General features: G+C 41.5%; 6 protein-coding genes across 6 annotated transcripts; 1 reads left to right on the top strand and 5 right to left on the bottom strand.

Moving 5' to 3' along the window:
- Positions 1-21,103: 21,103 nt before the first annotated feature.
- Positions 21,104-22,895, bottom strand: LOC118389016 (D(1B) dopamine receptor-like). Its single transcript, XM_035778673.2, has one exon. It carries the CDS (start codon positions 22,583-22,585, stop codon positions 21,278-21,280), a length of 1,308 nt encoding a protein of 435 aa, XP_035634566.1. The 5' UTR covers positions 22,586-22,895; the 3' UTR covers positions 21,104-21,277.
- A 3,243-nt stretch (positions 22,896-26,138) lies between these two features.
- otop1 (otopetrin 1) lies at positions 26,139-32,335 on the bottom strand. The gene is made up of 6 exons (XM_035778672.1): positions 31,146-32,335; positions 30,707-30,843; positions 29,910-29,968; positions 29,574-29,704; positions 27,523-28,439; positions 26,139-27,240 (listed from the first exon to the last, which is right to left on the bottom strand). The coding sequence occupies exons 1-6, from the start codon at positions 31,522-31,524 to the stop codon at positions 27,070-27,072; spliced, it is 1,794 nt and encodes a 597-aa protein (XP_035634565.1). The 5' UTR covers positions 31,525-32,335; the 3' UTR covers positions 26,139-27,069.
- A 3,424-nt stretch (positions 32,336-35,759) lies between these two features.
- On the bottom strand, positions 35,760-43,934 carry LOC118389014 (transmembrane protein 128-like). The gene is made up of 5 exons (XM_035778670.2): positions 43,739-43,934; positions 39,042-39,174; positions 38,553-38,714; positions 36,223-36,331; positions 35,760-36,014 (listed from the first exon to the last, which is right to left on the bottom strand). The coding sequence occupies exons 1-4, from the start codon at positions 43,836-43,838 to the stop codon at positions 36,232-36,234; spliced, it is 495 nt and encodes a 164-aa protein (XP_035634563.1). The 5' UTR covers positions 43,839-43,934; the 3' UTR covers positions 35,760-36,014; positions 36,223-36,231.
- An 8,441-nt stretch (positions 43,935-52,375) lies between these two features.
- Positions 52,376-64,505, bottom strand: lyar (Ly1 antibody reactive homolog (mouse)). The gene is made up of 8 exons (XM_035778669.2): positions 63,925-64,505; positions 61,174-61,288; positions 60,978-61,085; positions 60,726-60,809; positions 55,742-56,090; positions 55,544-55,609; positions 52,863-52,948; positions 52,376-52,621 (listed from the first exon to the last, which is right to left on the bottom strand). The coding sequence occupies exons 1-8, from the start codon at positions 64,044-64,046 to the stop codon at positions 52,484-52,486; spliced, it is 1,068 nt and encodes a 355-aa protein (XP_035634562.1). The 5' UTR covers positions 64,047-64,505; the 3' UTR covers positions 52,376-52,483.
- An 11,708-nt stretch (positions 64,506-76,213) lies between these two features.
- Positions 76,214-85,453, top strand: LOC118389012 (neuronal vesicle trafficking-associated protein 1-like). Its single transcript, XM_035778668.2, has 5 exons — positions 76,214-76,393; positions 76,743-76,896; positions 77,189-77,305; positions 78,929-79,039; positions 83,879-85,453. The coding sequence occupies exons 2-5, from the start codon at positions 76,768-76,770 to the stop codon at positions 84,068-84,070; spliced, it is 549 nt and encodes a 182-aa protein (XP_035634561.1). The 5' UTR covers positions 76,214-76,393; positions 76,743-76,767; the 3' UTR covers positions 84,071-85,453.
- A 262-nt stretch (positions 85,454-85,715) lies between these two features.
- LOC118389010 (syntaxin-18-like) lies at positions 85,716-105,220 on the bottom strand. The gene is made up of 11 exons (XM_035778667.2): positions 104,946-105,220; positions 94,456-94,523; positions 93,245-93,360; positions 88,693-88,770; positions 88,519-88,585; positions 88,086-88,201; positions 87,541-87,638; positions 87,335-87,393; positions 87,137-87,206; positions 86,934-87,014; positions 85,716-86,705 (listed from the first exon to the last, which is right to left on the bottom strand). Exons 1-11 carry the CDS (start codon positions 105,096-105,098, stop codon positions 86,610-86,612), a joined length of 1,002 nt encoding a protein of 333 aa, XP_035634560.1. The 5' UTR covers positions 105,099-105,220; the 3' UTR covers positions 85,716-86,609.
- Between the last annotated feature and the right edge of the window lie 38,959 nt (positions 105,221-144,179).

Raw genomic sequence — 144,179 nt, 5'->3', positions numbered from 1 at the left:
TAACATCAGGGACTAACTAACTAACACGACAGGTTAGGTGAATTAACGTAGGAGGTTTAGAGAATGAGGTTAAGGTTAGGAAAAGGGTTAGGGCTAGAGTTCGCTACAATCCTACAGTTAGCAACAATTGCTGCCCCGGACACAACCACTAGACGTAGCTGTTGTAGGCCTAGCTACTCCATCTAGCCACAATGGTAGAAACGTAAACAAATCATCTGTGGCGACAAATTAACAGTATCTGTCACGCCCTGACCTGAGTATTCTTTGTTTTATTTATATATTTTGGTTAGGTCGGGGTGATGTGTGTGTTTTTGTACTGTCTAGGGTTTTTTGTAGGTTTATGGGGTTGTTTACCATCTAGGTGTTTATGTATGTCTATGGTTGCCTAGATTTTTTCTCAATTAGAGGCAGCTGTTTATCTTTGTCTCTGATTGGGAACCATATTTAGGCAGTCATCTTTTTTGGGGTATTTCGTGGGTTATTGTCTATGTGATGTTGCATGTTTGCACTCAGTATTTATAGCGGTCACGGTCGTGTTGATATTTTGTTTGTTTAGTGTACTTCGTGTTTGTTTTCATCTATCATTAAAAGGATGTATTCACATCACGCTGCGCTTTGGTCTCCTCACTACGACGATCGTGACAGTATCATAGCACCGGCACGTGCCACTTGTATCAATAAATCACTGTAACAAACTGGTTTGTGTGGTAATCATTTCTTTATTTACTCTTATATTTATATGTTTTCAAGTACTGTTGACAAATCATGCATTTTGGTTTTCCATAGATTGTAATGGACAAATAGGATATGTGCATATGAACTTTGCATTGATTATGAAGAGCTAATGCTAAGCTATTTGCCGGCTATATGTGGTTTCCCTATCTCCAAAATAAGCCCAATGCATTTCTGTGGGCAAATTGTTGGACCTAAGCTTGTCACCTGCCTTACTGACTTTAGGACAACATTAGGGCGGAGACATTAGCCTCTCGTCATTATATGCAGATCTCTGGTGTCACGTAAACGTTTGTCAGACCAATGAGGTAAAGGGATGGTTCACTCGTCTTTTGAGTAAACTTCCGGGAAGCAAATTATGTAGTTGACACACCCCCTTCGCCTTCAACATGCATACTGCAAACAGACCCAATTCATCTTGTCACCTAGTCTTATCTTCGGTTTATGCGGAAAAGCATAAAAGCGTCATGTGATAAATAGTAATTGCTGCTATATAATTCAAATGATGGTTTCTGTCAGCCAGGAGATAGCTAAATATGATCCCTTGTGTTAGCTCACTCTTTCCTCAGACAAAGAGAATTGCTACTTCTGTCAATGTCGGAACATCTGCATCCAAAATTACACCGCTCACATTGAGGACATAAAGTTGTAAAACTGTTGGTGCAAAATGTTTCTGTGAAGGAACAGTATGGCCAGCTCAAACGCTGATGGTTGTGTCAATTGTAACTAGAGATTCTAATGAAGTGTTCCAATCACACCAGTTTCAGCGTACGCTGTAGGGACCACTATATAAAGATCAGACCTGTGTGTTCATACGTCTCAAAGGGTTAATTATTTTGAGGAATAGTGGACCACATTGATTCCATAATGTTAAATAGACCTCTGGAGGAATAGCGTCCCATCCAGGTGATTTGCCTTTATTTATGCTATTCTTTTGCCCTTTTGAGTTCATTGAGAGAGATTTGGGCTCCCAGCCAGGTGGCTTCCTCTGTTGAGAGAAGAGGGGTTCTTAATTATTTTAGAAAGGACTTAGTCGGACTTGGTGTGGATTTACAATCAGAGGTGTGCAGTTCTTTATAGAAGAGGTAGAATGTTTGATGGATTAATTTGTAGTAATTCCCCGGTTTCAGATTCAATAGTTGCTATGTCAACAAATGTATCATTACTGCGTAAGTTGTTGGAAACTAAACAACTGGGGCGATTACCGTGGAGGTAATGCTTGAGTCGTACTCGGTGGATGGCAACTTCTGCTCTCTGTCTTAACAATAAATGAAGTTATGTCTTGACTTTACAAAGAATAATAGCTACCTGGTCTGAAAAGAGTGTTTGTTGAGAACACTCTAACAGAGTTAAAAACATTTCAAAATTGGGTAGATCTTCCTTAATTGTGTTTTCTTCAACCTAGATGCAAATGCAGTTGTATTCTTTTTTTGTAAAACATTTGGTGCCATCCCATATAATACGGGGTCATCGACTGAATTTTTATTGATCATTATGAAATAATGGTGGTCAGACAAGCTCATATGCCAAATTTCTATTTTCTTAATTCAAGATAATAGAGGTGTAGATAATAGTATGAAATCAATTCGTGAGAATGATTTATGCCTGAGTAGGAAGTGTACTCATTTGCTTTAGGATTATGCGCTCGCCAGGCATCAATGAGGTTGTAATCAAAGACTATATGTTGGAGAGCCTTGGTTGAGTGCAAATTGTAGTTGGTCTTAATAGATTGTTCCCGCATATCCAAAATGACATTCATGTCTGTCCCAATAACCAGATGGAATTCAGTTAATTCTAACAATATGCTGTTCAGAGAATCAAAAAAGTAGGATCATATGAATTTGGAGCATACACATTTAATAAAGGCAATTTTCTTTCCATTATGGATACATTTAAGGAAAATGATTCTGCCTTCTTGGTCTTTGCCTTTACCCAAGATGGTAATTTTGAGTTTCTAATGTATCATTATGATTACATTTTGTTTGGGGCTGATGAAAAAGTAGGCAGTTGTACACATTGTTCTCTATTCTATTTGTCCTTTTGTAGGAGGTGTGTTTCTTGGAGCATTGCTATATCAACACGATTTCTAGCTAGGATATCAAGACAGCTGGAACGTTTGGAATTCCAAGAGAGAATGGCAAGCGTTGCCATTGTTTTAAAATGTATTATTTCTTAATGTAATGGTTATCTTTAGTGTTGATAAGCCCATGGATGTGAAACAAAAAGCAGGACCGACTGGGAAACGCACCCATTGTGCGTTCCCCACCCAGGGTGAATGAAGCTGCATCTCAGGTTCAGCTTGCGTAGCTGGGATCTCACCTTGTTGTAGGTCACCCTCTGTTTTAGCAGTTTGGCGCTCAGATCTGGGTAGATGCTGATCCTCGTATACAAGACACAGCACAGAGCTGAGTGTGGTGAGAAGAATGTACTGTATATACCTCATAGTCATAATATAGCTACAGAGGGGGCTTTGGTCAAGCCCAAGAGACTGGACCGGAGAAGGGGAGATACTGCTTAACATAGAGAGCACAGAAACAAAGGGAGAACAGAACAGAGTAAAGACAAAGAAAGAAAAAATAGTCTGGAAAGGGAATGAAAGATACAAAGATTAAATCAGAGATAGAAGTATTGAGAAAGAGAGAGGGGAGAGGATCAAATTAGAAGGGCTAGAGGTGGAGAACAAAATTAAAAGGTGGAATGAGAGCGCTGGACCGCGAGTGAAGCTTGAAGAGTTTGAAGAGGCTGTTCTTGTGAAGATGTTTCTGATGTCTTCTGATTGGCGTTTGACTATGCCCTGTGCTGTTGATCAAGCACCAATGTGTTTATGGGGCAGACATTTGGATTCCCCCCTCTTCTCTGTGGCGTCAGATTTAGCTGAGCGCTTGATGCCACTGCATTGATTTTGATTCACCCTTTCAACTGACAAAAGAAGAGAGGTGTAAGGGTTTTCTTCTGGTGAAAGAGAGGCGGACCAAAATGCAGCGTGGTGGTTATTCATGTTTTTAATAAAGACGACTATACATGAACAGACTATACAAAACAAGAAAAGTGAAAACCTAAACAGTCCTATCTGGTGGAAACACAGAGACAGGAACAATCACCCACAAAACCCAACACAAAACAGGCTACCTAAATATGGTTCCCAATCAGAGACAATGACTAACACCTGCCTCTGATTGAGAACCATATCAGGCCAAACGTAGAAATAGACAAACCAGACACACAACATAGAATGCCCACCCAGCTCACGTCCTGACCAACACTAAAACAAGGAAAACACATACGAACAATGGACAGAACGTGACAAGAGGGATCAAAAAAAAAAGAGAGAACCTCATCATGAGACCTCTATTGTACACAGACAGTCCCACAAGCCTTAAAGGTCAACATGAAAAACTCCCTTTGGAACACCCACTCACAGAATAACATGATGACAATTAAAATCCAACACCCAAGGGAAGCCAAAGAGGACCAGGCCAGCCCTGCCCAGTAGATTGCGTTGCAGGTTGGAGATTACTATAAGAGTGCTCGTATTTGAATGTGGCTCCTGAGATGTTTAAAGTGAAATTATGGAGAATTGAAAAGTACCTCGTTAAAACCTCCTGTTTTGGACTTAACGTGTCAATGTATGGCTCATACATGTACAATAAACCATATGCAGTCCTCTCCCAGCAGAGAAAGGCACATTGCTCCTAATCCTTTTTAATGTCCTAGATAAACCTTTATGAATTACTATTGAAAATAGAACACATTTACTACTGTTTGCCAATTCAAAATAACTATTGACATCGTGTTGCACTACTGTGTCACTACTACTATTGTGCACATGTTATTTCCTTATGTTTGTAACTGTAGTTATATCATCAAACAAGAAACAATAAGTTACATTTAATTCATTACATATTAAATGACATATTTACACTTTTTTGTTAATCCCTTTGAGGCCTTGTCTTCGTTCAGCTTTGATTTAATTGTCTTCAAAGCCTCTTTTTTGTTGCAGCCACATTTCTCCACCAAATAACCTTTTACTTGGACAACCAATTATAAGCCATTATCAATCATTATGCTAACATAGGTCATATAAGACAACGCAGGAAAACATTTGATAAACAATGTTAATCTTACCAACAATGGCCTCCAGTCTTCTTATTTTTTTAAATTATTTTTGTTATTTTTTATTTAACTAGGCAAGTTGAGGGCCTCCTTGGCAACAGGTCAAAAGAGGGAAGTGGAGTGGTTAAGTTTACTGACATGAAACATACCTAACATTTTCATACAAACACACGTACTTATTTGCTAGCATGGCTAACACCCTGATCACACCTACAGCGTTATTGCACAAAATGTTACGCTACATCTACTGGAAATGTGTGCAACAAAAGTTCAACATTCACCTTCTTCTACCATTTCCGCCAAGCCGTCTACGCATACCGTTTGATGCATACGTTCGATCAATCCAACGTATGCGCCACAGAGAACGCACTGCAACTGCCTCTGCAACGCAATGCTGCAAGTAAAATGCAGCGTTCCATTGGAAACAAATTTACTTCTGGTGTACCAAAATGCAATGACGCTATCGGTGTGATCGAGACATAAAACAGAGGCTACATAGCTACATTTCAATGGGGCTAGCAAACAGCTAGGCTAAACTCAAGACCATTTTGGCTAGCAATCTTTTTGATGTGGTAGAAAAGTTATATAAAACGGCTCAACAACATGAAAGTATTCATGAAACATACAGGAAAGTTCAACTTACTGATGGTACCAGCATAAGGGCTATGAAAGGCAGGATGTCGAAGGATGGACGATGATTGCATGAGGGATTGTAAAAAAACGGTAGCTCGCTAACAACAACCAACTACTACTGTTTTGTCTTTTTATGTGGTCGTGAAAAATTAGGCACTGAGCAAATTTCAGATCTGCTCAGCGCAAACTTGAACGTTGTGAAAATTCTGTTCTGACTTCTAGCACGTTTACTTTGAACACTGAGGCTGTATCCGCTTTAAGTTAGAGTTTTAACAATAGCCAAGTAGGCTATTGTGGCTATTTGATCATAATCTAGGCCTATCAGAGTGGCCTACCATCAAAAACAATGGACACGCATCCCATAACACTTTAACATGGAAATATCTGTTCTATCATTCAGCCTACAGCAGAAGCCAATGTGTTGTCTTCAATGTAGGCCTACATTCCATGAGAGTTTTGAAAAAAGCATGCAGGGCTTGACATTAACCGGTTTAGCCACTTGTCCTTCAGGGAAGGGGGTGACTGAAAATGTTGTGTTGTTTGGTGGAAGAAACCACTTTACAAAATAAAATGCATTATTATTCCTACACAATTATTACAGACAATCGGACAAATGATGCTACCCTCTGCCTATTGGATTCATAGCTTATTCAAGCAAGTCTCAAAATACAACACTGTCCCTTTAAGCCCCCAAAAATGCTCTTAACCCGATGACTTGCTTTTCAAAGATGTCTATAAATGTACACGTTTGTCTGCAGTTGAAGGAAGCAAACACTCTCCTATTGCTGACTAGAAAGTTCCTATAACTGGGCTAATAACTCACTAACGGGCAAAGGATATGAAGAAAATGTGCTTTGATCTCAAAAGAAGGAATCTACTCATGACCATAGCTGTGTACACAGTCTAGTTCAATTAAATGGTACAGATCCATACATGGCAATGATCTATTTGCATATACTGCAGCCCTATTAATGTATTGTAATGTAATGGCACTGAGAATGCCTGGGAAATACCTTATAGCGTATGTTGCGGCAGAGCGCTCATGATCGGGGTGGAGTAAGTCATGTAGAACAGAGTTTCCTAAGTACCACATTCCAGGCCAAGTGTTTACCGCTCTGTATTTGACGGCCCCCTTTTGAAGCCTATCACAAGACAAATCAACTGCTCCCTTTAAGGACTCTGAAGTGACTGAGGAGGACAAGTGATAAAGGACAGACCGTATTTTACGACTTGAATGTAATGTTTCCTCAAAGCTGCGTGTGTGCGCAGGTGCGCAGTAGCCCCGAGACTGACAAGCAGCTCGCCTGGCAGTAGAGTACAGACGAAATATCAGCCCATGGAGAGAAGCACGAGATTGAACTTCACTCAACTTTCTACAGTTTCCCCTGTTAGTTAACACCATCACTGTTTCCCTTTACTGTGACAATTGTTCTCGAATCAATGCAATATTAGCCACTTTCAATGCAACATGCCGAAACAAAACAAATTATGCAAGAGATTTTGTTTTATGCAGAACGCATTAGAGTAGGATTCTATTGTGATACTCAGCCTATACTCTACACAGACAAGTGCGGCATAAGTGTTTATTTTTTTATTTTAAGTATTATTTTTTGCTGATGAAAGTTAAGGGCCATATATTTCAAAAGCTGTATCACAAGCGATGATTATTGATATTTCTAAACGTTAAAACACAGCGTCAAGATTTGTGTTCACTTGAGCCAATTGTAGGTGAAGCTAACCACTGAAAAATGTAGGGAGAAGGCAGAATGCCGCCTAGAGTTTGAGAGCTAGCGTCCATCCATTTATCCCGTTCGTGAATCGCGACACAACACCCACAACACACTGTATACACACTGTATATGTCAGGTTTTCATCCTTAACGTTGTGTAGGAAATATCAAAGATGATGAGAATATTTCTATTAAGATATGAATGTGATTTTAGTTTTCTAAAAGGATCATAGTTTTGATGATGCTTTGCCCCAGTAAGTAGCCATACCCAAGGGATCTCAGAGAGTGTGTAAGCACACACCCCTTTTTACCAGTGTGCATAAAGAATGAGTTGAGAATTAACATATCAGAAGACGACAAAGTAGCCTCTCTAACAATCAATGTTACTGCTGAGTAGCTGTTCGAAGTACTGTATCTAAGAAAGTTCATTTAAGTAGGACCATCCGGATACTCTCTTCAAATCATAGTCAACTATACTGCTCACATCACCCCACTGGGGACCATCAACATGGCTGATTAGATATCTTCAGAGAATCTCTCTTCCTGGGAGTGAAAGTAAATACCACCCTGTTAGTCTGCTTTAGACTACAGGACAAGGCATTGACGCCATGGACAACTAAGAAGAAGGACATTGTGACCTCTTATGGAAGATCAGAGCCTTACAATTAAGAGCTCAGGAGAAGGCCAACGGAACCCTTTCCACAAAGGCCTGGGTCCAACAGAGATAAACGATGAAGGGAGACATTCAAACACATAAATACATGAACTGTTTCTTACCCCCAACGGGCAGTGGTTTGGGGCAACGTATCATGATTACAGTGAGCGTAGTTCCAAGTGCATAAGTCTGTCTCTCTTTCTTTCTCCCTTTGTTCCTCTCTACTCCTCCCTCTTTTGATAAAGAAGCAGTTATGTTGTCGTTTGTCCGCTAGGGACCTGTTTCCATCGTATTAAGTTTCTAATCAATAACCTATACCGTGTGTGTGTATCCTGTTTTATCATTTAGTAGTAGTAAATAAATAATTCAATCAATTTTTGTTGATCAGTAAAGCTGGGGTTTGTGTAGAGCTCCCGAGTGGCGCAGCGGTCTAAGGCACTGCATTGCATGCCTAGAGGCGTTACTACATCCCTGAGTTCATATCTTGGGCTGTGCCACAACCGGTCATGGTCGTGAGTCCCATAGGACGGTGCACAATTGGCCCAGCGTTGCCTGGGTCAGGTGAGGGTTTGGCCGGTGGGGCTTTAACTTGGCTCATTGTGCTCTAGCAACTCCTTGTAGCTGGCCGGTTGCCTGTGGGCTGACCCCGGATGCCAGTTGAGCGGTGTCCTCCAACACTGCAGTTGTTGATTGCCAGAGATCATCTTCATCCATCACATAGGATTATGCTATATGTAATCAATACATAACTTTCAAGGAGCAGGACATTTGATGCAAACCTGTACTGTAAGTATAACTTTTCCATTGTATAAAGTGACAGTATCACATTTGTTTACTCGTTTGCCATACGAGTCTGATGAGACAATGCATGCAACAATGGGAACTAGCCTGCAACAACCAAACGTGTAGGACAATGTTGATTGGCAGGTGGAATGAGGTTGCAAGGTTAAAGTGGGAGGCGAGATCAGGCTGGCACAGTATTGTCCAATGAGGTTGTGTGGTGAGCCCAACATGCACACCACAGTTTTTTACTCTCTTCGTGCACACGCTACAGAGGCTCGAGACGAATGACATGATCACGTTGTACACAATTGTGCACAATTGTTGGGGACGCTTTTAGGCTCTTGAGCGATACCTTCAGAACTACTGGCTTAAAAGTACTAGAAAACCTCAGTTCAATCTTTTTAAATACTTCACCAGGAGTTGTGAGATCTGATAAACTGCAAAGACAACCTAAAACAATGCCAAGGCGTTGTTGAGGAAGGGCAGGGTTAAGGGCAGAGAAGCTGGGCAACACCATAGGCAGGGTAGCTTCCGAGCCAGGTTAGTCCTCACTTCACTTCAGTCTACACTTCACCAACATATCTCAGGATATGAATATGTCAGGATATGTTCCAAGACAGGAAAGTATTGACCTCAGGCAGCCAGATGCTGCATGCCAGTTAGAGGTCAAAGAGTCCTGGGGAGTTGGGTTAGAGTGTCACCCGAGCATGTTGGCGTTCAAACTAGCACCCACGGAAACCTTCTGTTGATTGATTGATCGTGTAATCACAAGGGTCCCTGAAGGGGAGACACTCAGTAATAATTTGATGTAGGTTGCACATGTCACTGCGGATTGACAGACCCTGTTCGTCATCGATGGCCAAGGGTTGTCTAGTATAGTCTATTCTAGTCTTGTCAATCACAATGAACATCATCAGGTGATGATACAGGTTTTTTAAAGCATAATTTTATTGGATTTGGTCAACAAATTTAATGGATCTCATCACTTATCACTAACATTTCGATCAATAGACCTTCATCAGGGTTTTACAGAGATATAATATTAATTTGATTTTATAGGGATAGAGGTATTCTACAAATAATAGTCAAGACAGGGCTGCCAGAGGCGTCAATTGGGTCAATGTAATTGACGGGTCAAGTATCCCAAACAAAAGGTGTAACTCGCATCTTTTACTTTCTTTCAGTTTTATGAGCAGTTTTATTTTATAAGATGTGAGCAAGCACATAGTGTGTTTTTAGAGCCTCAGCAATATCTTCAATCTTTTTTTGTGACAATAAAAACTCTTCTGAGGATCCTTCCCAGAAAGTACTTAAAAAGACAACAAGTACTGAGAAAGTTACTAAACTCCACGAAGCTCCCCAACCCTGATGTCCTTGCTGTGTCTGAATCCTGGCTTTGGAAGGACACCAAAAGATTTCCATCCCCAACTACAACATTTTCCGTTAAGATAGAACTGCCGAAGGGGGAGGAGTTACAATCTACTGCAGAGATGACCTGCAAAGTTCTGTCATACTTTCCAGGTCTATGCCCAAACAGTTCGATCTTCTAATTTACAGTGCCTTGCGAAAGTATTCGGCCCCCTTGAACTTTGCGACCTTTTGCCACATTTCATGCTTCAAACATAAAGATATAAAACTGTATTTTTTTGTGAAGAATCAACAACAAGTGGGACACAATCATGAAGTGGAACGACATTTATTGGATATTTCAAACTTTTTAACAAATCAAAAACTGAAAAATTGGGCGTGCAAAATTATTCAGCCCCCTTAAGTTAATACATTGTAGCGCCACCTTTTGCTGCGATTACAGCTGTAAGTCTCTTGGGGTATGTCTCTATCAGTTTTGCACATCGAGAGACTGAAATTTTTCCCCATTCCTCCTTGCAAAACAGCTCGAGCTCAGTGAGGTTGGATGGAGAGCATTTATGAACAGCAGTTTTCAGTTCTTTCCACAGATTCTCGATTGGATTCAGGTCTGGACTTTGACTTGGCCATTCTAACACCTGGATATGTTTATTTTTGAACCATTCCATTGTAGATTTTGCTTTATGTTTTGGATCATTGTCTTGTTGGAAGACAAATCTCCGTCCAAGTCTCAGGTCTTTTGCAGACTCCATCAGGTTTTCTTCCAGAATGGTCCTGTATTTGGCTCCATCCATCTTCCCATCAATTTTAACCATCTCCCCTGTCCCTGCTGAAAAAAAGCAGGCCCAAACCATGATGCTGCCACAGACCCAGCGACAGATGAGTCATAAACAAGAACTCGTCGATTGATGGCCACTGTTTGACAGTGGGGATGGTGTGTTCAGGGTGATGAGCTGTGTTGCTTTTACGCCAAACATAACGTTTTGCATTGTTGCCACAAAGTTCAATTTTGGTTTCATCTGACCAGAGCACCTTCTTCCACATGTTTGGTGTGTCTCCCAGGTGGCTTGTGGCAAACTTTAAACTACACTTTTTATGGATATCTTTAAGAAATGGCTTTCTTCTTGCCACTCTTCCATAAAGGCCAGATTTGTGCAATATACGACTGATTGTTGTCCTATGGACAGAGTCTCCCACCTCAGCTGTAGATCTCTGCAGTTCATCCAGAGTGATCATGGGCCTCTTGGCTGCATCTCTGATCAGTCTTCTCCTTGTATGAGCTGAAAGTTTAGAGGGACGGCCAGGTCTTGGTAGATTTGCAGTGGTCCATTTCAATATTATCGCTTGCACAGTGCTCCTTGGGATGTTTAAAGCTTGGAAAATCTTTTTGTATCCAAATCCGGCTTAAAACTTCTTCACAACAGTATCTCGGACCTGCCTGGTGTGTTCCTTGTTCTTCATGATGCTCTCTGCGCTTTTAACGGACCACTGAGACTATCACATTGCAGGTGCATTTATATGGAGACTTGATTACACACAGGTGGTTTGTATTTATCATCATTAGTCATTTAGGTCAACATTGGATCATTCAGAGATCCTCACTGAACTTCTGGAGAGAGTTTGCTGCACTGAAAGTAAAGGGGCTGAATAATTTTGCACGCCCAATTTTTCAGTTTTTGATTTGTTAAAAAAGTTTTAAATATCCAATAAATGTCGTTCCACTTCATGATTGTGGCCCACTTGTTGTTGATTCTTCACAAAAAAATACAGTTTTATATCTTTATGTTTGAAGCCTGAAATGTGGCAAAAGGTCGCAAAGTTCAAGGGGGTCGAATACTTTCGCAAGGCACTGTAAAAAATGAATCTCTCCAGAAATAAGTCTCTCACTGTTGCCGACTGTTATTATAAAACCCCCTCAGCACCCAGCTGTGCCCTGGACACCATATGTGAATTGATTGCCCATCGATCTTCAGAGTTCATTCTGTTAGGTGACCTAAACAGGGATATGCTTAACACCCCAACAGTCCTACAATCTAAGCTACATGACCTCAATTTCAATTGGAAAGCTGCCGCGGTCATCCCCCTCTTCAAAGGGGGTGACACTCTAGACTCAAACTGTTACAGACCTATATCCATCCTGCCCTGCCTTTCTAAAGTCTTCGGAAGCCAAGTTAACAAACAGATCCCCGACCATTTCGAATCCCACCGTACCTTCTCCGCTGTGCAATCCGGTTTCCGAGCTGGTCACGGGTGCACCTCAGCCACGCTCAAGGTACTAAACGATATCACAACCGCCATCAATAAAAGACAGTAGTGTGCAGCCATCTTCATCGACCTGGCCAAGGCTTTCGACTCTGTCAATCACCGTATTCTTATCGTCAGACTAAATGACTTAAATGTAAATGTAAATGTTCTATATATATATCAACAATGTCGCTCTTGCTGCTGGTGATTCCTTAATCCACCTCTGTGCAGACGACACCATACTGTATACATCTGGCCATACTTCGGACACTGTGTTAACAAACCTCCTGACGAGCTTCATTGCCATACAACACTCCTTCCGTGGCCTCCAACTGCTCTTAAACATTAGTAAAACTAAATGCTTGCTCTTCAACCGATCGCTGCCAGCAACCGCCCACCCGACTAGCATCACTACTCTGGACGGTTCTGACTTAGAATATGTGGACAACTACAAATACCTAGGTGTCTGGATAGACTGTAAACTCTCCTTCCAGACTCATATTAAACATCTCCAATACAAAATTAAATCTAGAATTGGCTACCTATTTCGCAACAAAGCCCCCTTCACTCACGCTGCCAAACATACCCTCATAAAACGAACTATTCTACCGATCCTCGACATCGGCGATGTCATTTACAAAATAGCCTCCAACACTCTACTCAGCTAACTGGATGCAGTCTATCACAGTGCCATCCGCTTTGTCATCAAAGCCCCATGTACCACCCACCACTGCAACCTGTATGCTCTCATCGGCTGGCCCTCACTTCATAATCGTTGCCAGACCCACTGCCTCCAGGTCATCTATAAGTCTTTGCTAGGTAAAGCCCCGCCTTATCTCAGCTCACTGGTCACCATAGCAGCACCAACCCCTTAGCACGTGCTCCAGCAGGTATATTTCACTGATCATCCCCAAAGCTAACTCCTCCTATGGCCGCCTATCCTTCCATTAGTCGGCTGCCAATGACTGGAATGAATTGCAAAAATCACTGAAGTTGGAGTCTTATATCTCCCTCACTGTCTTTAAGCATCAACTGTCAGAGCAGCTTACCGGTCATTGCATCTGTACACAGCCCATCTGTAAATAGCCCACCCAACTACCTCATCCCCATATTGTTATTTATATTTTTGTTCATTTGCACCCCAGTATCTTTACTTGCACATTCATCTTCTGCACATCTATCACTCCAGTGTTTAACTGCTAATTGTAATTATTTTGCCACTATGGCCTATTTATTGCCATACCTCCCTAATCTTACTACATCTCAGACGATATGAAAGAGAGGTTGAATAGGCTAGTAATAGGGGTTGCAACAATTTCAACAGATAAATTCCTTAGCTTTCCTAATTTTCCTAAAATACCAAAGAGACAAAAGATGAGAAGCATTTTTCCTCCGCTTTTTACAATAACACAAATGGGTTCATACCTAACTGCCCAGTGGCTTTCCATAGACCCCCTGCCGCAAGCTGGTCTCAGAGCATTTTCTATTTTTCTGTACATAAATCCATGTATGATATGTTACGAATTTGCAAAGCATGCAATACGTTTTTGCTTTCATGCTGCAATATGTAACTTTTTCGACGACCTGACCAAGTTATAAATTCTTATTGAAAGCAAGTCTAAGAAGTGGTCGATCTGTTCTATGTGCACTATGCTTCCCGTTCTTAAGTTTAGTTTTTGCGTCTTTTACTTTCGGTTTTGTATATAAGCTTCAAACAGCTGAAATACAATATTTTTGGCAATGGAAAATATATTTAACAGCATTTTAGATGGTATAATGATTCTCTACACAATGACTGCTTGTTTTGTCATATAAACTGAAATTAGCCGAACTATTCTAAATTTAGCAACCAGAAAATGGCGGCGCAATTTCTGCATATTGCACCTTTAAGTAACCTTCTGTCTTATGTAACCATACCAAACGTAACATTCATACTAATTTGAGTGTTTTAGATTTACATTTACTATATTACGTCTAGTCTATGAAACCAGGCTGCCTACACACATTGCAGCACGCCCTGTCCATTGTACTGACACAGTGCAGCGGAGATACCGATGTTTTGGGGCGCCAACCTGTCACTCAATCATTTAAACTTTTTTGCTATTTTGATATAGGGATATGAAAATTAAACTCCCCCGGCATTATGTATCCTAATGGAGTTCCGAACTTATGCATTACAATTCCACTTTAAATTCACTCTCGCTGAATAAGAATGACATTTAACAAATCAAATCAAATGTATTTATATAGCCCTTCGTACATCAGCTGATATCTCAAAGTGCTGTACAGAAACCCAGCCTAAAACCCCAAACAGCAAGCAATGCAGGTGTAGAAGCACAGCGGCCTTCAGTTAATTTGCATCATTAAGAGCTGTATGGCGATAATAGTGACATCTGAAGACGACCTTAAATGGATGGACACTTATTATAGGGTGGTGTGACGTACAAGGCCAAAAATACACAAATCCCCACATTTATCTCAAGGTGACAGTGACATGAGAATCGTTTATTTTCAATTACTGTACAGAAGTATGACATGAAACAATATTTAACAACTATCCTTTATGCCAATGTCCTTCCTTTTATCATTTCCTGCTTAATTCATTCCATATCTCTGAGCCGTCTTGCTGTAAAAGCAACTGAATTCATCATAAACATATTGGACATACTATTTTAACTTTACTTGACTCATTCATTAGGGCACACTGTAGCAAAAGGTTCGGCAAAAGAAAACTAAAATGAGCATTTCTTATTGGAGAAGTTCAGGAAGTCCCTCACTGTTTCCGTATATATTTTCTTCCAGTTGGTGCCTATTGAATACGACTCTGTTGTAAATGGAGTGTATCATGGTTAATGGTCAGAATACACCAGAAGCACGATGATGCTCCCTTATTAAAGATCAGTTACCCCCTTACAGGAGGAAGGGACATGGGCATGCTTATGACTATGACACCGTACATAGAATTCAGGTCTGTGAAGTTAGAGAAAACAAGAGGCCAACTGAGAGTCAATGTATAACAAGGTCCTCTTCAAGAAATAAGGGTCATCCTTGCTGCCCTTTGACCTTTTGGGGAGCACCATGCTGTTGGTGTAGTGACCATATCCAGGAGGTAATGTACAACAGTAGTGAATGTGTGGTGTCTTGAATGTGTATGGTTGAAATGTTTTCATAGTTGAATAGGCATTGCTCATTCCATTCAAGCACTTATAAACAACCGAAATGTATTCAATGTTTGTTAAATGACGGTGTTGTTGATGCAAAGAGAGGCTAGAGCATTTATTTAGCCATGTTACCGGGTTGAGGTTCGAAACTGAAACGTTTCAGATGTATTGAGGATATGACAAGTCATTGACAATATGTTCAGTCGGTCCAAAAACGTTATGAGTACCCCCTGGGATGTACAAGGATCTGCAAATTATTTGAATTTTGAAGTACACAGCATCTTTGAGGATTGTAAGTGTGCACAACGCACAACAATATAATAGTACATTTTGCAAAATGTTGAATTTTGAAATGTAATCTAGTGTGTTTGAGGGAGGTAGTGTGAACGCACGGCCTACGAGTTAACTGTTCGTTAGAATGAAATCCATCATTTATGCTTTCTAATGGCTCACAGGGAGGAAGTAGTGGAACTCACCCACAGCATGTATCAGGGAGGTGCTGATGCCTTCTACATACCCTCTTCCCAGTTCCCACACAGATTTAGGACTCCAGTCAATCCGAATTGCAGAAGTTCAGCTTTGCAGCATGATTGAAAAGGCAATGTTTCCGTTTTAGCGGAGACTACATTCACGGTAAACACTGCATATGTAGGCTCAATCGGACACTACCTTTAAAATTCTAGCGTGGAATCGGTAATGCTTCCAGCGTTACAGACTGAATAGAGCCCTAAGCCTAGAGCTAGAAGAGATGTAACGGAGTAGTCCAAGTGACTCTACGAAAGTGGACAGCAATTGCATTCCCCTACATGACCAATGGGAATTATTAAGTGAATCAAACGTCTGGTAGAGACGGAGAGGAGATACGAACAGCAAGGCGTAAACACTTGAATCAAGCACGGTGTCGGGGAGAGACGGAGCCTGATGTGGGAAGAAAGGTTAGAAGGGGTGAAGAGAACAAGCTAAAGCAGAGAGAGAGTAAATGATGAAATGAGTAAATACTACCTATCAATAACAAAACAGAATATAATAACCCAATTTGATCCAAAACGACTTCCAGTACAGTGAGTTTACAATACATATTTGTATAGTATATATACAGTTGAAGTCGGAAGTTTACATACACCTTGGCCAAATACATTTAAACTCAGTTTTTCACAATTCCTGACATTTAATCCTCGTAAATAATTCCCTATCTTAGGTCAGTTAGGATCAACACTTTATTTTAAGAATGTGAAATGATAATAGTAGAGAGAATTATTTATTTCAGCTTTATTTCTTTCATCACATTCCCAGTGGGACAGAAGTTTACATACACTCAATTAGTATGTGGTAGCATTGCCTTTAAACTGTTTAACTTGGGTCAAATGTTTCAGGTAGCCTTCCACAAGCTTCCCACAATACAAGGTTTTATTCTACTCTTGGGTGAATGTTGGCCCATTCCTCCTGACAGAGCTGGTGTAACCGAGTCAGGTTTGTAGGCCTCCTTGCATGCACACGCTTTTTCAGTTCTGCCCACACATTTTCTATAGGATTGAGGTCAGGGCTTTGTGATGGCCACTCCGATACCTTGACTTTGTTGTCCTTAAGCCATTTTGCCACAACTTTGGAAGTATGCTTGGGGTCATTGTCCATTTGGAAGACACATTTGCAACCAAGCTTTAACTTCCTGACTGATGTCTTGAGATGTTGCTTCAATACATACACATAATTGTCCTACCTCATGATGCCATCTATTTTGTGAAGTGCACCAGTCCCTCCTGCAGCAAAGTACCCCCACAACATGATGCTGCCACCCTTTGTGCATCATGGTTGGGATGTTGTTCTTCAGCCTTCCCCTTTTTCCTCCAAACATAACGATGGTCATTATGACTAAACAGTTGTATTTTTGTTTCGTCAGACCAGATGACATTTCTCCAAAAGGCTTTGTCCCCATGTGCAGTTGCAAACCATAGTCTGGCTTTTTTATGGCGGTTTTGGAGCAGTGGCTTCTTCCTTGCTGAGTGGCTTTTCAGGTTATGTCGATATAGAACTCATTTTACTGTGGATATAGATACTTTTGTACCTGTTTCCTCGAGCATCTTCACGAGGTCCTTTGCTGTTGTTCTGGGATTGATTTGCACTTTTTTCACCAAAGTACGTTCATCTCTAGGAGACAGAACACGTCTCCTTCCTGAGCGTTAATGATGGCTGCGTGGTCCCATGGTGTTTATACTTGCATACTATTGTTTGTACAGATGAACGTGGTACCTTCAGGCATTTGGAAATTGCCCCCAAGGATGAACCAGACTTGTGGTCTACAATTGTTTTTCTGATGTCTTGGCTGATTTCTTTTGATTTTCCCATGATGTCAAGCAGAGGCACTGGGTTTGAAGGTAGGCCTTGAAATACATCCACAGGTACACCTCCAATTGACTCAAATTAGTGAATTATAGGTGAGTAAACAACAATGTCAGAGAGAGAGAGAGAGAATCTATGGAAATAGAGAGAGGCTTTTGATGAATATGTAGTGACCGATAGAGAAACCCCCTTGAGCCTGCCTCTGCTTCCTCTTCAAACCTCCTGTCATCGCAGAACATCATGACCAACTACCTTTCACATCTCCTCAGCGCGGGGAGGGGAGGACGAGCCACAGCGCTAAGCCCATGTGGTTTCACTGAGACAAGAGCATGGCACGTAGCCATCTCCCTAGGTTTTGTTCTACTCTTCAGAGACAAAAGAACAATTCACTGTATAACTAAACTCTGTTTTATGGGAAGGAAATAGCGACAACTGAAGACTCAAACAACTCTACGGAGATGCAAGGTGAGGCAAATGTCTGGAAGTTTTCCCTCTGGGTGATTTTGTCTGAGCAAAGTCGATCTTTTCAACTGGAAATTTACTGCTGACAGTTAATACATGAATGGTTGGTTGGGAGGGCCTGCGATGGTGGCATGTTCAACCACTCTGAAAGGAGACCTTGAACAACACAATGGTGCAACTTTTCCCCAAAGACCAAAAGTATTTAAACACTTACGCATTTAACTGTATTTTTTGTATAGGCCTATTAGCAGTATCATATAAATAGATTTGAATGGTATTCTCCTTATTAACTATTAAATTAAAGATTGCTAATATCAAATACAACATTGTTTTCCCACTAGGGAATAAAACACAAAGCAGTTCCTTGACTAACTCCTTGTTACTCTGAGGCTGTCATAATATGGACACAGTATAACTGTTCCCTTTCATTCTATGACAACAGTTGCCTGACGACTTATCCTGAATTGAATTCTGAAGCTCTATCGATCGCTCAAACATACATTCAGTCTGAAACTGACATCCTGGAAGTCACTTATGTTGACTTCAAAATGAGCGGTGGTGTACAAAACAAATTCATCAGCAATTGGATCATCTCTAACCAATCTAACCAATCAGAGTATCAAAGTTGATAACATCATCATGTAGGCCGGCTCTGGCCCAACCCAAATGATCAGAATGTGTTTGCATTCTACAAGATGTCAGGGTGGAAAGCAAATCCAGACTCATCATGAAGAAGAAACGCTAGTGGGCGTGGCATTTGGCCAGAGTGATGTAGATGGGTCGTCAGGCTACAAGAACAGTGACCACTAGAATAAATTGAGTCTCTGCTCGAGAGTATTTTATTGCAAAAATGGTGACACACTTCACTGTTTGGATGGCAGTATACATTGAATCTCATCTGTACATTTTCAAAATATGTAAAGTAGCTCAAATTAAATTAAATCAAGCTGACCATGGTCCCACTGTGGAATTTCACACCAAGATTTGTATTACTCCATTGCACATAATTGTAATTGTTGATTCATTTGTCTACATAGTATGTCATATCACATATTATGTGATCTTGAAAAGCTGATTGTTAACTGGGAATTGGGGAGATTCATAGAGCCAACCCAAATGGCACAGACCTCAGTTCAACATCTAGTTTTGATTTGCATTTGGTTGAGTTGTCAACTAAGGTGAATTCAACTGAAAACAAAAACAGAAAATTCACCATGTCATTGGCTTTAGGTTAAAATGTGGGTGAATAAAAATATGAAATGCCCTTCTGTTTATTACTTGTTGCAAATCCAATCAGTTTTCCACATTCAACGTTATCACATAGATTTGTGGGGTTGAAGTGACATGGGAACTGTGTTGATTCAACCAGTGGGAATTAGCATTACGAATGGTGTTTCGTGGACTTCTTAACATGGATGCTGTATGATAGAGAATGGAGAGTGGTTGGATTTGTGTGTCTTGGCCATTTTTCTCACCAAATAGAGAGGTAGAATAGAACATCCCTTAAGGTAAGGCACCACAAACTGAAATTACATTTTTATTTTTATTTTAGTCCAATAATATTAGTATTTCTAAAATAGGTTGAGGAAAATGTATATTTTCGTTAGTTTATCATACTACCATCATAAGTTATTGAATTGTAACCTGCTTTAAATGTCCATACATCGATCATTGCAAAGCTCACAACATTGAATCACACATAATTTAATAAAAAAAACATTTTATAGACAATATTACAAACTGGACTGTATGTAGTAACTTATTTTGAAGAGATGGTGATTGGGTCTAAATAATGTAGGTGTTTGGCGTTTCTCATGGGCACACATTGGTTGAATCAACGTTGTTTCATCGTAATTTCAATAAAATTACCTTGAACCAACGTGGAATAGATGGTGAATTGGTATCTGTGCCCAGTGGGTTGGTAGGCTAAATTCAGTCTACTTGTCTTTAACTGCCATTTGCCGAAAGTCAGACTCTTCCCACATGCTAACTCATTTTTTTCAGCCTCAGACGCATCTGCATTCACCAAATTGTGTGTGGTTATCATTAGACGTATTCTCCATACTTATACATAGGGAATTGCTGATATGTTGTCAAATGTTTCTTCTCGATTACATTTTCTTCTGAAAAATGAGCCAATATTTATTTTACATTACCGATCCTGGAGTGAAACCAAAATATTTAGTCCGACTTCAATCCAGTGTCCAGAAAAATGGATTTCCGTGATATGCAAAATATTTAATTTGCGTGTTTTAATCAAATATTTCAGAAAAATATATACAAAAATTATTATAATTGTGTCCACATTCAACTGTAGGGGGGGTTACCTTATTAGGGTGTGGTACCTGGCCGTAAGCTTGTCATACTTGGCAGGTGTTCGCCATAATCACTCAAAGGAAGTTCCTAATTAGCTTTGGACCGGTGTGGGTTTATTATGGATAAAGTCAAGCCTATAAGAGGTCTGCTGCTGCAGGAGCATAATTCGATTGAGAATGCTTTGCCTACTGTGCAGTTACTTCAGTACGTGGAGAGCAGGGCTATTTTGTGTGTGTGTGTTTGTTTGTGCGCGCGAGACATCAGAGAGCGTGTAAGCACTTTTAATATATTGGCCACATGTAAATTAAACATTTTGTAATCCTTTAACATTCCCCTTGTTTTAAAAACGATATTGCACTCTTTCCCAGAATAAATAAGGCATTTACACAACTGCATGTGGCTACACTGCGCCTGTATGGCTTACCATATTTTCCATAGTATGGAGGACGGTGGTCCCACTGTCATTGACCGGATAATGATAAGCAGTCATTTCTGAATACCATCTAGGGTAACTTGATGGTATTCTAGGGTAACTTGTACCAATTGGAGCAACTGGTTTCAATACATCTGCTGTTCCAAATACATAGAAGCTATAACTTTTAGAGATCATATGAATAAACAAAGACTGGTGTCTTCTCTTATAAGACACACATTTACGTCACGTTTCAGCATGGGACAACAACACCACACCTCACATATCTGATTGAAGCAATACATCCTCTTACGCACGAGGTGAGACAAGTGAATTCAATGTAAACCATTGGGGGTAAATGGTGTCATCCTGTCGATGCTAATCTCTTCCTCACAGTCGTCCAAGTCACAAACGGAGTCGGTGCCATTTTCATTGTTGTGAGTTAGCTGTGATATCCTGTCAAACGTGTCCTCGTGCTCAATGCATTCCACTACGTTGGGGATCATATTGACGTAGGCATTCACGATTTCTTTATGGACAAGTGTGTCCTGGTTGTAGGAGACCAACTCGTTGCTAATATTCACAGTTTCAACTGGTGTGCTGGAGCAGAAATTACGACAGCCCAGCAGACTGGCAAATGCTTTTCTGAACTCTGCGTTAAAAGCGTAAATAATAGGATTCATGGATGAATTAGTCCAGCCAAACCACACAAAGACGTCAAATGTTGTCTCGCTGACGCAGGGGAGACTTGCATCTTGGTCAGTCTGTGGTTTGTCACAGAATGGAACTATGCAGTTCAAAATAAAAAAAGGTAACCAACAACACACAAAAACACCCATAATGATCGATAATGTTTTTAAAACTTTTGTTTCCCTTTTAATAGATGTTTTCAATGTATTGTGGTGTTGGCACTCGAGTCTGTTGGTCCTGCAACTTGTGGCGTGCTCTGCCGCGCGCTCTAGGGACGCTATAGTCCTGATTTGGATCTGAGCAATCCGATAGATTCTCGTGTAAGTCACAATCATAATTGCTACGGGTATGTAGAAACTTATTAAAGATGACGATATGGCGTATTCTCTGTTGAGACTAGAGTCACAGTTTTCTTCTACTTGACCCAAGGAGGCGTTATGCGCTCTGACTATTTCGTCTTCGCTGGCTTTGTGCCAGTTCAGTTGGACGGGTATGAATGAAATGAGAACAGACAAAGTCCACGTGACGCTTATCATCACAAAGGCAACTCGTTGGGTCATTTTTCTCTCGTAGCGGAACGGACTTGATATGGCCCAGTATCTATCCACGCTGATAATGCAGAGGTTGAGGATAGACGCAGTTGAGCACATAATGTCAAACGCCACCCAGTAATTACAAAAAGTGCCAAATGGCCAATAACCCGCCACCTCAGCCACAGCTTTCCATGGCATCACCAGAATTGCAACGAATAAATCCGACACAGCCAAAGAAACGATGAAAATGTTGGTCACTTTACTTCGTAATTGCCGAATTCGTAGCACGGCAGAGCACACCATAAGGTTTCCCAGCAGTGTCCAAAGGATGAGCAGGGAGAGCAAACAGCCCGTCACTGTCCGGATGACCAGTTCCTTTCCACCGTCGGATGTTCCCTCCGATTCGGTCGAGTTCCACATAATCTCCCCAAGAGATAACGGAACGGAGTGGTTCTTATGCACTGAGTTGTATTTCGCAGGGTTCTCTGTGTCCTCTCAAGTGGAAAGCCGGTCCATAGCGCCATGCGCGTCTGAGTACGCAGTAGTAACCAACTCACGGTGCTCTGTCGTCCCTTCGTCAGCCATTCTATTTGAAATAAATATACAAACAAAGGATTTGAGATTGCTAAGTGAATTTGCGACAAATGTGTTGCATCCACGCTGAACCGAACTGGGTGTTCGGTGCGCCAAAAGATTGAAGCGCGTTGGCGACCGCATGTTATTACCTCGCGTGTCGTCTGACCTGCCTTGCCAAAGTAAGACAGCAGCACTGACAGCACAGCACTGAGGCTATTTTGAGTTCGTGAGCGCTTTGAGGAGGGAGGGAGTCCCCTGAGCCAACACACACACACACACACACACACACACACACACACACACACACACACACACACACACACACCCCTCCGTTGTGGAAACACAAACTACATGAATTGAGTTTCTACTCCTCTCGCTAGAAAGATACCAATGAGCTTTCTATTTGGATTATATTTTTGGATTAGGTTGCACACTCCAGTTGTAGGTTCCTGTTCTTCAAAAGCAACAATTCAATTTGCAAAATGTAGGCATGAGTGAATGTTTTTTTTAATGTAGTCTCTACTTTGCTATAAACAGTGAAACAAATATGGAGCATTTCATTGCTGTGGGGATAATGAATAGTAATATCCAGGGGTGCTGTCAGTGGTGCTGAAATTGCACATGAGACAACTCTCCCTCAGGAATGCGAATTTTACGCACGATACTTCTTTTAGAATTAGCCTTTTGTGGATGGAATTGTATTGTTAATTGACGTTGTTTGTGTGAAAACAAACATTGCATATAAGTGATACATTTATTAAGGTCATCACTAGACTACGTTGTGAGCAATTGATAGTACAGCTCTCTCCAAATTATGCACGACACGTTTGGAGTGAGCGTGATGTTTTCAGTTTAATTTCAACTTCAGGCTAGACATCCACTCTCACACTCGACGTGAAAGTAGAAACACAATAACTCAGTGCACTCAGTGCAACATCTGCAGTTGCAGTGTATCCTCTCTTGCGTTGGCAGATTCCGTCTATTAAACGTCATCTTTATTTTTAGGTGTGTCAACAACATGCCTGTCAAATCGATCTGATGCTCCATCTACATAATCTCTCAGCGTCCTGCAAAATTCTGTCGAGTAAAATCTAGGATATGTTATGTCGAATTCTGACATGATTTACTTTTTTCATTCGTGGGAATTTGTGCATATGATGATCAGTCTTTTTTTTAAACTTTCACCTTCCTTGAATATAGTGAGTGAGCGTTTACCAAACAAAAGAGATTTGTCAGCCCCTATGCCCTACCTGCACAGTGTCAATCAATGACAAAGATGTATACAAATTGAAAATTTTAATGTTAACTATTTATAATAGGCTAGCATATGCTTATCTATAGAGCATGAGTTATATTCAGATAATACTCTGCATTTGAAATTATGATTGACATAATTCAGATAATAAATAGGCTATATACCAATCATTTGTAAAAAAATAAATAAATAAAAACCTAGGGAATATAGTCACAAATGGTTTTGAAATTATTTAGCCATTTCATTCCAACAAACAATGGGACTAGGCTAACTGACAAAAATGGGCGATCGCAACATTTTAGATTCGCTGACCTAAATACAAATACAAATTCAGATTCGCTGAGTTGAATACAAAGATAACATAGCAACGCTGGGAATTGGGCAACAACCTTTGCAATGTATCTGATTCCGAGGTTTTATGCACTAACGCATGGTCCGGTAGAAAGTTAACATTTGTCGCCACCACGTGGCCAGCTATTCCACCAAGACGACATTTTTAGCCAGTTAGAAAATGGTTACAAAAATTCAAATAATTAGCAGGATCAACTGAGACTGGGGGTGAGAACTTTAGGCCTATATTCCCAGAGTTCTATAACGAGGCAAATTGATTAATCTTGTTTCCAAAAAGATGGTTTTAACTCTTGCGGTGAAAGAAGATAGCTTCTGCTATTTGAGCATTGCGCTATGCTACATAGGCCTATGTGCTCTGATGAAGGGGTCCACAGTGAATTGATTAACTTTTAGCTAACACGCAAAGATCGAACGAGAGAGACCAGGATCCCCTACCAGCAGTGGGTTATAGGACCCATGCACGTACATATGTTTTATTTGAGTTATATCTCCATAACTTCACTGCAGATAATAGACCGAATGTATGTCATTTCTTTTAACTTAAAATGTCAGTTTCTCAATCATTTTTCTTACAGAGCCAGGAGCCTTTATGTACATTCACTTTAATCTACGTTCAGATATGTACATGATATAGTATTGGTGCAGGTTTACCAATAAGCATTGACCACAGATTGGCACGTACAACTGAAAACAAGTACAGTAGTTAGCACCAATGTAGAACTCACAGTTTTCTGATAGCCCCTACAGCCTAAATATGTTGTCCAAAAATGAACCATACAGTAGCACTACATTTCACTAATTCATCACAAAAATCGATCAACAACGTCACAGGTTAAGATTATTGTCAACGCTTACTTTTCAAAACTACATCAATCAAGATATTTGGTTCAGTTTCAGAGTTGTTTCAGTTTAAAACAACACATTTGCTTTTTGGAAAATGCATGTCAGTCAATACAGTATATACTGATCTGTGCAAATATTGTATTGTTTCCCTTTTCAATAACATAATAACCGCCCTATTCTTCTGCTGTTTACCAAAACAGTGGCAGGGTGTAAACACTTTGGAGTTGTTTGAACTGCAGATTGTCCCTTTAAAATGCAGAGTGCATTACTTAGTCTCTTCACCAGCATTATGGATTGAGAGAGCAAATGGGGCACCGCGGACACTTTCAATGGAGATTCTCCATTGAGCATTTGTTTTAGTCCAGAACTAGGCTTAATATGGGTCCAGGGAATACATCAGTGTGGATTGGAGCACGCTTCACATACTCCCAGGCGGTTTCTTAGTGAAATTGAGTTCCATAACAATTATTGAAATGTTAAATATATTTAAGGAAAACCACATTTCAGGTTCATTAGAAGAAGAAAAGATATAACTAAAAGAAAAGCAGAGCTACTAGCATTAAAGATCAGTCAACACTGTACAGCATTCAACTGAATGTGATTGTCATCAAATATACAGGGAATGATGTCAACAAGTCATGGTTGAGAACAGTCAATACAATGAGACGTTTGCGAAAGATTGTGAGAACTTACAGTCCAGTGTTCATTTGTTGGAGATTCTGAGAACTACAGTCCAATATTACAACGAAGAGCAATCAAAGTCTAGCGCTGCCCTATACTACAGTACATGTAGGACTCTAGAATGTGGCCAGCCAAGTAGTTCAAGTGTTTGACACAGAAGTATTGAGTTTCCTGTGTATTTGTCCGACCACTGAGAACATCCTCCATGACACTGTGCATTTGAAATATACATAAAAATGGCAACACACACACACACACACACACACACACAAAAAAAAAACCTTTATAAGGCTTTTACAGTTGCACCTCATCTTTACAAATCGATAGTACAATTCTTATGTGATGTTGAATAATCGAGACCGAGAGAGCTTCTTTGGCTTCTCTGTGATGTTGGAGTACTGCTGCAAACACAGTGGTGTGTGTGATATCAGCACAACCGGGGATGAGGCCCACTAGTCTCACCATGATACAGGATTTGAAAAATGAATGTGGCATGGCTTTTCGATATGTTGTTTCACTACACCATCTACTTTCATCGTGTATCATCACTTATCATGCTCCACTCTCATGATGCATTCATACATAGCCTGGCTTACATCTGTACTAGGTCTGAGAGACAACTCGACGCTAAACTATTACATACGCGTTTTAATAACGCATTCAACAAAAAAATTGATGAACATCAAAAGACAAAACCCAAACACTTGTTATAACAGAGACCTAAATTCAAATGTCAATTTCACTTTTCAGTGCAGCAACACACAACAAAGCAAATACTATTTGAAATCTTTCAAAGACTTTGGCGTTTTGGGTGAGCCTCCCGGGGCGGGGGATCAGTTCTTGCACATTTGGGGCTATTCCATTGGTTACATTGTGCCAGGCCAGCTCAATCAAGCACAGCTAAAGTATTTGAAAGATTCTGAATACTATTTGAATCCAGGGTCTGATATCAATGTAATTTGTTGTTTATATCTGGTGCTACAAAATGTTTCCGAAGATGGATCGCTACAAGGGACATCTCATCTAGTATAATCCCCCTATACTGACATGTTTCAATGCTTATTTAGAAGTCTAAAGTACATGACAAGAGCTCCTCCTGAAAGGTTGACCTGTGTTGCTATTAATTTCCTCTATGGAGCCCTTGGTGACAAGTGTTCTTGTGCATGTTGCGTCATCTCGTCGGTCCCTCTTCGTCTTGTCACACCCTTCGGAAGACTTCGAAGAGGGAGGCCACAGAGTGCATGCGGTAAAAGAGGTTCATGGGCACGGCAAAATTGAGAACTGTTGTCCATATGGTGAAGCCAAACGTCTCCTGCTCCAGGCCGTTGTCATACTGGGGTCTGCAGCCGAAGGCAGGAAGGATCCAGAGCTGCAGTGAAGGAGATACCAAATAAGGTTAAACTTACCTTGTTGTTGTTTTTTTTGTTTTGTTTTTGTGTGTGGTGAATACGCCTTGTATTTTCATAAACTCACGCACAATACATTTCCCTACTGAAACATTGCATTGAAGGTAGAGAATAAGAGTAGTTAGTAGGGTATGAAATGGGGAATCCTATGTGTTTGAGAACAAGTTATGAGACAATAACATCAATGCTGACTATTGTCAATAAATAAATAATAAATCATAAGTTTTAAAAAACAGCAAGCTTACTGAGATGTTGCACATGAAGAGGAAGACAGCGATGTTCTTCAGAATCTGCCTCTTCTTGCTCGGGGTCTCCGCCACGTTGCTCCCGGCGTGCAGGGGCACCGCTGAATGTTTCCGTGAGCTGAATGTTCCGTACACCTGTCCGTTCTCCACCTGCTCGTTCTCCAGCGTGACACAACCCTTGTCTGGGTTCTCGTACGCCCGGTTGATGATGCCGTTGTAGGGCGGAGCCAAGGAGGAGGTCACAGAGAAGATCTCCGGCACAGGCCCCGCCGCTTCAGCGTCCTCCCTCTCACCGTCCTCCCGCTGGCGGTAGAGGGACTCTATGATGAACAGGTTCTGGATGTACTTCTCCAGGACAATGAGCAGTGAGTACATCAGGTTGGTCCAGCGGTAGCTCGGGCTGCTGCTTGAGGCTGCCACAGCCACCACGCTGCACCAGGACATGAGCCAGGAGCCCACCGACGATCCGAATAGGATCTCTGTGTCCAGCGTCCGCGAGGGGTTCTTGGTGGTGTCCATGGGCATAGGGTCGGCACGGTATATGAGCAGACCCGTGGCCCCGGCCGAGCACATGAACACCAGCATGACGATGCCGTAGCAGTAGAACATTGCGATGGCCGACTCCCGGGTGTCCATCGACTCTTCCACGTGGATGATGTAGACCACCAGCACGCCGATGGTGCTGGCCAGGGCGACAAGACCCAGGATGGGGCCGACAACCAGCCCCTGGGTCCTGGTAGCCGGCCTTTTCCGGTTGTACTGGAGGTTAATGCTGCGCCCTATGTTCTTCCACATGACGAAGAGCATTGCAGAGACAAAGATGTGGTACTCTATGTTGAAGGGGTATAGGTAATAGAGGCTGTTGGAGAACATGGAGCAGGCGCTGGTAGTGCAATTACAGTGAGGCTCCATATCCACTGAAACACATTAAAAAGAAACAATATCTTGTCAGTTTCAAGCACAGTGAAATCCCACTTCTGCAACCATAATGTACCTTACAAAACAGTGGCCTCCAGTTTGTGTATACAAGTAGACTACACAGAGGATGTAAACTCCCAAGTTATTCAAATATAACCAAATAAATTATGTATGGCAATAAAGTAGATTTTAAAGTTTGTTTGCATGAAGCCAGTTGTTTTCTTTGTGTCTTATGTAACATAATGAATCAATTATGTGCCATCAGAGTCTAAAGCAACAATACACTTTAAATGGAGGTAGGAATTGACTTTCAGAATTCAGATATTTACCAAATTAATTGGTCTGGACTTGAATATAGAGAAAATGTCCTGTTTGGGCCTCCCAGCTCAATGTCCTAGTCATTTCAACTTTGACAATCCTTCATGTACCAGTGGGTGGTCTGATAAATATTCCCACAACTGCTCTTCACATGTGTGATGAGGATCATCAGGTTGGTGGATCAAGTATATCAATCAACCTTCTGAACACCAAAATACACAATTCCACAAAATGGTATACAATGACTTCCAGTCTTTCCTCAAAATAATGCTTCCCTTTGTACTTGAAGCCCCTACTATACTCTTTCCTAGTGCTGCCCTCTAGAGACTGCTTTTAAACTCAACCCTGAAGCACCACTATCTCTACCCACTCACGACCCCCTCCCCAAAGGGTACCACTACGGCCCTGCTCTCTTTAATTAAAAAGGGAACAACAGCGGCACAGTCAGCCTCACAGTCGGCCCGGATATGAGGGGGCCGGTGGAGCAGCCACGGCTTAAGATGTATCAGTTACTGTAATTGCAGCGCCCTCGGGAGCAGCCCGGGCCTGGGACAAAGGCGTCTGAGGTCGCTAGAGCTGGGGGGGGTGGGGGGGGTGGGGTGGGTGGTGGGGGCCAGCGACCGTGCATGTCTCGTGAAACCGAAGAGAGAGGCGTTCGACACAAACAAGACCTGCCGGACTGCCTAATCCATCCCACTTTCCCCTCCAACCCCCCCTCGCACCCCTGTCTTTCATCCAATGAAGTGAGCTTCTCAAGTGAACTATTGTCCTTTTTCTTTGGGTACAAGCAGCCACTCGACCCCTGGTCCCCTTACCTATGGTGAGGTTTACATAGCCCAGGGAAGAGAGCCTTCTCTTGTGGTTGTTTAGGAAGTGCTCAGCCTCAGACATCACACCGTTGCACCACAGTAGCAGGTTGGTGAAGACTGCATGGATGACGCCAAATCTGAGGGAAACACACATGAAACAATATGAAACAACACTTTAAATTAGTACAATGTTAATAACAGGATAAATAAACTCATCAACTGTTTTATTGAATTGCACCAATGAAAAATGTACATGAGCATAACCTAAACATACCTTAGGCTTGAGAGGCGTGCATGAGTTGTGACAATCTCAAAATACTGGTTCATTATATTTCACAATACCTTTCAAAGGTCTCGAAGGTCTTGATGACGTCCTTGATGTGAAACCAAAGGAAATGGACCTAAAACAAAACTCAAAAAAATGATATTTGTATCACAGCACTGACAAGACACACTATATAATACATTTAAAAAAACAAATAAATTAATAAATAAAACATTCCATTTCTGGTGAAGGCTTTCATTTGGACTGTGAAAATGAATCATCAGAATGTGAAGGCCATATCAAGCGACCTCTCAGCTGATGGATTACCTCTGTCTGTGCTACATTAGACTCCAATAACATGGACAATGACAGGATTATGTTGTACAGACAACTCTCTTTCTTGCCCGAGTAACAAAGCTTACATTATTCCACTTCAAGACAAAGCACTATACCTGTTTAAGTGGAATTTTGATACCATTACTCAATAACTTTTCAAACAGAGCAGCCAGCTTACCTTTAACACTTTACACATTTAAGAGGACAAAGGGGCTTTATTCATGGTTTATAAGCTGTTCATTGTTACTTAGCATATGTACCTTGCAATTGTAGGCTCTAATAATACATTGGTTTAAACTGTGTGCTTGTCATTTAGCTGCTTGGCAAATACTGAGCTTATATGGCTGCACTGTCAATAATGACAGTAATAATCAATAGAGCATTCACAAGCATATTATTAAAGCAAGCACCAAAATAACAATCTTTAAATGAATAATTAACCGTTTATAAATTACAGACCACTTTCTAAATCCTTGAAAGTATAGGCCATCATGAAAAGCGTGATCAAATTAACATAGAATGGGGGGTTGTGTCTTACCTGTGCTATTGTGTGAGTTGCGTGGATGATAGGGTATACCCCTAGAACAGCCGACACGCATGATCGATAGCCCACAAAATAACCAATTCGGAAGGCATCCATGATCAACGAGAGGAGCGCAAGAAGAGTTAACCCACCTATATCAATGAAACATTCGTTATTATGGGGCTGCATGGAAACGGGAAAACTATGCAAATGAACCTTTAATTGCTTTTGATGTCAATAAAATGTTTGAAAACCAAAAACAAATATATTCGGAAAATACGCCACATTTAGCTAGTTTTGAGAAGCATTAAACTATATAAAACATTGGAGATATAATATAATACCACGTTATTCCTATGGACTAATAACGACCTCGAGGTTAAATAAATACATTCGCAACACCATTTTACGTAAAGGAAAGAGTAAATCTTCCAAACATGCGTGTCAGCTTCACCTCTTATCCAACAGGTAGTAGCATGCACATCCTTTTCTGGCTGTAAGTTACTCTGCCTGTCTCTGCTCACGATGTACCACATCATCCATATCAGCTGGAGGATCATGAGGGTCGTGATAAACGACAACAGGTGCTCTTCCTTCACTGATGCGCCATGGTGCGCAATAGCCAGCATCAGCGACACGCCGATCAAAAGTAAGTTAGTCCCATACTGGCCGCTCAGGATCTCCGCGTTCTTCTGCGGATAGTCCTCAGTCAAACTGACTTTCAACTTGGTGAATATTTTCTTTTCTCGCTCTGAGCTGGAGGACGAGGTAGTGGAACTGTGACTGTAGGACTTATTTAAACACATAAGATCAAGGCCTCCGTGCTCAACCATGGCGCCGAAATCTGTAACATTCGAGTCAGAAAGTAAGAGCAAAGTCAAAACTGTGCGCTATAAGTGCATTTGTGGAAGGCCACGCGCGCAACCTGTTGCAACAAGGCGGGGACGCAAATGGATAGGAACTGTGCCAATTGCATGTTGATTCAATCCAAAGACGGTCTCAATTGTTTCGCATGCTTTCAGTGTCCAGTTTCACTAACATGGTGTGTTTGATGTAACATATTGTCACCCTGGACCATTTAGCTGAAATTAGGCTACTTTATAGCGCATCATATACCCTCTAGCTGTGTGAATTCAGATTAATATATTGAGTTTCAGCCATCGGTGACCGCCATCCGTGGTCCGGTTGGACCTGTCACACGTTTTTTTGCTAAATTGGTGGACTAGTAGTGTCAATCGTTCACTTAATCTACATTTTTTTTAAAAAGTGATCATGGAATAACTTAATCCCCCAAAAGCTTTTTCGTCAACGGATCCTCGTTTCTATAGTCGTTGCCAACTAGCACTTCTATCCAAGTCTCTGAAATCCGTTTTGAGGGGTTATCCCGTGTAAGATAAAAATAAAACGATATTTGTCAAACCACTTTGGCGAGGTTTTAGGGGTATGGGGCTAAGAGTGTTCCCGACACTCCAAATGTGCTCGTACCCAACCGCCCCTCAGTCCAATAGTCCGTTAACGTGTACCTCCACTTGCCTTGTCATGGTTAAGAACTATGCTTTCCAAGAGTGAAAAAAAAAAAATGAATCGGATTTCAATGGTCGAATGTACAATGGCCCTTTTTGTAAATGGATTTGTTTAAGTAGGAGGACTCATCATCAATGAGAATTGCCCCCCTCCTCCTCCCTTGAAATGAAATCGTCTTTGGCAACATCTAGAGCACTAAGGGGATTATTTTTTATGTGAGGGGGATGTAAGTAAAGGCAAAATTAACCTAGTCAACTTGCCGTGCCCCCCACCAACACATTTATCCAATGCATGATAACATATTGCATGCAATAGGCTATCAATGCGTGGTAGATAGTGTGAGATACACTTAGTGAAATTGGTACAGGTAGGAGTAATGGTTTAACAATGGGAGCCATTATATTTCAATATCCTCCGGGAACTCTGGGAAAATCTGACCGGGGAACCCCTGACCTAGATGTTGTCCCGAGTGGTTTACACATTTTACGCATGACTCCAAATTCCATTTGGTGCTTTTTATGTTGCCATAGCTGCAGTTTTATAGGCAGCAAATTATACTTTGACCAGAGTGCATTGAATAGTGCTTACAAGAGTGGCGTAAAACAAATACAAAATAATGATCAATTAGCTCATGAGATAGGTTGGCGCAGATCTATATCGAAACTCAATACTACTCTACATGCCTAATCAGAACTTCGTTTCCGTTGTTGTATTTACACTCATTGTTTTGATCATTGCAGTCAAAGCATCAGGAAATAAACTCGTGGACTCAGTTGAGGTGATCATCAGCGCAAACCTTTCTGAATGGGAATCCTAATCGGAGATGACACCATGTCGTTAATCATTGCTCTCGATTCCTATCAGTCAAGTAAACGAACATCCATTAAATGTTAATTCCATCAACCTGATTGATTCTGTTTCGGTGCATTTCAAATTGATTGGAGAGGCGGTCATTTTGACCAGTGGAGCGCGCGCGCATGCATGGTGGGGTTCCAACTTCCATGTGCTCATATTAAACCAAAGATAGGCCTATTTAGGTTTGAATCTTCCCTTGGATCGACGGAATCGGGTGTTTTCGATTCTAGGCCAGCAATAGTTGTTTATTACAGACCGATAATATGCAGGTAGACATTTACACTTGTACCCATATACAGGTTGAACATGGCAGTTTTGGACACCGATAAGCTCCTAAATTGGAACACAGTGGCTGTACAGTAACATGCTAGAAATGACATCAAAGCTCAGGCTCTGCACGTCACAGCGCTGGATGGGTTTTGACTGACAGCAGTTCTGAACTTGAGCACTGCATGCAACAAGAAGTTGCCCTCATCCCTCCCGCTAATTAAGCAACTTGAGCTACTTGTTTGTTGTCTGAGTGAGGGACTACATTTATTTTTTTAAAGATGAGACGTTGAGGATGATGACAAATACCACTACGATGTCACACAAGCGAGCCAAACACCCGAGCCCAAATGTGCACTACATATTTCCATATGAAACTCATGGCATACAGTATCAACGTTTATGATCACTATGATGTACATAGTTATTTATGAGACGACATGGCGTTGTACTCCGGGTTGTTCTGAACAGAATGAGACTGTTTGTCTACTGTGATGAAAACGTGCCGCTGAACACACACCTAATGCACACGACTCCTTTCTATACACACAATTACGATCAGTTTCTCTGAATTGCCCCGTGAAAGCCTAAACATTAGGATTGTACTTTATAACTTAGCTAGTCATGTTAGCAATAGAACAAGCTTTCAAATGATGCCCACCTAACCCAGATTGCGTTTTACACACAGTGTACAAAACATTGACATAGACTGACCAGGAGAATGCTATTATGATCCCTTATTGATGTCACCTGTTAAATCCACTTTAAATCAGTGTAGGTGAAGGGGAGAAGATAGTTTAAAGGATTTTTAAGCTGTGAGACAATTGAGACATGGATTGTGTGCGTGTGCCATTCAGAGGGTTAATGGGCAAAACAAAAGTTAAGTGCCTTTGAATGAGGTATGTCAGTAGGCACAGGAGGTCGGTGGCACCTGAATTGGGGAGGATGCGCTCGTGGTAATGGCTGGAGCGGAGTCAGTGGAATGGTATCAATTACATCAAACATGGTTTCCATGCGTTTGATGCCATTCCAATATCTCAGTTCCAGCCATTATGAGCTGTCCTCCCTCAGCAGCCTCCACTGGTGCCAGGCGCACCAGTTTGAGTATGTCAAGAACAGCAACGAAGCTGAGTTTTTCCACAGTCAACAGTTTCCCGTGTGTATCAAGGATGGTCCACCACCCAAAGGACATCCATCCAACCTGACAACTGTGGGAAGAATTGGAGTCAACATTGGCCAGCATCCCTGTGGAATGCTTTCCGACACCTTGTAGTCCACAAATTGACTCTGTTCTGGGGGCAAAATGGGGTGGCAACTCAATATTAGGAAGGTGTTCCTAATGTTTTGAAGTGTTTTTGGATCGCGTAAACCTCAACAGTAATTGTGTGATGTCGGGGATACATGTCTGTGTTCCAAACAAAACAAATACAATTGTGCTTGCTTGGCAAGGGTAGCCTAGTGGTTAGAGTGTTGGACTAGTAACCAGAAGGTTGCAAGTTCAAACCCCTGAGCTGACAAGGTACAAATCTGTAGTTCTGCCCCTGAACAGGCAGTTAACCCACTGTTCCTAGGCCATCATTAAAAATAAGAATTTGTTCTTAACTGGCATGCCTAGTTAAAAAAAAAAAAAAAAAAAAAGTTATTCAACGGCACAGTTGGAGACTTTTCTTGGGATCATAAAAGTGCATTTGAAATACTTAGGAACTGTGCACATTTTGGAGAGTTGTGTGGCCACGTGGAGTTAGAAGTAGTCCTCTCACTACCCCACATTTTACAGGAATATTCTTAGCATGTTACTGGATGTATACAGAGTATTTTTCAGATATTGTTCTCAACAAATGCGTTGAAAACTGCAGGAAATGTAAAATGCACATAAAATCAACAGTAATATTTGGATTAAGTCTTGTGTCAGATGAACTGTTGTGTCCTCACCTTTGGTCTAATAATTTTCCCATTATCTCCAAATTGTTCCGTTTCAGTGTCTACCACAGTTATGCATATGCTTTTCATATACTTCTGTAAGAAACATTTCAATTTAGCCCTATAAGGCCAATTCCTACGAGTGTAAAGGGTTTTAAGGTGACTTTCTCAAGTGTATCTTATTGCAGTTGTTATGAAAGGGTGTTTGATTCTACAACCATCTTGCAGGTGAAGACATGTACATTTTTAGTTAGGCCTATAGATTTTCTCAAGGAGATTATAATAACTGATCCCACAAAAGTTAGACAACTACAGTATAGCTCATCTTGATGCAACAAAAACCTTGAGGATTATTTGTGACCCAATGAGTGGAAGAATGTTGTCCACTTAAATGACCTATTAGTCCCACATACAGTATTAAATAAATATAGACACTCAAGATCATATCAATAATTCTGACAGTTAGACTTTTTGCCAACAATACAGGAAAACAAGGTTGACATTAGCTACAAACCATTATTTATTTAGCAGATTTGAGAGAATGTAAGGACACATTTACAATGTTAATAGCACAATGACTTAGTGACTCAAAAATACACATGCGATTCAAAAACATATACAAAAACAATTAAAGCACTTAAAAAGCTTTGGTAATTTATCAAATATAATATATTTACGCAAAAAAAAAAAACTTTCCTGACCATTATCAATTTGTTAACACGAAAGTCAAACTGTCGTCATTGTTGAGGCTTTAGTACTGTAAATGAAACAAAAATAATTGCACTCAGCAGTAGATACTTAGTTATCTATTATTGGTAGTTATGCAATACAATGATATCAGTTTGAAATGGAGGGAGAAATATTGGATGGAACAAATATTAACAATACATTTCACAATACCGATTCTTACACAATCTATATTGTTGATTCATAAGACCATCTTTATTTACATGTTGCTATCTTACCTTAACATCTCACCCAAGCATGGATATGAGCATAACACCACCCATGAACTGGGTAAACAGGAGGATGGGAGTGAGGAACGACCACACAGGCCACAGTGCTATATTTAAACTGGGGAGAAGAAATTTAAATATTGTAAAATAGGCTAACAACTTACTAACCAAAAGCATCATGTAGCCAGCTTGCTATGCCATTTGTGTCCATTCACATACAGTGGCTTGCGAAAGTATTGACCCCCCTTGGCATTTTTCCTATTTTGTTGTCTTACAACCTGGAATTAAAATTGATTTTTTGGGGGGTTTGTTTGATTTGATTTACACAACATGCCTACCACTTTGAAGAAATATATATATTTTCAAAATATTGTTTATTCTGAAACAAAGAAATAACACAAAAAAAAAAACAGAAAACTTGAGCGTGCATAACTATTCACCCCCCCCCCCACCCCCAAAATCCAATACTTTGTAGAGCCACCTTTTGTAGCAATTACAGCTCCACGTCGCTTGGGGTCTGTCTCTAAAAGGTTAGCACATCTAGCCACTGGGATTTTTGCCCAATCTTCAAGGTAGAACTGCTCCAGCTCCTTCCAGTTGAATGGGTTCCGATGGTGTACAACAATCTTTAAGTCATACCACGAATTCTCAATTGGATTGAATTCTGGGCTTTGACTAGGCCATTCCAAGACATTTAAATATTTCCCCTTAAACCACTCGAGGGTTGCTTTAGCAGTATGCTTAGGGTCATTGTCCTGCTGGAAGGTGAACCTCCGCTCCAGTTTCAAATCTCTGGAAGACTGAAACAGGTTTTCCTCAAGAATTTCCCAGTATTTAGCGCCACCCATCATTCCTTCAATTCTGACCAGTTTCCCAGTCCCTGCAGATGAAAAACATCCCCACAGCATGATGCTGCCACCACCATGCTTCATTGTGGGGATGATGTTCTTGGGGTGATGAGAGGTGTTGGGTTTGTGCCAGACATAGCGTTTTCCTTGATGCCCAAAAAGCTCCATTTTAGTCTCATATGACCAGAGTATCTATCTTCTTCCATATGTTTGCTTATTTTCTTTATAATACAATGTTTTTTTTCTGGCCACTCTTCCGTAAAGCCCAGCTCTGTGGAGTGTACAGCTTAAAGTGGTCCTATGGACAGATACTCCAATCTCCACTGTGGAGCTTTGCAGCTCCTTCAGGGTTATCTTTGGTCTCTTTGTCGTCTCTCTGATTAATGCCCTCCTTGCCTGGTCCGTGAGTTTTGGTGGGCAGCCCTCTCTTGGTAGGTTTGTTGTGGTGCCATATTCTTTCCATTTTTTAATAATGGATTTAATAGTGCTCCGTGGGATGTTCAAAGTTTCTGATATTTTTTTATAACCCATCCCTGGTCTGTACTTCTCCACAACTTTGTCCCTGACCTGTTTGGGGAGCTCATTGGTCTTCATGGTGCCGCTTGCTTGGTGGTGCCCTTTGTTTAGTGGTGTTGCAGACTCTGGGGTCTTTCAGAACAGGTGTATATATACTGATATCATGTGACAGATCATGTGACACTTAGATTGCACACAGGAGGCCTAATTATGTGACTTTGGTTGCACCAGATCTTATTTAGGGGCTTCATAGCAAAAGGGGGTGAATACATAGGCACACACCACTTTTTATTTTTGGACTATTTTGTGTATGTCCACATTACATGAAATCCAAATAAAAATCAACTTAAATTACAGGTTGTAATGCAACAAAATAGGAAAAAACGCCAAGGGGATGAATACTTTTGCAAGACACTGTAGATCAATAACAGGGTATGCTTTAATTAATATTAAGGTACTTTTTGCGAAGATTTCAGGAAGGCTGCCGTGCTACAGAAAACAAAGAAAACTAAGGAGGGGTGCTCGACAGCAATGACAAGGAAAAAAAAGGGTTACCCAAGGAAAAATGTCCAAAAGGACTAATTCGAGGCAGAGACGAGTTGGAGAACAACAAAAAAAGAGATTAATTTCTTATTTTCTCACTTTAATCCACTGTTGAGGATAAACAATGGATTAAAGTAAGCAAATAAGAAATTAATCTGTCTTTTTTGTAAACCCTTGTTACTTTTTTGCATAGATGAGTGATGGGTTTCCTACAGCCTTCGTAGCTAAAGTAATGTTATTTCTCTGCAAAACCCCGCCACAGGAGAGTAACAATTATAAAATGTATGTTTGACAGTTAATATTCTATGCTTGAACTAATGAAATTTGTAACATAAAGCACCTTGCACTTCTACAAGAAAAAAAAAACATCCTTTATGTTAACACATCCCATGTCAATTTTGAGGATGTACAATGTAATTGAAAGAGTATTACCTGCATGATGCTGCAATGAAGGCTGCTGTGGTAATAGGGGCAATAGCAGGGTACTCCTGGTCGTAGTCCTTTATGCCCTTGAACCACTCCAGGTATACAATGCAAAATGTGGCCAAAGATAGGCATATTCCCAGCAGTATCACACCAAGATTGAACCACCAGCTGGAAAACAAAACCCCAAAGCAGCAAATACATGATAGGAACTTTGGTAAATGCAGTCGTCATAATTGCGTTTCTGCAAACATTGAGTATTCAGATAATCCTGCATGAATAAAATGTGCCTAACCAAAAAAGAACAAATAAGCACAATATTTGGGACTTTTCCAATTACATTGACCAATTCTCAAGTCTGGATCCAGGTTAACAACCCATTTGATTAGCCTACTGATCACAGATGACCCACTGCAAAGACCTACACACACATTTCCTCATCTTTTCAAACTAGCTGGATTGGTTTGCGGACAAAATATTTGTTCATCAAAACAACACCTTTTGATATCCTCATTCTCCATGAGGACCCGGAGGAAGTCAAAATAATACGTCAACCCAACAGATGACACAATCCAGAAGACAGAATGGCGGTTGATCCGAGACAGTGGTTTGGCATCTTTCTCTTCTTGACCTGCAGGTTTGAGACAAAATGCCATGGTCACTGGTAATGAAGTAGGCCTAGATCATCACTTATTCAGTATATTTCTCAAAAGAAACAGCAAAGGCCTACAGTGATCACGTGTAATTGCGCTCACAGTTTAGTGTTTAGAGATTTGTTGAAGGGTGCTACACAATCTAGCTAGGCCTATGCATGATGATAGTAGGCTGTAGCCTAGGCTATTCAGCATCATTGAGTATAATGCTGAATATTGTCAGTCTGCCAAGGGGTTATAAAAACAGATTGAATTTACAACAGAATATGAGAACAGAAGGTGCCCAATCCGCACCTTTTAAAGGTTCAAGACATTTCAAGATGAAACAGATAGCACGAGGGGCAGTAGGCGATAAGATAATTTTTTGGAAAGCCCATTAATCCCTATAATTTAGCAGTTGATGAAAAGTATCAGAGACAGGAGTTGGCTGGTGAAGTGGACAAGCTGCGAGGTCTGTCCTCAGGTATGAACCCAGTGCACTGGCATTGGAACAAAAATCTCCTCTAGTTGAAAATCCGGCCCACCAAGATGCCGCTGTCTCATACTAGACAGTTCAAATAGCAACTTAAGGTAATTTAATAGTATAAAAAATAAGGGAATATTTCACATGAATAATGTGGCACAAAATATCGCCAGCGTAAAAGAATACCATTAACTGGACCATCCAGCCAGCCAATGTTGGGTCTGCTGTTTCTTTTGATGCATATCAGCTTACGCAAGCGCTGGGCTGAGTCTTCAGTACAGTCCAGAAGTATAGTCTGAAACTATCATGTTGCTGCAGTGCTGACACAGCATTTGCACAGTCAAAACAATCAAGAATCAGTGGCATGTTGCCCAGTTTGGTCCTGAAGATAAGACAATTGTTCTCTCTGTTGTCAAATCTGCCTGCTGGACCTCCTGTGTGATGGCACAATGTTGGCTATATTTAAGTGATAATACCTAAAGACGTGGTTTGGAGGATATATTGGGCCGTGTTAGGTTCGAGGCTAGGGTTGCAAAATTCTGGGAACATTCAATAAATTCCCTGGTTTCCAGAAATCCTGGTTGGAGGATTCCGGATTTCCTGCTTATTCCCTTGATTCCGTGATCCTCCAACTAGGATTTTGGGAAACCAGGGAATTTATTGAAAGTTCACGGAATTTTGCAAGCCTATTCGAGACAAATACAACAGTTAGAATCATTAAAAACATTATTCTGAATTCATACAATTTCATCCTTCCACGAAGACATAGTCCCGAGGTTGCTACCCAAGCCGTCTGGTCGTTTGTTCGATTAGCATTGTTTCCAGCCAAGGTTTACAGGTTGTTCAATTGATTGGCAGGTTACTATGGAAAACAAAAATGGTTGCTATGGAGCAAGGGTTGGAACCAAAATTATTTTCCAATCGTTTCGAACCACTATCCGACCAGCATAATAAAGGCCTGAACTGGTTCGAACCAGAAAAGTACCCGTTTATATCGTTCCGTTCCTTTTATAAACCTGTGAAAATCGGCTGTTTTTACATTTAACTCATTAATTTACTCCACCAAACAATCAATGCAGACAGAACAGCTTTCTATGGACCAGGCAAACTAGTTGTTTACATGCTTGACGAACAGACAAGAGTAGTGTGAGATGCAACTGAAATTTTGCAGGGTGGGGAGAGAGCAAGATAGAGGGTGGACATGGAGGAGGCTTGGCATCATAATATGAGGTGCATTATGTGTTTAGTATATTAGTAGGTCTATCATTACTTCAACAAATGACAATTATTTGCCAACTAGATTCCTAGCTAGCTACGGACAAGCGGTTAATATTGTAACGACCCTGGGTTTATAAGCGCGGAAATCGACCCTGAGCATGCTTTTGCGGCACAGTCAATAGCGTGCCGGAACTCGGGCTAGAAGGCCGAGGGTTCGAGACCTGCTCCCTGCCGTTTCATTACATTGGTGTCAGAAGTGATCGGACTTTGCATCCACGACAGAGCGTGTGCTTGGCCGGTGAGAGCGTTCCTGTAAGACATAAAGCCGCGAGGACGCGTTCTTTGAAAGGAGGGAGTAGTGTAACGACCCTGAGTTTATAAGCGCGGAAATCGACTCTGCCGCTTGAGCATGCTTTTGCGGCACAGTCGATAGCACGCCGGACCTCGGGCTAGAAGGTCAAGGGTTTGAGACCTGCTCCATGCTGTTTCATTACAATATGGAGGAACTTTGAACATCCGAGAGTTGTCTCAACGCCAAGGCTAGCTCAACGCCCCTGGACCAGAGCGAGCTAACAAGCTTGTGGGTGCAGTGGCACCAGAATATATTTATTATATATATATATATATATATTTAATTTAAAACACATCTTACCTTTTGGTTGTTAATAAAGCCAATGTGAAACGTCATAACTTTAGCATCCTTAACTAGCATAGAAAATAGCTGGCAGGCAAACAATAGAAGGAGAAGTTTCTGAGTGACAGGGTGAGTGCTTTGATGGCATTTTTTTGTAGGAACTCAAAAAAATGTTAGGAATGTAAAATAACATTATTAACCTATTATCATGCTTTTAAAATAATGGTTCTGTTCCGGAACACTAGAGATCACTTTCGTTCCCAGTTCAGTTCCTCAAATTGTTATTTTCCGGTTTTCTGCTCTGTTCCCGTAGCTGGTTCCAACCCCCACTACCGAGGCTCTTCTCCCTTTGCTAGCTAGCCAACTACACAGCTAACAATCACTTCAAATTGAAGCTGGAAAGAACGCAACTACTGCATTTAGTTTAGTTTTACCTGTTTTTCTATATATACAATAAAATTATTCTGAAAACACAATTTCACAATGTTTTCTGAAAGAAAAAACAGTCTTTACCAATCACTTCTATAGTAAAGCTCAGATTAAATCATTTGGTGTGATGAACAAATAAAGGAAGAAATGCAGAGAACAGGGTAAAGCAATTTTACCAGTTCTATTTAGATTGTCATTTTGGAGACATCTATTGGAAACATGTGTCAACTGCTCTCAAAAAGGTTGGTCTAGTTTTTAGGCTTTGTGGGTGGATTTTGAGTGGTCATTGGCCTGCAAATTTTAGAAATCTATGCAGGGTTGCCATGTTTGTGGTTTTCCTGAAATTGGGCTACTTTGAAAACGATGTAGCAGGTGAAAATGTATTGGTCAGGTTTTTAGGCCACTTCTAAATTGGCCAGAGGCCACCATGGCATTTCTCTTTAAAAAAATATATATATATTTCACTGTTACCTGCTGCTGCTATGAGTGAGAGAATTGTGGGGAGGGCCGGAGAGGTGTGTGAGCGTTGAGGGCACTGGTTGAGAGAGTGCTGCAGCAGAGGCAGCACACTCACACGTTTTACCAGTTGTAGGTAGGCTATATAGATCGGTAATTATGGAGACATCCCTTTTCTATAAAATATATTAACACACTAGAACTACTATAATGGCGACAAAGCATGGAAAACGACTTTAGGTATACTAGAGCTCTTTAGATAAATTCTCTCAAAAGGTGGTTTAAAGTAAATTACATTCTGATGTCGACTTTTCTTATGGATAACAGAATCAAGCAAAGGGTTTTACTCGTGCCCAGTTCTAGGGTCTGGAGTGCTGCGTGAGTGGAAATTTTAAATGGAAGTTATGGAACTGCCTAACATGCTTCTGTTATGGGGGAAAAGTCCGCAATTAACATGACATTAAATGTGGAGAATAATAGGGTATATTTGCATCCGTTGGCCATCAGGTAGGATATTAATTTATATGCAATTGTAGGATACTGTAGCCTACCATTTGATACAATAAATATATTGAAATGACGATATCACTGAAGCCATTGCAAATCAATTTGTGCCACTTGTGTAGCCTACCCAGGTAGCTGGCAAATGGATTTGAATAAATAGCCTATAACTCAGTTTGTTGTTGTAGGCTTGTGTTATTATGCAATTGTTAATGGCCATGTTTAATTCATTAAATTGAAAGTTATCAAATGTGATCATGTTCACAGCTCTATCGCAAATGTATCATTGAGGATATTTCCCTGAAATTATATGTTGGCCTACCAGGGGCTATAGGTTACCTGCATCTAGTTCAGCAAACTATGGCTAAGTTTAATTGCAATTAGAAACACAGATTTTAGTCAGTAGCATATGCCTATTGAAATAAGTCAATCTCGCAAATAGGCAATTTATAACAGTAGTCTTAACATCTGTCACATAACACCAGCCCATGTACCACGGGAATTACTTATTTTTTTACTGTTTTAATTACGTTGTGAAACAGTTTATAATAGCAATAAGGTAACTCAGGGGTTTGTGGTAACGTTATATGGCCGATATACCACGGCGAAGGCTTATGTCCTAAGAACAGCCATTGGCCGTGGTATTTTGGCCATATTCCACACCTCCTCGGTGTAATAGCAATTGGAAATAGGGAAGTTGAATATGATAGGCAACGACACAGTCCAAATAAGTTATTTACGACTCATTCATTGATTTGTTACTTCTTGAAACTGTCGTCTGTGCTAGCTGCTAACGTTAGCTACGAGGGTAATTTAATGGCTAATAGTTAACATGACTTACTCTTTTCGTTGCGGTCACCTGCTGAAACCCCTTGCATAAGAAGTTCAGCATCTTTCTTGAATCTATTTCGCAGATTTACGAAATCACTACCAGCAAGCATGTTTGATATCAGGCTGTTTGTCTTGTCTGACTGGCTAGCTGTGGCTAACGCTTCCTGTTCGCAGGTTTGCTGGTGACGTTTATTTAATGCGACAGTCCAAGCAAGGGGAAATCAAAGAATATAGGCGCGTTCCTTTTCCCAAGTTTTCCTGAAGCATGCAAAATGTTACGATTTTTGTTGTTATAAGCAGTGGTTTAAAGTACTTATGTAAAAATAATTGAAAGTAGTATTTACTACTATTTTACTACTATCTGTACTTTACTATTTATATTTTTGACAACTTTTACTTCACTACATTCCTAAAGAGAATGATGTACTTTTTACTCCATACACCAAGAGAACATCCCTGGTCATCCCTACTGCCTCTGATCTGGCAGACTCTCTAAACACATGCTTTAAAGGATGTCTGAGTGTTGGAGCGTGCCCTTGGTTATCAGTTAAAAAAAAAAAAAAAAAAATGGTGCTGTCTGGTTTGCTTAATTTTTTAATTTTTATTTTACCTTTATTTTACTAGGCAAGTCAGTTAAGAACAAATTCTTATTTTCAATGACTGCCTAGGAACAGTGGGTTAACTGCCTGTTCAGGGGCAGAACGACAGATTTGTACCTTGTCAGCTCGGGGATTTGAACTTGCAACCTTTCGGGTTACTAGTCCAGCGCTCTAACCACTAGGCTACTAGGAATTTAGAAGTATTTATACTTTTACTTTGATACTTAAGTATATTTTAGCAATTACATTTACCTTTGATACTTAAGTATATGTAAAACCAAATACTTTTAGACTTTTACTCAAGTAGGATTTTACTGGGTGACTTTTACTTGTCATTTTCTATTAAAGTATCATTACTTTTACTCAAGTTTTGGTACTTTTCCCACCACTGGTTTTAAGTATCAACCAACCACATCATAGTTATAGAAAGCAATAGTAAGGGTGTCTTTTTGTAGGCACTGACAAAGGCGAACTGCCATGGATCATTAGTCAAAGTCTAGGGGGAAATGAATGTTTCTTGGGGATTAACACCGAAATGAGGTCTGTGGTCAACACAGAGAGATCTTATACATTTTGTTCTATGATATCTCATCAGCTAACGACACGTAAGAGAGGTTGAACAGGCTAGTAATAGGGGTGGCAACAATTTCAGCAGATACTTTTATAAAGAAAGGGTCCAGAATGTCTAGCCCGGCTGATTTGTAGGGGTCAGATTTTGCAGCTCTTTCAGAACAGCAGCTGAATGGATTTGGGAGAAGGAGAAATGGGGAAGGCTTGGGCGAGTTGCTGTTGGGGCTGCAGTGCTGTTGACCGGGGTAGGAGTAGCCAGGTGGAAAGCATGGCCAGCCGTCGAAAAATGCTTATTGAAATTCTCAATTATGGTGGATTTATCAGTGGTGACAGTGTTTCCTATCTTCAGTGCAGTGGGCAGCTGGGAGGAGGTGTTCTTATTCTCCATGGACTTTACAGTGTCCCAGAACCTTTTTGAGTTAGTGTTGCAGGAAGCAAATTTCTGCTTGAAAAAACTAGCCTTGGCTTTTCTAACTGCCTGTGTATAATGGTTTCTAGCTTCCCTGAACAGCTGCATATCACGGGGGCTGTTCAATGCTAATGCAGAACGCCATAGGATGTTTTTGTGTTGATTAAGGGCAGTCAGGTCTGGAGAGAACCAAGGGCTATATCTGTTCCTGGTTCAAAATTTCTTGAATGGGGCATGTTTATTTAAGATGGTTAGGAAGGCATTTAAAAAAAATATCCAGGCATCCTCTATTGACGGGATGAGATCAATATCCTTGAGGCAGTGATCGCTGAGATCTTGGTTGAAGACAGCAGAGGTGTATTTAGAGGGGAAGTTGGTTAGGATGATATCTATGAGGGTGCCCGTGTTTAAGGCTTTGGGGAGGTACCTGGTAGGTTCATTGATAATTTGTGTGAGATTGAGGGCATCAAGTTTAGATTGTAGGATTGCTGGGGTGTTAAGCATGTTCCAGTTTAGGTTGCCTAGCAGCACGAGCTCTGAAGATAGATGGGGGGGCAATCAGTTCACATATGGTGTCCAGAGCACAGCTGGGGGCAGAGGGTGGTCTATAGCAGGCGGCAACGGTGAGAGACTTGTTTTTAGAGAGGTGGATTTTTAAAAGTAGAAGTTCAAATTGTTTGGGTACAGATCTGGATAGTAGGACAGAACTCTGCAGGCTATCTTTGCAGTAGATTGCAACACCACCCCCTTTGGCAGTTCTATCTTGTCTGAAAATGTTGTCGTTTGGAATTAAAATTTCTGAATTTTTGGTGGTCTTCCTAAGCCAGGATTCAGACACAGCTGGAACATCCGGGTTGGCAGAGTGTGCTAAAGCAGTGAATAGAACAAACTTAGGGAGGAGGCTTCAGGCCTCCTCCCTAAGGAATATAATCCTGGCCTGTGGCTTTGGAGCATTTAAGCTCAGCAAGCATACAGACTATTTTGGCTGTTTCTACCTTTGCAAAATAAAAGGTTTGGCTGAACCCCTAACTCTACATAATACTTCTTGACTTGGTTGCTTCCATACAGACCAGAACTGGTGGGTAGCTTGCTAACCAAGCTTGCTGGCAACAGAAGTTAAAAAAAAGAGTTGAATTAATTGGCAACCTCTGCTTTTTCATATACCATCTCCTCCCTGATGTTCAGTCCAATACTGTTTAGTTTGTTTTTGGTAGTACTACTACAGCCTAGTTCCATTTCTTTTTTTTCCAAAATTATTTTCTCAACAAAGTAACCCCTCTCACTTCTCTTCTTTCTCTCTGGGGGAATCAATTGGTTATGACTAGAAAGGATACAGTTAGTCAGAATAGATTTTTCGTAATAGGTTAGGATAATTTATACAGCAGGTTAGGAGATGGAAAGTAGATGTTAGGAAAAGGGTTAGCTAAAAGGATATAAAAAATATTGTATTAAAAGTGCAGTAACTGCAGTCGTTTATGGTATTTTGGACGCAGTAATTGCAGAATAACTGCAGTGTACTGCAAATGAACTGCAGTTATACTGCACTGTAAGCCGCAGTCGCACAGAAAAACAAACATAGCATTTGCAGCATACTGCAGTTATACTGCACTCTTGTTTTCGTAAGGGGCTGTTTAGACATGACCGAATCAATTCCAGAAAATGTTTCATTAATGCCATGCTTCAGTGGGATAATGCAGTATCAATATTGACTGGATATTGTAGACAATTGTTTTGTTAGTGTATGCCAATCAGTGTGTCCTCTGTTGTACTTGCAATGTATTTGTTTTTACAGTGTTGGACTTAAAAAATGCACAAATCACAGACGAATAACATGGTTCATACAAATAAATAAAAATATCTTTACGTGTGCTTGCTGAGAGGGTACCTAGAGATCCAGTCTCAAATCCAAATTGGAATGATGTAAAAAAAAAAAAATGAAGCTTGATTTATTAAGGGCTATAGTTTCCAAGGCAAAGATGAAGCCTCGTCCTGGACTAAAATGCTTTCGATTAAGATTCTCCATTGAGCATGCTTTTTAACCAGCACTAACTTTAGGTTTAATCTGAATGGGTATGCCTATAGCCTCCATTTCACAATATGACATTGAATAGTATGTTAAGAAAATTATTTAAAAGACAGACTGCAGAAATGTCTACCTAGGGTGATGAATCCAAGTGTGGAGAAAAACCTGCTCATCGCACACTTAATTGGGAAATACAGTACTGTATTCTCAGTGGCAGGTATGGAAGCTTATCTGTTATGTATTTTGGGGTGGCAGGTAGCCTAGTGGTTAGTGTTGGGCCAGTAACCGAAAGGTTGCTAGATCGAATCCCAGAGCTGACAAGGTACAAATGTGTCATTCTGCCCCTGAACAAGGCAGTGAAAACACTGTTCCTAGGCCATCATTGTGAATAAGAATTTGTTCTTAACTGACTTGCCTAGTTTTTAAAAAGTATACTTTTACATACAGGCCACTTGGCCTGAAGTCTACACTGAACAACAAATTAAGTCTAGTCCAATTCCCAGGTGGGATTTGTATCTGTGAGTGCAATTATGCTTTTTGATGCCTTATCAAAAAATTGTTGAAACTTGCCTCAACTGATGTTGACATACATTATATTTAACTATTTATATGGGCTTTCAGTTAAGTGCGTTTTATAGTTTGGTTTACATTACTCCAATTTGGCATGTTTCCTTGACTGCAGTCAAATGTGAATGTTGACAGCAGCTAAAATATGGTAATTATGGCAAGTTATTTTGTAACACTCATTTAGGTAAGCCCCTATTGTCTCTGGCTTGTTGTCTCTCTATTTCTCCATGTCAGTTATGCAACTCATTTGTTACTCAGGCATTGCTTTTGTTTGCATAGCCTTTCAAAATAACTTTACATTTGTCTCTCTTAGTAACATAGTGTGCTACTGGGTAAGTCCATCACTCATCAGCTTATGGGTAGTGACACACCCGAGTTGTTTTCAGGTTGTTTCCCCATAATGACACTACCACAGCGTAGCCTGATAAACATGCACAGTAGATGCCAGCTGCCGTTCGAGGATGTATGAGATTCAAGTGAACATTTGAAATTCATCTGAGCACCTCACTGGTTTTGTAGCTCCAGTGAAATCTATTCATGAATATTGTATGAATATGTTTGTATATTTAAAAAGGTTGAAGGTGCTGCCTCTGGTGGCCAGTTCACTAAATTGGCTAGATAATCCGTGTCGTGATATCACATGCAAACCTATTTGTATGCCCTAACCCATCTGGACAAGAGGAATACCTATGTAAGGATGCTGTTCATCGATTACAGCTCAGCATTTAACACCATAGTACCCTCCAAACTCGTCATTTAGTTCGAGACCCTGGGTCTCGACCCGGCGCTGAGCAATTGGGTCCTGGACTTCCTGACGGGCCACCCCCAGGTGGTGAGGGTAGGTAACAACATCTCCACCCTGCTGATCCTCAAAACTGGGGCCCCACAAGGATGTGTTCTCAGCCCTCTCCTGTACTTCCTGTTCACCCACGACTGTGTGGCCATGCACGCCTCCAACTCAATCATCAAGTTTGCAGACGACACTACAGTGGTAGGCTTGATTACCAACAACGACGAGACAGCCTACAGGGAGGAGGTGAGGGCCCTCAGAAAATAACCTCACACTCAATATCAACAAAACAAAGGAGATGATCGTGGACTTCAGGAAACAGCAGAGGGAGCAGCCCCCTATCCACATTGACAGGACAGTAGTGGAGAGGGTGGAAAGTTTTAAGTTCCTCGGCGTACACATCACGGACAAACTGAAATGGTCCACCCACACAGACAGCGTGGTGAAGAAGGTGCAGCAGGGCCTATTCAACCTCAGGAGGCTGATGAAATTTGGCTTGTCACCAAAAACACTCACAAACTTTTACATGCACAATCGAGAGCATCCTGTCGGGCTGTATCACCGCCTGGTACGGCAACTGCTCTGCACATAACCGTAAGGCTCTCCAGAGGGTAGTGAGGTCTACACAACACATCACCGGGGGCAAACTACCTGCCCTCCAGGACACCTACACCACCCTATGTAACAGGAAGGCCAAAAAGATAATCAAGGACAACAACCACCCAAGCCACTGCCTGTTCACCACTCTATCATCCAGAAGGCGAGTTCAGTACAGGTGCATCAAAGCGGGGACCGAGAGACTGAAAAACAGCTTCTATCTCAAGGCCATCAGACTGTTAAAAAGCCATCAATAACATTGAGTGGCTGCTGCCAACATACTGACTCAACTCTAGCCACTTTAATAATGGAAAAATGTATGTAATAAATGTATCGCTAGCCACTTTAAACAATGCCACTTTATATAATGTTTACATACCCTACATTACTCATCTCATCTGTATATACTGTACTCTATACCATCTACTGCATCTTGCCTATGCCGTTCGGCCATCACTCATTCATATATTTTTATGTACATATTCTTATTCATTCATTTACACTCGTGTGTATATGGTAGTTGTGAAATTGTTAGGTTAGATTACTGCATGGTCGGAACGAGAAGCACAAGCATTTCGCTACACTCGCATTAACATCTGCTAACCATGTGTATGTGACAAATAAAATTAGATTTGTAATCATGTTTCAGTACTATTACTTGGATCAATACTGACAGCTTGAGCAAGCAGTATGCTTGAAATGTCCAAAGCCAATATCATGCGAGGTCTTATGGGTCGGTCCACAAATAGTGCCTTTTAAGTTCTTTAGACAAATAAGTGTGTAAATTTGTCTTAAATTCTTGTATTTATTAACAATTGGATAACCCATCTATGCTCTAACTAAACCATTTGTTTTATCTGAAGATCCCCGTTTCGGCATGTCTGGTCATATTTGTCCATCTTCTAGGAATAATTTAACCAACTTAACACCAAGGTTCTCCCCGGTTCTCACCATCAGTGGAAAGCCCTAGTTATTTTGTTGCTTTGGGAATGTCATTTCTGAAGATTTTTACTTATTAAATGTGATTATTGATTAATTTACATCTGTCCCTCCGGTTTAATGTCAACCCTCTAACACGAACTGAAGTAAAACTATTCCTTAATCTTTTTATTTTAAACATATTGAACATCTAATAGTCAAATTACAGTATAAAAAGCAGGTGCGGTGGTTCTACTTTTTTTCCAATTTCCTGGTGTTTTGTGGTGGAAAACTGAGCGCGCCGAGCATAACATATCAACTCTGTTACCCATATAGATATGGCTAGAGATGTTTTAACAAGTTCAAACCTCTTGAGATGGGAAACATATTTATTAAGAAGTTAAACATGTGCTCTTTATGACCATGTTAAAATTGAGTGAAATAAAGACTATTTGTGCAATGACATTTATGCTTTGGAGTATTCTGTAAGGTCTGCACTGAAAAACAATTAAAAAATGTGAGCTTGAACCCCAATACTGGCCAGAAAACACAATTTTAATACTTGCAAACTTGAGTAACAGCTTTGCTAATACCCAAAGTATGCAATATATAATTACAGGTAAGCGTAGCGATGAATGAGGATCAGTGTTAAACTCGGAAGGATTAGCAGGAGCTTCATAAAGCTGAGGATATTTCCTCCAGCATCTCCTAGTGACTGTGGCCGTGGGTGTTTGTGTGCAGTGAGTGTGTGTATGCAGGTAACAATTGAGTGGTGGAAATCAGACAGCATTAAAACTTCACCTGAGGCTGACACCAATGTCTTGATTCTATGGCGCTTCTGTGTACCCGGCCAAATGAACCCCGTTCTGGGTGCCGAGGAATGTGCATTAGCCCCGTCCCGTGTGAGAGTCAAATTCACCTCAGGTGCACCCCTCCCCTTCCACATCCAATCCCAGAGATAAGGTACCGTTTCACAGCCGTACTGTGGGTTGGAATGTGAAAGAGCCAGTATCCTCCACAACCACTATTAACCCTAAGGCACATGAAAATCATTTTTGTAAATTCTTATTGCTCAATTAATAGGATGCAAACGATTAAACAAACAAAGCATGCAACAAAGACAGTGTTTATCTTGCTGAACTAAAGCCTAAGTATTAGCCCGCGGTGAGTCCAGGTGGGCCTCCGCACTAAAGCAAACAGGAAAATAGGAGGGGTGTTAGACAACAATGACAAACATCCATCGAATGGGCTAACCAAGAAAAACTTCCAAAAGAAATAATTCAACTAATTCATCTCTGCCTTTTTTGTTAAGTGCTCTAACTTCTTTGTCTCGAATAAGTCCGTTTGGAAGTTTCTAGGTAAGCCCTTATCACACGAGTGCTTCTAAACCACCTCCAATTGTCAGTCTTGCTTTTACAGAACACTCATTAGGTCCGTTCACACCAATCATTAAACAAGTGTCTCTATTCAAATGAACATGTTGCAAACAGAGCGAATGCCTTTAAAAAGCAACAAATCCCCTTGAAAACAGCCTATTTGGCATGGATACGAGTCAGAAACAGTTATTCTAGTGTCAGAATTGACTACCGTGTAAATAATCATATTAAAGCGTCAGTCATGTCCAAAAGAGTTTGGAACATCCGTACGTCACAATGGGTAAATGAAGGTTGACTGCTGATTTGACAATGTCCATTTTCACACTAACATGGGATGACCAGCTGCGGTGATTGCGCTTTACCCAATAGCATAGACAGTGAGGCAGACCTGCCCAGCAGCTCTGACTTTCTTTACATAAGACAACATGTCTCATATTTTCTAACTTGAGCGATACTGCACTAAACACCTTAGTTAAATGTAAAATTGCTGAACTAAAACATCCTCGGCAAAAGTGTTAACATTTATTACGGAGTTCTTGAATTATAGATTCTTTCTGGGGATTTTGAAGACATGAAATAGGCTAGTGTCTCATAGGGGAGAAACATCATTAACCAAACGTGGAATTTTTCAGGAAGCACACCTCCAAGACTGAAATCTCATTTTCCTAATGAGCAACAGAAAAACATGTGCAAATTGGCATGTTCAGTGGCTCTTTACACTAAAGCCTGCATTGTTTCTAGTCTTAAAGAAACAAGACAACATTGGTGTCCAATTAAAAGTCAGTAAAGGGTTATGACTTGGTGTTGAAAAATGATTTAATCTTTCAGATGATGTCTTTAAAAATGACACGATTACCACTGAAGACGACGGTGAGTTGTTAAAACAGCCATGCTGGAATTCATGATCTACTTTACAAGTCTAACTTTGTCTTTTAATTCTCTAAACTTGGGGTTGCCTTTAATCTTCTTGTTGAACAGTGCGAGCAGCTCCTCTTCTGATTTGAAATTCCCCTCTCCGCTGAATGAGTAGTAAGCTGACAAAACCTGGAAGGAAAAATTAATAGTGCCATTAGTGAAAACAGTGACAATTACAATCATGACCATGTCATATCACTATTCTAGCCCTACAGGCATAATGTAAAATTGTTAAACATGCTGCTCCAGTAGTATGTATGAACTATATTTGATCAAATGTACAAATAAAAGTGAGCTGCCAGAAAAGCTGACCTATAACTATCTTGTGTGACACACAATATTCATAGATGTCTGATTCAGATGAACATACCTTCTTCCTGAGTTTTTTCACCGCAAGTCCTTCTTCAGGAGATTGTTTTAAGACTGCCTTTATCGTTCCTTTCCAATTGAACTTGCCTGGAAGTCAAACAAGAGCATTAGCTGATCATGACTAATCAAATTGTATTGGACACATGCGCCAACTAGAACAGGTGTAGACTTCACAGTTACATGCTGTCTTACGAGCCCATTCCCAACAGTGCAGCGTTAAAAAGTAAGACAAATAAAAAAGGAAATAGTAGCACAAAAACAATAAAGACGCTATATATAAAGTGTACCAGTACAGAGTCAATGTGTAGGGGTACGAGGGAGTTGAGGTACAGTATTTACAGTGCATTAGGAAAGTATTCAGACCCCTTCTCTTTTTCCACATTTTGTTACGTTATAGCCTTATTCTAAAATTTATTAAATTAAATTGTAGTAAAAACAGGCTTTTAGAAGTTTTTGCACAAAAAAAAACTAAATCTCACATTACGCAAGTATTCAGATCCTTTACTCAGTACTTTGTTAAAGCACTTTTGGCAGCGATTACAGCCACACGTCGTCTTGGGTATGACGATACAAGCTTGGCACACCAGTTTTGGGGAGTTTCTCCCATTCTTCTCTGCACATCCTATCAAGCTGTCAGGTTAGAGCGTCGCTGCACAAGCTATTTTCGGGTCTCTCCAGAGATGTTTGATCGACTTCAAGTCTGGGCTCTCGCTGGGCCCCTCAAAGACATTGAGACTTGTCCCGAAGCCACTCCTGTGTTGTCTTGGCTATGTGCTTAGGTTCATTGTCCTGTTGGAAGGTGAACCTTCACCCCAGTCTGAGGTCCTGAGCAGGTTTTCATCAAGGATCTCTGTACTTTGCTACGTTCATCTTTCCCTCGATCCTAACTTGTCTCCCAGTCGCTGCTGTGGAAAAACATCCCCACAGCATGATTCTGCCACCACCATGCTTCACCGTAGGGAGGGTGCCAGTTTTCCTCCAGATGTGACGATTGGCATTCAAGCCAAAGAGTTTAATCTTGGTTTCATCTGACCAGAGAATCTTGTTTCTCATGGCCGGAGTACATTAGGTGCCTTTTGGCAAACTCCAAGCAGGCTGTCATGTGCCTTTTACTGAGGATTGGCTTCCGTTTGGCCACTCCACCATAAAGGCCTGATTGGTGGAGTGCTGCAAAGATGGTTGTCTTTCTGGAAGGTTCTCCCATCTCCACAGAGGAACTCCGGCGATCTGCCAGAGTGACCATCATGTTCTTGGTCACCTCCCTTCTCCCCCAATTGCTGAATTTGGCCCGGTGGCCAGCTCTAGGAAGAGTCTTGCTTGTTCCAAACTTCTTCCATTTAAGAATGATGGAGGCGACTGTGTTCTTCAGGACCTTCTATGCTGCCGACATTTTTTGGTACCCTTCCCCAGATCTGTGCCTCAACACAATCCTGTCTCGAAGCTCTACAGACAATTCCTTCAACCTCATGGCTTGTTTTTTGCTCTGACATGCACTGTCAACTGTGGGACCTTATATAGACAGGAGTGTGCCTTTCCAAATCATGTCCAAACGATTGAATTCAATATAGCCGGACTCCAATCAAGTTGTAGAAACATCTCAAGGATGATCAATGGAAACAGGATGCACCGGAGCTCAATTTCTTGTCTCATAGCGAAGGGTCTGAATATTTATGTCAATAAGGTATCCATTTTTGTATTTTTTTAATGCATTTGATAAAATTTCTACACCTGTTCTCGCTTTGCCATTGGGTATTGTGTGTAGATTGATGAGGGGAAAAATGCATTTAATCCATTTTAGAATAAGGCTATAACGTAACAAAATGTGAAAAAAGGGAAGAGGTCTGAATACTTTCCTAACGCACTGTACATGTGGTTAGGGGTAAAAGTGACTAGGATATATAGTAAACAGAGTATCAGCAGTGTATGTGAAGTGTGAAAGTGTATGTGTGAGTGTGGCGTCAATATGAGTGTGTCTTTTGTGTGTGTAAGCGTATGGAGTGTGTGTGTTGGAGTGTCAATGAGTGTGTGCGTAGTCTAGTAAGTGTCCTTAGTGAATGTGCATATAGCCAGTGCAATGGAGTCAATGTAAAACAATTAAGATAAAGAAATAAATAAGAGGGGGAGGTTCAATGTGAATTGTAGCCATTTGATGAACTGTTTAGCAGTCTTACTGCTTGGAAGCTGTTCAGGTACCTTTTTGGGTCAGACTTGGCGCTCCAGTACCGCTTGCTGTGCGGTAGTAGAGAACAGTCTATGACTTGGGTGGCTTGAGTCTTACTACATGCATGACAATTTAAAATTGAAGGTGCTTTTGTCTGATATCTGATAATCACTGTTTCCAACTATTATTGAAAGCACATTTATGTCGGCCTACTCTGCAGCAAAGGGATGCGTCAACACTGTCCCCTGGTGGCAACATTTTGAAAATGTAAAAAACTGAGGTAATGACCTAAGTCCAATGTGCGTCCCAATTCTCCACTCTTCTCAAAGTGTGCACCCTTCTCGGGCATGGATTTAACAAAATTGAAAACTCCCTCCAGCCAATGCTTTTCAATCCATGAAAGGGCCATGTGCAAGTGCACACTTCGGGAAAAAAATGTGGTGAATTTGGATGGAGCCCAAGTCTTTTCTCACTATGAAAACTATGCAGGACAATGAGCACATTCCCAGAATAACTGGTACCTTTGGAACTTGCTTCTCCTGCAGCACCCTCTGCCTCCTCCTCAGCCGCCTCTGTGTTTTGGTCATCTGGAAGGTAGAATAAAAAGAAACTGAATCAAAGACTAATGTGCATTTTCCAACAGCAAGTGTGAAGAAGAACAGAAACGCAGAGTGTCACACTCACTTGAGAAAAGAACCCCCTGAAAATGTGTTATATACCTTCGGAACTGTCCTTTTTACTGGTCTTCCGTTTCTTGGTGGTCACCTCTCCTCCAGCATCGTGGCCTTTTTGCTCCCCATCTTCCTCAGAACTCCTCTTCCTTTTCTTGTCCTTTCGTTTGCCTGCGCTTGCTTCCTCCTCCTCGGTGCTATCGTTCTCCGGGGCTTTCTTTTCTTTCTTCCCGCTTTTCTTTTGTCTTGCCTCTTTGCGCTCACGCTTGTTCAACTTCTTCTTCTCTGGTGGTGGCTCCTCCGATGTGCCATTCTGATGGCTCCCATTAGTCTCGGTCTTGCTTTCAGCAACAGACTGCCTGGGTTCCTCAGTCTGATTCGGGGCTTCGGAAGCCAGCTAAAATCAAAAGTTTATTCATATAACATTGCTTTGAATTATGAAAATTAAATCAATTGCTTTAGTTAACGTCACATGATTTGTAAAAATACACATTGATTCTGTTTAATATATCATATAAACTGAGTGGACAAAACATTAGGAACACCTTCCTAATATTGAGTTACACCCCCTTTGCACTCAGAACAGCCTCAATTTGTCAGGGCATGGACTGTACAAGGTGTCGAAAGCGTTCCACAGGGACGCTTGCCCATGTTGACTCCAATGCTCCCCAAAGCTGTGTCAAGTTGGCTGGATGTCCTTTGGGTGGTGGACCATTCTTGATACATACAGGAAACTGTTGTGTGAAAAACCCACCAGTGTTGCAGTTCTTAACACATAAACCGGTGTGCTTGGCACCTACTACCATACTCCATTCAAAGGCACTTAAATCTTTTGTCTTGCTCATTCACCCCCAGAATGCACGATATATCAGTAAGCATATTGGAATCGGACAATATTAGCTAAAAATGCCAACATCGGCCTGATGTCTAGATTAACGTCGATGTGCAAAACCAATGTCAAAGCTGACTAACCTAGTCTGCTGTGTGGATCTATTTTTTTGAAGTTTCAAAGGAAGATGACGAAATGTCCATATGCAACGTCTGTGTTGCTATTATTTCCCGAGGAGGGGAGAAAGTGAAATCTGTCAATACCACAAACCTAATTACTCATTTGAAAGTGCATCACCCCCAGACAACTAAACAAGTTCAAGTCGAGCAGTCATTAGAAAGAGACAATTCAAAGACAAAATCCATTAACGCCAAGATAACCTAATTCATTACCCTTAACCTAATTCATTACCCTTAACCGTTATCTATCGTGGATGATGTTGGCTTTCGCCGACTGATTGAGCACCTCGAGCCCCGGTACACACATCTAAGTAGGCGCTATTTTTCAGATGTTGCCCTACCAGAGTTAGATAGTATTGTTGAAACACACATCCCTGAACTACTTGCTATGGGCGTCACTGCTATTAGCTTCACGACTGACATTTGGACCAGCGACATCAGCCCCATGAACATGCTGAGTCTGACAGCACAGTGGGTCGACGAGAATTTCATACTGAGGAAAGCCGCATTGCATGCTCAAGAATGTGTTGATTCTCATACCGCTACTGCCATTTGAGAACATGTTTAAACTAGAGGTCGACCGATTAATCGGAATGGCCAATTAATTAGGGGCGAATTAAAGTTTTCATAACAATCGGAAATCTGTATTTTTGGGCGCAGTTAAAAAAAAAATGAATTAAAGAAAATATTTTTTATACCTTTCTTTAACTAGGCAAGTCAGATAAGAACACATTCTTATTTTCAATGACGGCCTAGGAACGGTGGGTTAATTGCCTCATTCAGGGGCAGAACGACATTTTCACCTTGTCAGCTCAGGGGATTCAATATTGCAACCTTACAGTTAACTAGTTCACCAACTACTTTGCAGACAAGAGTTCAGTGTGTCAAATCGGAGGGCATGCTGTCCAGTCCTCTGGCAGTCTCTATGGGGGTGCCACAGGGTTCAATTCTCGGGCCGACTCTTTTCTCTGTATATAACAATGATGTTGCTCTTGCTGCAGGCGATTCCCTGATCCACCTCTACGCAGACGACACCATTCTGTATACTTCCGGCCCGTCCTTGGACACTGTGTTATCTAACCTCCAAACGAGCTTCAATGCCATACAACACTCCTTCCGTGGCACCCAACTGCTCTTAAACACTAGTAAAAACCAAATGCATGCTTTTCAACCGTTTGCTGCCTGCACCCGCACGCCCGACTAGCATCACCACCCTGGATGGTTCCGACCTAGAATATGTGGACATCTATAAGTACCTAGGTGTCTGGCTAGACGGTAAACTCTCCTTTCAGACTCATATCAAACATCTCCAATCTAAAATCAAATCTAGAATCGGCTTTCTATTCCGCAACAAAGCCTCCTTCACTCACACTGCCAAACTTACCCTAGTAAAACTGATTATCCTAACGATCCTCGACTTCAGCGATGTCATCTATAAAATAGCTTCCAATACTCTACTCAGCAAACTGGATGCAGTTTATCACAGTGCCATCCGTTTTGCTACTAAAGCACCGTATACCACCCACCACCGCGACCTGTATGCTTCAGTCGGCTGGCCCTCGCTACATATTCGTTGCCAGACCCACTGGCTCCAGGTCATCTACAAGTCCATGCTAGGTAAAGCTCCGCCTTATCTCAATTCACTGGTCACGATGGCAACACCCACCCGTAGCATGCGCTCCAGCAAGCAGGTGTATCTCACTGATCATCCCTAAAGCCAACACCTCATTTGGTCGCCTTTCATTCCAGTTGTCTGCTGCCTGTGACTGGAACGAATTGCAAAAATCGCTGAAGTTGGAGACTTTTATCTCCCTCACCAACTTCAAACATCTGCTATCTGAGCAGCTAACCGATCGCTGCAGCTGTACATAGTCTATCGGTAAATAGCCCACCCAACTTTACCTACCTCATCCCCATACGGTTTATATTTATTTACTTTTCTGCTCTTTTGCACACCAATATCTCTACTTGTACATGACCATCTGATCATTTTTCACTCCAGTGTTAATCTGCAAAATTGTAATTATTCGCCTACCTCCTCATTCCCTTTGCACACAATGTATATAGACTCTTTTTTTCTACTGTGTTATTGACTTGTTAATTGTTTACTCCATGTGTAACTCTGTGTTGTCTGTTCACACTGCTATGCTTTATCTTGGCCAGGTCGCAGTTGAAAATGAGAACTTGTTCTCAACTAGCCTACCTGGTTAAATAAAGGAGAAAAAAATAAAAAGTCCAATGCAATAACGACCTGCCTCTCTCTGGTTGCACTCGAATTCAGTAATCCAAGGTAATTTGCTAGCTAGCATTAAACTTATCTTATAAAAACAAATCAATCATAATCACTAGTTAACTACACATGGTTGATGATATTACTAGATATTATCTAGCGTGTCCTGCGTTGCATATAATCTGACTGAGCATACAAGTATCTATGTATCTGACTGAGCGGTGGTAGGCAGAATCAGGCACGTAAACATTAATTCAAACAGCACTTTCGTGTGTTTTTCCAGCAGCTCTTCGTTGTGCGTCAAGCATTGCGCTGTTTATGACTTCAAGCCTATCAACTCCCGAGATGAAGCTTGTGTAACCGAAGTGAAATGGCTAGCTAGTTAGCACTCGCTAATAGCGTTTCAAACGTCACTCGCTCTGAGCCTTCTAGTAGTTGTTCCCCCTGCTCTGCATGGGTAGCGCTGCTTCGAGGGTGGCTGTTGTCGTTGTGTTGCTGGTTCGAGCCCAGGGAGGAGCGAGGAGAGGGACAGAAGCTACACTGTTACACTGGCAATACTAAAGTGCCTATAAGAACATCCAATAGTCAAAGGTTAATGAAATACAAATGGTATAGAGGGAAATAGTCCTATAATTCCTATAATAACTACAACCTAAAACTTCTTACCTGGGAATATTGAAGACTCATGATAAAAGGAACCACCAGCTTTCATATGTTCTCATGTTCTGAGCAAGGAACTTAAACGTTAGCTTTCTTACATAGCACATATTGCACTTTTACTTTCTTCTCCAACACTTTGTTTTTACATTATTTAAACCAAATTGAACATGTTTCATTATTTACTTGAGGCTAAATTGATTTTATTGATGCATTATATTAAGTTAAAATAAGTGTTCATTCAGTATTGCTGTAATTGTCATTATTATTATTATATATATATATATATTTGTATACATAAATCGGCCGATTAATCGGTATCGGCTTTTTTGACCTCCAATAATCGGTATCTGCGGTGAAAAATCATAATCGGCCGACCTCTAGTTTGAACCTTAGAAACATGAACACACTCCTAGCTCCACTGACTCGAGAAATAAGCTCATCAACTGCATCTGCAGCAGACATGATACCCTCTGACATGGCATTAAAAAGCCTGCTCAACAAAACTGCAGATACAGACGGTGTTGTTAAAACTTGCAAAAGTACTCTACAAGAGGCTGTGAACAAGCGATTCAGTGGCATTCTCTCTGAGCCTCTTTACTGTGTTGCCACCATGTTCGATGCTAGGTACAGGGACCACTACTTCGAAGCAGACAAGAAACAGGGTTTACGTGAAATGTTACAGACAGTTGGACAAGATGGAAAAGGACACAGTGACAGTGCACACCGAGGAAGAGGACCCACGACAGAAGAGGCCACAGACAGACAGAGCTGAAACATCACTGCTTGACATGTATGATGAAATTCTGGTTGAGAATGAAACGACTGAACAAATGAACAACGAAACAGCACAGCAAGTAAGTGAAAGAAATAGGTTTTGATTATGTTTTACTGGTAATAGGGACATACGTAAATGGCAACAAAATAACCTTTGGCCTGTGTGTGTGTTTCAACTATTTAACTGTACTAGAATGCTTAAAAGGCTGCTTAAAAATGTAATATTGGGTATCGGTATTGTGGTTTTTGGCAAGGAAAATATCAGCATCGGCCAAAAATTATAATATCGGTGCATCCCTAGATAAGAGTTTGCTAAATGACCCTAATTATGTTAACACCCTTCCTTTAAGAGATACTCACGCTGCTGGTTGCTGCTGAAAAGATGTCCCACACCTGGTCATGCAGCGTGGGATTGTGGATCTTCAGACTGTTCTTCATCCAGTTCTGATGGAGTGAGCACCACGTGACAGCATTATTACAACAGAGTGATTTAACATTTCAGCAAGCCAAGCATAAAATAGCAGTAAACGGACACTGCGGTCCAGCACAAAGTCACGCACCACTGACAATAAACGGACCATAATATCCTTAGCAACCATAGAAATAACCAACCTGGAACTTCGACTTCTTTCTTGGGACGTTGTCATACGAACTGACTTGATTTAGAACATCTTTCAGCTTGGCACCGATTCCTGGTTTGTTCATGGCTTCTTGAATCCTCTATGGAAAAATCTCATCCATTAATCATCTACCTCACAAAGTGCTGAGAAACAAAAAAGGGGACTCAGATGAACGATCTATTTCTCACTTGAATCCATTGTTGCTGTTTGACATCCCCTTTGTTGGACTTAGCCTCATAGCCCTTGCCCCCATACTTCTGATCCTCGCTGATGCATTTGATGTGGTTCTTGTAGTCATTTCCCCTGTTGGGGGAAGACATAGAATAGCTATGTACCCATCATAATCATTTACCTGTTCAACGTGTGATGTTGGCTTGAACCAGTATATGTGTTTGAGACAAAGCACAGATTCAAACTCCCATTCACCAGCTCTGCAAGTGTTACGTCAAAACACATTTGTTGATCGCAAAATATGGAGTTTCACTAAGCAGCCATCTTCATTTACTCCAATTACGGCCAGCATCTATCCCAATACCTAATCAGTTTAGTCCTAGTAATACGGTGCCTATAGAAAGTATTCATACCCCTTGACTTATTCCACATTTATTTTGTTGTGTTATAGCCTGAATTCAAAATGGATTCAATAGATTTTTCCCCTCACCCAACGACACACAATATCCCATAATGACAATGTGAACCCGAGATAATACATGTTAGAATCACCTTTGGCAGCAATTACAGCTGTGAGTCTTTCTGGGTAAGTCTCAGAGCTTTGCACACCTGGATTGTACAATACTTGCCCATTATTCTTTTTCAAATTATTCTGTCATATTTGTTGATCATGGATAGAAAAACCATTCAACTCTTCACATACATTTTCAAGCACATTTAGGTTAAAAAACAATTCACTCCAGTGTAGATTTGGCCTTTTGTTTTAGTTTATTGTCCTGCTGAATTAAATCTCCCAGTATCTGGTGTAGAGGTCGACCGATTAATCGAACGGCCGATTTCATGTTTTCATAACAATCGTCATCGGCATTTTTGGACACATATTATGGCCGATTACATTGAACTCCACGAGGAGACTGCATGGCAAGTTGACTACCTGTTATGCGAGTGCAGCAAGGAGCTAGCTAGCATTAAACATGTCTTATAAAAAACAATCAATCTTATTAACACAATCACTAGTTAACTACACATGGTTGATGATATTACTAGTTTGTTTATCTACCTTGTCCTGCGTTGCATATAATCAATGCGGTGCCTGAAAGTGTGTCACTTCTCTTGCGTTCAGTGTAAGCAGAGTCAGGGTATATGCAGCAGTTTGGGTCGCCTGGTTCGTTGCGAACTGTGTGAAGACCATTTCTTCCTAACAAAGACCGTAATTAATTTGCCAGAATTTTACATAATTATAACATGACATTGAAGGTTGTGCAATGTAACAGCAATATTTAGACTTGGGGTTGTCACCTGTTCAATAAAATACGGAGCGGTTCCGTATTTCACGGAAAGAATAAACTTTTTATTTTTGAAATGATAGTTTCCGGATTTGACCATATTAATGACCTAAGCCTCGTATTTCTGTGTGATTATATATTATAATTAAGTCTATGATTTGATATTTGATAGAGCAGTCTGACTGAGCAGTGGTAGACAGCAGCAGGCTCGTAAGCATTCATTCAAACCAAACTTTCCTCCGTTCACCAGCAGCTTTTCGCAATGCTTGAAGCACAGCGCTGTTTGACTTCAAGCCTATCAACTCCCGACATTAGGCTGAAAATACTATAGTGCCTATAAGAACATCCAATAGTCAAAGATATACGAAATACAAATGGTATAGAGAGAAATAGTCCTATAATAACTACAACCTAAAACTTCTTAACTGGGAATATTGAAGACTCATGTTAAACGGAACCACCAGCTTTCGTTTGTTCTCATGTTCTGAGCAAGGAACTTAAATGTTAGCTTTTTTACATGGCACATATTGCAATTTTACTTTCTTCTCCAACACTGTTTTTGCATTATTTAACCAAATTTTACAAGTTTACTTGTTTATTTGAGACTAAATTGATTTTATGTATTATATTAAGTTAAAATAAGTGTTCATTGTTCATTCAGTACACATTTTTAAAACACATATTTAACCCTTTTTTAAGGTAGCACAACACTGCCTTCATATTTCCATTTGTTTGTTTTTTAAACCAGTAACGGTTACCTTCAGACTAGTCCCGTGACACACCATCGTGCCAGCAAGCCAAGCCAGCAGCATACCACCCTGCATACCACTGCTGGCTTGCTTCTGAAGCTAAGCAGGGTTGGTCCTGGTCAGTTCCTGGATGGGAGACCAGATGCTGCTGGAAGTGGTGTTGGAGGGCCAGTAGGAGGCACTCTTTCCTCTGGTCTAAAAAATATCCCAATGCCCCAGGGCAGTGATTGGGATACATGTTATTAACTTTCTATTATTTCGTATACTTTCTTTCTCTGCATAGTTTGGAAGGGCCCGTAAGTAAGCATTTCACTGTTAGTCTACATCTGTGTTTTACGAAGTATTTGATGAATGCAATTAGACTTTTATGTACTTCCAAATAAGGTCTAAATAAAAATGCACAAGCAACCTAAAAAGTGCCTCTTCGGCAGCCCCAATACATACATTTTTATTTAGACCTTTTTTGAAAGTACATATCAGCCGTAACGGGAGTGAATTAAGATAGTTAGTTACTCAGCGAAACTCCATATGTAGTGATCAACGAACGTATTTTAACGTTATAACGCTTACACAGCTAGTGAATGAGAGCTTCAATCTGAGCCTTTTGGGCGTTAGAGGTGTCTAAACGCACAGAAGATACTGGTTCAATGTTGGCTATGCTATGCAAAGCAAGCAACCAAACTGCGATGTACCCAACACAGCAAGAAGGGGAAAAACATTCACAAGCACTTACCAAAAGTCTTTCCCGCAGTCAATGCATGACAAAATTTCACATCCACGGCACATGTTCACATGTTTTTCGACTTGGGCTTTCTTTAGTGATTCACCACACGCATTGCACGTGAAGAAGACCATGTTGGACTAACGTTAGCTGATACTACCGTTCTTTTAAGTCTCAATGAATACTACCAACTAACACAAGTCAATGAACTCAACAAAACAAATTCCTTTTGGACAACGTTGCCTTGCTTGCTATATACTATGGCAAATTACGTGTTAATCGATACAGAGTGAGACACATGGCATGGGCCAACAATTCCTGAACTAACTTACCGGGCGGTAGCTAGCGTACGTTAGCCGGCTAGCTAGCTTATTCTAGTCATGCAAGGAACAAGCTTGTTACTTACTAAGTTACAACGGCATTTCAAAATAACATTGTGTCATATTAATTATATAAAGCTACTACACATGTCATTAGCTGTAGTAGCAATACAAACACGTTGGGGAAAAAAACCCGTGTAGGTTCGTCAGAGCAAAAGTTTTTAAAACACGCGACTTCTTCCAAGCCAGGAAGTGTTACATTATTTACCTTCCGGAAAGGCGGCAGATGGTTTTGAGGAGTTCCAGTTGATGGCATGAATCTTAAATATTTTCTTATGGCCCTGGGCCCAGATTGACAAAACCTTCTTAATTAATCCTCCTGTTGTGTTCGTTTCATGTTAACTAATTCTGTGTTCCCGGTCCAAAATGACCGCCCCATTATAGCTGATTATAAATCCATAATGATACATATATTATTACCTAATGTTGTGTTAGATCTTTTTAATCAACTTAAGTTCTTGTGAACATTACAAGTTTTGAACTTCTATTTGCTATTTATGGCCTGTAGACCTCATTGACCTGAGCATTTTTTTGTTAAAAAAAAGCATAATGTATGGATTATTTTGACTATAAAAATACTCAGATGAAATATATTGTGCTATTTATCATAGACTACTTTGTGTCAACGTTTAATAAGGACATTTGTTTTGAAACCATTTCAAATGTTTAAATGTGGCACAAAATAACATCTGTTGTGTTCACGGTCAAAACAGACCGTTATGATTTTATAAGTAAAGAAAGGACATAGGCCCAAAACTACACATGAAAACTTTACCATATTACAAAATGAATGTCTGAACACATTAAAGAACAACAGTAACAATAACAGTATTACTAACAATAACAAAAAAATTAAAATGTTCACAATCTGTCAATCAATGGTGGTTACATTTTGTGTGTTCTCATGCACATGTTGGACAATCCCTGGTGGTTGTTGCATGTGCCTTGCAAATATATGCTCTGGATTTATGGCACATAATGCTCGTTTTGACATCTCTTTTGCACCTCTTCCTTTAGTCTCTTCTGTCTCTGGTGGCCATAGATCTTGCTTCTGGCCCTTGTATATCTCTCACCAATCCAGCCGAGGATGGTGTTTGAGGAAGATGTTGACGCCTTTGAATGAGGGGTGCCACCATGGCTTTCCCCAACTCTTCAAGGAATAGTCTCCTCTTGAAGAATTTCCCCTGCTTTCAGCCTGGATTCACCTTCATCCACACCACAAACGCATTGTAGGCCGACACATCTAAGGATGTTGAAGAACACCACCATGGGCCAACGCGCCGTCATCCTCTTACAAGAGTATGTGTTAGTAACCTGTAAAAGTGGAACAATCAGTAAATAAAATAATGACTACATGCAATTGATACTTCATGTCTTGCATGGTAAAGTGAAAAATTGCATCAAGCGAATATTTACATATTCAAATGAATAGAATTCACTCCATATTGTTCACAAATTCAATGAGCATTTCACCAAACAACAGCGTGTCTTATTTTTTACGGTGCAGATAAAACAATCTGGTAATAGGAAAAAAAGTACAAGACTTGAAAGATAAAAAGTAACATGCCTTATCAAATTTGTCAACTCCCCCTCTGTTCCTGTTCTAATCCAGGACAGCGTTGGACTTCTTGTCCTCCCTGGTACTCACAGCGACATCCCTGTGCAGAGTTGTCATCAGAAGCACATTCTTATTTTTCTTCGGGCAGTAGGACACGAGTGTGTGTATCGGTGAAGGTAAATTGAGAGGGAAAACGATCCCTGTCCTTGGTAGTGAATAAGGCAGGAGGCAACTCAGGCTTGTTCCTCCTGACCGAGCCCACCATGGTCATTGTTTGGGGGAGTAGCTCCTGACCATGAGCATATGAGGTGAAGAAATTGACACATGTTATGTTGTGCCCCTGGAGACCTGCAGTCATTTCCAGGACCCCCCGCTTCCCCTGGTTCCTTTCGGGAACACCGTCAGTATCGTCGTATCCCGGTGTGAACCTGCATGTTCCAGGCATAACTTGTCCTGGCATCACATGCTGCCCATATCATTATTCCATATTTTGACGGTTTGCTTGGCATGTACTGTTTGAATGGGCAGTGTTCCCTAAAAGCGACCAGACACTCATCCACTGTGATGTCTGGACTTGGGTTATAGATGAGTGGCAGCCACTCCATCCACTTGTGCCAAATCTCTCTGATCGCTGCCAGCTTGTCTTGTTGACGGAGGCCTGGTCTTGTATCACGGTTGTCGAAGCGAATCACCCGTGACAACACGTGAAATGTCTGGAGTGACATAGTGGCAAAAAAAATTGCCCGATCAGACTCTGCATCCCATAAACTGGTGGTAGATTAGTTTCTGGATCTGTACCAACCAGCCAAAATCAAGAGACCTACGTATGCTTGGATGTCTGTCCGGTGTACCTCCTTCCAGTTGTCTTTGTAAACGCGTCTCCCCTCCAAGTTTCTCATGTTTATCACTATAGTTTCGATTGACTCTGTCAGGAACAGCTCGAAGCAGGATTTTATGTCATCAACCTGGGATATGGCGTATCTCGATGGCCCTGGGGTCATCCTGATAACATTTTCAGCCGACAGCCGACCTCTCAGGTGGGGATGAAGACCAGGACAAATTCCCATTCTTTGACTGGAATGTAACAACAACCTCAGCAGGGCCCTCTTCCTCATCACTGGATTGCGCCACATCGGTAGTCTCTTGGTCTTGATCATATTCGGTATTGCATTCAACTTCTGACACTTCCTCCTCTAATGTATCTTCACTGTCAGTTTCCTGGCTTCTCTCCTCCTCACCAGTGTCATGATCAAATATATGATCAAGAGCCTCACATACAGTATATCGTTTGGTCATTGGGCTGCCACAGAATGAATTGTGAGCAAGACATCAAAAAAGCTTTTATATACCATAGCTGCGAGAAAAGTTCCATATATTATTGAAACAATGTTGCGATTGTTTGTGAGAATGCCAACAGGTGTGGTTCCCGTGGGGGAAAGATTATTTTAGGGAAAGGTCCCCTTGGGGTTTGCCATGGAAGCCAAGAAGGGGAGTGAGGGGTGTGTGCTCAAACACACATGCATGTGGGGGTCTGGGAGAAGAAGTGTGTCCATCTGATGAATGTGCATGTGCCTGAACTCAATTGTATACACTAATTGCAGTCTCACCAATTCATTTCTAATTATAGTAATTTTTGACCGGGAACACCACAGGTGTACAAAAGTTAAATAAAACGCCCAAAATGTAATGAAAATCATCTAAATATATTTTGTGTGTTCAGATACCCTGTGTGGACAAAGTCATGGAACCATATGGCAATCAGATTAAATCAACTACATTTTTCAGAGAGAAAACATGTAAATAGGTCCAATTCGACTGGAAAACAACAGGGGGGTTAAGAAGAAATGTCTTCTTCTTAACAGGCATTTTTTCCTTAACTATAGACTTAAGAAGGAAGTTAAGCGAAGTTGCTATTCCTCAAAAAGGTTATTGGACATTTTGTTGCGCTGTTTCTTATGTTTCTCCTTAAGCAAAAACTTCATGGAAATGTTCGTAGTTCCAAGACAGCCAGGCAGTGAGAGAAAAAGCTAATGAAAGCAATTTTTTAACTCACTCACAAACTTCATTTGAAAGTTTCAGTATTTATTATTTTAAACCCAAGAACATGTTTTAGAACAGTAATATCAGTCACATAATTAGTTGAATAAAGTCCAAATGTGTGCAATCTAAGTGTCACATAATCTGACACATGATCTCAGTATATATAAACCTGTTCTGAAAGTGGAGTCTGCAACACCACAAAGCAAGGGGCACAACCAAGCAAGTAGCACCATGAAGACCAAGGAGCTCTCCAAACAGGTCAGGAACTAAGTTGTGGAGAAGTACAGACCAGGGTTGGGTTATAAAAAAAGATCAGAAACTTTGAACATCCCACAGAGCACCATTAAATCCATTATCAAAAATGGAAAGAATATAGCATCACAACAAACCTGCCAAGAGGGGGCCGCCCACCAAAACTCACCGACATACTGTACTCTACATCATCGACTGCATCCTTATGTAATACATGTATCACTAGCCACTTTAACTATGCCACTTTGTTTACTTTGTCTACATACTCATCTCATATGTATATACTGTACTCGATACCATCTACTGTATGCTGCTCTGTACCATCACTCATTCATATATCCTTATGTACATATTCTTTATCCCCTTACACTGTGTATAAGACAGTAGTTTTGGAATTGTTAGTTAGATTACTTGTTGGTTATCACTGCATTGTCGGAACTAGAAGCACAAGCATTTCGCTACACTCGCATTAACATCTGCTAACCATGTGTATGTGACAAATAAAATTTGATTTGATTTGATTTGACCAGGCAAGGAGGGAATTAATCAGAGGCAACAAAGAGACCAAAGATAACCCTGAAGGGTCTGCAAAGCACCACAGCAGAAATTGGAGTATGTGTCCATAGGACCCCTTTAAGCTGTACACTCCACAGAGCTGGGCTTTACAGAAGAGTGGCCAAAAAAAAAAGCCATTGCTTAAGATCTAAAGGTCCCTGGTTCGATCCCGGGTTTCGGCAGCAGATCGGTGTCAACCATTTTCCACTAAGGAAAGAAATAAGCAAACACGTTTGGTGTTCACCAAACGGCAGGTGGGAGACTCCCCAAACATATGGAAGAAGGTACTTTGGTCAGATAAGACCAAAATTGAGCTTTTTGGCCATCAAGGAAAACGCTATGCCTGGCGCAAACCCAACGCCTCTCACCACCCCGAGAACACCACCCCCACAATGATGCATGGTGGTGACAACATCATGCTGTGGGGATGTTTTCATCAGCAGGGACTGGGGAACTGGTCAGAATTGAAGGAATGCTAAATACAGGGAAATTCTTGAGGGAAACCTGTTTCAGTCTTCCAGAGATTTGAGACTGGGATGGAGGTTCACCTTCCAATAGGACAATGACCCTAAGCATACTGCTAAAGCAACACTTGAGTGGTTCAAAGGGAAACATTTAAATGTATTGGAATGGCCTAGTTAAAGCCAAGACCTCATTCCAGTTGACTGAAAGATTGCTGTACACCATCTGAACCCATCCAACCTGAAGGAGCTGGAGCAGTTTTGCATTGAAGAATGGGCAAAAATTCCAGTGGCTAGATGTGCCAAGCTTATAGAGATATACCCCAAGAAACTTGCAGTTGTAATTGCTGCAAAAGGTGGCTCTACAAAGTATTGACTTCGGGGGGGTTAATAGTTATGCACGCTCAGGTTTTCTGTTTTTTTTGTCTTATTTCTTGTTTGTTTCACAATAAAAAATATTTTGCATCTTCAAAGTGTCATGTTGTGTAAATCAAATGATACAAACCCCCCAAAATCTATTTTTATTCCAGGGTGTAAGGCAAGAAAATTGGAAAAATGCCTAGGGGGGTGAATACGTTCGCAAGCCACTATAGCAGATGTTAATGCGAGTGCAGTGAAATGCTTGTGCTTCTAGTTCCGACTATGCAGTAATATCTAACAAGTAATCCAACAAATTCACAACAACTACCTTATACACACAAACGTAAAGGGATTAAAAAGAAAATGTACATATAAATACACTTAGGTTGGAGTCATTAAAACTAGTTTTTCAACCACTCCACAAATTTCTTGTTTATCAAACTATAGTTTTGGCAAGTCAGTTAGGACATATACTTTGTGCATGACACAAGTCATTTTTCAAACAATTGTTTAATGTCACGCCCTGGCCATAGAGAGGCTTTTATTCTCTATTTTGGTTATGCCAGGCTGTGACTAGGGTGGGCATTCTATGTTCATTTTCTATGTTTTGTATTTATTTGTTGTTTGGCTGGGTGTGGTTCTCAATCAGAGAGTCTATAGTTGTCTCTGATTGAGAACCATACTTAGGTAGCTTTGGGTTTTGTGGGTAGTTGATTTCTGTTTAGTGTTTTTCACCTTTCAGGACTGTTTCGGTTATTCCCTTTGTTATTTTTGTATTTAGTTTTCAGTCTCAATAAACTAACATGAACACGTACCACTCTGCGCTTTGGTCCTCACCTTCTTCCACCAACAGCCGTTATATTTAAAGACAGATTATTTCACCTATAATGCACTATATCACAATTCCAGTGGGGCAGAGGTTAACATAGACTAACTTGACTGTGCCTTTAAATGATGATGATGTCACCTGAGTCAGCTCTCCATACTCGTCCTGAGGTGAGTGCTAGCTGTCTGGTGAAGACTGTGCCAGCCCCACGCACCAGGCCCCCTGTGCGCCTCCCCAGCCCTGCACGTCTTGTGCCAGCTTGGCGCTACCGATCTCCAGTATGCGTTCTTAGCCCGGGGCGCTACATTCCAGCTCCCCGCATCTGCCGGGTTAGGGTGAGGATCCAGCCAGGACGGATGGTGCCAGCCCTGCTCTCCAGACCTCCAGTGCGTCTCCTCGGGCCAGGATATCCTGTGTCGGCTCTCAGCACGGTTTCCCCAGTTCCCCAGGAGATGCCAGTGCGGCCTGTTCCAGCTCCCCGCACGTGCCGGGCTAGACTGGGCATTCAGCCTGGAAGAGTGGTGTCAAGGCTACGCACCAGATCTCCAGTGCTCCCCCACAGCCCGGTTTATCCTGTGCCTCCTCCACGGACCAGGCCTCCAGTAGGTCTCCCCAGCCTGGTGAATCCTGTGCCTGTGTCCTGTCCAGAGCTGCCAGAGTCGCCCTCCTGTCCGGAGCTGCCAGAGTCGCCCTCCTGTCCGGAGCTGCCAGAGTCGCCCTCCTGTCCGGAGCTGCCAGAGTCGCCCTCCTGTCCGGAGCTGCCAGAGTCGCCCTCCTGTCCGGAGCTGCCAGAGTCGCCCTCCTGTCCGGAGCTGCCAGAGTCGCCCTCCTGTCCGGAGCTGCCAGAGTCGCCCTCCTGTCCGGAGCTGCCAGAGTCGCCCTCCTGTCCGAAGCTGCCAGAGTCGCCCTCCTGTCCGGAGCTGCCAGAGTCGCCCTCCTGTCCGGGGCTGCCAGAGTCGCCCTCCTGTCCGGGGCCCGTTGCGAGGGTCCCCAGTCCGGGATCGGCGGCGAGGGTCCCCGCTCCAGAGGCGCCACCTAAGTGGGCAAAGCCTAAGGTGGAGCGGTCGCCGTAAAGAAGGCCCGCCCGGACCCTCCCCTTTAGAATCAGGTTCCGCACCTTTGGGAGGGGGGGGGGGTACTGTCACGCCCTGGCCATAGAGAGGCTTTTATTCTCTATTTTGGTTAGGCCAGGGTGGGCATTCTATGTTCATTTTCTATGTTTTGTATTTCTTTGATGTTTGGCCGGATGTGGTTCTCAATCAGAGGCAGCTGTCTATCGTTGTCTCTGATTGAGAACCATACTTAGGTAGCTTTTTCCCACATGGGTTTTGTGGGTAGTTGATTTCTGTTTAGTGTTTTTCACCTTTCAGGACTGTTTCAGTTATTATTCCCTTTGTTATTTTTGTATGTAGTGTTCAGTCTCAATAAACTAACATGAACATGTACCACGCTGCGCTTTGGTCCTCACCTTCTTCCACCAACAGTTGTTACATTTAAAGACAGATTATTTCACTTATAATTCACTATATCACAATTCCAGTGGGTCAGAGGTTAATATACACTAACTTGACTGTGCCTTTAAACAGCTTGAAAAATTCCAGAAAATTATGGCATGGCTTTAGACGCTTCTGATAGGCAAATGGACATAATTTTAGTCAATTGGAGGTGTACCTGTGGATGTATTTCAAGGACTACCCTCAAACTCAGTGTCTCTTTACTTGACATCATGGGAAAATCAAAAGGAATCAGCCAAGACTGCAGAATTGTATTTTTAGACCTCCACAAGTCTGATTCATCCTTGGGAGCAATTTACAAATGCTTGTACAAACAATAGTAACAATAGAAGGGAGTTGCAAACATAGTATAAATTCATAAAAAATCCTACAATGTGATTTTCTGGATTTTTTCCCCTCATTTTGTCTGTCATAGTTGAAGTGTACCTATGATGAAAATGTACAGGCCTCTCTCATATTTTTAAGTAGGATAACTTGCACAATTGGTGGCTGACTAAATACTTTTTTGCTCTACTGTATTATGTGTGTAAAATTATTTGTACTGATTATGATGAGCTAAGCTAATTCCAGCTATGTGTGTGGAGCCATGTTTGTTGGCATACAATGCATTCTGGGTTTCACGTAATCGTCTGTCGGACCAAAGATGCTATAACAAAATTAGGCGAGTAAGGGTTCATTCATTTTTTGAGAACTTCAGGAAGTGAATGTTGAGATGTGAACGATGGTAAACACACCCCTTCAAAATGCATACTATAAACAGACCAAACTCATCTTGTATTCTCTTATTATCTTTGGTTTCTGTGAGGAAAAAAAGCATGGCGGTGCACTGAAACTAATCGTCGGATTACTTTCGATTTCTAGAAAGTGTTCTACTAGATCATTTTGATCAATGGTGAGCTCACCCGCGGTGTGATTAATTATAAATAGTAATTGCTATTATCTAATTCATATTGTAGTTTGTCAGCTGAGAGTTATACAAATATGACCACGTGTGTTGCATCAATCTTTCCTCAGCGCTAGGACAAATGTTGCCTCCATTTTCTTTCCCCGGTTTGGATGATTGTGTTATGCTATAGATACTTCTGTGAATATCTGAACACTTCATCCAAAAAATAAACTGTTCACATTGTGGATATAACTTTGTAAGGACTGAGTTTGTGTAAATAGTTTCTGAAAAAAAAGTGTGGTCAGCTCAAATGCTGATTGTTGCGTCATTTGAAACTGGCCATTCTAAATAAGCGTTCTAATCACACAGGGGTGATTTTACGCTTCAGGGACCACTGTAGAATGATCACACCCGTGTGATGGTACATGTGAAAGGGTTAATAAGCATGAATTGGATAGCCTCACTGTGATTCCCTGATACTCATAGGTTGATAGGAGTGGTATTGTGGGTGAGCCTGCCTATAGAGCGTCGGGCGAGACGCAGATGCAGACATGGGAGGCAGATGGTTTGAGGCTCTGATATTTATTATGATCCAAGGGGTAGGCAAGAGAATGGTTGTGGACAGGCAAAAGATCATAACAAGGTCAGAGTCCAGAAGGTATTGAGTGGCAGGCAGGCTCAAGGTCAGTGCAGGCAGTATGGTCATGCAGGTGGGTTCAGAGTCTAGGCAGGCATGGGTCGGGAGGACTAGTAAAAACAGAAAAGGAAAATGGCGGAGCACGGAAAAACACGCTGGTTGACAAACAAGACGAACTGGCACAGAGAGACAGGAAACACAGGGAAAAATACACCGGGGAAAATAAGTGACACCTGGAGGGGGTGGAGACAATCACAAGGACAGGTGAAACAGATCAAGGCATGATAAACTATCCAGCAATCTAACATCCATGGGAATGGAGAGGAGCTGAGTGAGGATGCCCAGCTCGGATGCCCGTGTGGCATCAATAAAACTCTCATCGTCCCCAGAGTCAATGAGTACCCGGAGAGTTTTCGACTGCTTCCCTCACAGCAGGATGGCGTGGAGAGGGGTGCGAGTAAGCGGAGAGGGAAAGTTCTCCGTATGGCCTACCAGAGTACTCACCCCTACCGGTGAGCCTGGTCTTTTATTGGACATGCAATACAGGAAACTCTTCGTGTTAAGCCTGAGTAAACTGTCGCCAACCTACCTCTGCCTAGATGCATCGGCTCGGGAAGAGGCGAATCGGCAGTCTTTAGAGACTCTCAGGGGAACTTGGGTAGCATCGGATTTTCGCGGAAATGTAGAGGTCGGGGATTTCCGGGATGCCTCGGAGGTGAGGTGGAATCAGTCCTCCTCTCCTTCCTACGTTCCCATAGCCGCCCATAAATCTGGATGGTCAAGGCGATGAGTGAGTCAAGATCCGTCGGTAGTTCCCGGGCTGCGAGCTCATCCTTAACTTCCTCCGATAATCTGTGCAGGAACGTGTCAAACAGCGATTCCAGGTTCCAGGCACTGTCAGCCGCCAATGTGCGGAAATCTACCACATAGTCTGGCACACTGCGGGAGTCTTGCTGAAGCTGGTCCTTCTGTGGCTCAGTTGGTAGAGCATGGCGCTTGTAACGCCAGGGTAGTGGGTTCAATTCCCGGGACCACCCATACGTAGAATGCATGCACACATGACTGTAAGTCGCTTTGGATAAAAGCGTCAGCTAAATGGCATATATATAAGCTGGAGTAACTTCACTGGAGTAACTTCACTGGTCACGATGGCAACACCCATCCGTAGCACGCGCTCCAGCAGGTGTATCTCACTGATCATCCCTAAAGCCAACACCTCATTCGGCCGCCTTTCGTTCCAGTACTCTGCTGCCTGTGACTGGAACGAATTGCAAAAATAGCTGAAGTTGGAGACTTTTATCTCCCTCACCAACTTCAAAAATCAGCTATCTGAGCAGCTAACCGATCGCTGCAGCTGTACATAATCTATTGGTAAATAGCCCACCCATTTTCACCTACCTCATCCCCACAGTTTTTATTTATTTACTTTTCTGCTCTTTTGCACACCAATATCTTTACTTGTACATGATCATCTGATCATTTATCACTCCAGTGTTAATCTGCAATATTGTAACTATTCGCCTACCTCCTCATGCCTTTTGCACACATTGTATATAGACTCCCCTTTTTTTCTACTGTGTTATTGACTTGTTAATTGTTTACTCCATGTGTAACTCTGTGTTGTCTGTTCACACTGCTATGCTTTATCTTGGCCAGGTCGCAGTTGCAAATGAGAACTTCTTCTCAACTAGCCTACCTGGTTAAATAAAGGTGAAATAAAATAAAAAATAAAAAATGTGTCGCATCGGATTTTCCCAAACATAACACTTTGTATTCAAGAGAAAAAGTGAATTGCTTTGCCAATTATTTTGCTGTATTACTTTAGTACCTTGATGCAAACACAATGCATGTTTTGGAATATTTTTTTATAGGCTTCCTTCTTTTCACTCTGTCAATTAGATTAGTATTGTGGAGTAATTACAATGTTATGATTCATCCTCAGTTTTCTCCAATCGCAGCCATTGATATTTGTAACTGTTTTAAAGTCACCAAGGAAATCCCTGGGCGTTTTCCTTCCTCTCCGGCAATTGATACTGTATAGGAAGGACACCTGTATATTTGTAGTGACTGGGTGTATTGATATACCATCCAAAGCTTGATTAATAATTTCACCATGCTCAAAGTGATATTCATGTCACGTTCTGACCTTTGTTTTGTCTTTTGTTTTAGTATGGTCAGGGCGTGAGTTGGGTGGGTTGTCTATGTTAGTTTGTCTATGATTTTCTATTTCTGTGTTTGGCCTGGTATGGTTCTCAATCAGAGGCAGCTGTCAATCGTTGTCCCTGATTGAGAACCATATTTAGGTAGCCTGTTTTCCATTGTGTTTTGTGGGTGGTTGTTTCCTGTTTAGTGTTTTTGGTTCACCTTTCAGGACTGTTTGCTTGTTTGCTTGTTTGCTTGCTTGCTTGCTTGTTTGTCTGTCTGTCTGTCTGTCTGTCTGTCTGTCTGTCTGTCTGTCTGTCTGTCTGTCTGTCTGTCTGTCTGTCTGTCTGTCTGTCATGTTTGTTGTTTTGTCTAGTGCATATTTCATTAAATAATATAAATAGTTACCACGCTGCACCTTGGTCCTCCTCTCCTTCCCCAGACGACAAGCGTTACAATTCATTGTCAGGTTAAAAACGTTTTTTTTTTTTGTACCCATCTACCAATAGATGGCCTTCTTTGCGAGGCATTGGAAAACATTTTTTATTAAATGTTCAGCTCAGTACCAATGTTTCTTTCTTTTGATTAGATTTAAAATAGTCTTTCAAAGTTTAGATGTAAAACCATCATCTCCCTAGACCTGCTCCCATGTGTTATCTCGTGCGTAGCCTATGCATGTGTTGTTGGCTAATGTTGCCAGCAGCAGCATCCGCTCAGAGGGTCCGCCTTTGAGGAGCATCAGCTAGAGCTAGTCCATATCGTGCATCTACAACATCTTAAATCGGCTGAGTCACGCCTACACCAGCGGTCTCAGTTATAACAATAAAATACGACCATCAACAAGGATTAAAATAAAAAAAACGTTAGCAGGTAAGGGTTGATGTATTAGTCAATGTCATATACAAGTTTATCGTTCTTATTATGATAAAAAGTGCGAATGGAAAGTAACATCCAAAGGATACTACAAAGGATGTTTTATTTGCGAGCGCTCCTTCTGGTATCATATAATGAAATTAACAAAATAATCAACGTTCCATATCTATGTTATCAATTGCAGTGTGTTTGAAATGCAGGCGTGTTTTTGTTTCAGCTCATGAATGATTGGCTACGTTAAGAGAAAACTAAAACAATCATATGCCATTCATAATTTAGACGGCGCATAGGCCTACATGTATTCATCATACAATCACTATTGAACGCCCTGTCCTTCTCCGAACAGGTTTTACACCCTATCGTCTCGAAAAATGGTCAAATTGGGGAATCATTTAAGTGACAAAAACAACGCCAAAACCGTCTCAGAAGATGGATACGACACCATTCCCCTCATAACACCCTTAGATGCCAGTCAACTGCAGTTCCCTGTACTCGACAAGGTAATATTTATTCGAGTGAATTGAAAGCCTATTGGTGCAGTATATCTACTCTACCCATCGTCCATGAGTTTTTTTTTTACAGGATGAAATAATATGAATGTGACCATCTAAGGATCCAATAGAAATAAACGTGTCAATGTAACCACTATTTTGTCAATAGCCTCAAATAAAAATCTATCAATCTATTAACCATTACACACATGAAGGATATAGCCTACAAATGTTACACCTTCGTGCAGGCCTATGATCAGCATTATTTATCTACATCTTGGCATTTGCCATTGTGTTTCAGGTGGTGGTAAAGACCAAAACAGACTATGATGGGGAGCACAAGAAGAGCAAGCTGCACTCCCCCAAGATAGCAGAATTCTCAATACGCATCATTGAAGGGGTATCTGAGCGACTTAAAGTAAGATATGTTTTCTTGTTCTTCACCCAAACCCAAGCCCCCCTTGATTAATGCAACTGTTGCCATGGCAATGGTCTTGTAATTGTCATGTCTCACTCAGTTTTTTTTTTCTCAGTTTTTTAAAATGTAACCTTTATCTAACTAGGCAAGTCAGATAAGAACAAATTCTTATTTACAATGACGGCCTACCAAAAGGCCTCCTGTGGGGACGGGGGCTGAGATTAAAAATAAATTAAATAAAAATATAGAATAAAACACACATCACTACAAGAGAGACAACACAACAGCACATAACGAGTGACCTAAGACAACAACATAGCATGGCAGCAACAGATGAGTTTACATAGAGGTCTTTGAGAAGCAAATTGCTAGGCTACAGATCACCTGAAGAAGCCATACCTGCTCACTATCTTAAGAGTGGTCCATCAAAAACATTGGTGCGAATGCATTCCATGACATCCCATAGCACAATTGATTTCCCAATCTGTAGTGCTCAAATGCTCTTTGTGGTATTTTCCAGCTCGCTATGCTGATATCTTTGTATCTGAAGTCTTAAGGCATAATCTGTTATCAGATAGGGCAAGACATTTACTTTTCTGTAGGCAATATGCACACTGTAGTTGAAAGGGACATTCCCTACCTGGTTTCTTTTTTGTCTGGCTCCATGCTGGTTTTGCAGAGCAGCCCTTGATATCAATTCTTTAATGATTTCCACAAGATGTTTCTAACTCTAATAGAGAAATATGACATCATCTACATCCTGGAAAATCAGAAGGGAACTCTTAGTAAACCTCAGTGTCAATAAAAATCGATGATATAATACACTAAGTTTGGGCCCGTGATCAAGACAAAATCAGGTCCCATATTTATAAAGCGTTCCAGAGTAGGGTTGCTGATCTAGGACCAGTTTTGCCTTTTTTATTACACTGGTCTTAGTACAGCACTCCTTCTCTGAGACGCTTTAAGAATACGGCCCTGGCCTCATAGCTGAGGCTGGCATATTTGACAAAGTGATTTTCCCGACAACTCTCTCCCACTCCCCGCCTCCTCAGTTCCTTGAAACGCCTGTAGCCATTGCATAATACCCTGGAGATGCCAGTGCAATGTACTTTGACTCTTTTAAAGACATCATGAGTCTCACTCTGTTCGGTCTAACGTCCAATACCTATTCCCTAATCAAACCCTTAGACATGTCTTGATGAGTCCCAGTAGAGCTGAAGTAATAGGATAGGTGTAATTCGCCCTCTGGCCCCATATTCATAAAGTGATTCAGAGTAGGAGAGCTGATCTAGGATCAGATTGCCCCCTGTCAATGTAAACTTATTCATTATGATCTAAAAGGAAAAACTGTTCCTGGATCAGCATGCCTACTCCTTCTACTGAGACGCTTTATAAATACGGGCCATGGAATAATTGGATTGGTAGAGGCAAAATAGTAATAACTCTGCCTATCCCTGTGGTTGGGCAAATGCAGATTCTGTCATATTTCTTACACCCATCTAGTTCAGTAATCTACCACAGAGTAGTATCTAGTGGCTAGCCGTCTAGGGATTGATTTGGGCTTGGGCATAGTGTGACCTATCAGTAGCCCAGAGATGATGTTTGTGTCTCTCATCTTCCTAGATCACTCTGCTGGTGATTTGTGCTTTGGCATTTCTGGTCTGCGTGATGTTTCTGGTGGTCTATAAAGTCTACCAGTATGAGCAGCCCTGTCCAGATGGCTTCATGTACACGGTAAGCTACTACAGTAAGCATCCCACTGGGCACACACTGGTTGAATCAACGTTGTTTAAATGTAATTTGTCAGCGTATTGTGCCGTGGAATCAATGTGGAAAATGCATTGGATTTGAAAAAAGTCATCAACCTTGGCTCGGTTTCCCGATAGTGATGAAATTTAGGCTTATGGACCTTATGCTTAACTATGCATCATAAAAATAACTTCTGAAGATGTCACACCTGTTTCCCAAAACACCACGCAGTGCACTCGTTACAAAGTTAAACTTAACCGAGTCGCTTCAGGAGCTGTATTGTGCTGAAAATGATTCCAGAATATAGGCTAAAGAGCTCCCTGTTGCTCTTAAATTGTTTATGGTTATTGTTTTACACAATAGTTTTCCCATCATGAGAATAAATGTTCTGTAGTCTATTATGTATGTAAGTGTTTGTATTATGTTTGTCATCTGTTATAAGTGTTTACTCATACCATTTTTGTAAGCAATCTTTGATTAAGTAAAATATGAATTGTTCAGTTTGTCTAAACTGTGAGCCAGAATGAATACAAGTTGTTTGTTTGCTATAGACAATATCAGCTTGACCTAAAAATAGGATATGATGACAATGGTTTTCGTAATTGCTCAACAAATCATTGTAGCCTAATGGCAGGAAGGAATTGGGCTTCAAGTAGGCCTAACAGATATTCTACAATTAAATCATTAAACAAATACAATAATTAAACATGAAGTAGCAAGTTAAGCGACTTTGCTATAGACCTAATATGTTGACCTTTAGGTTATTGGTTAGGTTACAACGAAATGCGTCAGCTTCTAGATAATAGTAGCCTATAGGCCTAATAGATACGAATATGGAATAGACTCAGATGTAGCCTAATGGCTTAATGCTAGGTAGGTCTATCAATTGCACATGAAAGTGCTGTCAAACATTTAACCTAAATATATAATTGCTAGATTATTATTCTATTTCAGTTTTCATTAAAAAAGCACATTTATCCTTGCTTTGCTTGGTTAAAACATTGCACACTTTTTAGGCCATTCAACTATGACGTTTTCGGCGGTCACAGAGAGACAGATAAACATCTTCATTCTATGTTTAGCTGAGATTTTCTATGTGTAAAGTGGGTAAATGGTGATCTAATGATGCACTTAGCTGTTCTACGAGGGGTCTGAGGCAGGCGTTAGATTACGAGCAATTTCAAGTACAGCGTTAATAAAGACAGTTTTGGGAAATGGCTCAGAAGTTCTAACGATTAACTTAGCCTTAAGATGATTTTGCGAAACCGGGCCCAGGATTGTTTTCATCTCATTTCAACCAGCATTGTAAACATTGAAATTAGGGTAAAACGTCAACTTAAATTCATTGACTTAACCGGATTAACAAGTTTTTACATCGATCTAATTCCAACATAATCATCAGAACTATGTATATGTTGAAATTGCATTGACAATTCCATGTAGAAATGTTTATTTAAAAAAAAAATCCTACATCAATATATATTGGGTGGTTGAAGTTTTGTAGAATTTCATATTTGATTAGACATTTGACCTTGTTTCACTGTTGATAGTAAAATTATATTTGAATCAACATCATTGTTTCAACATCATTCTATCAACCGAAATAAATAGATATATTTAAATCAAATGTGAAGCCAATGTCTATTATTATAGCTAGAATAAAAATAAAATATTTTTCTGTGTGGATTGTGCTTAAAACAGCCCTTTGACAATACTCAGAAAGCTGATTTCTTAAATTTGAGGAAATGACATTAATGTAAGTGCCACACAGAATTTAGGTACACCAGAAAGCTGAGATTATTTAATGGAAAAACTGTTACTCTAGTGAAAGGAGGATAAACTGCACTGATTCCAGCAAAACTATTTTTCTCAAGGCTCTGAAAACTGAGCTGCCTCATGCTGGGAAACGACATAGGACACATTTTCAATGTATTCATATTTAGCTATGTTTTCATCAATTGTAAGGCTATTGCCACTGAATTCTGGTAGTTGTCACTTGAAAGGAAAAATATCAATCACAAAATGCGCCGCTGGCACAGCGTTGCCTCAGTGATAGGTCCTTGCTATCTGGCATCCTTGGGTTGTCCCTACTCCATTGAAGTTGACATTTAAAATGGTTACGGTTCGGGATTAACGTATGTATGTCCTAAGGATCCCAGATATCACTAACCCTCCATGAACGCCGTCAAGTACACAGCTAGTTATCTGGCTAGTTAGTTAGCACGCGTCATGGAAATGGCGATTAGTGAAACGTGAATTTGAACCAGTGCCTGCCTATCAAGTCACAATGAGTCCATACATCAAAACGTAGCTACGAAGCGCTACTTTGTAACCTGATATGTTTTTTTTTAGTGTCTCTGAAAAAATTTGAATGAAAGATCTTGAGGAAGACCCTTCGCAAAGAGCAAATATAACACCAGATTTCGCTGGCTTCACTAAAGAGCTGTAACTTTGTGTAGGGTGGTAGTGTCCTTGAAAGGGTAGTAACATTGTGTAGGGTGGTAGGGTCCTGTCTTGAAAGGGCTGTAAAATTGTGTAGGGTGGTAGTGTCCCGTCTTGCTGTAGCGCACCAAAGCAAGATAGGCTTATAGCCATGCAAAGAGTGCCCTCTTCAGGACAAATAATAAAATGCAACAACAACAAGCATTTAATTATATATATATATTTTTTAAATAACTTTTCTTCGTATTTTATATCGGTCATTCTCGGTGGATTAAACGGCGATAAAAATACATCGATAAAAGGTTAATATCGGCGGATATTATCGGTCACCGAGAATGACGTTTCTTACGTTTCTTTCTAACGTTTCTTACACAAGCTGTATGTGAAAGTAAATTCGGAGTGAGGTTGGGTTTATCTAGGCTACATTGACATCTGATTTGCCCAAAGGATAATCATTGGTTCATGGCATATGGATGATCCATGGATGATTGGATCTTTCGAAGTAGTTACCATTAGCCCTATAAATGGGATGCCCAATTCATGATATTAGTAGAACATTTTTACCTTTGGATATTATCTCTGGTATTCATTATAAGTGGCCCGATTAAGAAATCATAGGCTCTGGGGCTCTTTTTTTGGCTGTTACCTGTATGTGCTTGTCATAAGATTTAATCCACAGTTCTTTTTTTTAAATAATGTTTTAGAAACAAAATGATGCTCTCTGCTGTATTTTGAACATTGAAAGTGGGCTCCTGTCGGTTTTTTAAATTATTATTCTCTGCCTCGGGCCCCCTAAGGGCTTGGGCCCACATACACTTGTGTAAGAAAAGTTAGTTACTTTTAACTATTCAATGTTATGTAGGTAGTCTATGCAAATGAGTATGGAAGCTGATCAATGTCTGAACATGTTGACATGATAGCTCAGCCGAAACGTACACAGCTTGTCTCCCAAGCCAAGCAGGGTACATACAGTGCATTCGGAAAGTATTGACTTTTTCAGACCCCTTGACTTTTTCCAATTTGTGTTGCGTTAACGGCCTTATTCTGAAATGTATTAAATTGTTTGTTTTTCCCGCCATCAATCTACACACAATACCCCATAATGACAAAGTAAAAGCAGGTCTTTAGACATTTTTGCAAACTTACACAAAAAAATTACTGAAATATCACATTTACATAAGTATTCAGACCCTTTAATCAGCACTTTGTTGAAGCACCTTTGGCAGCGATTACAGCCTTAAGTCTTCTTGGGTATGACACAACAAGCTTGGCACACCTGTATTTGTGGAGTTTCTCCCATTCTTCTCTGCAGATCCTCTCAAGCTCTGTCAGGTTGGATGGGGAGCGTTACTGAACAGCTATTTTCAGGTCTCACCAGAGATGTTCGATCGGATTCAAGTCCGGGCTCTGGCTTGTCGAAGAGTCCCAAAGCCACTCCTCCATTGTCTTGGTTGTGTGCTTAGGGTTGTTGTCCTGTGGGAAGGTGAACCTTCTTCCCAATCTGAGATCCTGAGTGCTCTGGAGCAGGTTTTCATCAAGGATCTCTCTGTACTTTGCTCCGTTCATCTTTCCCTCGATCCTGACTAGTCTCCCAGTTCCTGCTGCTGAAAAACATCCTCACTGCATGATCCTGCCACCACTATGCTTCAACATAGGGATGATGCCAGGTTTCCTTCAGATGTGACGCTTGGCATTCAGGCCAAAGAGTTCAACCCCCCCTTATTGCTCAGTTTGGCCTGGCAGCCAGCTCTCTGAAGAGTCTTGGTGGTTCCAAACTTCTTCCTTTCAAGAATGATGGAAACAGTGACGTTGTATAAAACATACAATTTGACTCTCAACATTGAAACATGGTCAAATTAAATGTCTAATCAAATATAAAATGAAACAACTTCAACCACCCAATGTTTCAATGTATACATAGTTCTGAAGATTATGTTGAAATTAGATTGACGTAACAACCTGTTCGTCAGGTTTAGTCAATATAATTAAGTTTTACTCTTATTTCAATGCTTACGACGCTGGTTGAAATAAGATGAAAAAGGCACTGGCGGATGATATAAAAAAAAAATCGAAATGTATTTTTCCACGTTGATTCCACATCACAATGCATTGATAAATTATGTTGAAACAACCCGTGTTTGCCCAGTGGGATGCCTCTTGTAGGTACCAATGAAGACCTTCTTTCAAAAGAAATGCAGCATACAGTTGCACTTGCAAGACAGAACTTGAATCAATTCTCCTTTAAAAAAATATTATTGGCACCTTGATGTTATCTTCTTTTCAGCGACAGGTTTTCACAAGCACTTCCAGGTCTTATCTTGTCAACATTTGTAGAGTTCTGCCTCTTGTTCCTATGCTAAAATCGCTCTCTCCCTCTTGCAGCAAGGCCGGTGCATGCCGACGGGGATATACGGCTACTACCCCCCTGGTGGTCGCGGGCGTCTCTTCACCATCATCAACCACTACAACATGGCCAAGCAGACCATCACCCGGTCCGTGTCCCCGTGGATGACCGTCATGTCAGAGGAGAAGGTCACCCAGCAGGAGACCGAGACCCACCAGAAGCTGGCCTAATCCACTGGGCTGTATTCAGAGAAGTGAAACGTTAAGAATGCTACAGATACAATTGCAATGATTAGAGCTGACCTGATGCCCAATTCTACATGAGCGCTAATCATATGTGTGCTACAAAATGTGTTTCTATCTCAGTTGTTCTGTAACGTTGCAGCCTTCTGTACTAGGATCACCATCTAGCCCTGTGAATAACTCCAAATCTGGAAAAGCGTTGGAGCTAAAATGATTGTTCCTGAGCTGCACCAGTTTTAATTGTTATTGTAGAACTGCAATATATCAGAAAAAGTATTGTTTTAAATCAGTTCAATTATTTTACAGACGCCTTTGTGTAAGCAGACTGGAACAGGGGTTGGAGGGATATTGGTTTTGCTTGAATAGCATCCGCGGTTAGTTAAAATTATTTGAGGTGAGAACATGCGCACAAACACGTCTTGCCACATACTCGTTGACAAAACGTATTTTTACACAAACGTAAAATGGGGAATAAAATCGCAGTAACCCAAATATAAACTGACTGAACCATCTAGTGTCTGTGGAGCTGGTTTAACCACACATGCACGCATGACTTTACAAGGCTTCTGCATTTCACAAGCAGACTGTCAGAGAATGTCCTGTTTAGCCCTTGAGATCCAGCTAAAATGACTGATAAAAAAATACCATTTTGCCTCCCCTATTTGTGGATGAATGGGGTATGACTCACTTGAAGATGCATTTTGAATATCAAAAGTCATGTCCTATTGATGTTTTGGAAGTCAAATGACTCCAATGTGTAGATGAGTTTTAATTCTGGGTCTTGTTCAGTAAGCATGAAACAGGGGATCACATTTTGAAACAGGGAGATACTACCTAAACTTATCCAATAAGAAATGCCCATTTTCTGTTTCCGTTTCAAAACACTTTGCAACGCTGTGCTATACTGAACACGGCCCTAATATGACGCTGACTATATGTCTGTAGAGCTCACTGTTTGATCAGGCACTATGTCAAGGTCTTCAGAAAGCATGTGAATGCTTATTGTCACTGCATAGCATATCCCATGTCTTGTTGTTGATACTGAATGTTTTTGCATTGCTCTTGAATGTAACGTGTAATGCCATTGAATAGGGTTCTGTAGTAGTCAGTCACCCTAAAAGGCAGTCAAGTCATACAGATATACCAGAGTGAGGGATGCGTGCAGTGCAACTCTAAAAACAGCATATTTGACAGGAGAAATCTTCATTGCTTAAAAAAAACTTTTTTTAAAGTGTCATTAGTTTTTTTCAACGATACAATGACTTAAACAGAAGTACATTTGATGCTGTTTTTTTGGGGACACTTGAGGAAAATGGATTGGCTCTGAACTGTACACCAAATATCTATTAAAATGCACACATTTCACATCAACCTTGGAGTAATCCATCATATGTCTTTTAAAAAAGTGATGAAGTTCCTTCATGCTCATTTCCAAAGCCAATTATTTGGATTGTGGTTCATGCCATAGGCCCAGATTTCTAGATCTGTATATAATCTGGATACTATTGTTTTGCCATGAACTAGACTAGAGAATGGCTGAAGTACAATCCATATAATATATCAACTAGTGAAAGTGTGGATTTCTTGCTGTAATTTGGGGAAATAAGAAAAAAAAAAGAAATGGAAAATGTCATTCATAAGTAGTGCTTCATTTTATTGGTGATCGGACCAGGTTTTTACACAAGCAGTGTAAGTGCAATGTGAAGTTATACCAACACAAATACTCCCATTGATTGATCATAACCACCATCTTCACACAAACAAAAGGCTTACACGCTCATTGTAACTAACTATTCTTGAAAATATCCCATCTGCATAAGCTTAGCCTTAACTCTTGGTATATTAGTAATTATTAGCCAGGTGGTTTGAGCCCTGAAAGCTGTGGTATGACAAAATATACCACAGCTAAGGGCTGTATCCAGGCACTCCGCGTTGCGCCGTGGATAAGTCCAGCCATTAGCCGTGGCATATTGGCCATATCCCACACCCCATCGGGCCTTATTGCTTAATTATCTCATATCTTCTAAATGTGTACATACCATTGAAATAAATACATATGAAAGACCACAAGGGTTTAAAAAAAACATTTCTTCATCTCAACAAAGCATAAGTACACAATATCAAGATCTCAATACAGAAAGAAAGACTAATAGTTCAGAAACCAGTTCCTTCTTTTAAGAAAGACAGCAGAGGACAGTTGCTGCAATAACAAGCATAGTGGTCAGTATGTGTGCGATACCGACTGCCCATATATACACAGTGCAGGTGGATGACAGCACTTTGTATTCAGCCAAAAGCGTGCTTTGCTGAACAGGAAGAGTTACCTAGTAACATGCATTTACACTGACTTCTAGTGGCTCGAGTACGGTTGACATGTAGTGAAGTTGTCATCAAAGCACTGGTCTGGGGTCAGTTTTCTGGGGGGGGGGGTCCTATACCCAACACTCTGTCCATCCAACCATATACTTCAATGTGAAGGGCTAGGCCCGGGCTGATGTCACTTCCTGGTTCTGCCAGGTTCAGGGGGTTAGCTGTCGTACCAATCCAGGAAGAGCAGAGAGAAGGAGCACATGACAAGGAAGAAGAGGATCCAGACACGGAATCCAGCATTGTTTTTGATGGCCTGGAAACAAGTTAAGCGTACAATGAAACATACAGAGCTAAAACAGATCACTACTGGCTGTGTTGAGCAACCTCAAGAGTCAGTTCTGAATATTTGGTTTTAAAAAATGGTTATAAAAGTTATATCCAATGGAAATCTATGGATACTGCCGTAATCTATAAATACAACAATATACAGTATAATGAGTAGGGCAAACTACTGGGGTTGTTTAGCATAACCTGCCATTACCTCTCGGATGTCCTCGTTTCCCTCTTTAACGTTTTCAGTGGCTCCCACAACTAGCTGATGGATACTGTCGATCTCAGTTTCCTGTGAACAATGCATCGACAGGAAATAAGTAACACACACTAATAACACTTTATTAAGTGGGATGGGCGTTCTTTTCAATAGAGGCATTTTCCTTCAGGGATGGCCAAATGGAGGTCACTCACTTGCATTAGCACCTTCTCCGCAAAGATCTCCTGGAGTCGCGAGATCTCGACGACCTTGCCCTCGATTTGCCTGAAAGACATTCGGGGAGGAGATTGACTCATCTTTTTCACCTTTGTTTCATCTTTGCTTCACCTCAGTCATATCTAGAAATGTAGTGGTAAAAAATAAATGGTCTGAAGGACTGATTAGACACTCACCTGACTTCATCTACTAGGTTGCTCATCTCACTCACCAGCCTCTGGTTCTCTTGTTCAAACTAGACAGAGTGAAACGCATGTATTGTAAATGCTGTGTAGAATCTGACCCATCAGACAACAACATAAAGGCAAGAATATAAGTCACACGGAGAGAGAGGGAGAGCACATAGAAGCATACACAACATCTCTGTTCCATAGTTCCATACCATCTGCATCTCCTCAGGCGAGAGCTCGTCCTCCACACGGCCCTGGCCCTCCTCCCACAGGCTCACGTTGTTCTCCGGTACCTCCGTCACGCTCCGCTCTTCAGGGAGAAAACACAAAGGGAGAAATACACCCCGTCTTCACTTCAAACTCACGCAAACTTCAATTCACTCCTGTGACTGTCATAGCCATTTACTTTCCGCTCTATCCATTTCCCTTCATCACACAAAACCACTCCTTTCATAACCATCCCATTACCTCTGTCCAATTAGCTTTATTTTAAATACAGAAGTCGACCATTTTCATTCAAACATTTGAGTTTTAGGCACTAGGATTTCCACGTGCAAATAAGCGCTAAATGTCAAATGATTATACCGGCAGTAGTAAATAAATGAAAATCCATGAGAGAATAACATGTTACATGTAGAGATGTGTGGGGCTGTAAATAAAGACAAACACCATGTAAATAGTCGGCTGTAGTGACTCAAAATAGATGTTCTTTCCAGCCAGAGTCTCTTTGGGAACTCGTCTTGGTCTCTGTACTCACCACCACCGCTGCTGCTGCTCTCCTCCTTAGCTGTTTTCTCCTCGCTGTGCTGCTCCGCCGGTGAGCTTCTCTCTACCGCCACCCTACTGTGGTGGTGCTCTGGCTCTAGTCTGGACCTGGAGTAATAGCAAAACACCAAAGACAAGGTCAGGCTTCCTAAAAGCCCCCCGAAAAAACACAAGGCAAGGTCAAAGCATATATTATGGAGATGGCTTACTGCCAAAATGTTGTCAATGAATGAAGAATCATTCACAAATAAACAATGTGTTATGAATATACATTTGTCAGAATTCAACTCAACGGTCCCCGAAATCAAGAATTCTGTCAATAAATGAATAACTCAAGGTATTTTCTTCCATAATAGATGTGATTACTTTTAACCTTCCATTGCAATTTGTTCAACTTTAAATAAAAATATCTTTAAAACACTCACAGTCTCTTCTTGTCCACCACTCTCTTCACTCTTATAGCCCTCTGCTCGGAGTAAAGCTTGCATACTCCTGCAAACAGGGATGATCAACACAAATCCGATATTGTCGACATTATTACAAAGTACTTACAATATGCACTGACGTCAAATATATCGTGACGTCGCCAATGAGCCCACCTCTCAAATATATCTCGATGAGGTCGAGGACCGCCCCCCTGTGCTCTCTGATTTGTGCCGGTATGACCTGCTTCTCGGCTGGAAGGGCGACAATAAAGGACAAAAGGGTTGTTATTATTGTGTATTATACAGTATGTCTCGTCATCATCCAAGATGGCATAGCAGTCAGACGTCCTTTGTCCTCGTCTTGTCGTGTCCCGTGTATATACAGTGGGGCAAAAAGGTATTGTCAGCCACCAATTGTGCAAGTTCTCCCACTTAAAAAGATGAGGCCTGTAATTTTCATCATAGGTACACTTCAACTATGACAGACAAAATTAGAGAAAAAAAATCCAGAAAATCACATTGTAGGACTGTTAATGAATTTATTTGCAAATTATGGTGGATTTTCTTTTTTTTTATTTTCTAAAAACTCTACTTCAAAACACTCTCCTGCAACCCGCCTCACCAATTCATTTTTAAAAAAGTATTATTGACCTCAAATCTGAAATCCACAACAGAAGCTAGCCAATTCACTGGCAAACGTTAGTATTCAGCTAACCACGGTTGGCGGTCATCAGCTATACTTGAGCTCGAAAAGCTTTCACCAGTTTGGTACAACGCGACTCAGACCAGAGCATACCGGACCTATTTCTCTCCATATCCCCGGATTTCTACCGCAAGCTCTGGACATTTACACCTGGATCTTGCAGCTAGCTAGCTGCTATCCGAGTGACTATTGGCTTACGTCGGTCCCGGAGCAAACATCAATTATTCCGGAGCTAGCCAGCTGAAGAGTACCATCAGTCTCTCCTGGGCTACAATCACCTATCCGGACCCATTTTACTACGGACGCGGAGCCCCACCAGGCCTTCACGACTGGAATACCGACGTTATCTGCCCGAGGGAGTTATCCAACTGGCCCCTCCGTCCCGACGTTACCTGAACGCCTATCTGCGGCCCGCTCATCGTTAGCCATCTTATCGGCTGCTATCTGAATAGGTCCATCGGACAATTTTCTTGGGTCACTATAACTATATCTATTTTGCCAATTGGATTGGTTTCCTCTACCACATGGAACCCCACTAATCTACCGACAGAAACGCACAAGGTGGCTAAAAACAGACCTCCATCCTCTGCCAGCTTGCTACCCCTGACCCGGCTAGCTGTCTGAATCGCTGTGACCCCAACCAACCTCACTACTCACTGGACCCTTATGATCACTCGGCTAAGCATGCCTCTCCTTAATGGCAATATGCCTTGTCCATTGCGGTTCTGGTTAGTGTTTATTGGCTTATTTCACTGTAGAGCTGTTTCACTCTAGCCCTGCTCATTATACCTTATCCAATCTTTCAGTTCCACCACCCACATATGATGACATCACCTGGTTTCAATGATGTTTCTAGAGAATATCTCTCTCATCATCACTCACTGCCTAGGTTTACCTGCACTGTATTCACATCCTACTCTCTGTTTCCAGACGTCCTAGACGACCAATTCTCATAGCTTTTAGCCATACCCTTATCCTACGCCTCCTCTGTTCCTCTGGTGATGTAGAGGTGAATCCAGGCCCTGCAATGCCTAGCTCCACTCCTATTCCCCAGGCGCTCTCTTTTTATGACTTCTGTAACCGCAATAGCCTTGGTTCCATGCATGTTAACATTAGAAGCATCCTCCCTAAGTTTGTTTTATTCACTGCTTTAGCACACTCTGCCAACCCGGATGTCCTAGCCGTGTCTGAATCCTGGCTTAGGAAGACCACCGGTGTTTCAATCTACTGCAGAGATAGCTTGCAGAGTTCTGTCCTACTATACAGGTCTGTACCCAAACAGTTTGAACTTCTACTTTTAAAAATCCACCTCTATAAACAAGTCTCTCACCGTTGCCACCTGCTATAGACCACCCTCTGCCCCCAGCTGTGCTCTGGACACCATATGTGAACTGATTGCCCCCCATCTATCTTCAGAGCTCATGCTGCTAGGTGACCTAAACTGGGACATGCTTAACACCCCAGCCATCCTACAATCGAAGCTTGATGCCCTCAATCTCACACAAATGATCAATGAACCTACCAGGTACCACCCCAAAGCCATAAACACGGGCACCCTCATAGATATCATCCTAACCAACTTGTCCTCTAAATACACCTCTGCTGTTTTCAACCAAGATCTCAGCGATCACTGCCTCATTGCCTGCATCTGTAATGGGTCAGCGGTCAAGCGATCACTCATCACTGTCAAGCACTTCCTGAAACACTTCAGCGAGCAGGCCTTTCTAATCGACCTGGCCCGGGTATCCTGGAAGGACATTGACCTCACCCCGTCAGTAGAGGATGCCTGGTTATTTTTAAAAAATGCCTTCCTCACCATCTTAAATAAGCATGACCCATTCAAGAAATTTAGAACCAGGAACAGATATAGCCCTTGGTTCTCTCCAGACCTGACTGCACTTAACCAACACAAAAACATCCTATGGCGTTCTGCATTAGCATCGAACAGCCCTCGTGATATGCAACGTTTCAGGGAAGTTAGAAACCAATATACAGAGGCAGTTAGAAAAGCCAAGGCTAGCTTTTTCAAGCAGAAATTTGCTTCTTGCAACATAAACTCAAAAAAGTTCTGGGACACTGTAAAGTCCATGGAGAATAAGAACATCTCCTCCCAGCTGCCCACTGCACTGAGGATAGGAAACTCTGTCACCACCAATAAATCCACTATAATTGAGAATTTCAATAAGCATTTTTCTACGGCTGGCCATGCTTTCCACCTGGCTACCCCTACCCCGGTCAACAGCACTGCAACCTCCACAGCAACTCGCCCAAGCCTTCCCCATTTCTCCTTCTCCCAAATCCAGTCAGCTGATATTCTGAAAGAGCTGCAAAATCTGGACCCAGACAAATCAGCCAGGCTAGACAATCTGGACACTCTCTTTCTAAAATTATCTGCCGAAATTGTTGCAACCCATATTACTAGACTGTTCAACCTCTCTTTCGTGTCGTCAGATTCCGAAAGATTGGAAAGCTGCCGCGGTCATCCCCCTCTTCAAGGGGGTGACACTCTAGACCCAAACTGCTACAGACCTTTATCTATCCTACTCTGTCTTTCCAATGTCTTCGAAAGCCAAGTTAACAAACAGATTACCGACCATTTTGAATCGCACCGTACCTTCTCCGGTATGCAATCTGGTTTCAGAGCTGGTCATGGGTGCACCTCAGTTTAGGACGCTCAAGCTCCTAAACGACATCATAACCGCCATCGATAAGAGACATTACTGTGCAGCTGTATTCATCGACCTGGCCAAGGCTTTCGACTCTGTCAATCACCACATCCTCATCGGCAGAGTCGATAGCTTTGGTTTCTCAAATAATTGCCTAGCCTGGTTCATCAACTGCTTCTCTGATAGAGTTCAGTGTGTCAAATCGGAGGGCCTGTTGTCTTGGCCTCTGGCAGTCTCTATGGGAGTGCCACAGGGTTCCATTCTTGGGCCGACTCTCTTCTCTGTATACATCAATGATGTAGCTCTTGCTGCTGGTGAGTCTCTGATCCACCTCTACGCAGACGACACCATTCTGTATACTTCTGGCCCTTCTTTGAACACTGTGTTAACAACCCTCCAGACGAGCTTCAATGCCATACAGCTCTCCTTCCGTGGCCTCCAACGGCTTTTGAATACAAGTAAAACTAAATGCATGCTTTTCAACCGATCACTGCCTGCACCTGCCCGCCCGTCCAGTATCACCACTCTGGATGGTTCTGACTTAGAATATGTGGACAACTACCTAGGTGTCTGGTTAGACTGTAAACTCTCCTTCCAGACTCACATCAAACATCTCCAATCCAAAGTTAAATCTAAAATTGGCTTCCTTCACTCATGCTGCCAAACATACCCTCGTAAAACTGACCATCCTACCGATCCTCGACTTTGGGCGATGTCATCTACAAAATAGCCTCCAATACCCTATTCAATAAATTGGATGCAGTCTATCACAGTGCCATCCGTTTTGTCACCAAAGCCCCATATACTACCCACCACTGCGACCTGTAAGCTCTCGTTGGCTGGCCCTCGCTTCATACTCGTCGCCAAACCCACTGGCTCCAGGTCATCTACAAGACCCTGCTAGGTAAAGTCCACTCTTATCCCAGCTCGCTGGTGACCATAGCAGCACCCACCTGTAGCACGCGCTCCAGCAGGTATATCTCTCTGGTCACCCCCAAAACCAATTCTTCATTTGGCCGCCTCTCCTTCCAGTTTCTCTGCTGCCAATGACTGGAACGAACTACAAAAATCTCTGAAACTGGAAACACTTATCTCTCTCACTAGCTTTAAGCACCAGCTGTTAGAGCAGCTCACAGATTACTGCACATAGCCCATCTATAATTTAGCCCAAACAACTACCTCTTCCCCTACTGTATTTACCTCTTCCCTTGAAATATTTATTTATATCTACTTTGCACATTCTTCCACTGCAAATCTACCATTCCAGTGTTTCACTTGCTATATTGTATTTACTTCGCCACCATGGCCTTAAAACACACACACACACACACACACACACACACACACACACACACACCTTCAGAGCGGAGCTGCTTGATGGCTTCAGAGCAGGTTCTCATGAAGATCTGGGCGTCCTGGTCGATCTGGTCTCGCTCATTGTCTGTCATCCGGGTTAGGTCTGACGAGATGAGACTACAAAACACACAAAGCAATTGAAAGGAAACAAATCATATTTGGACCCAGGTTTGCTGTAATGAAGGTCTGCAGATTCTCTACAGTTAAATCAAAGTGCTAAGCCTATGTTGCCCTCTAGTGGATTCCTAATTTACAGCTCATAGATCATTCCCTCAGTTCAGGATGACTGACATGCTCATTTTTCATTTTCTGTCAAAGAAACATGAAAAATGGCACCCAGACCTTTCCTGTGTTTGCAGTGTTTAATACGTTTAAAAAATCCAAATAAATACTTAAGTCAATTCTATGGGAAGATCACATAATGTACTTCTTCCCATGTAAACTAATGTTTTAATTTATTACATTCTTAATGCACGTGACAGGTTTTTAGTCACATTTCTTTGGGGGGATGGCTCTAAACTAAGGCAAGAAAATGTGAAAACGTTTTTCAAGGCCCGCCCTGCGAGCGCGCACACACTGCCCTCGGGGCCTTGACCAGATGAAGCCTATGATTAGTCCCAGGGCGTGATTTGCTCTTCACTTGGTTGCAGCTCAATTATTCCACCCAATTAGACTGAGTCTCCAAAAGACCACCCCACTCGCTACTGACCTTGTGCCAGCGCCTGCCTTTCCCAACCACCCACCTCAATTAGACCAGTCAGACCTTAGAGCCTGCAACACAGCCTGCAGTCAACTCGACAGACAGACAGACAGACACAGAGACAGAGACACACCAGACCAGACCAGGACAAACAGGACAGACGCTCCGCCCACTTTAGCCCCTAAGCCTATATAACTACTGCTTAGGCTTATGGTGATTAGTTAATGCCATCTACTTCTTTGACAATGAAGGCTCTAGGGTTGAGAAGGTTAAAACCTTTTTTGGATCCTTTATGAGACTGATGTTTCAAAGAGTAAAAAGCTCAATCAAGTTGTCAAAAGGTTAGATACATCCCAATCCACGTGGAGGCCGAGTTGAACCTTTCCTGGAGGATTTTCTTTAGGACAAACATGTGAAAAGGGATTAGCCCTACATCTTATAGCCACATGAAAGTCGCCGTTGAAAACAGACAGTCAAAAGGGCAGGGTTTGGTGACCTGAGACGAGGATTACCTTCCAGCATTCACATAGTCCTTCCTGTGCTGCAGCAGAAAGTCTTTCAGCTTGGTGATGTTGGAGATCTGTCAAAATGAAGAGAAAACACATTAGAGAAGTCTATCAATGTCTTCATGTCTCGCTGTCTATTTGTGGGCCACATGTCTTTTCCTCTTCATGATTTTGTCCCTGTCATGTCTTAAAGTAATGATGGACTGTCGTTTCTCTTTGCTTATTTGAGCTGGTCTTGCCATAATATGGACTTGGTCTTTTACCAAATAGGGCTATCTTCTGTATACCACCCCTACCTTGTCACAACACTACTAATTGGCTCAAACGCATTAAGAAAGAAAGAAATTCCACAAACTTTTAACAAGGCACACCTGTTCATTGAAATGCATTCCAGGTGACGAACTCATGAAGTTGGTTGAGAGAATGCCAAGAGTTTGCAAAGCTGTCATCAAGGCAAAGGCTGGCTACTTTGAAGAATCTCAAATACAAAATATATTTTGATTTAACACTTTTTTTAGTTACTAAATGATATGTTATTTCATAGTTTTGATGTCTTCACTTTTATTCTACAATGTAGAAAATAGTTTTAAAAAATAAAGAGAAACCCTTGACTCAGTAGGTGTGTCCAAACTTTTGACTGGTACTGTATGCATGTATGTATATAATTATTATTATTTTTTACACATTTTCTCCGCTCCTGACTGCATGTGCTGCCATAGAAATAGAATGAATAGAACGGGTGTCCCCATTCAAGTCAATAATGGCATAATGGGTGGACTGGTAGCCATTATGAGTGTATCCATAGGAACAACGCTAGGTTGAAGATGACAATATTATATGTCTCGCACAGCCGAATGCTGCAAAGACGTCTGAGAGGTTGGTGGATTTCATTCATTCACTGGTAGACCAAAGAGTTCGTTTCAGGCCCTGCTTGCATGTCTCAAGTTAGGCCTTCCTTTAAAATGACCAAACTTAGCAGTCATTGACTGTGACAGGCCACCTTGTCCATCTGTCTCGCTCTATCCATTCTGAATTTTACAAATTAATATTTGTTTACCGCAGGACATACCAAATTCAAACTGGCAATTTTCTTGTTAGTCTAGCTCATGTAAATAAAATTATACTCTTCTATACACTGTTGCTCCCTGACAGAAAACATTTAAATACGCCTGAAATGTAGAATCTGTCGACTATGTATCACAGATAAAATGTCAGGGAAGATGTGTGCACAGGAAAACCAGAGGAAACTCTGTGGAATCCAATATTTGCTCCTATAATTCGGTTAACATCGAAAAACCCTTAATTGCTTCCCCATCCACAGAGTGGAGCGCAAGAAGGACAGACTACACACACAGCAGGCTCTGTTTGTGAAAATATAGGTATTTTTTTCTTATGAGAGAATCCAGACAAGCGCCATGTTGAAAATGACACAATGAGTTCGACTGTGACAGAGACCCAGGGCGAGCGGGAATATTTTTCTAAAGCCAAACTACGCCGTCTTCGGCCCAGTTTTTTTCTTCTAATGACCGTAATTATCAAATTGCTGCAGTGGTAAAAGCACGACCTGGGTCTTGGTCTCTAATGGCGACTCTAAAAATATCAACGAGAAGAAAACGACAGGACTTTGAAAAGAAAAGGTTAAAAATAAAAAAATAAATACAGAGCTACAATTTGCTTGAAACCCATCACCTCTCCTAGGAAGCAAATAAGCATAGACGACTCGAGGTGTGACATTGCTTCAGAGCAATTAGAACAGAGCAGGTTTAAGATAACCGAGTAAAGGGCTGTGGCGGTGAGTCGACCCTTGTAATAATACAATTATCAGGGGTCAAAAGTTAATCGTTGTTCAGAGCACTTGTGAAGGGGTTGAGTGAAGCACAATGTTCCCATGGTTGAAAGGCAGGAGTGTGTTGTTGTCTGCTGTCTGTGTTGTTGTCTGCTGTCTGTGTTGTTGTCTGCTGTCTGTGTTGTTGTCTGCTGTCTGTGTCGTTAGATTCAAGATGAATGCCCTGTCTGGGATGGGCAACTCCAATCCTCAGGGGCCTGAGTGTCTTTATTTTCCTCTTCTCCCAGACACTGACTATATAAATCGCAGCTATAAACCCATATCATGCTATTTTGGCATACACTAGATTACTAATGTGCTATTTGAAATAACGGGCTACATTCTGCTTTTGTATCACACCTTCTCACCGGCAGGTAGCAATAGGCTGCCAGTATTGGATCCCCACTGGCTTTCAGGAGAGAACAGAGGAGAAGAGAGAAGATGTCAAGAGTGCTGGTTCGGGGGGGTTGATCTGTCTCCTGTGTGTATACATTTGGGCTCAGATTCCCACTGCAACCTCCAGGGTTTGCAGGGGGTCACCGGGATCAATTGCTCTTGTAACTTAAGACTCTAAAGAGCTAGTAATACCTAAACAATGAGGAAGGGGGTAGCCTTGTGCTTGCGGCTGGAGGAGAGTGCGTGTGTGTCCCTGCCAAAGTATGCGAATGTATATGAAATGTGCTTGTGCGCGCGTATGTTGTGTTTGGAGCGAGGCAGCAGGAGGAGACAGTCTGCCGGGCTACATCTAATCTCATCATCATCAAGGACCCCCACTTTATCTTCTCACTCTCTCCTGCCCCTCAGCCTGTACGAAGCGCAAACAAACCATCACAGTGCATTATTATAAAAATGTAAAAAAATACTTAGTCAGCTGATTTTTTCTTAAGTCAGTCTGGGTAGGCTCTTTATTTGACTAAAACCAGGTAACTGAGACAATTTGATAATGATCACCCAGACTCCATTGCTTGACCCCGAGCTGTCCATTTTGAAGCCTGTCCAAATCTGATTTGAGATCTATAGACTATAACTAGCCTAATTGTTCAAAGAAGACACTATGATAAACACTTAAAGCTCTATGCAGTGGAGGGGACGTCGCCACATTGATTTTTTTCACTGCATTTAATCTTGAGTATTAGAAATTGAGATTTCTGGTCAGTCACAGCAACGCAGTCAATAATCTACGCTCGCATTCAAAGGCAATCTAGGCACTTAAAAAAAAAAAAAATTGTCAAAGAATGTGCATGTTGTAGGGTAATAATCTGGACTACAGCAAACATTCCTAAACATCTCAGATTTCAAAAGAAATAGAGAAAAATACATTAAATACCAAAATAAGTTTTATTGTTTTAGTTAAAACTAGGCCTATGAATACTGCGGTGTTCCCATAGCAGACTCACGGCGGCAGGATGATACCGGATGTCACTGTTTTCAATGAGATGACGACAGCAAATTCTGCCACAAAATACCATCCACTGGGTCCACTTTGTGGTTCAAAGTGCTTTATTTATTCAGTTAAAAATGTTGGCCGTAAGTTAGCGTGTTCTTCTAACCAGCTAGCCAGGCCAACTGCCAAGAAGCGTACGGTAGTCCACGAGTTTTCATGCCATCCAATCCGACTTTTTGGAGTCACATCAACGCAGCATAAACAAAGAACAAAGTATAAGTTTAACGAGGAGACCACTGTCTTTCTCCTGTTGCTCTAATGTCAGATGTCGAGATTTTGCCCTCGACAAGTAAATTGTTTCTGAAAACTCAACAGCAGCATCTTGTTTTGCAAATGCATCCAAGTTGTGCACATCACTGTATTTAAAAACATTATTTTCCTTTTGAACGTGTTCACTTGATGAACAAAGGCTCTGAGGTTTATCCTGTTCAAAGCAGCGCTCTCTCCTGACTACAATGGATGCGAACCATGTCAATTTTCGAGCTTCATTGAGAAAGAAAGGAATTGGGAACACATCAGACTTCCCCTCAGAACCTCTACCCCTTCACTTATTTTAGCCCAGTCTTTGTTTTGAACTTTAATGGAAAACATGACTAACAAACCTGCATGTTGTGTTGTTTGTTGGGTAGTTGAGCAACACTAATGTTTGGTTTTGTTGCACTTCAGAGATTCATTGATGAAACACACAGATGGACACATTCCCCTCGAGGCCTGTGTATATGGTGACCACGGTAGAACAGACTAGATTAAACTAATGTAGGCTACCCAAATGCAAATATTAACTGGTAATTAGGTTTGCCTAATTCTGACACATGTTCAATGTTTATCGTGTCTTTGTGAAAAAGGTTTGTACGAAACAAATGAGGTGAAAATATATTTTTTAAACGAAGTAAGCTTTTATGCAACACCTTATGGTTTGTCCTATTACAAAAGCCCTGAAATAGTTTACAATTGTTTTGAGAAAAGTCGCTTTCCCCTCTAAGGTTTGTTCTGGTTGTCCCTGAGCCTGAGAGTGGATGTTCCCTAGTTTGTGATTGAGGACATTTTTCTGCCTATTTTAATACAGATATGTTAAATAATAACTTAATTGAGAATGTTTGAGTAACCAATTATCCTATTGATTACTTATTGTCTTATGTGACCTAGGCCTATTTGTCAAGGAATGAGCCTCATTGCTTAATTAAATAATGACGTTATGGCTCATATCAATCTGAACTTTGCCTATAAAGCCTGTGTCTCTGAAGCAGTACAGTATTTTTGTTACAATTATACTGTTTAGTCTGCCAAGTATCTGGATTTCATCTCGCTGCCCCCTAAGTTTGACACTCGTCCACAGACCTGTGTTTGTGCATTTACGTCTCCATATTTTACACTTGATTTTTTTGCCAAACTGCCAAAATCCCCTTTCTTGAAATGTCTGTGGGGAAATGCTAGATAAGATTGTATTCCGCACTTGCATTTGATGCCTCGAAATTACATTTTCCTGGCCTCCGTGCGAAAACAGAGCAGAGATGAAACCAACTGGTAAAGACAGTGTTTAGCAGGACATTCAGATCAGGTAAATCCCCTCAAATCCCAACCTGATGGTGAGAGAATGCAGTTGATGAGTGAGTGAGAGAAATAGATATATTTATTTTTAAAAAAATTAAAAAACTGTGTGTGAGATAAAGACTAGTGAGACTACAAAACATAAATCACTGATCATGACAGCGGATGCAGGTTCATGGCAATTATTGTGAGGTGACATGCAAAAACTTGCTCTGTGTCAAAAGGGAGAAGAGGAAGCAAATGGGGTGAAGAGATTTGTTCAAATTAGGTGTGTGATTCTCAGGTAATGGGGCCAACAAATATAGCCTAGGCTTGTACCTTATCTCTTAGCCTAACAGTTAGACAGACTATGGCTTTCTATTTTTAGAGCAGCTACATTCCATCAAAGCATCACATTTACTGCCCTGTGTAAGCACTTCAAATCCTTAGATTTTGACAGAAAGTGTTTTTCCCCAATAGGAGAGACTGTTTTAGGGAATTTCTCAGACATTGACAGTTCACTTGTGAACAGAAAAATAAAGTCTGAAAATGCACCCAGGTTATCAAAATGTAACTCGATGTTTTGAGAATATACCAGATTCTAATTTCCATTTCAAAATACGCCATGAGAGGGCAACCCCTACCTCGCTCGAGTTGGGTAATAAAACACATATTTCTAAGTGCTGGCTGATCACCTCACTTTTCGGACATTCAAAGAAAACACAGTAAAAAGCAGTCCATTGTGGAACGGCGCTCCTGATTTTAACAATTTCGAGGTGACCTCCTGCATTTAAACACGAGAAGAGCAGCCTGCTGTGGAGATGAGGAGGAGAGCGGTGAAACTGAGATCACAGTGCCCCAAACCGACCCATGAGGTAAAAGATTCCCTCCCGATCACCGCACCCTAGACACTTACTAGCCGCTCTTACTTGTCCATCAAGCATTTTGCTTCGCCATAAAAAAGGTTCACTTGCTGCAAAGGGTAAAGTTTTAAGAGAGAGAAAAAAAAACAACCCATACATGCTACTTTATATTTGTTTACTTTGAAGTTTTTCCTCCCTATCTGTTTTGTGAAGTGTCACTGGGAACTGAGAAGGCAGTGCATGTCTTGGAGGGCGCCCACATATGTTCAGCATTAGGGGCCGGCCGTCAACATTGTTACTTGGGACCTAATTTAATGTTTTCTCTGCTTTGATCTTCCACCTTTAATCACTGGCTCTTGGGAGGATCGGCTTTCCTCAAGAAATTGTTAGAAAGCTGAAAGAAAATGTTATTGCAGCATGTTTATGGAATCAAACATGTGAAGAGAGGGCTCGCACACAGAAAAAATAATGGATCCTGAATCTGAAGTCTTACAGAGAAAAGGATGAGGGGGTGGGGGCAGATGAAAACCACCACATAACTGTATGCAGTGAGGACATTCCAAAATTTCAATTTCTCCAAACATTGGTTCACCAAGATCGTTTCAGATGATATCGGTAGCACAGGGGAGACAGCGGGAGGGTGGGGGCCCAGGGTCGGGGGGTGGGCACCACAGGCTAGGTTTGAGTTTCCTCAAATCAGCATCCCTGCTTTCATTAAACCATCATTTCCAATATCGTTGCAACAGGGGTGCGAGAGGCATAACAAAGCATAGTTGTGTGGAGCTGAGTGACTGGGCTTGTTTCTCCTGGCTATGGTTGGTGGGGACATCAGGTATGGATCAAGAGCTGATGTCCCTGGGGAAATCCAGAGGAGTTCTTCAAGGTGCCTTTGATAGAGCTTGTATCCATGATACTCACTTCTGCATAGTGGTCACGCTGCATGTGGCGCACTTATTCTATTTGCCAGTCGCTTTCAATGAGTCCTCTTTATTTCTACACCAATGATGGGTCACGACTATGTGGTGGTGAGAGTCTGAAAGTCCGGGAAGACCACAGATCTTGATCCACGGATCTATTCCCAACCTACTGCATTTGAATGACATGTAAGAAAAAAGAGGAAGATGTGTTGGGGGGGGGGGGCACAGCCTCTCATCAGGACGGTCCATCACTGGGTGTTTCATATTAGGCTAACATTGGAACTGGCTTTAATCAAGGAAGGCCCAAAACTTTTTCAGACTCCAGCCGCCCAAGCCAGACTGTTCTCTCTGCTACCGCACAGCAAGCGGTACTAATGCACTAAGTACTAAGTCTGGAATCAACAGGACCCTGAACAGCTTCTACCCCCAAGCCATAAGACTACCAAACGAGACAGGTTATAGCTAATTAAATGGCTACCCGGAGTATCTGCATTGACCCAATTTTTACACTAACTCTATGCACATACACTGGACTCGACCCACACATACTTACCCTCACAACCCAACACACACTACATACTGTGCATTCGGCAAAGTATTCAGACCCCTTCACATTTTGTTACGTTACACCCTTATTCTAAAATTGATTTAAAAAAAAAATAATAATAATCCTCAGCAATCTATACACAATACCCCGTAATGACAAAGCGAAAACAGGTTAAGAATGTTTTGCAAATGTATTAAATATTTATTTTAAACAAATACCTTATTTATGTAAGTATTCAGACCCTTTGCTATAAGACTCGAAATTGAGCTCAGATGCATCCTGTTTTCATTGAACATCCTTGAGGTGTTTCTACAACTTCGAGTCCACCTGTAGTAAATTCAATTGATTGGACATGATTTGGAAAGGCACACACCTGTCTATATAAGTAACCAGAGTTGACAGTGCATGTCAGAGAAAAAAAACAAGCTTTGAGGTCGAAGGAATTGTCCGTAGAGCTGAGACAGGACTGTGTCGAGGCACATATCTGGGGAAGGGTACCAAAACATTTCTTTAGCATTGAAGATCCCCATCATTCTTAAATGGAAGAAGTTTGGAACCAAGACTCTTCCGAGAGCTGGCCGCCCGGCCAAACTGAACAATCGGGAGAAGGGCCTTGGTCAGGGATGGTGACCAAGAACCCGATGGTCACCCTGACAGAGCGCCAGAGTTCCTCTGTGGAGATGTGAGAACCTTCGAGAAGGACAACCATCTCTGTAGCACCCCACAAATCAGGTCTTTATGGTAGAGTGACCAGACGGAAGCCACTCCTCAGTAAAAAGGCACATGACAGCCTGCTTGGAGTTTGCCCAAAGGCACCTAAAGACTCTCAGACCATGAGAAACAAGATTCTTTGGACTGATGAAACCAAGATTGAACTCTGGCCTGAATACCAAGTGTCACATCTGGAGGAAACCAGGCACCGGTCATCATCTGGCCAATACCATCCCTACGGTGAAGCATGGTGGTGGCAGGATCAGCAGCAGGGACTGGGAGACTAGTCAGGATCGAGGGAAAGGAATGGAGCAAAGCATAGAGAGATTCTTGATAAAAACCCACTCCAGAGCGCTTAGGACCTCAGACTGGGGTAAACGTACACCTTCCAACAGGATAACGACCCAAGCACACTGCCAAGACAATGCAGGAGTGGCTTCGGGACAAGTCTCTGAATGTCCTTGAGTGGCCCAGCCAGAGCCTGGACTTGAACCCCATCGCACATCTCCGGACAGACATGAAAATAGCTGTGCAGCAACGCTCCTCATCCAACTTGACAGAGCTTGAGAGGATCTGCAGAGAAGAATGCGAGAAACTCCCCAAATACAGGTGTGCCAACCTTGTAGCGTCATACCCAAGAAGACGGGAGGCTGTAATCACTGCCAAATGTGCTTCAACAAAGTACTGGGTAAAGGATCTGAATACTTTAAAAAACATATATATATATATATTTGCCAAATTTTCTAAAAACCTGTTTTTGCTTTGTCATTATGGGATATTGTGTATAGACTGATGAGGAAAAATACAACTTGATCAATTTTTTAACAAGGCTGTAACGTAACATAATGTGGGGAAAAATAAAGGGGTCTGAATACTTTCTGAATGCACTGTATGCTCACAAACACATATGCATACTGATTCCACACACTTTCCCACTCAGCACATACGCTGGTACTGTCTATTTTCTATCCTGTTGCCCAGTCACTTTACCCCTACCTACAGTGCATTCAAAAAGTACTCATATACCCTCCACTTATTCCACATTTTGTTGTGTTACAGCCGAGCAGATGGGCTGAGAACGGAGGAGAAAAAAACGCAAGGAAATCTAGAGGGATTTGACTTCTCAAACACAGCAAAAAGACGACAATATGATGCCCTGACACCTTATTAATTCAGCCACTTACTTAGCTAACTAGTAAGTAAAACATTTAGGGGTCATGTTAACGCAGAATTCTTCATTTTTCATGCAGGAAAAAAAATTCTAAACGCATAATACATATCTTGCTGCGTTTTGTAAACGCAGATCTAAAATGCTTTTTATTGTAATTTCTGCTCAGCATCAGACTAATTTTGTGCTTGCACTAAAGTATTTTCTGTGAAGAAAAACTATAGTTGTACATCCGATAACTCTATTGAAGCAACAACAAAAAACACGACTTTCAATATAAAATGTGACAGCTGGACTCGACTGTTCCTGCTTTCCCCAGTTGTGCTATTTACAAACAAACACATGACTGGCTCAACTGTTCTGGGGAACTATGGTAAGCTTCATAATGCAAAATACTATGACAGGTGAAATGAAGAAACCAATCGGTTTTATCTTCTAACATATTGCACGAGTTGATGGCAGGTATTTCCTAAAAATGTAGCTACAAATAGTAAAATGTATAGAAACATTTCAAAACAGTATTCAAAAAACATCCTGTGGCTATTTCCAAATACACCCAAGCCTAATATTTGCCCATTATTATTTTCAAACGTCTTCAAGCTCTGTCAAATTGGTTGTTGATCATTGCAAGACAAACATTTTCAGGTCTGGCTATAGATTTTTAAATAGATTTATGTCAAAACTGTAACTCGGCCACTCAGGAACATTCAGTCTTCTACATCTCCAGTGTAGATTTGGCCTTATGCGTTAGGTTATTAGGTTATTATCCTGCTGAAAGTTGGATTAATCTCCCAGTGTCTGGTGGAAAGCAGTTTTCCTCTAGGAGTTTGCCTGTGATTGGCTCCATTCCGTTTTTTTTATATTCACGACGATTACAAGAATACCCATAACCTGATGCTGCCACACCTATGCTTGAAAATATGGAGAGTGTTACTCAGTAAATCGAATTGTGCTCAAGAATATATGTTAGTCTCATGAACCACAATTACATGAGGCAACAGTCCAACAATCTGTGACTGTCCACTTTTGCGCAGAAAATGTGTAGCTATCTAGCTAGTAGAATACACTGACGGTATGTAAAGCGATCTGGAACGCACCACTAACCTGTCAAATGCAAAAAGTAGTAGGCGGTTAGCTAAGTTACATGCCAAGTTCTGAACGTTTGAGCAAAGTATTATTGTTTACTTAGAGGTCGATATAAGTAGCGAGCACGTCATAGACCTAGGCCTTTTTAGATAGCTGGCTCGTTGTTAGCTAACGTTAGGTGTTAACTTTCACGACTTCCAGATACATTTGACTAATGTCGTTAGCACGCTAGCCTCTGACTCGGCTAACGTTATCTAACTGACGAGCTAGCTAGCTACCATTAGCTATAACGGCACGCGAACTCTATCAATTTCCATCTCTACACAACTGTTATTAAAATACATTAGCTACATTAACTAACGTTAGCTAGCAAGGCAAACGTTAGCCTGTGCAGTGAATGTCACTCACCACTTCCTTCGCCTTGAGAGAAAATCCATGTTTGGGTCTGCTTTTCTTGAAGATTTCATCTTTAGGCAAATCAAACCCTACTCCGATAGCTTTATTTCGTGTTTTTACCGTTTTGACACTGGCTTTGAACAGTACAGTTATATCAACAGCCATTTCTGTCAGTAGCACGGCAGCACACGCCACTGTCAACAGCGACACGTCACCACATTCAACGTCATATTTTTGCGACGTATGGGTGCGTTCGAAACATGCATGGTTCGCCACTTTAGTGACAATGCCGTAGATGCCGGTGTTTGGAGGATATATTGGCAGGATGTTGTTAGGCCCGAGACTAAGTCGATGGTCGGCAAACCATGCAAGTATATCCTCCAAACACCGGGTTCGAGGGCATTATTACTTTTATACAAAAGGTTACCAACATTTTCAAATAATGATTGACATATTTTCATTTAAAAAAAATTATTTTCTTGAATTTATTTATAGTATTTTATCCTTCCATATGATACAGTCCTGGCACAAATTTAGGGTTGCTGCCCAAGCCATTCGTTCTATCGATTCAGTTGCCAGAGCTGCGACCCAGTTGTTTTTTTGTTCTGTATCTATGGACGCGACCCAGTCATTCGTTCTAAATGTTCCATTGCCATACTGGCTGCCAACGTTCTTATCCCTTGCTTGCTAGCTAGCCAACTACAGTTAATTTACAGTCGTGTCAAACAGTGCAGCCAGAATAACAACAGTAGCTGCATTTGCATTTGTTTAAACCTGTTTTCTAGTGAGATTTATTTCACCGCATCCATTACAATGAGCTAATGAGCCGCAATTTCGCCTGATATAGAAAATGTGATCCTTCATCAGGACACTATTTTTCAGAGGAGCTAGCCAACAACACAGCCAACACAATCACTTCAAACTGAAGCTGGAAAGAATGCAAACTAGCTGCACTTCATTTCGTTTTACCTTTTTTAAAATGTACATTTATTTGTATATATAGCCATAAAAATGCCTGTCTGTCTCATCCAGACTGCCTACACGTTCATTACTATGGGACAGCTGGAGATCAAATTTGAATATTGAAACAATGTTGCAAATGTCAGAGAGACAGATAGCAAGGTTTATACACAAATGTCCACTGTTGAAAACTAAATGTTAGTGTGCAATGTGAGATAATGTCTAGATGCTTTTCAGAGTGGAGATCAAGTTTATAAATTGCCTGGCTGGGCTGATGAGACAGTGGATTGCGCAGTCAGGTGGAACAGAGTAAATAAGCGGGAATGTGGTTTTAACCAACCAGTATTCAGGATTAGAACCACCCGTTGTATAATTAAGCACAGATACTGTAGAATAATGAGTTATAAAAAATCTTTGACACATGTGCAGCATTCCAGTAAAGGACTATCGAGGGATCAAAAGTGCAACAGAACATATAATAAAATGAATAGCATGTATTTCACCCCAATATTCTGTGGAAGAGTTGCTGACTATTATGCAAGGGTGGTCTTAATGTTTAGAATGTACATTAACCACATTTTAAAATGTATGAAGACATTTTGCTAAAGCATAGACCAAGCTAACAATTCTAGGGAGATAATGTTTTTGTAATGTTATCTGTAATGTTCCCCTAATGTTTGAGTCTCCAGTTTTCTGTTAGTTAGGGGAACATTCTATTTATGATAGCTAAAAACCTTCTGAGAAGCTTTTTTTTTAGCAGGTTTTGGCGTTAGAGTTAGGAGAACATTGCATTAATGTCAAGCCAAACTTATCTACAATGTGGTTACAATGTTCTGAGAATAGACATGTTTCGAGAATAGACATGTTTCGACATCTTGTTACTGTTGCCAAGCCCTGATTTGTGAACCACTGATCTATTCACAGCTCTTTTTGTCTGTTGGCAAAGGATACTCACACACACACACACACACACACACACACACACACACACACACACACACACACACACACACACACACACACACACACACACACACACACACACACACACACTTTGACACGTGATTACATTGTGCATGTTCATTTATACAGTAATTATTATTCAACATCAATAAAATACAGAATAAAAAAATATTGAATGTACTTTTAACAGAGCTGAGATTGAATTAAAAGTGTGTTCATCTTGTTGATTACACCTATCAAGTTATTTCATATCTACACAAGTGCCCAAGGAGTAGAGGTTAGGGTTAATACTGGACAGGGCCTCACTATATTGGCCCAATAAGCACATACCCTAATGACATCCCTTATTGGCACAGTGGTTATGGTGTTTGTCATGGGGGCTGTTGGCCTGGGTTTGAGTCACCCTACTCTCACATTCTTAGTAATATACTGTATGTTCATGTCATTACTTCACAACAGTTACAACACACCTATCTGATATAATTCAAATGGTTTCTCATTGAAAAAAAATGGGAATTGGTAGAATTCTAGATAGCTGAGCATCTCAGAGAACTCTCTATCGTCTTTTTGAAATCCACACCACAAATACCACATAGAACAAACATGTGTCTCAAGGAATCATCAGCTCTCGTCATTGCATTTCTATCTGTAACGTTCCTAATTTGTTGCCGAAACATGGCCCAGGTGGTAGTGTGTTTTCCTGATAGAAACATACCCAGAACATGGTTGCCATATTCTCAGAATAACAGAAATGTGTACATTTCCAGTAGCATATTTGTACTTTCTCACATTTCCCATTTAAGCAATGATGATATCAGTTATACCAAAACAATACACAACACAGAGTTTCACAAAATTGCAACAGAATATATTACGGCAATATATTACTTTTATGAGTAACAGAGCAATATAACGAGTTACTGTCTTCAAATATTGTAATATTATTAGTTACTTTTTGAAGTAACCTGTATATTACTTTCAGAAGCATATCTCTACCGGCGTGTTATATACATAACAAAAGAGAAATCTATACACATTATACTAATAAACAAAGATGCATAAATAATATTTTCAAATAAACAATCAAAATGTGAGACTCCCCTCATAGCTCTTGAACCAAGGCCACCAGAACCAACACCCTAACCACTGTCCCATTAAGGGACACAGTATAGCTAAGCCCTGTGCTTATTGGGCCAGTATTTTTTTGAATTTTTACGTAACCTTTATTTAACTATATTTAACCAGAAGAAACCAGAAACCATCCTCCTTAGGCACTTGTTTAGATCTGAAACAGCTTGATAGGTGCAAGCAATAGGGAGAATGCACTTTGAAGTACTGTAAATCGTAGCTGTGCTAAAAGTACACTCCAGAAAAATGTTTTATTGATCATATGGATTCAGGAGTGTCATTTAAACAGGTTCATATCCCCCACCAACATTAGACAACTATACAGAAAGCACCTCAATTGCTGAAATAAGTAAATCAAATCAATGATGAGAATAGGAACTGATACATGGACATGGTGGTTAAACAGGAAGCTCAGAATACTGTGAATCAAGAGGTTGTGAGTTCAAATCCCAGGGAAGGACACAGTGAGAAATAAATACATACACAATGTAAGTAAAAAGCACTGTGTTTGAGTATTGACAAGGAGCTATGAATAGATCAGTGTATTACCAGTAACAAGACCTGATGTGTAATAACCTTTTATTTGGACAAATAAACGTTCTTGCAAAATGACCCATGAAGCATTTCTAGAACATTAATATCTTAAGTTCTGAGAACATGGTAACCAGTTTGTTGCTAGCTTGGCAAGCAGGCTACCAGGCTAGGAATTCAGGCAATTGACAAAGAGTTTCAGTGCTGCTGTAGGATTCTTACCTAAGTACACTGTAGAATTTTGAATGCTGAAGTCATTTAATTGCTTAGGTATGTGATGTATACTTAAGTGCATATTTGGACGTTGTAAATGTTTGACATACACCAATACAGATATTTATTTAAAAAATGACACTACAACACTACCAGGTTAAGTAAAACTAAAAATAATGTCCTGTCTAGACGAATGTAGTAATTTGTATATAATATTTCTCACTTGGGTTGGCACCTAGATATAAGTGTAGGAGCCCAACGTGTTGAATAAAATACTGTTATTTGCTGTGCGGTTTGCTCATTTCCTTTGTTAGTGTTGTGCCAAACAGTAGAGTGGTGCGACCGTCTCCTCTTCTGCAGCTTCAGCACTCAGCTGCTTTACATCTCAGATGTTTTTCCCCCTAAAGGAGTCTGCACTGTAAAAAAAAAAAAAAAAAAAACATTTAGCTGGTTTTACTTTTATTTAAAAAAAAAAAAAGGTAACAATTTGTATCAGCTTTTTGAGTATTTCCAACATAAGGTGTTCTTTGTGTATAATATACTTAGCTTTTGGTGTTTCACAAACACTAATATATTGAGTCCAGCATATTTGTTGTTTCTGCTGAGATCCAACTTAATTTGATCAATTCCAAAATTGTTATTATTCATAACACCTACTTCAAACTTTTTGATCAGTTAATTTCAGTGATCATGTCTTGATGTTTGTAAAAAAAAATGTTTGTCTTCAATTATTTGCCTTTTTTCCCCACTTAAGCAGGCAGTGCTGAACACAGCTCTCATTCCACTAGTAGTCAGTGGAGGTAGAACTGAAAGCATTTTAAGATGCTGCATGTGCCTTTAGCATTAAAGGTTGTGTGCGGTTGTGCCAATGAGCTTGTTGTTGATGGTGGGACTGGGGGGGTCTCATCTTTGAATGTCAATTTGCCGGATGGTTTTGATATCCATTCATCATGACCCGTTACACCATAGCATTGTTGTAGTCGAGTCATTAAACCTCCAGTCCAAGTCGAGTCCCAAGTCTCCTGTGCTCGAGTCGGGTCAAGAGTCCCTATGGCTAAGTCCGAGTTAAGTTTGAGTCCAATTTCGAGTCATCAATGGTCGAGTCACGAGTCGAGTCATCAATGGTCGAGTCACGAGTCGAGTCACGAGTCGAGTCATGAGTCTCTATGGCTGAAGTCCGAGTCCCAGTGGTCCAAGTGCTTAAGTCTGAGTCACTGGGTCTGTTTAACAAAAAATACCACATTAGCATTGGTTTGTGTGCACATATATATTTTTTTAACTTTTGGAAACAAAACAACTGATTCTGTGTACTTTAGACATATTTGGTAGTTTGGTTACTGCTGTTTTTTTGTTTGCTTATACTGCCGGCTTGCTGGTTCGATGCTTGTCTGTTTCTAGATTCACACTTTTATTGATTTGGCCTGGATTTGGTAGAGAAAATCTGCTTAGCAACGACTAGTGGCGGGCTAGCGGGAAGATTTTTATGTGACCATTGAAGTCAAGCAAAGATTTTCCTCTGGTCATAATTGCCCGCAAACAAATAATAGCCTATGAAACAAAGAAGTCCTTCATACACAGGCTCACACACATTTTATTTTAATATAATTACACTACCATTAAGAAGTTTGAGGTCACTGGGCTCACTGTCCATTAAAATATCATCAAATTGATCAGAAATAGACTGTAGACATTGTTAATGTTGTAAATGACTATTGTAGCTGGAAACAGCTGATTTTTAATGGAATATCTAAATGGGCGTACAGAGGCCCATTATCAGCAACCATCACTCCTGTGTTCCAATGTGTTAGATAACCCCAGTTTATCATTTTAAAAGGCTAATTGATCAATAGAAAACCCTTTTGCAATTATGTTAGCACAGCTGAAAACTGTTGTTCTGATTGAAGAAGCAATAAAACTGTCCTTCTTTAGACTAGTTGAGTATCTTGAGGATCAGCATTTGTGGGTTTGATTGCAGGCTCAAAATGTCCAGAAACAAAGCACTTTCTTCTGAAACTCGTCAGTCTATTCTTGTTCTGTGAAATGAAGGCTATTCCATGCGGGAAATAGCAAGAAACTGAAGATCTCGTACAATGCTGTGTATTATTCCCTTCACAGAACAGCACAAACTGGCTCTAACGAGAATAGAAAGAGGAGTGGGAGGCCCCGGTGCACAACTGAGCAAGAGGACAAGTACATTAGAGTGTCTAGTTTGAGAAACAGATGCCTCACAAGTCTTCAACTGGCAACTTCATTAAATAGTACCCACAAAACACCAGTCTCAACGTCAACAGTGAAGAGGAGACTCCGGGATGCTGGCAGAGTTCCTCTGTCCAGTGTCTGTGTTCTTTTGCCTAACTTAATGTTTTATTTTGATTGGCCAGTCTGTGATATGGATTTTTCTTTGCAACTCTGCCTAGAAGGACAGCATCCCGGAGTCGCCTCTTCACTGTTGAGTTTTATTGCTTCTTTAATCAGAACACAAGTTTTCAGCTGTGCTAACATAATTGCAAAAGGGTTTTCTAATGATCAATTACCTTTTAAAATTATAAACTTGGATTAGCTAACACAACATGCCATTGGAACACAGGGGTGATGTTTGCTGATAATGGGCCTCTGTAGATATTCCATCAAAAATCTTCAGTTTCCAGCTACAATAGTAATTTACAACATTAACAATGTCTGCAGTCTATTTCTGATGAATTTGATGTTTTTTTAATGTACACATTTTTTTGTTTTTGTTTCTTGAACAAGGACATTTCTATGTGACCCCAAACGTTTGAACGGTAGCCTAATGATGTTTTAAAGGGATGAATGCAAGAGAACAGAACCCTTGTTGCTCTGCTGCACACCCCACTGCTGCTAATATTCTGTTTATCATAGTAGCCTATCCAGTCCAAGTACAAATACATGTCACGGGAAGGCGAGTGAGTCCGAGTCACCAAAAGTCATGAAAATCGAGACTTGAGACGGACTCGGGGCCTAGTCTAGGACTCAAGTAATACAACACTGCCTCATAGCACACATTCTGCTTAATACTGATATAGAAGTATGCTTTTGTTTCTTCAAACGTGCACATAACGTTGTGTAAAAGTATAGTAAAGTCTAAAAATGTTGAATTACCCACAACCCTCTAAAAACGGAGCCACATGGAAAGTTGTTGCAAAAACGTACAATTCTTAAGTTGAGAGTAAATATTACGAAAACTGAGTAAATGAAACCCAGTATATTAGATTGAATTGACATTTTTGAATGTCATGCTTTTGAACACATAAAAAAAGGAAGTATTTAAATATTGAAAGAAAACCAGAGCTGTTAAAAGAGATAGTCCTTTAATGAACCGAGGCTATATGGACACAAGACTGTGACAAGACTGGTGGTTTGACCCCCAATATGTTCATTGGAGGGCTATCCAACCATGGTATTCTAAATAGAGGAAACTCATGCATTCTTTAAGAGCCATGGTAGTTCTTGCTAAGCCACCTTGACAATTCAGTGGTGTCAAGAATGCCCAGCGGAGAAATAACCATCCTGGAATATAAAGACAAAAATGAAAAGAAAACTATTTACATGATCACTCCAACTTCAAGGCTGCTTGACATTAGCATAGTAGATGTGGCAGTTATGTTCTGTCATGATAGGCTATATGTCAGGGTGGGTGGTTAGCTTGGCAAAACACATTAGCACTGGCAGCCTAACCTACTGTACCATTGTTAATTAACTGACTTGATTGCAGACAAAGTATTTCTCATGACAACATACAACCTCCGCCTTGTCATGTCTATGACTAAGTAAAGTAGTGTCTGTCTATCCCTGTTCTCTCTCCTCTCTGCACAGACCATACAAACGCTCCACACCGCGTGGCCGCGGCCACCTAATCTGGTGGTCCCAGCGCGCACGACCCACGTGGAGTTCCAGGTCTCCGGTAGCCTCTGGAACTGCCGATCTGCAGCCAACAAGGCAGAGTTCATCTCAGCCTATGCCTCCTCCAGTCCCTCGACTTCTTGGCACTGACGGAAACATGGATCACCACAGATAACACTGCTACTACTACTGCTCTCTCTTCTTCCGCCCACGTGTTCTCGCACACCCCGAGAGCTTCTGGTCAGCGGAGTGGTGGCACCGGGATCCTCATCTCTCCCAAGTGGTCATTCTCTCTTTCTCCCCTTACCCATCTGTCTATCGCCTCCTTTGAATTCCATGCTGTCACAGTTACCAGCCCTTTCAAGCTTAACATCCTTATCATTTATCGCCCTCCAGGTCCCCTCGGAGAGTTCATCAATGAGCTTGATGCCGTGATAAGCTCCTTTCCTGAGGACGGCTCACCTCTCTCAGTTCTGGGCGACTTTAACCTCCCCACGTCTACCTTTGACTCATTCCTCTCTGCCTCCTTCTTTCCACTCCTCTCCTCTTTTGACCTCACCCTCTCACCTTCCCCCCTACTCACAAGGCAGGCAATACGCTCGACCTCATCTTTACTAGATGCTGTTCTTCCACTAACCTCATTGCAACTCCCCTCCAAGTCTCCGACCACTACCTTGTATCCTTTTCCCTCTCGCTCTCATCCAACACTTCCCACACTGCCCCTACTCGGATGGTATCGCGCCGTCCCAACCTTCGCTCTCTCTCCCCGCTACTCTCTCCTCTTCCATCCTATCATCTCTTCCCTATGCTCAAACCTTCTCCAACCTATCTCCTGATTCTGCCTCCTCAACCCTCCTCTCCTCCCTTTCTGCATCCTTTGACTCTCTATGTCCCCTATCCTCCAGGCCGGCTCGGTCCTCCCCTCCCGCTCCGTGGCTCGACGACTCATTGCGAGCTCACAGAACAGGGCTCCGGGCAGCCGAGCGGAAATGGAGGAAAACTCGCCTCCCTGCGGACCTGGCATCCTTTCACTCCCTCCTCTCTACATTTTCCTCCTCTGTCTCTGCTGCTAAAGCCACTTTCTACCACTCTAAATTCCAAGCATCTGCCTCTAACCCTAGGAAGCTCTTTGCCACCTTCTCCTCCCTCCTCAATCCTCCTCCCCTCCCCCCTCCTCCCTCTCTGCAGATGACTTCGTCAACCATTTTGAAAAGAAGGTCGACGACATCTGATCCTCGTTTGCTAAGTCAAACGACACCGCTGGTTCTGCTCACACTGCCCTACCCTGTGCTCTGACCTCTTTCCCCTCTCTCTCCAGATGAAATCTCGCGTCTTGTGACGGCCGGCCGCCCAACAACCTGCCCGCTTGACCCTATCCCCTCCTCTCTTCTCCAGACCATTTCCGGAGACCTTCTCCCTTACCTCACCTCGCTCATCAACTCATCCCTGACCGCTGGCTACGTCCCTTCCGTCTTCAAGAGAGCGAGAGTTGCACCCTTCTGAAAAAAAACCTACACTCGATCCCTCCGATGTCAACAACTACAGACCAGTATCCCTTCTTTCTTTTCTCTCCAAAACTCTTGAACGTGCCGTCCTTGGCCAGCTCTCCCGCTATCTCTCTCAGAATGACCTTCTTGATCCAAATCAGTCAGGTTTCAAGACTAGTCATTCAACTGAGACTGCTCTTCTCTGTATCACGGAGGCGCTCCGCACTGCTAAAGCTAACTCTCTCTCCTCTGCTCTCATCCTTCTAGACCTATCGGCTGCCTTCAATACTGTGAACCATCAGATCCTCCTCTCCACCCTCTCCGAGTTGGGCATCTCCGGCGTGGCCCACGCTTGGATTGCGTCCTACCTGACAGGTCGCTCCTACCAGGTGGCGTGGCGAGAATCTGTCTCCTCACCACGCGCTCTCACCACTGGTGTCCCCCAGGGCTCTGTTCTAGGCCCTCTCCTATTCTCGCTATACACCAAGTCACTTGGCTCTGTCATAACCTCACATGGTCTCTCCTATCATTGCTATGCAGACGACACACAATTAATCTTCTCCTTTCCCCCTTCTGATGACCAGGTGGCGAATCGCATCTCTGCATGTCTGGCAGACATATCAGTGTGGATGACGGATCACCATCTCAAGCTGAACCTCGGCAAGACGGAGCTGCTCTTCCTCCCGGGGAAGGACTGCCCGTTCCATGATCTCGCCATCACGGTTGACAACTCCATTGTGTCCTCCTCCCAGAGCGCTAAGAACCTTGGCGTGATCCTGGACAACACCCTGTCGTTCTCAACTAACATCAAGGCGGTGGCCCGTTCCTGTAGGTTCATGCTCTACAACATCCGCAGAGCACGACCCTGCCTCACACAGGAAGCGGCGCAGGTCCTAATCCAGGCACTTGTCATCTCCCGTCTGGATTACTGCAACTCGCTGTTGGCTGGGCTCCCTGCCTGTGCCATTAAACCCCTACAACTCATCCAGAACGCCGCAGCTCGTCTGGTGTTCAACCTTCCCAAGTTCTCTCACGTCACCCCGCTCCTCCGCTCTCTCCACTGGCTTCCAGTTGAAGCTCGCATCCGCTACAAGACCATGGTGCTTGCCTACGGAGCTGTGAGGGGAACGGCACCTCAGTACTTCCAGACTCTGATCAGGCCCTACACCCAAACAAGGGCACTGCGTTCATCCACCTCTGGCCTGCTCGCCTCCCTACCACTGAGGAAGTACAGTTCCCGCTCAGCCCAGTCAAAACTGTTCGCTGCTCTGGCCCCCAATGGTGGAACAAACTCCCTCACGACGCCAGGACAGCGGAGTCAATCACCACCTTCCGGAGACACCTGAAACCCCACCTCTTTAAGGAATACCTAGGATAGGATAAAGTAATCCTTCTCACCCCCCTTAAAAGATTTAGATGCACTATTGTAAAGTGGCTGTTCCACTGGATGTCATAAGGTGAATGCACCAATTTGTAAGTCGCTCTGGATAAGAGCGTCTGCTAAATGACTTAAATGTAAATGTAAATGTAAAGAAGGTTGATGAATTGCAGAGCAGGATATCAAGATATGCTATTACATTCCATATACAGGCTATCAACTGCAGATTCGCTGAATAGAGAAAGAGATTCTATCAATTGCACCTTCTAGTATTTTCATATAAATCCCAAACAAAATTGGTCCTCTACGAGGTTTGAGTGGGACTGATTTACAGTACCATGTGACATGAAATCCACAAACTGCCAAAAAGAAAAGTAGGTGATATGCTTGATAGAGAAATACTCTGATGTATATCTTTATTTTGACAAGCGGGGATAAGCGTAGCTTGGTCATAGTATTCAGTCACTCTCTCTGTGACAGATGAGCCATGTTGTTGAGTGTCCTCTGGGCAGACCACTTAACTCACTGAAAAGGAGCCCTAACTCCTACCCTTAATCTTCACTTTCTCTTTGTCTGGACTATTATCTGGCCTGTCAGTCCTGGCCACTTTATCTTCAGAGGGCTCATCTATTGACTGTTTCAACGTGGCTAGATTATATCAAAGGCCCTTATCTTTGGTCCCTGCAGCTATATTCTCTTGTTTCTGACCAGTTGGAATGGTTTCAGGATTTGAATGCAACGTTTTGGGATGGATATTGTTTGCTGGTTCATCTCATATTTTGGATATGCATCATATGTAATTGTGTGAAGACGTACTTCAGAACATTAGCAGGTAGATGTAGAGTTGGGAATAAAGTATGAATTCAACCAAAACACTATTGTCACCTTTCAATCCCTGATAATAGCTAAAACAATGGTAACGATCTAAACCCAAGATTAAGTTGAGTTTCTTCTTTGTCCATAAGACTGAAATGGGTGTTCAAAGACCTTTACTGGAATGCAGACAGTGACCCCTATAACCAACACCTTCCCTGGTTTGAGTTAATGGCTTCCTTACGTTTCTGCAAGCTCCTGAAGAATTCCATGCAGTTAGATCTGATGGTAACCGATTATCTGGTAAGGCAACTGACGTTGAGGTGGATGCTTAGTCGCCACACCCCTCCAGCCTCAGCGACTGACGAATCAACTCTTGGTTTAGTCCCAATAGTCTTACAATGACCTCCTTTCTCTGTCTGCTTCCTTTCGTGGCCCATGGTCTGACAGTGTTTGACAGGTGAGAGCGGTGGTGGCGACTCCGCCCTGCCTTCATGGGATTTAACCCATCTATAGTCCCCTCAGATCAGCTGTCATGACAGCAAGGAGATGAGGAAAGGAAGTCATGGTAGTCATTTCAGAGAGTTAGGTCATAGATGAACTGAGTTGGCAGACACCAATCCCTGTAAACTCCCAAACTGTTCATATTGACACATTGATTACTATTTTTTAAAAACAAAGTGTATGACAGTTGTTTTCCCACGCGTATGAATACATGTCTGTTGTTGCATGTCTACATGTTTTTCAATGTAATATAATGCAACGCAATAATGTATATAACACTGTATAATGTAATAATATAATGCGTCATGCCACAATAACTGGGACGTGTTTTGCATGTACAGTATGACAAATCTCTGCGAGCAAGGTCAGCGACATACAGTGTGCTGTAAAACAATTGAATGGAAAAGACATGTCGCTCAGCAGCTCCGATGAACGAAGAATCTGTAGCTTAACCGTTACAACTGTAATTTATACGTTTTTTTTGTTTGTTGGCCCTAGTAGTGGCAGCCAAGAATAGGGAGAAAAAAAATTGAAATGAAAGAAAACCTTCACGAGGTTATACAACAAAGTATGCCTATACTTTATTGGTTGTGTCTTTATGCCTTACCACACGCACAAACAAAATGCTTAATATGAATGCAAACTTTCCAATGGCTCATGTTTAATTAAGAACCCTGAAGATCATTTCTTCATTGTCTCCAATACCATGAGTTTTTCCTCTGCTACACATCTTACTCTAGGAACTTTCGATAAATAAATCTACGAAAGGTCCTATGTGCAATATGTTGACTATGTCACATATCACACAAAAAATAACACCATCAGATCAGCGGAGGCTCCTCAGAGAAGGAAGGAGAAAAACATCCTCCTCAGTGAATTCCATAGAAAATAAGAATAGTGAAACTATGCATAATATATTAATGTCACCAAATAATTTATTAAAAAATATTGTTTTGCAATGAAGGTCTACAGTAGCCTAAACAGTACTCTGTAGGGTAGCACCATGGTGTAGCCGGAGGACAGCGAGCTTCCAACCTCCTCTAGTTACATTGACTTCAATTCAAAACCTAGGAGACTCATGGTTCTCACACCCTTCCATAGACTTACACAGTAATTATGACTACTTGCAGAGGACATCCTCCAACCTATCATAGCTCTTGCAGCATGAACTGACATGCTGTCCACACAATTAAAGAATCTAGTACTGAATGCATACGCTACAGCTAGCTAGCACGGTAGTATATACAATGTGGGGAGTAGTTGACTCAAAGAGAGAAAAAAGACAATAGTTGAACAGTTTTGAACAAATTAATTTCTTAAAAAATGAAGGGGGAGCAAGAGCGAGAGAGAGAGAGAGAGAGAGAGAGAGAGAGAGAGAGAGAGAGAGAGAGAGAGAGAGAGAGAGATAGCTAGCTAGCTAGCTAGCTAGCTAGCTATATTTCGGTTTTTTTCTTCTCTTCACTTTCACTTTTGAGTCGGTGTTCTAAATCTTTTGACCGGTAGTGTACAATGCAATACATCCAGGCAGAGCAGATCAGTTGTACCTTACTTGATCTTTCATAGGAATAGTCAGTCCTAAAACTGGACAGCAATTAGCCCACCAATGAAAGGGGATCCTCTTTGTAATTAAACTAATAGATAATTTACCCATATATAATGTTTTTAAAAAATGTATGTACAAATAAAAAGCATAATTTATGCATGGTCTTTTTTCACATTCCTAGGTCGTATGACATTAGGGGAATTTGAGTTCCCGTGGCAGTTCGAAATTATACCTTTCATCAAGCAATCATGAGAAAATGGTCTGACATCCTCGATAAGCAACATGTTTTTGGTCCTGAATTAATGTAATTGACATGAGCCTTTGTATGAGAGCACTACCTTCATTCACAATGCAAACAACACTTACCTGTTTTACAGAGATGTGGTGTTACTAATCCACGCATTATAGTTGTTAATCACAAAATGTACTGAGTTTTATGTTTGTCTCATTCTTTCCTTCATTCCTCCATTCCTTCATGTACCAATTTTAATAAATGCAGCCATTTCATGTATTGCCGCAAGTTTGTTTTACTGCGGAATTCAACTATAATGTAAATAAAACCTTGAAACCCTATTGTTTATTTGTGGTTGACATCTCATTTAAACAAAACCTGTGTGCATTGATGACTTGCAAATTCTCACCAACTAGCCTCACTAAGGTGAGTTGAAATAATGCTGAAACAATGTTGACTCAATCCATTTTTTTCCTGGAGGGCAGCTACGTCTGAACAGGTCTCTGGTGAGCTAATACCTGTAACAACGAAATTAGCACACAGTGTTTATTCATTATGACAAAATACCCTTAGAGGGAAAACTGTTCTACAGAAAAATGTACAGAATGGATCATAGATTGTCCTATTGCCTCACCATAATAGGACAGCTTTCACATAAAGCAAATAGTTGAAATATGAACTCATTTAGGCACTTACGGTTATTTACTGAAGTCAATGGGAAACAGGTAACCTAGTGGTTAGAACATGGTGCCAGTAACCGTAAAGTTACTGGCTCAAATACCCCGAGCCTACAAGGTCAGAAATCTGTCGATGTGCCCATGAGCAAAGCACTTCATCCTAATTTGCTACAGGGGTGCCGTAATACTATGGGGGACCCTGTAAAACAACACATTTCACTGCGTGTATGTGACAAAGAAAAGGTAGCTACAGTGTTCAGTGCATTGATGGCTGCAAAAAAAGTACATACAGAAAGTATGACTGTAGTCAAACATCAGAGCACAAGGTGCACATAAAATCTATATATATTCTGATAATGGAATACTATTCTATTAAAATAAAAATGTAACTAGGCAACTCAGTTTAGAACAAATTATTATTTACAATGACAGCCTACCCGGGGAACAGTTGGTTTAACTGCTTTGTTCAGGGACAGAACAATTTTTTAAAAAACTTGTCGGCTCGGGGACTCAATCCAGCAACCTTTTGGTTAGTGACCAAACGCTCTAACCACTAGGCTACCTGCCACCCCTCTTATGAGCTACTGTATGTTGAGTCTTTGATCCATTAGAGCAGACGGGACAACTTAAGACATGTCAAGACATGACGTTGAACAGCACAGTCACTTCAGCACTTCAATCTACCACGACTACAACTGGCCCATTTTGAGGTCAGTAAAAGTAGGACTCTTTTGTTTCCGCGAATGCACAGTAGGCTTCTCTTCATGAAAAATGACCTAAGTAACATTAAGAAAACAGTGACTGATATTAAATTTATATGGACACTTTCGACTAAATCGCTTGCTGCAAAACCAAAGCCCTCTGCAGCACAGGGAAATTAACTAGAACTAATTTGTGTTTACATGATTTCTCTCATTCTTAACCTCAGGCCGGCCCCCTCTGGCTAAGGCTAAATATTTGCTAGAGACTCAATGTATTTATAAATAGGCAGAGAGTGGAGAGGAACCCGAATATGTGACTAGAACCATATGGGTATTGGTAAGAAAGTAACTAATCGTGTGACAATATAGCGTGGCCGTCCCTCAGAGCTGAGCAATCTCCATTCTGTGTCATGTCAGAGTCATTCCCGAACAGACTGCAAGAGGAGAAGGTCAGTCCGTGGCTAGGCAAAGAACATACTGATCATGATTTTAAAAGTACATGTGGGATCTGAGGAGGAAATGACTTTGCCACCTTCATCTGAATGGCACATTTTTGTCATTTTATCTCTTGATGACTTGTGCGTTGCCGTTTAAAGTTTGATATGTCTTCCCACACTCACTGGTGTGCCGTTCCTTTACCCTGTGATGACCTTTGGAGAAAGACAATCTCTAACCATAACAAATTAGCATTCCTTTGCCCTTTTTTCACTTCTACAAATTTTACAGTGGCAATACTGAGCCTAGATTCAATCCGGACCACGGAAGATCGCGTTATAGCACGATTGACATTTAAAGGTAATTTTCCCGATTGAGCCAGAAAACATGAATTACCGTTTTCCATGAATATGCATAGCAGACAAAATGCAATCGGATTGAATCTGGCTCAGTGGAGACTCCTCAGAGGAGGAATGGGAGGACCATCCTCCTCAGTGAATTTCATAAATAATAATAATAATAAATAATAAAAAGAGTGAAGAGAGAGAAAGAGAGATATGTAGCTATATTTTGTCATTTTTTTAAACTTTCACTATCACTTACTAAGCTAGCAAATGCAGCTAGCTAGTTTAGCCTACTCAAACACCCAGCTCAAATAGAGGGATACTATGTTGGCGAGCTGGCTTTGACTTTCCAACACTGGAACTCTTCCAAGTCAAGGTAAGCTTTTGGATTTTCAAATGTATTGCCACCGGGACCCGTCGGTGTAACTGCTGAACTTCTTACTGACTGTACACTGTACTGCAAGATCGTGGCAGGTTTACTAACGTATTAGTTCTATTAGGTATGTTGACTATGACGTTACTTTAGTTAATATGGTGACAACGATGTCAATCAATCAATCAAATGTATTTATGAAGTCCTTCTTACATCAGCTGATGTCACAAAGTGCTGCACAGAAACCCAGCCTAAAACTCCAAACAGCAAGCGGGTGTAGAAGCACGGTGGCTAGGAAAAACTCCAGAGAAAGGCCAGAACCTAGGAAGAAACCTAGAGAACAACCAGGCTATGAGGGATGTCCAGTCCTCTTCTGGCTGTGCCGGGTGGAGATTATAACAGAACATGGCCAAGATGTTCAAATGTTCATAGATGACCAGCAGGGTCAAATAATAATAATCACAGGTGTTGTTGAGGGTGCAACAGGTCAGCACCTCAGGAGTAAATGTCAGTTGGCTTTTCATAGCCGATCATTCAGAGTATCTCTACCGCTCCTGCTGTCTCTAGAGAGTTGAAAACAGCAGGTCTGGGAAAGGTAGCACGTCCGGTGAACAGGTCAGGGTTCCATAGCCGCAGGCAGAACAGTTGAAACTGGAGCAGCAGCACGGCCAGGTGGACTGGCTGTGGGTAGCGGTTATGATTTGACGGATTGGCTTGGAAAGGTTTTTTCACCTGGTGACAGACAGCTGATGGGTTGTGCATTAAAGTCCACAAGCGAAGGGCAAGGTGAGAAGAGGAGAGCGCGTATATTCGAGAAGGAAGACAACAAGCTGTTTGTATGTGGTTATGAAAGTGAACTGTTTGCGTCTGATCACAGGTGTATTCATTCCGCCGATTCTGTTTAAAAAAGCTTTTCTTAAACAGAAGCAAATGGAACGAAACGGGGATGAACATCCTTGAATTTGTCCAATACAAACTCTTGTTTGCAACTGTTGGACTAATGGTTACACCTTAGATCATAGATACAACCCTAAAATAAGGCCATAAACAAGGCTCATAAAAAAAAGAATTGTCCTACCTGATCTTAAACGGCACCGACTGCCACTGATCTGGCCCTTGGTCTGAATAGACTAAATTGATAGGGCCTATTTTTATTTGTTATTTTATCCTCTGAAATAAGCTCTATAAAACGCTTTATATATCACCATCATCACCTCACTAGTGAATATTTGAACTAGAAAATGTGACATGGTTGAATTGAAGCCTTTGTATGTATATATTATATCTCTCTCTTGCAAAACCCCACTCAGCAAATACCTGTATTAGTATATGTTAGACAGACTGTGAACTGAGGTATACACTGCACCGCAACTGAGTACAGTGGCCCCTGTGTGATTGATAGTCACTTTTAATTTAATTTAGTCTCTCTGTGTGTTTCTCCAATGAATTATAGGCCCCTTAAACATACCAAATTGTAGATGAGGGTAGAGAGGGCCTTTGAAATGAAGCAACCTCTGAACCAGAAAATAATCAGGGGACTTAGACATGGCACTGTGGCCGGAAATTCGCTGTGAATACTAGTTTCAACCATGACCATTTTGGAACCCGCCTTTTTGGCTTTAGCATAGATTTATTTTGCCCCCTCCCCCCCCCATCTCTACCCTTCACTGTATGTCACACAGTCAATTTGGGCTCTTTCTGACCTAGAATCTGATGAGTAGCTTCTCTGTTTTCCAGGGGCTTGCGTCAGCAAGAAAAATGAATAGATGCACGGCTCCATACCACCCCACCTCCCCAGTCTAGACCTGTGGCTTGCCTTCTCCATAAACATCACAAGAATGGCTACTTTTCTGCTCTTCCAGCATAATTCTTTACTATTTTCCAACTGTTTTCTTTCTACTATTTCTCCTCATCTTCCCACCCGGAGCCAGATATTGTGGTTGGACTTTTATGGATCTTGGCCAAGTCTTCGCACAGCTTGTCCTGATTATCAACTAGACTAGAGCCTAGTGGTTAGATGGAACCAGGTCCGCTGGCCGTTTGTTTCCCTTCCTTCATGTTTTGACGTGACAACCTCTAAGGGTTTCCTGAAGGACAGGGCGTGTGACTACAAGGGACCCCTGAAAGTGTTGCAAAGGCAACACACAGAGAAAGAAAATATTATCATTCAGTCCTACTGTAAATGATTAAGTTATGAAGTATGAAGAATAATGATTCAGAAGGCAACTTACGGTTTTCTCACTGAATTACCCATTACAGAAAACCAAGCACAGTCGTAAGGATAATATCACCTCTGACCTTCCCTCTGAGGACCTACTTACAGCATACATCTGCTTTGTCAGGCCAGTGTTAGAAAACGCTGAACCTGTTATGACCACTGGGTCTCTCTCTCTCCCATCATCATAGGCATTATGCTTCACCTCCACGCTTCCCCTCTGCATGCAATGAACTGGGGTTACACACCTTGGAGCCTGACGCATCTATCTACCTTTGTATAAGAACTGTTTCGGGCTCTGTCTTCTGTATGGGTCACGCCTTATGCGGTTGCAAGTTTTCTGCATACATTCCCCCGTAAGCCTCCCTCTCCTCTCCTTCCTTCTGATTACTGCTTTCTAAGCAATTAGTACAGGCAAACAGAGCAGACAATCAGGCCTGAGCCTTAATGCACTGTACTGCTCCGGTAGTAAATACTGACTGATTCTTGAAAGCATTGTCATTTAAAACCCAGTGGCTCTGGTCTTTGTCTGAGCAGAGAGTTCCTTTGAATTGGCAGGCCATAGGAAAACACAACCCGAGGTGGATCACAATGGCTGATTTTGCCTGATAAAGGGAGATTATAGTTAACTGAGTCTTTTCATTGTCCAAACAAGTTCTGTTTTATGGCGTAACAAGGGCAGGTCGCAACACAGAGGCTCTTAACTGCCGAATACTCCCTGTTCGAAGGGGGATGACTTGCATCTTGCCACACAGTCCATGAAACCCTATTGTTGGGTTGTAATCAGGTTAGAAAGAGGCGGTTGTACATGTATTGTATGTTTTGACTCTGCAACTTCAGCAGTCTACAACTGCAAGGCTCCTGAACACCGTGCAAGACGGTGAAGAGAATGTCGTTCTGATGGGAACTCCAGTCGCCAGACCTAGTGGCAGTGCTATTGTCACCCTTTCCTCTGAGGCTTTCACACAGAGAGCGGGAGGGCAGGAAGAAGAGGGTGGGACCGAAGGAGAGAGAGAGGGAGAGAAAAGAGAGAGGCGTTGCTAACGATGGCGGGGGGGTCAGGCGCCTGTGGGCCATGGCAGGGGACAGGGGCTGACAGGGGCCCGAAAGATGGATGGAGAGGGACCCCCGCTGGGAGTGCGTCTCAGGGGCCCGTCTTCGACTCCTCCGCGCTCCCATGAGCACAGAGTGGGGGCTGCAAGCAGGACAGTGTCCCTATACCGTTCCCTCTCCCTCCACGCCCCCTGCCTCCCCCTCCTCCACTCCTTCACTTCATGATACTGGATACCCCCCTCTCTCCTTCCATCCCTCCCTCCTCTTCCCTTCTCCCTCTCCTCTCATTAGGGCCCATTTTCACTTCAAAGTAGGTATTATCAGCCATCTCTGAAGGCAATTAGGAATGGGTGGCTTTGAGCGGTGGACACGCCACGGCTTTAAGGGACTCATCCCCATTGTGGCCTTTGTGGGCCTGCCGACATTGATAGAAGGAATGCCACGCAGGCCCCATGCAGCCCCCGCCAGCCTTACCTTTGACTGGTAAACAGCAGAGTAAAACGGTGTGTAATTAACTGACAATCAAAGCAGGTCCTGTTCAGTGCTTGACAGACTCATGGGGGTAGTTGGGGGAACTTCAGGACTTTAAAGGGCTGGGGGGTGGGACAAAGTCATAAGGGGTCCTTTGGAATGAATGAGAAAGGAAGGGGCAGTGGGGCACAATGACGAGACTATGAAACAGAGGGGAGAATAACTCTGGGCCAATGAAATAGAGTCAATGTTTACTCACGCACACCTAGGGACGGTTTCAATGTGTAAGAGCAGGGGAGGGGCTGGTTTTGTCAAAGCACTGCCTGACTGCATCATATATGACAGCGATAATGATCAACTGTATACAGAACAACAACAACACAACCTGATATCCACTTCAGTGTCCCAGATGTGTTAAATCTTCAAATGTATCTGTCCACACCACAGCAGATCAAGTCAAGGTCATTTCTGAGATGTTTTTGAGGCATAATAATTCCGTTTTATGGCTGAGAATTGTGGAACGTCTGGCAGTAGAACATCTCTTTCAGTGTCTATTTTTCACAACTTTCATCTGACCATATATTATGTCACTTTTTGAATTGTGGGGAATACAGACAGAGAGAAAGACGCTGTCACCAAATAAATACATATTTTTCGCGTCTACAGCTACTTTCGCTATGCAACTCAAAAGGGGTGAGAGTCCATGGAGCCCTCAGTTTCAGCGCTGAGTGTTATATATGATTTTGAGAATGGCGGTTTGTGTAAAGTCAGCCTGATGGCTATTAGTGTACTATGGCTGCCAGGCCAATGAAAAGGGTACACAATAAAGTGCAAAGTGAAGACAGCTGTAGCGCTGGAGACCATTGGTGAGGGAGCAATGATATATGTGTCTACACTGCAAGCAATGAGTGCAGGATAGAAGAACTGGATTGAAGGGTGTGTGAACAAAAATGGCTGTGGTCAAATGCAAGTCAATTCTCATGAGGTGTTGGGACAAAAAATAATGACAAGCATCTCTCTCTCTCTCTCTCTCTCTCTCTCTCTCTCTCTCTCTCTCTCTCTCTCTCTCTCTCTCTCTCTCTCTCTCTCTCTCTCTCTCTCTCTCTCTCTCTCTCTCTCTCTCTCTCTCTCTCTCAATACTTTTGAAATTCACAGGTAAAAACAGGCAGACAAGCTAAATTAGACTTGTGATTCCACAATCATCTGTTAACAACTGTCTAGTGTGAACAGAAAATGTATGCACATCTAGCATATCCTTTACAGCTGTTTCAGACACTTCGAGAAGTGCTGAGCAACACATCTGTTAGATTACATCTGTAAGAGATTACACGTTTATATCCTATATGACATAATGTAGAAAGGACCTCAGATTGAAATTGTGATACTAGGGAGCAAAGATAATGTGGACAGAGAACTAATAATAGACATGCCGTACATACCCAGGCTATCATATTCAGAGGATTTTAAAGGCAGTTTTCCTGACTCAATGCTGCACTTCGTAAGGGCGTACATTTCTATTGGATATTGAGGTTCAGGGTCATTGGGTTTCGGTGTCAATCTCTCGGGGGATTTCTGAATAATAACAAAATTGCTGTGAAATTGTTGTTTCTGGTTAATTTTGCAAGGAAAATACTACAAACACGTCCTCATGACTTGGGCAATATACCCCAATCACAGCTGAAACACCAATCTTTTTTATATTACTTTAACCTATTAAGGGGGTGGGGGGTTCTACTAAGCTAACATATGGAATTGTTTTTAGATGATCATACCATGGATAATTTGGCTATTTGATTTTGAATTTTAGGAATAAAAAAAAGGTGTCAAAAAAACATTAACAAATTATTTGATAAAATATTGCATTTGGCTTTTACTACTATATTCATAGAAGCGCATTGAAAAACCCATTAATAAATGGCAAAAAAATATAAAATCATAAGGTTTTCTATCACGACTCAGGATAAGACCCAGATGCAAATCTGACGTTTAAGTTTATTGACCAAAATGGGGCAGGCAAAAGACAGGTCAGGGCAGGCAGAGATCCGTAATCCAGGGCAGAGTCAGAAAGGTACAGAACGGCAGGCAGGCTCGGGGTCAGGGCAGGCAGAGGTCCGTAATCCAGGGCAGAGTCAGAAAGGTACAGAACGACAGGCAGGCTCGGGGTCAGGCCAGGCAGAATAGTCAAAGCAGGAAGAACTAGAAAACAGGGACTAGAGAGAACAGGAGTATGGGAAAAAACACGCTGGTAGGCGTGAACAAACAAGACGAACTGGCAACAGACAAACAGAAAACACAGGTATAAATACACAGTGGATAATGTGGAAAATGGGAGACACCTGGAGAGGGGTGGGGGCAAGCACAAGACAGGTGAAACAGATCAGGGTGTGAAAGTTTTGAAAGCTCAGTTTTTTTGGGACACATTTAACCCCTTGTTTTTGTTGGCACAAAACTACCTCAGTCGTATGGGTTACCTTGGCGCACTTGAGGGGGTGGTAGCCCAAGCGGTTCGGGCACCTCAGACAGAAGTTGGCACATCAGTTTCTACCAACTTCAGACGAGTCTCGCGGGGCTTTTGCCAAACCGTTCGAACGCTGCAGATGTTTTCGTGAGAAGACTGATTTTCGGGATGCCTCATGGTCCGACAAACACCGCTGTAGCTCGAACACCTTACACCGCAGATGGATTGAGATGCAGCCCATGAAAACCCCCAAATATCTCTAGCTTAAACTGATGGATGATACTTCAATAGACTCGTAGCCCTTTCCTACAGTCAATGACCAAAAGCGTGCTCTTCCTCATGGGTGGAATGTTATTAAAAAATATATATATATATTTTTTTTTACTGGCGAAAATCGGGTGTTTCTATATCAAACACTTTTGTTATATTTTAGTCTTCTGTGATAGATGTAAAGTGTAACATTGGGATACAAACTGAAAATGTAACACATTTAAACACTATATCTGACATGGTACAGTTATCTTATTTTTTGAGGTGTATGCTTTTGTTTCAAAGAAGATTTGTTTAAGAATACCAAGAATCACTATTTGTGTCCCTCATTTAGCCCACTGCAGTAAAAGGTTAAGGATTCAACTGTGTTCTTACTCTTAACAGCTTAAAAAAATCACCACCACACCCCTGCTTTAACTACATTTAAATGTAAAACTCATTATTCTATTTGTGTACCCTTCACCATGCTTGGCTAGTACATGGTCTTGAATAACTAATTTCTTAGTTTTTACTCTGCCATAATCATATGACCAAATTCCATTATCATATTACAGAAATGGCTGGCCTTAACAATAAATTAGATTCTGCTCATCTGAAACTGCAGTTGAAAAGGAAAAGGGGAAGATTCAGACACTATGCTAGCTTTGGTGCTAGCTTAGCTACCTAGTTAGCTAAGGTTAGCCTAGCTAAAATAGCCAACCAAGCATTGACTCGGTATAAAACTATTTTTACACAATATTGTCTCATTACCAATAGTTCACTACTTACACAACAACATTGGAAAATTTATGAAATGTGCAATTTCAACCGTCCCTGACTGAAGAGGAAATGTCCCAAATTAAAACACTTTGTTTATTTTTATGTTTTGATATGCCAACATGGGTCTACTCTACTCTCCTTCATAGTGATTTAGAAGGCTAATAAGAGTACTGCTGAAATCGATTAATGGGGCTTTCAACTGAGTCAGAAATTCACATTTAAAAAATGCTCTAATAAGGACAACATTGGAATAATATTCACATCATGTTTCATAAATGTACAGATAACTGACAAAATAAAGTAAACATTTGAGTAAATGAGGGATACAATGCATATTGAAAGCAGGTGCTTCCACACAGCAATTAACATCCCATCATGCTTAGGGTGAGTTGACTATTATTTTGGCTACCATGGCTCTCTCTTTGACTTTGAAAGAGGGGTCTCAAAGGAGCAAAGTTGATTTAAAGTGTGTGTGTGTGTGTGTGTTCAAGTGAGTGTGTCTCAGTCACCAGATCTCAACCAAGTTGAAAACTTATGGGAGATTCTGGAGAGGCGCCTGAGACAGCATTTCCCACCATTATCAACAAAACATCAAATTATGGAATTTCTCATGGAAGAATCATATCACCCCATTCCAATTGACTACGCGACACTTGTAGAATCTATGCCAAGGCCCATTGAAGCTGTCCTGGCGGCTCGTGGTGCTCCAACACCCTATAAGACACTTTATGTTGGTGTTTCCATTATTTTGTCAGTTACCTTACATAAATCATTTTAAAGTGTAGCCTAGGTGATATGTCGACACCGATGCTGACATGAGGGAGGTGCCATGTTGTCCAAAAAGTGAAGACTTTTGAATCATCTGTCCACAGAACATTCTTCCAAGAGTTCCGATGATCATCCAGTTGCTTCCAGGTGCTTTTTGGCAAACTTGAGTAGACGTTTTGGATGACATGGGTCCCATTATGCCTGGTGAAAACCAAACACGGCATTGCACAGTAAGAACCTCATACCAACGGTCAAACATGGTGGTGGCAGTGTGATGGTTTGGAGATGTATTGCTTCCTCAGGACCTGGACGACTTGCCTTAATTAGAAGGAACCCTGAATTCTGCTCTGTATCAGAGAACTCTACAGGAGAATGTCAGGTCATCCGTTTGAAGCTGAAGCTGAAGCTGAAGCTCAGTTGGGTCATGCAGCAAGACAATGATCCAAAGCACACAATCAAGTCTACCTGAAAATGGTTCAAAAGCAACACATTTGAAGTTTTTGGAATCCCCTTAGTCAAAGTGCAGACCTAATCCCAATTGAGTTATTGTGGAAGGACTTGAAATGAGCAGTTCATGCTTGAAAACACACAAATGTCGCTGAGTTACAGCAGTTCTGCATGGAAGAGTGGGCCAAAATGCCTCCACAGGGACGTGAGACTGATCAACAACTACACAAAGTGTTTGGTTTAGAGTCATTGCAGCTAAAGGTGGCACAACCAGTTATTGAGTGTAAGGGGACAATAACATTTTCACACAGGGGTGTTAGGTGTTTTATATTTATGTTTATAAAATAAATTAAATAAGTACAGCTATTGTGTTATTTGTTCACTCAGGTTCCCTTTATTCAATATCAGGTTTTGGCAGAAGATCTGATAACATTCATTATCAAAAATATGCAAAAGTATATATTTTTTTGAAAGGGGGCAAGTTAGTTATACACGGCGCTGTATATGGCTGACGAGTGGTTTCTGTGGATATTTTAGTATATGCTAGTTAGCAACCTGTGTTGCTGCAGCCAAATGAGGAAAGAATTTAGTTGGATCAGAGCGAGGGTTGTTGAGGCAGCTGCTCCTATCAATGTCTTTCTGCCTCTCTCTGCTGCCTGAATCAGCCAACCGGACCGAATATTGATGATGATATAAATCAAGTGTTATCAAGTCTTAATCAAATGATTTGCTGCTGCGATAGTACTGTTGATAGTTACACTAGGTAGCTTGCTACACACACTTGACAGGTGGGATGGCATCTCAAGCCATGCATGTTTGGATGCCAAGCAGACTGGCAAAAAGGCACAACATGGAACATGAGCTCTGTATGAACAGACCAACGGACAGATTAGGGATGGGGGGTGGAAAATGTGACGATATCACGACGACTTGGGGGCAGTGGGATCAGAACAACAACAAAAATCTATACGGGCACTTGGTGGGAGAGCCAAGGGGCAGGTGCTCGGGCACAAGTAGGCTAGACCCCTATCTGTCCACGTGCCTGAAGCTAGTAGCTCCTTGGCGCTTTACAGTATGGAAATGTTTTCAATTCATTCAAACTCATCATGGTATATTATTGGGGGTGTCAAATTCACCTGTCATCTCCGTAATTGTCAAGTTATGCAATAAATGAGCAATAACAGCAAGCAGAACAGACAACTAAGAGAAAGACTTTTCTAAGGCTAAATATTTCAAAATGTCCTACATATTTTCACTACCGGCTCAGAGAAAACAATTTTCCTATATGTCACCACAAGTGACATATAACTAGTATGGTTAAATGTCAACAATCTGACATATTTCTAATGAGATCAAAGTCTGTTCAAAGACAACATTGTTCCTATATCTTTTAGATGTTAAATTTAGAGGAATGTAATTACTTCTAAGCAAATCATCAGAATGAAATGATTTAGTCGTTCTTTGATGTTCTCCCTAGTTAGCAACCTCCCACTGTGCACTGACATCCTGTCTGATTGAGCCTGTCGGCAGGAAGCCTCTTGTCAACCCCCTGGTAAGTCAAAACATGAACACAAGATAGCCAGAGAGGAGATATGGTAGAGACATTTTTTAAAAATAATTTAGCTAGGCAAGTCAGTTAAGAACAAATTCTTATTTACAATGACAGCCTACCAGGGAACAGTTGGTTAACTGCCTTGTTCAGGGGCAGAACAACAGAGTTTTTCCTTGTCAGCCCAGGGATTTGATCCGGCAACCTTTCAGTTATCAGTCCAATGCCCTCAACACTAGGATACCTGCCACCCTTGAAAAGATGATACAGATCAGAGAGAGAGAAGGAAAACGAGAAAGAGAAAGAGATGAGAGAGAAAAGGAGCGAGAGAGAACGGGAGAGAGAGGGGGAGCAACAACGGGAGAGAGGGGGGGACGGGAGAGAGAAAGGGGGGCAACGGGAGAGGGGGGCAGACGGGAGAGGGGGGAGAGAAAGGGGGGAGCAACGGGAGAGAGGGGGGAAGAAAGGGGGCAACAGGAGAGAGGGGGGAACGAGAGAGAAAGGGGGAAACGGGAGAGGGAGAAGCAAGTCAAAAGATGACTAGTTATTAGAAGAGGAGAAGCAGGAAGAGGAATTAATAAGAGAGGGTGTGGTGGCTAAAAAGAGATGACATCAGGCTAGAGGAAAATTACCCAACATGACCATCAGAGTAAGAGTTACTTTTTTAGTATACTTTAGCATACTTTTTAGGCCAGTAGTAGGCTTCACTAGGGCATGTGGTGACAGAGTTTCTCTCCTTGCACAGCTACAGTTGAAGTCGGAAGTTTACATACACTTATGGTTGGAGTCATTAAAATTTGTTTTTCAACCACTCCACAAATTTCTTGTTAACAAACTATAGTTTTGGAAAGTCGGTTAGGTCGGTTAGGACATCTACTTTGTGCATGACACAAGTCATTTTTCCAACAATTGTTTACAGACAGATTATTTCACTTACAATTCACTGTATCACAGTTCCAGTGGGTCAGAAGCTTACATACACTAAGTTGACTGTGCCTTTAAACTGCTTGGAAAATTCCAGAAAATTATGCCATGGCTTTAGAAGCTTCTGATAGGCTAATTGACATAATTTGAGTCATTTGGACGTGTATCTGTGGATGTATTTCAAGGCCTACCTTCAAACTCAGTGCCTCTTTGCTTGACATCATGGGAAAATCAAAAGACATCAGCCAATAAAATTGTACACCTCAACAAGTCTGTTTCATCCTTGGGAGCAATTTCCAAACGCTTGAAGGTACCACGTTCATCTGTACAAACAATAGCACCCAAGTATAAACACCATGGGACCACGCAGCCATCATAACGCTTAGGAAGGTCTCCTAAAGATGAACGTACTTTGGTGTGAAAAGTGCAATTCAATCCCAGAACAACAGCAAAGGACCTTGTGAAGATGCTGGAGGAAACAGGTACAAAAGTATCTATATCCACAGTAAAAGGAGTCCTATATCGACATAACCCGAAAGGCCTCTCAGCAAGGAAGAAGCCACCATAAAAAAGCCAGACTACGGTTTGCAACTGCACATGGGGACAAAGATTGTACTTTTTGGAGAAATGTCCTCATATAACTATTTGGCCATAATGACCATTGTTATGTTTGGAGGAGAAAGGGGGAAGCTTGCAAGCTGAAGAACACCATCCCAAGCATGGGGGTGGCAGCATCATGTTGTGGGGGTGCTTTGCTGCAGGAGGGGCTGGTGCACTTCACAAAATAGATGGCATCATGAGGTAGGACATTTATGTGGATGTATTGAAGCAACATCTCAAGACATCAGTCAGGAAGTTAAAGTTTGGTCGCAAATGAGTTTTCCAAATGGACAATGACCCCATGCATACCTCCAAAGTTGTGGCAAAATGGCTTAAGGACAACAAAGTCAAGGTATTGGAGTGGCCATCACAAAAACCTTGACCTCAATCCTATAGAACATTTGTGGGCAGAACTAAAAAGCATGTGCGAGCAAGGAGGCCTACAAACCTGACTCAGTTTCACCAGCCCTGTCAGGAGGAATGGGCCAAAATTCACCCAACTTATTGTGGGAAGATTGTGGAAGGCTAGCCAAAACGGAGTGGAAGGCAATGCTACCAAATACTAATTGAGTGTATGTAAACTTCTGACCAACTGGGAATGTGATGAAAGAAATAAAAGCTGAAATAAATCATTCTCTCTACTATTATTCTGACATTTCACATTCTTGAAATAAAGTGGTGTCCCTTACTGACCTAAAACAGAGCATTTTTACTAGGATTAAATGTCAGGAATTGTGAAAAACTGAGTTTAAATGTATTTGGCTAAGGTGTATGTACACTTCTGTAACACCTGTCTTCGGAAGGAGTGGACCTAAGCGCAGTGTGAAAAGTGTTCATGATTTGTATTATTATCAAAAAAACACTCAAACAAAGTAACAAAACGAAAGTGAACAGTTCTGTCAGGTAACAGATACTAAACAGAAAATAACAACCCATAAAACACAGGTGGGAAAAAGGCTACCGAAGTAGGATTCCCAATCAGAGACAACGATAGACAGCTGCCTCTGATTGGGAACCTCCCTCGGCCAAAAACAAAGAAATAAGAAACATAGAATGCCCACCCTAATCAAATAGAGAAATAAAACGTCTCTCTAAGGTCAGGGCGTGACAACTACCGACTTCAACTGTATACGTAACCTGGGAGATTCTTAGGAGTGGGTGGAATTAGTGGTAATTACTATAGGTAATTACTAATGCTAAACTATCCCAATAAACCCATTCATACTGCCTCCGAGGGGTTCTTACACTGTCATTTAAATGTGGCACGGGAATCAAGATCTAACAAAACCCGGGTGTCACGCCACCTTAATTGTATAGTAAAATGGGCCTGCAGGTGGTTGGAGTTTCATATTGATGTAATTGCAGAGGAGAAAGAGGCACTACACAGATAACACCATTTAGGATATGTGAATGTTTAGCTGAATGTTGGATTCATTCACAGTCACACAAACAAAAATGGAGAGGTCATGTACACTATAGTTAAAAGCACAATGTATGGGGACTCAAAGACCATGCCTTTTACCTAGAGCTAAAAACTATTACCATTTAAATGCAAAAGCAGTTACTATGTAACTATATGTTGCATGTATGTTTTTTTGCTACAGTTATTACTGTGTAGTTACATATTGTGCCTGATTACAGATGCAGTATTCCAATGAGACACATTGTTGCATGCTAGTATACAAAAGAACAGTGAAAGAGCTCTCATGTTCATCAGCTCCATCAGTATGTGCACTGTATGTGTGAGCGTGTCTGTCTGTCTGTCTGTCTGTCTGTGTCTTTTTGCAGAGACATAATGCCCATAGGGGACACAGGGGCACGTGCCACCTCAGGTTTGTGCTGTCAAATGTTTAAAAAAAAAGTAATACTACTTGCCACATAGCAATTTTATGAAGTTGGTTTTATCTAGCCCAGATAAATTCCCAATCTCCCAACCTCATAACTATCTACCAAGAAGCCATTTCAGGCTATCAATCAAGTTAGAGTACCTAGCTTGTCTTACTATATTAACTGGTATGCCTTCTGGCAAGGTTGGTAGACTTTAGAAAAGCAAGCAATTACTAAATGTACTGAATAACACTCACATTCCATTCAATCTTTTACCCAGATTTTAGCAAAGATGCGGAGAAGCATATTTAGTTTCTTTAAGAAAAGAACCACCAGTCAGGACACAGACAGCTAAGAGGTCTGCTTAGATATGCAGATATTTACATAGAATCAAGCGTAATGATTATGGCTCTAAATGACAGGAAAAAGCTGTTTCAGGTGTTTGAAAAATGCTAAATTCTCCACCCCCAGCAATCCTGACGGCTTGTCAGTCTGTCTCTCTCTGTGTGTGTGTGTGTGTGTGTGTGTGTGTGTGTGTGTGTGTGTGTGTGTGTGTGTGTGTGTGTGTGTGTGTGTGTGTGTGTGTGTGTGTGTGTGTGTGTGTGTGTGTGTGTGTGTGTGTGTGTGTGTGTGTGCGTGCGTGCGTGTGTGTGTGTGTGTGCGTGCGTGCGTGTTGGGGGGTGGGGGGGAGTGCCAGCCCCCTAGTCACCCAACACAAAACTGTGAAGTCCTAATGAGAAATAATCCCCCTTAGTCTCTAGAAGAGTCAAACGGGCGTAATTGACCCGGTACTCGACAGCATGTTCCCAAAGATTAAGCAAACACTGGTAATTGCCCTGGCTGAGATGGAGTTCTGTTTTGACTGTTTGTCGTTCTGTCGGCTGACACACCACCACATCCACTGACTGATGTGAGTTTGATCTCTTGGCCCTCCCACCCCAGTACTACGACAGCTGCGGTATGCATTCACTCCTCACTTCTCAACTCTCTCCCGAGAACAGAGGGCTTAGGCAAACAGAGCTAACTAGCTGACATGCTAACTGGGTGGTAGGTAGACTTAATGTTGTGTTTGGCGCAATAGGACACTGTGAAAATGCCTATTAGAAGGACCTTAGTAATTGCTTGGTGATGTATGAGCAATTGTGCATGCAATTTGGCAAGTTTAGTCTACAACGGACTTTTAACGTTAGTAGTATTCTTTAGGGTTACCTTTATCGTTCCATATAATAAATATGTTTTCAAGACAATTAACGTAATTTCAGATTATTTATGGGTGAGTTTGGGAAATTTGAATTTCTTGAGTGTGTTGTTTGAAATATCTCAAAAATAGTAACACTGAACCATTGTAGTTATACTGTAGTTATATTTGTATCTTTATTAAAAAAAAACATAAAATATGGAACATAAAACACTTCGGTTTCCTGTAGAAATCTACTTTAATATCATTAAAATCCAATTCGTTCCCTTAGCGCTGTAAAGTGATTTGAAAGGCAACGTGAGAAAAATACAGAAAATGTCATACCTACATGGAGGTTCGTGAGGTTATTAGAAACAAACATTTCCAGTGGCCCTTTATTATCACAAACAAATCTACTCCAAGTAACTACAATAAGTTATACAATCACTTTAACTGTTCACATTTGATCCTTGATTGTCCAGTAAATTGTAAGCGGTTAGGAGGGCCTCCAAGTCAAGTCAGATGGTACATATTAGGACCCTGGCCGGTCCGGTTGTTTGAATCTCAGAAGCGAGTCATCCACCAAAATGTAAGTGTTGCGATTTCAAATTCATTAATGTTTGGACTATTACCCTTCACGGGCTAAATTGAGGGGCTCTCAACTTGGAGCTTTTTGCTGACTTTGCGAACAGGATTTGGGTCAATCTCGTGGAAAGAACTTATCCCAGCTATGAAATCTGCCAGAGAGCGTGGGGACATTGCTTACTTCCGCTACGACAAGCGCATTGTCCACCCTCCCTCCCAAAAGCCTGGGAGGAGTGTGAGAGCCAATCTCCTGGGTCAGTAGCTTCGGCCCAACATCACACACACACACACACACACACACACACACACACACACACACACACACACACACACACACACACACACACACACACACACACACACACACACACACACACACACACACACACACACACACACACACACGCACACACGCACACGCACACGCACACGCACACGCACACACACGCACACACACACGCACACACACACACACACACGCACGATTGACTGACTATTATCTAAACAATGTTTTTCTCCATAATGTTAATATGGGCTATTCTTGACATTTGCTGGGTAGCTTAATATTACGTCTATCTCCAACAAGCTACCCAGGAAATGGCTAGAATAACCCCTGTTAACACAGATAGCCTTAGAAATAAGGATCATGAAATCAATAACTTTTAACATCAGATAACATTCATTTATTGGCCATCTCTGAAACTCACTTGGACAATTCCTTTGATGATACAGCAGTAGCAAAACAAGGATATAACATCTACAGAAAAGACAGGAATGCCTATGGAGGAGGTGTTGCGCTATATGTTCAGAGCCATATTCCTGTAAAGCCTAGAGAGGATCTCATGTAAAACGTTGTTGTATTTAGGGCTGTTATGGTACAGAAGCCTAGAGAGGACATATGAATAAAAATAAATGTCCCTTCTTATGTCAAGATCACTACATAACAAAAGTTGTTTTGTCGGGATCACGAAATAATCAAAAGTACCACCGTTCAGGTGCATGATAATCACTTCATCAAGGAGCCCTGTGGCAACGCAGCTAATTTGGCTATTCTTGTGAGCTAGCTAGTTAGCTAGGTAGTCTTGTTAGCTAGGTAGCTAGTTATGAGCTGACAGCTGTTTTGCACTGTCTCGCTATGGTTTTAGTCATCAAGCAAAAGGGCAATATTTTATTAATGTAGTAGTGTAGTAGCCTTACCTATGTAGCCTTACCCATGAAACAGCATACAGGGCAGGAATAGAGCTCACTCATTCTGGATCATATACATAATGCACTGACTGCTAACCTGCCTGCAAGGAGCTTTACCTATGAAACAGCCTACGAAGCAGAATCCCGACTTATCATCCTCTTAGTCTGCTATTAAATCTGATCAACCTCTGAGGCTGAAATTGAATCTGATCAGCCTGTCAGGAATGGAGCTCACCCACTGTACATGTTTATATTATCCACAAAACATGAAGTGTCCCTTACAATTACTCTGAGTGTACAAAACATTAGGAACACCTGCTCTTTCCATGATATAGACTGACCAGGTGAATCCAGGTGAAAGCTATGATCCCTTATTGGTGTCACTTGTTAAATCCACTTCAATCAGTGTAGATGAAGGGGTGGAGACGGGTTAAATAGGGATTTTTAAGCCTTGAGAGAATTGAGAAATGGATTGTGAATGTGTGCTATTCAGAGGGTGAATGGGCAAGACCAAAGATTTAAATGCCTTTGAACGGGGTATGTGCATTGGTTTGCATTGGTTTGAGTGTGACAAGAACTGCATCACTTCTGGGTTTGTCACGCTCAACAGTTTCCCATGTATCAGGAATAGTCCACCACGCAAAGGACATACAGCCAACTGTGGGAAGCATTGGAGTCAACATCACTGTGGCATCACTGTGGCATGGACATGACCTGATGAATTGTCATGGCATGTTTTGTACACTCAATGTATACACATCAGCTATGCAAGCTAACAGCCGGCATAGATAACAAGCTAGCTAGCTAACAAGACAACCTAGCTAACTAACTAGCTAGCATGCTCATAAAATGGGCCAAGTTTACTACGTTGTTGCTTACATGCGATTGGCTGTGGTCTTGGGGTGGCACACAGCCTGGGAGAAAAGGTTGCCTGTCAGGCATTGTTCAGGGCTTAAATGCCCCACAAAGGCTTACAGTTGAAGTTGGAAGTTTACAAACACTTAGATTGGACTCATTAAAACTCGTTTTTCAACCACTCCACAAATTTCTTGTTAACAAACTATAGTTTTGGAAACTTGGTTAGGACATCTAACAATTATTTACAGACAGATTATTTCACTTATAATTCACTGTATCACAGTTCCAGTGGGTCAGAAGTTTACAGACGCTAAGTTGACTGTGCCTTTAAACAGAAAAGGATGTCCTGGCTTTAGAAGTTTCTGATAGGCTAATTGACATAATTTGAGTCAATTGGAGGTGTAACTGTGGATGTATTTCAAAGCCTACCTTCAAACTCAGTGCCTTTTTGCTTCAAATCATGGAAAATCAGAAGAAATCAGCCAAGACCTCAGAAAGACAATTGTAGACCTCAACAAGTCTGTTTCATCCTTGGCAGCAATTTCCAAACGCCTGAAGGTACCACGTTCATCTGTACAAACAATAGTACCCAAGTATAAACACCATGGGACCACGCAGATCGTACTTTTTGGAGAAATGTCCTCTGGTCTGATGAAAGAAAAATAAAACTGTTTGGCCATAATGACCATCATTATACTTGGAGGGAAAAGGGGGAGGCTTGCAAGCCGAAGAACACCATCGCAACCATGAAGCACGGTGGTGGCAGCTTCATGTTGTGGGGGTGCTTTGCTGCAGGAGGGACTGGAGCACTTCACAAAATAGATGGCATCATGAGGTAGGAAAGTTATATCGATATATTGAAGCAAAATCGCAAGACATCAGTCAGGAAGATAAAGTTTGGTCGCAAATGGGTCTTCCAAATGGACAATGACCCCAATCATACCTCCAAAGTTGTGGCAAAATGGCTTAAGGACAACAAACGTTTGACACAAGTTAAATAATTTAAAGGCAGTGCTACCAAATGCTAATTGAGTGTGTGTAAACTTCTGACCAACTGGGAATGTGATGAAAGAAATAAAAGCTGAAATAAATAATTCTCTCTACTATTATTCTGACATTTCACATTCTTAAAATAAAGTGGTGATCCTAACTGACCTAAGACAGGGAATTTGTACTAGGATTAAATGTCAGGAATTGTATTAAATGTATTTGGCTAAGGTCTTCAACTGTAGATGCCCCACCAGCTCTCAGATCAACATAAGGGACATTTAACTTGCTTACATTCTATGATGTTTGCATGATATTTAGCACCCTTTAGTGTAGCAATCAATAAAAATGTTTGTGCTGATCCACATACTTTCAATCTACCATCAATACGTCCACTCCTATTTATAGAGTTTAACTCATGATTTGACAAAACAACTTTTGTTATTTCGTGATCATGAGATACGTTTGTGATCTCGACATAATGTGGGAATATTTTTTTAAATCTGGATTTCCATAGTTACTGTGACCCTATTACTGCCTCACCGGCAGTCACCAGTCATGACTGCTGTCAAATTCTAAGACAGCTGATGACTGCTGTCAAATTCTAAAAGTATTCATCCCCTTGGCATTTTTCCTATTTTGTTACATTACAAGCTGTAATTTAAATATATTTTTATTTGGATTTCATGTAATGGACATACACAAATAGTCCAAATTGGTGATGGGAAATTAAAAACATAACTTCTTTCAAAACAATAAAAAAAAATCAAAAACTGAGAAGTGGTGTGTGCATATATATTCACCCTCTGTGCTATGAAGCCCCGAAATAAGATCTGGTGCAATCATTTACCTTCAGAAGTCACATAATTAGTTAAATAAAGTCCACCTGTGTGCAATCTGTCACATGATCTCAGTATATATACACCTGTTCTGAAAGGCCCCAGAGTCTGCAAAACCACTAAGCAAGGGGCATTAATCAGGGAGGCAACAAAGAGACCAAAGATAAACCTGAAGGAGTTGCAAAGCTCCACAGGGGAGATTGGAGTATCTGTCCATAGGACCACTTTAAGCCGTACACTCCACAGAGCTGGGCTTTATGGTAGAGTGGCCAGAAATAAAGCCATTGTTCACCAATAGGCATGTGGGAGACTCCCCAAACTTATAGAAGAAGGTACTCTGGTCAGATGAGACTAAAAATTGAGCTTTTTGGCCATCAAGGAAAACGCTATGTCTGGTGCAAACCCATCACCTCTCATCCCCCCGAGAACACCATCCCCACAGTGAAGCATGGTGGTGGCAGAATCATGCTGTGGGGATGTTTTTCATCGGCAGGGACTGGGAAACTGGTCACAATTGAAATAATGATGGATGGCGCTAAATACAGGGAAATTCTTGAGGGAAACCTGATCAGTCTTCAAGAGATTTGAGACTGGAACGGAGGTTCACATTCCAGCAGGATAATGACCCTAAGCATACCCTTAAACACTTGGGTGGTTTAAGGGGAAACATTTATATGTCTTGGAATGGCCTTGTTAAAGCCCAGACCTCAATACAATTGAGAATCTGTGGTACGACTTAATGACTGCTGTATACCAGCGGAACACATCCAACTTGAAGGAGCTGGATCAGTTTTGCCTTGAATAATGGGCATAAATCCCAGTGGCTAGATGTGCAAAGCTTATAGAGACATACTTCAATAGACTTGAAAGGTGGCTCTACAAAGTATTGAGTTATGCACGCTCAAGCTTTCTGTTTTTTTTGTCTTATTTCTTGTTTGTTTCACAATAAAAATATTTTGCATCTTCAAAGTGGTAGGCATGTTGTGTAAATCAAATGATACAAACCACCCCAAAACATATACAGTATTTTAATTCCAGGTTGTAAGGGAACAAAATAGAAAAAATGTCTAGTGGGGTGAATACTTTTGCAAGCCACTGTATAACATTGGATGGTGATTTATCACGGTCATATTGACAAAGTCGTTGTGAAGATGGCGAGTGGTATATCTGTTATAAAAATATGTTTGTGTGTTTTTGACACAACAATCCACTGTACTAGTTTTTCAGGCTCTGGTCTTGTCCCATTGTGATTACTGCCCGGTAATATGGTCAAGTGCAGCAAAGAAAGACCTAGCAAAGCTGCGGCTGGCTCAAAACAGAGCAGCACCTGTTACCCTTAACTGCACAAACAGAACTAACATGAACAAAATACATGCCAGTCTTTCCTGGTTAAGGGTTGACGAGAGATTAACTGCTTCTCTTGTAGTTTTTATGAGACATATCACTATGACGACAATTCAGGATTGTCTGCATAATCAAATAACATTCAGCTCAGACACCCATACATACCCCGTAACACATGCCACCAGGGGTCTCTTCACTGTCCCCAAGTCCAAAACAAATTCATGGCCATGCACAGTATTATACAGAGCCATGATCGCATGGAACTCCCTTCCATCTCCAAGTACTCAAGCAAACAGCAAAATAACCTTTAAAAAAACAGATTAAAAAACATCTAATGGAACGGCGTGGACAGGCGACACACACAAACACATCTTTTTTTTAGTTGCGTTGTTTGTATTATTACGTTTACATTTTTCGTTGCTGTATTGTTAGTATATCGTTTGTATTTTACATTTGCGTGACCATACTTGTCTATCAGTGTATCGGTGTATTGTTACTTGTCATGTCTCGTGTTTTTTTTTTTTGTGGACCCCAGGAAGAATAGTTGCTACCTCTGCAAAAGCTAATGGGGATCCAAATAAACAAACGGACAAATCAGCAGATACTGTTCAAACTATGCAAGTTATCTAGTACACAGACAATTGGCCACCAATGAGTATCTCTTACCTAAACCTTGAGGCAGAGATTGTTTTGTCTCACTAGCACTGAACTTTGATTGATAACATGTGCCGTGATTGACATTCAAACAAGGCGCTACCTGATAGGAGAAACAAACGCTGACTTTCCCCTTTCATCTCATGTACTATCTCTGAAGTAATTAAGGAGAGATATTCAACATACAGTATCTGTCGGAAATGTCAAGCTGTTATCTAAGACTTCCAAAACCTCTTGCTCTTGCTTAGTGGTGATCGCTCTGGAGTAATGCCATCCTCAAAATGGAAGAAATGGGTTGCTAATACAAATATTTAAAGTTGACATCAATGAAGGGTTTGGTAATGCTATCAGGACGTTCACATTTCTGAAACCAATCAGAATGTTCTAACTTATAGATCCCACCTAATAGGTCCAGTGATGGCTTGTTTGGTAGGAGTCTTGATTGGTTGGCGTCTGAAAAAAAGCTTCTGAGGTTTAAAATGTACACTTTGAAATTTCAGACTTGATTTTCCCTTATGAAAAATGTATCAACCCCTACAAAAATGTCCATAAATTGTAATCCACATAATATTTCACTTTTCCTGTTGCTGCAGGCTTATTTTCCTGCTGTAGCAAACTGGCCCAAATTATATATACATATATTTTTTTTCTTTTAACCTTTATTTAACTAGGCAAGTCAGTTAAGAACAATTTCTTATTTGCAATGACGGCCGACACCGGCCAAACCCAGATGACGCTGGGCAGATTATGCGGCGCCCTATGGGACTCCCAATCACAGCCGGTTGTGATACAGCCTGGATTTGAACCAGGGTGTCTGTAGTGACGCCTCAAGCACTGAGATGCAGTGCCTTAAACCGCTGCACCAATCGGGAGCCCCAAATTAAGATCCGACATCTGTATAATGAGCGGACAGGAACAGGAAGGGTTGAGTGAAAGAGGTAATGACAGGGCCCGAAGCTGCTCTAATGCTAATAAAACTGTGTGACAACTCTACAGAAATGTTGCTGCAATTAATGAACCTCCCGGACGTCTTGCTGTCTGGTGCCAAGGCACATGTGGAACCTCTAAAAAGCTGTATTTCTGGGGGAGCAGATTATCCCCTCAAACCAGTCACACCAGGATATCAGGATGCAGCTCTCTGACTGAAGTTAAAGGGCCGTTCAGGACTCCTGATCCCCTCAAAGCACAACATCCACACGCACACTCACATGGCGCAGGAACACACACTCACATGGAGGACGGCATTGTGGCGCAGGAACACACACTCACATGGAGGACGGCATTGTGGTGCAGGAACACACACTCACATGGAGGACGGCATTGTGGCGCAGGAACACACACTCACATGGAGGACGGCATTGTGGCGCAGGAACACACACTCACATGGAGGACGGCATTGTGGCGCAGGAACACACACTCACATGGAGGACGGCATTGTGGCGCAGGAACACACACTCACATGGAGGACGGCATTGTGGCGCAGAACACACTCACTCACGAACACACACACACAAACACAAACACATCACGTACACTCAGAAACAGTTTAGACAGTAAAATACAAAAAAAAGAAACTCAAATTCCACATAATCGGTAGAGAGAGAGAGACAGATAGAGGGACAGAGAGCGAGAGAGACAAAAAGGGAGAGGGAGCGAAAGAGAGAAATAGAGAAAAAGAGAGAGAGACAGAGAGAAAGAGTGAGAGAGAGGAAAGGAGAGATGCAGGGAGAGGTGCATGCTATCCAGCAGGAAAGGCAGGCTACACAACAAAAAGTGAGGGAGGGAGGGGATATTCCAGACAGTAATTGCTGGAACTGCATGAGGGCAGATCCAAGGCCTTAGGCTGATATTAAAGTGACCTTTGAGGAGCAGACACAGACAGACAGGACAGGCCTCTAAACAAGACTGTCTCCACTGAGGAATGGGCCTGAACTCCCTCCCATTCCGGTAGCCCACGGTAACTCACCCTCAAACACAGTGTGCCTGCTGGCTGGGTTGCCAGGGTTGCAAAAAATATATACAGATAATAATCAACAGTAGAGGGGAGTACAAAAATAAATATGCCTGCTGGGTTGCCAGGTAGGGTGAAGTTTTGCACAATATATGAATGTTCAAGAGATGTTAATCTAA

This window comes from Oncorhynchus keta, chromosome 10 (genome assembly GCF_023373465.1).
Source record: "Oncorhynchus keta strain PuntledgeMale-10-30-2019 chromosome 10, Oket_V2, whole genome shotgun sequence".
Taxonomy (NCBI): Eukaryota; Metazoa; Chordata; class Actinopteri; order Salmoniformes; family Salmonidae; genus Oncorhynchus; species Oncorhynchus keta.
The sequence above is the reverse complement of the archived record's forward strand: the minus strand, read 5'-3'. Positions and strand labels throughout refer to the sequence as shown.

Excerpts from the sequence above, each read along its gene's own strand:
- LOC118389012 (XM_035778668.2), top strand. The coding sequence starts at position 76,768 with ATGGTCAAATTGGGGAATCATTTAAGTGACAAAAACAACGCCAAAACC. Across the intron at positions 76,897-77,188 it reads AGTTCCCTGTACTCGACAAG|GTGGTGGTAAAGACCAAAAC; the intron begins GTAATATTTATT and ends ATTGTGTTTCAG. Across the intron at positions 77,306-78,928 it reads GGGTATCTGAGCGACTTAAA|ATCACTCTGCTGGTGATTTG; the intron begins GTAAGATATGTT and ends TCATCTTCCTAG.
- LOC118389010 (XM_035778667.2), bottom strand. The coding sequence starts at position 105,098 with ATGGCTGTTGATATAACTGTACTGTTCAAAGCCAGTGTCAAAACGGTA. Across the intron at positions 94,524-104,945 it reads CTCTCAAGGCGAAGGAAGTG|ATCTCCAACATCACCAAGCT; the intron begins GTGAGTGACATT and ends TCATTTTGACAG. Across the intron at positions 87,639-88,085 it reads GAGCAGCAGCAGCGGTGGTG|AGCGGAGCGTGACGGAGGTA; the intron begins GTGAGTACAGAG and ends TTCTCCCTGAAG.
- otop1 (XM_035778672.1), bottom strand. The coding sequence starts at position 31,524 with ATGGTTGAGCACGGAGGCCTTGATCTTATGTGTTTAAATAAGTCCTAC. Across the intron at positions 29,705-29,909 it reads ACCTTCGAGACCTTTGAAAG|ATTTGGCGTCATCCATGCAG; the intron begins GTATTGTGAAAT and ends TGTTTCCCTCAG. Across the intron at positions 28,440-29,573 it reads CTATGTAAACCTCACCATAG|TGGATATGGAGCCTCACTGT; the intron begins GTAAGGGGACCA and ends AATGTGTTTCAG.
- LOC118389016 (XM_035778673.2), bottom strand. The coding sequence starts at position 22,585 with ATGTGGAACTCGACCGAATCGGAGGGAACATCCGACGGTGGAAAGGAA.
- LOC118389014 (XM_035778670.2), bottom strand. The coding sequence starts at position 43,838 with ATGCTTGCTGGTAGTGATTTCGTAAATCTGCGAAATAGATTCAAGAAA. Across the intron at positions 39,175-43,738 it reads AGGTGACCGCAACGAAAAGA|GTCAAGAAGAGAAAGATGCC; the intron begins GTAAGTCATGTT and ends TCAAACCTGCAG. Across the intron at positions 38,715-39,041 it reads GAGAATGAGGATATCAAAAG|CTGGTGGTTCAATCTTGGTG; the intron begins GTGTTGTTTTGA and ends TTTGTTTTCCAG.
- lyar (XM_035778669.2), bottom strand. The coding sequence starts at position 64,046 with ATGGTCTTCTTCACGTGCAATGCGTGTGGTGAATCACTAAAGAAAGCC. Across the intron at positions 60,810-60,977 it reads GAAAGAAGTCGAAGTTCCAG|AACTGGATGAAGAACAGTCT; the intron begins GTTGGTTATTTC and ends TCACTCCATCAG. Across the intron at positions 55,610-55,741 it reads TAAAAAGGACAGTTCCGAAG|ATGACCAAAACACAGAGGCG; the intron begins GTATATAACACA and ends TCTACCTTCCAG.